Source organism: Camelus ferus, chromosome 17, assembly GCF_009834535.1.
Source record: "Camelus ferus isolate YT-003-E chromosome 17, BCGSAC_Cfer_1.0, whole genome shotgun sequence".
Lineage (NCBI taxonomy): Eukaryota > Metazoa > Chordata > Mammalia > Artiodactyla > Camelidae > Camelus > Camelus ferus.
The window spans coordinates 7606057-7743714 of NC_045712.1; the positions used below are offsets into that span (position 1 = coordinate 7606057).

The 137658-nt window shown below is 43.3% G+C and overlaps 1 protein-coding gene and 1 non-coding gene across 2 annotated transcripts; both read left to right on the forward strand.

The window, feature by feature from the left end:
* The first annotated feature begins 4366 nt into the window (after positions 1-4366).
* LOC116657335 lies at positions 4367-4473 on the forward strand. Its single transcript, XR_004312456.1, has one exon. It is a non-coding gene; the product is annotated as a U6 spliceosomal RNA (small nuclear RNA).
* Positions 4474-28126: 23653 nt separating this feature from the next.
* RYBP (RING1 and YY1 binding protein) lies at positions 28127-99606 on the forward strand. The gene is made up of 5 exons (XM_032458089.1): positions 28127-28279; positions 29028-29153; positions 94690-94866; positions 94961-95059; positions 95525-99606. Exons 1-5 carry the CDS (start codon positions 28248-28250, stop codon positions 95775-95777), a joined length of 687 nt encoding a protein of 228 aa, XP_032313980.1. The 5' UTR covers positions 28127-28247; the 3' UTR covers positions 95778-99606.
* Positions 99607-137658: the final 38052 nt, after the last annotated feature.

The following is a 137658-nucleotide window of genomic DNA, read 5'->3' on the forward strand; positions in this document are numbered from 1 at the left end:
GAAGAAAAGACATTCCCCCATAATTCTACCACCCAGATCGACCACTGTTAATATCTTAGTGCATTCCCCTAAGTACAAAGGAAACGGTTTTAAAATACATTACATTAACGGCATCTCCAAGGGCAGACTCAAAGGAAACCCCATCCACTCGGCTTTGCCTGAGGGGAGGAAGGATGTGAAATAAGGCTTCGTGAGTGCGGTGGGCTGTGCGAGTGTGTGTGCCTGTGTGCACACTGTGTACACGCCTGGTGCTTCTCTGCCCAGACCACGGGTTTGGCACATCAGCAATTAGCCAGGTTGGTGGGGAATTTATTACAACCTTAGCAGAGAGAGTTTTTTTTTGTTTGTTTGTTTTGTTTTTTGAATGAGAGGCAAGACAGCCATGGCGCCAGGCAGCACAAGTGGCTCACCCTCTGGTTTGGTTCAAGTTCCTCCAGGCAGGGGAAGGTTAATTCAGTTTAATTCCATCCATTTGGCCTCTGCTGCCCACTGAGAGACCGAGCCCCTGTGTGCTCCCAGAGCACTGCAAGGCCCCCGCTTCATCATTTTTCTTACACGTGAACTGTCTTATTTGTGACCGGCTCCCTTGCCCCACCCCCAACCAGAAGGTCAGCCCCGGAGAAGGGGTTGTGTCTGCCTTGTTCACCTGCGTCTACCTCCCAGCACCTGCCACTCTGCCTCGCAGGCTGTTGTTCTCCAAACACGTTCGAACTGACTGCAGGGTGTGGGGGTATACATAAGAGAGTTGCTAAGAGCATCCACACTTTGTATCTAGGAGGAACGAGACCTCATTCATGGGGGCAAAGTCCCTGGCACTTTCTCTATGTCATCCATTTGTCATCAGACCCCCAAAGTCAGGTTGTTACCAGTTGGAGACAGAAGAGCCAGCTCTACATTTTTTAATTTGGAGAACTGCAGGAAATGTTCCAATGTATTATGCACCTCTTCTGTCCTCAACTAGACAGATGGAACAAAAATGATTCCATTTCGTCAATCTCAGTATCAGCTTCTGAAGATTTCTCCCTCCAAGTATAGTTAGTGTCTGGGAGGCAGTGAGATGCAGCATTATGGGCACCAGACTTGGAGTCAGAAGACCTGGAAATCAAATGCCACGTCATGTACATTGCAGCTGTGTGAGCTGTGGGAGTTTGGTTGACCTCTCTGAGCCTCAGTTTCCTCATCTGTGAAATGGGAACAGGAACACTAGCTTTGCAGTGTTGTGCTGCTTAAATGAGAAAAAAAGTGAGAGTTGCTAGTGTGGTGTCTCAGCATATTGTCTGTATCTGAGAGTATATAGTTTTCCTTCTGGGAATATCTCCTTTAACGTTGAAAATCTGAAAGCAGTGCCAGCCACATGACCCCTGAAGCTTTTGCATGAGGAGTGCATTGATAAATCTTGCCCCTGAATGGCTTCTGCTAAACAGCATCTCTATTCATTGACATAGAACCACCTCCTCATGCGATTAGGAGATGCTGGAGCACAGCCCCAGGCAGTGGGACTGAGTGCCCTGCTCTCCGCTACCTAAGTCCCAGAAGTACATTCCTAGCACTAGTCAGGACCAGTCAGGGCTTGAAAAGATACCTGGGTCCTGAGGGAGAAACTGAATAGGCTCTGCCTATAGGGATCTCCTTTCTTCTGCTTGGGCTGGGTTGGAGAGGTCTCTTCTCTCGTCGGAGGCCAGGTTTGAGGGCTAAAGCTGGAATATTAGGAAGACCAAGGTTTCAGGTGATCATCTCAGGACATCAGGAAATGGGTTAAGTGCGTGCCCTGTGCCCTGTGCGTGCCCGGCCAATCTCCTGCTGGACTCCTTCTCTCTGGGCATCTTTCTGTGGACGGGGCTCTTGGCTTTCCTGGGTCACAGTTTGCGATACGTGACAACTTAGAATTAACTAGGGTGCTTCCTGAAGATACCACCTGTGTTCTCTGGATGGTAGGACTGGAAACCGTGCGCATTCTGCCTCCAGTGTCTTCTGTCTTTCCACAGCATCTGGGAGAGCAGTCACATGGGTTAAGTATTTGCCATTTTCGATTGAGACCAGTCTCCCAGCCCCATTTTATGGATGAGCAACCTAAGAATCTGAGGGTTGAAGTGACTTCTCCGAAGTTTCCACGTAACTTTGTGGCAAAAGCTTGGAGTAGGGGTAAGGGTGGGGAACAGATCTCTTGACCACTTTCCTGTCCCTAATTCTAGACTGTTCCCACTCAAAATATAATCTGTAGGCCAGCAGCGTTGGTGTCACCTGGGAGCTTTGTAAAAATGCAGAATCTCAAATCCAACCTGAGACCTATCGAAACAGAATCTGCATTTTAACAAGATCCCCGGTTGATTCGTATGCATTTAGAATTTGAAAAGCCCTGGCCTAGAACTCACTCCACACCCCACTCCCCGTTCCTTTCTCATCATGACTTCCACCGCAAGGGTCTGTGAACCTCCGAGGCTGAATTTAGCTCAGTCTCAACACATAATGTTCCAGGAGCTTCATTACATAGAGCGTAGTTTTCCGGTGGAGAAGATTTCTGCCCTGTCTTCTGACATTTTTTTCTTTTGCTTTATTTAAAATTCTAAAAAGAAAAGCCTCATTAATGGAGTTCTTTTTAGAATGGGCAGGAGAACCCACCACCTTAGTCTTCCAGCAAAAGGTATGACAGACACTTTATAAATAATCATAACTGGGTGGTGAAACGTATGTGAAAACACTTAGTAAATTATAAAGCAGAGCACAAATGTTACTGATTATAATTCCTAGGCTGCAGGATCACAGAATGAGATCCTTCATGAGCCCATTCAGGGGGAAAATGTTTTTCAGGAATATGATGCGAAACTTTAAAGTTTTCTAATTATTCTTGTTTTTATTAGCCATCCAAGGAGCTAGACTAGTGGTTATCAATTCTGGCCATGCATCAGAATAACTTGGAGAGCTTTATTTAAAAATACATGAGCCTGGGCTCTGGCCCTAGATTCTATTTCTTGAGGTCTTGAGGGTTGGGACTGGGCGAGGGTCTAGTCTGTAAACTCTCCCAGGTGATTCTAATACACAGTGAGACTGGAGAACCACTGAGCTGGAAAGTCGTTATTTTCAGGTTTACGGTAAATATATGTGAGTGAGCATTTTATCCATATTTATGATATGGCTGAAGTCCAAGTTTTCTAATTTCAACATTGTAATGATGATCAAACCACCGGGAGATACCACCCGAACTGAAATACTAAGGACTGCTGATTCCAAACAGTATTAACTTGGTAGTGACCATTTCATTCATCGTTTATTCTTTCACAATTTAACGTCATTGGCCAGCTAACATATACAACATCAAGGGGTGACTTAAATCCTCCTGACAGTCTGTTTGTGTTTGGACTTGTACCCCAGTATCAACAACTGAATTCTCAAATTCCATGTGGTTTTTTTACTCCAATGATTAGACAGTTTGCTAACACAGATTTGAAAGAATAATGATGAGGATTTAGGAGACCTAAATTCTAGGCAGTGTTCTTTCCTGCCGTTGTCTGATGTTGAGTCAGTCTTTTGCTCTGAAAAATGAGAGTGTTGGACCAGCAGTTATCAAATTTGGCTGATCGTCCGATTCACCCAGAGAATTTGGTAAAGCCACAGATTCCATGATCTCAGAGCTACCAAATTTAGATGGCTGGAGCCGGGGAGAGGAGTGTGTAAAGAAGGATTTTTAAAAGAATCTTGAAAGTTGATTGGAGGATCAGCTTTGTTTGGAGCCTCTGGACAAGATAAGCTCCTACATTTTTCCTGACTCTCAGAATCTATGAGATTGTACCTACTTAGTTAAATTCTTGTATCAAGAGAAGCTGGTCTAGGGGTGGGGCCTGCTTGAGGGCAGGGCTGATAGAGGGATAAATAAGAAAACTTCTGTTCCAGTCTTTGCATCATAGTCCTATTGCTGAATGTGGAGTCTCCATCTCCTCACGTTACCTTTAAAAACCATTGAAAAGGTGTCCCTTGGGAATAACGTCCTTAGAGGGAATAATAATTTTTCCTGCTACACCCCTCCCCCCACTTCTGCTCCAAGTCTGTTTCTTTATTTCTTTTTTTTTTTTCCAAGTCTGAGTTTCAGTGTGCAAGAGAATCTGTCTGAAAATTTTGTTTAAAACACAGATTCCTGGGCCTTCCTCTGATTCTAATTCAGGATACTTGGGTTGGGCCTAGAAATCTGCATTTTATAAGCATCTGAGACACCCAAACTGTTTTTGGTCTCCCTGTAAAATGTAGTGTGTGGCCTTTCTCAAATTCCCCTTATGATAAGACTCTCCTGGGTCCTTCAGCGAGTGAACGGATAAATGAAATGTGGTGTAGCCATACAACAGGATATTATTCTGCCATAAAAAGAGATGACATAGCGCTCGCTTCGGCAGCACATATACTAAAATTGGAATGATACAGAGAAGATTAGGATGGCCCCTGCACAAAGATGACACGGAAATTCATGAAGTGTTAAAAAAAAAAAAAGGAAGAAATGACATACTGACAAATGCTACAACATGGATAAACCTTAAAAACATCATGCTAAGTGAAAAAAGCCAAACACAAAAGGTGACATACTGTGTGATTTCCCTTATGTGAAGTGTCCAGAATAGGCAAATCCGTAGAGACGGAAGTTAGATCAGTGGTCGTCCGGGGTTTGGAGAGAGAGAGGAAAGCACAGGGACTGCTAAGGAGCAGGGGTTTCTTTGTGGGGAGGTCATGTTCTCAGTGATGGTTGCACACCTTTGTGAGTGTATTAAAAACCACTGAACTGTATACGTTAAAAGGGTGAATTTTATGGCATATGAATTATATCTTAAAAAAAAAATTCCCTGCGACTTTGTATTAAAAACCAGATTCCTAGGTCCTACCCAAGGTCCTCTGATTTAGCACCTCTGGGGAGGAACCTAAGAACCTGATTTTTAATAAACTCCTCCAAGTGATTCCTACCAAAATGGAAGTATAAGAAAATCTCCTTGATGCACTGAAGGCCTGAGGTGCCCTTCTTCATGGACCCCTGAGACCTCCTTTGTGGTTAGCAGCCTCTCAGATGGCCCCCATGGTCCCCCTTCCTAGTAGCCTGCTCCCCCTGAGTGTGGACTGGGCTTACTGACTTCCTTCTAATAAATAGAATACAACAGAATTGATGGGATATCAATTCTGATATGAGGTTTCTAAAAGAATGTGGCTTCCTTCCAAAGAAAGCATACAAAGGACCAATAAGCATATGAAAAGATACCCAACATTACTAATCACTAGAGAAATACAAATCAAAACTACAGGGAGCTGTGGATGGTCACTATAAACATACACAGACATACACACACACACACACACACACACACACACACACAGAGAGAGAGAGAGAGAAAATAACGTGATGGTGAGGATGGAGAAATTGGAACCCATGTGGTGGGAATGTTCAGTGGTGTAGCTGCTGTGGAGAACAGTATGGAGGATTCTTAAAAATTAAAACTAGAAATCCTATCTGATCCAACAAGCCTACTTTGGGATATAAATCCAAAAGAATTGGAAGCAGGATCTTGAAGAGATATTTGCACATTCATTTTCACAGCAGCACTATTCATGATAGCCAAGGGATGGAAGCAACCCAAATGCTACTGATGGATGAATGGATAAAGAAAATGTGCCATAGACATACAATGGAATATTATTCAGCCTAAAAAAAGAAAAAAATCCTATCACATACTGTAACATGGATGGACTTGAAGACATCTTACTAAGTGAAATAATCCAGTCACTAAAAAAACAAATACTGTATGGGTCAACTTATAAGAGGTGCCTAGAGTAGACAAATTCATAGGGACAGAAAGTAGAATGGTGGTTGCTAGGGAATGAGGGGAGTGGGAAATGGGGAGTTGTTCAATGAAGACAGAGTGTCAGTTTTGCAAGATGAAAAAGTTTTGGAGATCTGAAGCACAATAATGTGAATATACTTGACACTATGGAACTGCACCCTTAAAAATGGTTAAGATGGTTTAGAAGAAAAGGTTGTGGCTTCCATCTCAGACTCCCTCACTCTCTCTTGGTATTCTCACTCTCTGGCTCTGGCTCTCACTCAGATCACCAGCTGCCATGTTGGGAAGACACTCAGGCAGCCTATGGAGAGACCCACGTGGTATACAGTACAGGCTCACCAATAACCATCTGGGTGAACTTGGAGGTGACTCTTCTGAGGCCTGCCAACATGTGAATAAACTTGGAAGTGGATCTTTAACCCTCAAGTCGAGTCTTCATATGAAACTGCAGCCTTGGCCAACAGCTTGACTGCAACCTTGTGAGAGACTGTGGATTAGAGACATTCAGCTGAGCTGCATGTGGTTTTTGACCCATGAAAGTTCTAGGATAATTCCATGGTTCTGAAGGTTTCTTGGTTTAAGCTGCTAAATTTGAGGGTAACTTGTTACGCAGCAGTAGGTGACTAGCACACCATCCAATGCATTTTGCTCAGTTTGATTGCAATGCGTTCCCCACCAGGTTGTTCCAGATGCAACCCTGCTTTTCAGGATATGCAAGTATATGTCTCGTGTGGTAGGCCAAATAGTAAGACCCCCCAAAATGTCCGCATCCTAATCCCTGGAACTTTGGAATATGTTATGTCACATGGCAAAAGGGACATGGCAGGTATAATTAAGGTCACATTCTTTAAAGTAGTGAAATTATCTGGGATGACCCAGTGGGCCCAGTCTAATCACACGAACCCTTAAAAGCAGAGAACTTTCTCTGGCTGGAGCTGGGAGAGATTTGGCAGAAGTAGAAGTTGGAGAGATCTGAAGTGTGAAAGGGACCCTGCCACTGCTGGAGGGGACAGTGTGTACAACATGAGAACAAGTGCGGGCAGCCTCTGGGGGCAAAGACCAGCTCCCAGCCGACAGCCAGCGTGGAAATGGGGACCTCAGTCCTACAACTGTCAGGAACTGAATTCAGCCAAATACCCAAACGAGCTTGGAAGCAGTCCATCCAGAAAGTCTCCAGAAAGGAATGCAACCCTTCATTCTGGCCTTGGGAAACCCAGAACAGAGAAACCAGTCTAGCCAATGAGGACTTTGGATCTACAGAAGTGTGGGATAATAAATTTGTGTTATTGTCAGTCACTAAATGTTGGGTAATTTGTTAGGGCAGCAATAGAAAACTAATATATTCGTATGTATATGATATTTATTGGTTCTGAGTACTTTCCTCCAGGTTTCACAGCTACGCAGACGTTCCACGATGCTATTTATCATTTCCCACGTGTCCCAGCAAAGCAATCATTCACTATCTCAGTGTCTCTCTGTATTGCAGGCTCAAGTGTTCTGTGCCTTGTTTTCAAGCCTCTCTTAGGGAGACACTCCTTCTTTGGGAGCCTGGCGTCTGGCTGGAGAAAGACTGAGTGCCTGCTGGTTGCTTCTGAGGCTGCTGATCAATACTTACCATTAGGGCGACAACTCCATGCATCACTAAACTTTGACCTCTGTGCCCCAGAGCAGTCCCAAGATGCCAATTGATGTACAGGCAATATACATATTCCTCAAGCACAATACCTTCTTTCATAGACTTCCCTGAATTAAATTTTAGAGGCTTTAGCGATGACAAAATCAGGTTGCTAATGTACCAGCAAGCCCAGGGTATTCAGAAAGGGCGCTTGGATGAAAGTAATCGTGTTTATGCTTTTTAAAAAGATGTTTTGGATGGACACTGTATTTGGATTGATGACCAGCTGTTCCTGTCTTCTATGCAGCTGGGTGGTGCTGGCGTAGAGTGTCCCTTAAGTCAGCCGTGAAAACAAGTCCACACGTCGAAGCCCAAGACCTGAGAGCAAGCGGCTGCCCCCCACCTAGAGGTCAGAAGGCAGGCCTGGAAGAGAGCCTGGAAGAGCTTTAACCGCACTTTTCTTTTATCTACAACTTACAGAATTTTGATTCCCCAGAAGGATGTGTTTTTCAGTGAATCTCTTCATCACGGTCTCCCATCACATAACCTCGTGGTGCTCTGAGTAAGAGGGGAGGACACTCCTGTATTCCTGGGTCTGTTCAAATGGGATCAATTGCCAAACAGTGGTTTGGATTAAAACCAAATGGTTAATCTAATCAGGATGTCAAGAGGCAGTTATTCTGATGAAAGGAATCATATCTGAATAGCCTTTGGCAGCTCCTTATAGCCAATCAGTGAGTCCCACACATTCAGCCCTTCTGTGGAATCAGGGGGTGTTGATTGCTCCGATGAAAGGGGGTTTATCAGAAGAGAAGACTCACGAGAACCCATTGAGAAAAGATAGCTGAGCCTCATAGGAACTGAAAAGCCTTCAAGAATCTAAAAGGGCTACTGCTTCCACCTCTTTCTCTCATCACTTTCTGGAGCTCCTGGCCTCCCATCATTACCATCCTCTGGAATTCTCTGCTTACTAATTGGCGTGCCCAAGGCAGAGAACTCTATCAGCCTTGAGTTTACATCACTGATAGTTCTGTACCCATCACCATCACGGACGAACTTCATCCTGAGTCTGAATTCTGATCTGCTCAATTTTAAACTCCCAGGAGAGAATTTGACTGGCTTGGTGTAGTCAGGTGCCTAGTTCTGTCCCAATCAGCTGCACCCAGGATGAGTCGGGATCACAAGACAGGAAGGGCTGGCTCCTCCAGGTGGTGGATGGGGCAGGGAGAAAATGATAGACGCTACCAGAATTGTTTCTCAAGTGGTAACAGCAGATGCCTCTTTGATCCTTCTTTTCTTACCAATCTGCAAACTCTTTAAAGGCAGAGGATTTTTTTTCCCCCTCTTTATCTTCACCATCATGCTTAGCTCAGTGCTTTATACACAGATGTTCAGTAAAAAAGACAAAGTTGGTCATGCCAACTTCCAATCATACGTACTTTTAATAGTTCTTACCACACTGGCCATAACCTATCTGGGTGTTTAGGCAAGACAAGTGGGGTCAGATGGGCTGACCACTCCTGCGTTCTTTCTTCTAGCACTGCTTAGGTTAATAATAAACTATTATGTACTATCCATTTTCCAAAGGGCAAGCATAATGTGAAGTGTTTATACATCATTATCTCATCTTGTCACTATGATAATCCTATGAGGAAACTCAAGTTCAGAGAAGTTATGTAACTTGCCAATGGTCACACAGCTCCAAAGAACTACGGCCAATTCTAAACCTAAATCTGTAGCCCAGCCATCTTAAGCACTGCATTTTCCTTCCTCCTGTGCCATGGGGAGTTGTGAATGAGGCTGAGGGATGAAGCTAAGAAGAGAGGTGTTGGCTGAGTCAATGCCAATTTTGTGAACTAAACAAAATTGTTCCGTGCTAACAGCTTTTGAAAGCTTTTTGAATGTGGCCTTGGGCCTTTCATGGTTCTGAGGTTTTCCTGCAACTCCTCTTAATCGAGTCTTTCCAGGCTGAGCTGTAGGATTTAAGTAGTTCAAGAACCAGAAAAGAGTGCTTAGAATTCCCCTCCTTTCCCTCTAAGCTGAGTGAGATTGTGTCCCCCAGCTTTCTGCTTTAACCTCCGGAGAAACTTCTGGGGAATCTGAGACAAGACCTGGGTCCAGGCCGTTATTTTGTATTGTGCTTTGCTCAGTGAGACTAAAATCCACTCACCGAGTCACGCACCCTGGCACCAGGCTGGCTCTGTTGCCCAGAGGAAGAGGTGCCTTCTTCTACTTCATATTCCAGGGCGCCCCATGGCTGCACTGTGGGCCAGGGGAAGACTTGAACGGATTTAACATTGTTTCAGACTCCCCCTGGTTTAGGTTTAGGTTTGGATTATAACTTGTTATTATCGAGTCCAAATTTGTACTGGTTGCCACAGGACAGGCCAATAAATCGAGAGATGGATTGTTGGGGCAAGGAATAGCGACTATATTTGGAAAGCCAGCAGACCAAGAAGATGGTGGACTTGTGTCCAAGAACTATCTACCCTGAGTCAGAATTTAAGCCTCTTGTATACTAAAAGGGGAGAGGGTGTGGCTAGTTGCTGTAAACTTCTTGGTGCCAGAATCCTTTGTTCTTGCAGCCATCCATGTAGGTCTGGTCACAACGTTCCTACAAACCTCCAACAAGACAAATGTTATTCTCTGTTCTGAAACTTTTTCTCTCTATATGAATGGAAGAGTGTTATACCTGTAAAGGTAGAGCCTTGAGACTGGGCCATCCTGTATTCTGTATATACAAAGGTTAAAAAGAAAAGGAAAAGATCCCATATGGAGTCAGATTTGTTCTTCCCTGTTACAATGTGATAATGCCATTTCTGGGTAACACCTTTAAGCGCTGCATCGGTAAGAGGGATTCAGAGTCTCTAGGTCCTTCACAAGGGAGAGAGGGGTTGCATAGGTGACTAGAACTGAGTTCCCACTGTCGGTGGGAAGGTGGGGTCATCTCCTTGCCAAGTCCCAGCTAGCCTCTCACCTTTCTGCCCACAGCCCTAATCCAAGCCACAGTGGGCGATCTTAGCAGTCTTGGGCATGGTGAGGAAAGACACCGGAGACCCAGCTAGCGAAACAACTGGTCCCAGGCTTAGAGCAGGGCCATGTTAACCCTGAGAAAGGCTGGCTTGCCTTAGAGCTCTTTCATTCTCAGGAAACTGAAAGTCCCGCCACCCAACTTCCGGGACACTGTGAGCAGAACTAAAGGGTTACATAGCATTTATGGCCTCTTTACTTTTGTTTCTAGGTACTGTTAAGATGCCTTTCCAACATGCTGTCATGATTTAAATTAGGCATGTGTGCTCATCCTGAAATATATAGATGGATATATTTTGAATATATTCCATATTCCATACACTTTGGAATATATTTGGAAGAGAGATAGGATTTTAAAGACACAGAGGGACTGTGAGTTTCAAGATCCCCTTCCTCCTGCCCCTACCCCAGGCTCATTCAATAGCTGGACGTATTTATACTTGGCAGTACCTAGGTAGTAAAGTATAGTGGGTAAAAAAACAGTCAGTCTGGAGGGAAAGACCTGGGTGGGTTCAGATCTCATCTCTGCCACTCACTAGCTGCATAGCCTTGAGCAAATTACTTAAACACTCTGAGCCTCCTTTTCCTCCTTTGTAAAACGGAGATAATAAATTTCTTCTTCATAACCTCATTATGAGGGCCAGTAAAATGATGCATGTGGACCAGTGACAACAGGGCCGAGAACACATTCTTTTCAAAGCTCTCTAAGGTCTTGTCCCATTCTATAAGGTCTCTGGTTTGCTTTCCCATAACTCATCCTCACCCTATGAAAGGATGGTTTCCTACGGCAGACACTGCTGGTTGCCACCCCAACTGCCAGTCCCCAGACCTTCTTGTGGACTGAACACCAGTTCTGTTCAGGCAGCCATGTGCCTAGCCCCAGGGGAGGAATCATGATCTGTGCAAGCCATTTTCGGTTGTCCCACTCTCCTTATCTTAACTGGTCTAGGAGAGGGCACACGATTGAGTTCCCAATGAGGCATGAGGGAAAGCCTCTCAATACAAGGAAAGAGGAGTGTGGCGTGAGCCTCATTTTGGCTCTAGCTGTCTTCCTTCCTGCTGTAGGTACTGCCAGGTGAGAATGTGATGCTTGGAGCTGCAGCTGCCATTTTGTGACCATGTGGTGATAAGCATGAGGGTGACAGCAGCGGAACAGAAAGAGTCCAGATTCTTACGACATTGCTAAGCTGCCAGATTGACTCTGGGGATGCTTGCCTCCAAACTTCTTTTTTAGTACACAATAACTCTTCTTATATTTAGCCTATTGTAAACCTGGTTTTCTGCTACTTAATTGATACCCTCCTTTTCTGCTTGCCAAGCCTGGAAAATGACTGCTATACAAATTCTGCCCTGATATAAAGACATTCAAGTCTCATTTTCTCCCTCTACATTTAAGTAATCAAATGTCTTTAAATAAATTCTGTGCTTACCATTATAGTGAAATTGCTCTTGAAAAGGTCACCAGTGACTTCTTGATTGACGTGTCTGATGAAGGCTTCATCTAATTTCACATCCTGCTGAACCTCTGCTCCATCAGACGGCTTGACCACTTTCTTATTCTTACAGTGAGTTCCCTCCATGGCAGATGTCTCTGTACTTTTATGGTCCCTCCTCTGTTTTCCCTTCTCTTTCTGCCTTTCAACTATGGATGAACCCTGACATTCTGCCCTCTGTCTCTTCCTTCTTATCTCTCCCTAGGTACTTTCCATGAACACCTTCTCCACTTCTGAGACGTTGGTTACCACCCACATCCGTATCGCCAGTGCAGGTCTTTCCCTAGCGCCACACCCACCTTTCTCTCTGTGCACAGGACGTGTCCATGTTGCTGTCCCCTGAGGACTATAAACACCATATTTCTAAACAGAGCTATGTTCCCTACAAATGTATGTCTCTGACACACCTCACCACTCACACTAGCCCTCAACTGAAGACCTCAGAGTCATCCCCAGCAATGCCTTCTCTCCCAACATCCAATTAACCACCAAGTATAAAAAATGCCTCTCTTCTCAGGAGTCTGCTGCAACTTCGTCCTGTCCACGGCCGTGGCCTACATTCGTCATCCCTGTTTCGCAAAAGCCTCTCTCGTGCCTCCAGTCTCTCCCCTCTCCCATCACCTGCCTCGCTGTTAGAGTGGGTCTTCTGAAAACAAATTGAATCCTATCTCTGGATTTGACCTTTTCCAAGGGACTGTGTAGATGTGTGTGGGTGGGGAGGTTGTATCAGCCCATCATGCCCTCCAAACAAAGCTCACAATTTACAAGGGGGCACAGAAAGCCCTCTGGTCACTCTGGGAACAGACTGGATTTTGTGTTTCATTTCCTACCATCTCCCCTCCGCCCTCCCTCCAGCCTCAGCACAAGCTCCCCGGGGACACCTATTTCCCTCTACTGTTTCCTCTGATGAGACGCCAGACCCATATCCCCCAGCATCTGACCCCCTAGCATCCTCTAGTTCTCAAATCAAACTGCACTTCTTCCCCACGCCGCTCCCTGAGCCTAGGACTAAGCCAGAGTTTCTCAACCTGGGCACTGTTAACATTTAGGGCTGGATAACTCTTTGTTGTGGGGGCTGCCCTGGGCACTGTAGGAGGTTTTGCAACCTCACTGGCCTCTACCTACTTGATGCCAGTAGCTCCCTTCCCCCGACAGTTGTGACAAGTCTCCGTGTCCAAAGCCCGCAAAATATTCTCTGCCCCCGTCCACCTCCCTGAGAAGCACTGAACTAGACCGAGTTCCCTTCTTATCACCCCAGAGCTCTCAGTTCTTCCCAGATCATAACACCATGGCTCATTGTTTAAATGGCTCATCTGACTGTCTCATCTATTTCAACAGACTGTTATCTCCAGGGGGACATCTCCCAGGGCCTGGCACCCAGTAGGCATACAGTGTAGCTTCATGAAAGAGACAGCTCCATGATGGGAGTGACCTTGCCTGTCCTCTGCCTGTGCCCAGTATGGTGCCAGCACACAGTAGGGCTCAGTAAATATTTGGTGAGTGAAGGAAGGACCCAATGACCCCATTCAAGCACTCATTTCTCTGTGAAACTTTTATTAAACATCTGAGTGACAGTCTTTTCTTCTCTTTACCCCATGATATTTTGTACATTCCCTGGCACTTATTGCATTGGAAATTGAACAATGTTCTCTCCGTCTTCAGGCCTCTTTCTAGAAACAGGAAAACTTGGTCCATTCCTGTGCCCCGGAATCCCATCATCTACCTCTTCCTTCGACGGCCAGACCTGTTCCGCCCCTGGCGGCTCCCAGCCACACTCTCCACACACGCTCATCCATCCTCCTTTAGCTGACTTCAGAGAGAAGGACAGCCTCAGAGCTGCTGAGAAAGAAGAAGCCACTCGAACTTCAAGGCCCCGTTTTGCGCTGCTCTTCCCCAACGTCGCTCCCCACCCTGGCAGTGAATTCTGAGAGGTCTTCCTCACATCCGGCGCTCGCTCACAGCCTCTCCTGGGGGCGGGAAACAGCACCTCTGCAGCGTGCCCAGCACCTGATGACTTGAAATACAAGAGCCACGGTGGCCTTCACGGTGGAAAGGAGCCCTGTGAACAGACATTCAAAACGGCTGCTGAATAGGAGAGCAGCCTGCCTGGGAGGGAAGAGTTCAGGACCCGGAGAAGAGCTGGGTGGCTCTTTCTGCACATTAGATGCTTAATATGCATTTTTTTTTTAAGTCACAAAGGCCTGTAGGAAGAAGATGCCGAAGTTAATATGTATATTTGGCATCCAAGCCTCCGCAGAAGTAACAGCACGGAGGCCTGGTGTTTGGTTTGAGGTCAGCTCCGTTTAAATAGCCAGGCCAGGTGCAGACACACACGCTGGACCTTTGAACTCAGTGTGTTGCAATCCAGATGTTTGGCAGAGGTGACGAACTTGGGTCACTGACGGTGAGAGAGTGTGCAGCGCTCTTCTAGCATCTTCTACCGGGAGCCCTGGACAGTGGACTTGGCCCCGAGCCCACTTTCCTCGCCAGAGTCAAGAAACAGTAGCAGCTGCAGTTGTTGCTAGGGATGAGGGATCATCCGCTGGGGAGCTGAGACGCCGGGCGGGGGAGGTGGGCAGCGGGAAGGAGGTCATGAGATTGACCATGCTCAGCCGCTGCCCACGTTTGGATTAATTGGAGACATTCTGCAACAGGAAAAATATTAGGCTTTTAACAGCAGCCCTGACGAACCTGATCCATATGACCAAACGAGTCTCAAAAGCCACCGCTATCATTTATTAAAGGAGGATTTGCCAAATTGCACGGTTCTTCTAGAGTTTTCCAAGTCCCACACTTTGCCTCAAAAATGTGCACAGAGCGAGGGGTTTGAACTTTTTGAGTTTAATGCAAAGCACATATGTTGTTTGGGTTTTGTTTGTTTGTTTGTTTTTACAGTAGCAAAATATGTTATATAAAAAGGAACCATATAGCAATAAAACGATAATGCAAACACAAACCCTCCGAAAGAAAGCGACATATTTCTAATGAAAGGAAACAACCACCTTCTCTTGATCCACAAACAAAATAAAAAGTGACGAAGAGGGGTCGTTTCATTCACAGATTGTGGAATCCTACTGTTCACTGCTCTCCGAGAGAGTATTTTTGAGGCATGACTTAAAACGGGAATTTTCAGAATGAAACAGCTCCTGGCATGGTGGAAAGGACACTGATGTTGGCAGCCAGGCAGCTTGAATTCCGGTCTTGACTGCTGACCCCTGCTTCCTGCCTTCCAACCCCAGCACTCCATTCAAAGTGCTCTTGTCAAGGGGACCAATGACCTTCTAATTGCTAAATCCAAAGGGCATTTTTCAGTCCACTTGTGACCCGACCTCTCTTCAGCAGATGACATAATTGCCCACTCCTTCCTCCTTGAAATCCTCTCGCCCTGTGCCTTCAATGACACTCTCCCGTCCTGGGTGTACTCTGGCTTTCCCCGTCACTCCCTCTCAGACCCCCTCTAGGCTGCTCTCTTTTCCACCAACGGCTACAAGCAGCTGCTGTGGGCTGAGGTCATGCGAGGCTTTGTGTGCATTTTCTTATCACCTCGTCACAGCAACCCCTGGAGGTAGGACTTGGTTCCATTTTACAGACAAGGAAAATAAAGCTCTGAGCTATCAAGGAATCTATACCCCAGGTCTCACAGCTGATAAGTGGCTGGACAGGAATTCCCATCTAGGTTTGTTGGAATTCAGAATCAAGTTCTCAATTACCACGCTGTAATTTCTCTTCCCCAGGTAGCCCCTTAATTAGGAGTATTTCCTGGAGTTCTGTGTTTGGCCCGTGTTTCTTCTCTCTGCCCCATCCCTGAGAGGTTCATCTTCAGCCTTCCTTTCATAGCCCCTTCATGATATCTTTAACCAAAATCTACCCTCTGATCCACCTTTCCAGCTGTTTCCAAGATATCTTCATGTGCATGTGCCACAGTCACCTTGCAGACGTGGTGATGGTGGGCCCACCAACCGCCCTTCCATTTCTGCTACTTGGCCGAAGTCCGTGGTTGCTTACAGAGTGGGCACGTGACCTGATCCTGCCAGGAGAGATTGCTGGCAATGTCTAGGAAAGGTTTTTTTTCTCCCTTTAAAAAAGACACATGAAAAATGGTTCCTTTTCTTCTTCTGGATGTTGTTGTGCCTTGTAATACTGCAGTGGTGACAACCATCAGCAACCATGAAGGATAGGTTGACTCCAACAAGAGAAGCATAGAAATTGGGTCCTTAATGACCAGCTGATAGTATCTTAACTGGGACAGGGGCTTCCAACAATGTTAAATAATACTTTTTCTTCTTGTTTGCATGGCTTTTTTCTTTTCTTTTCTTTTGTTGTTGTTGTTGTTACTTGCAGCCAAAAGCATCCTAAGTGACACATCAAATTCATCATATTCACAGCTCAACTCAATGTCTCCTCCTCCAAACAGCCTCTCCTCCTACGACTCTATCTCTGTTAATAGCACCATAATTGACTCATTCACCCAAGTCAGAAGCCTGGACATCATCCTTGACTCCTCCCTCTGCTTCACCCCAAAGTGAAACCAGGAATTAAGTCCTGGAAAGTCTAATGTTGAAATCTCTCATTTTTTTCTTCCCATTAACCCTCTCCTTGTTCTTTTCAGCACTTTGCTGAATTTTACTGGTCTTCTGCCCCCTTTCTCACTCTAACTCAAGCCACCACCATCTGTACTGCTCCCAAAGAGATTTTTAAAACTCAGTACTAATCCTGCAACTCCTTTGATCAAAATGTGTTGTTAGTCTACCCTCGTCTTCAAGATGAGATCCATCCAATCCACGTGGTTTCTAAGATGCTTCAAGACAGGATTACTTGTCTGGACTCTCACCTCCACCACTCCATGTGCGCTTTAAGTTCCAGCGCATTGATTTCCTTGTGGTCCACAAGCCAAGTGTCACTGCATGTGCGGTTCCCTAGACCTGGGATGTCTTCTCTGACCTGTCTCCCTGGACAATCCTGGCTGGCCTGTATATTCTCAGGTACCTGGGTTTGCCACCCATACAACATAGCAAGTGTGAGTTTCAGGCATGCCAAAATTTCTTTCCTTATTTTCATCTCTCTGCCCTTGACTTTTATTTTGAACCCCCATCCTAACTCAATCTCGGTCTGTTTGGTGCTTCCTCTTTTTCTGGTGTTGTATCTGAGTTGTAGACTCTCTAATGTCAAGGTGCTGAGGGACGCGTCTGCCTGGTCCCAGGGCATCTGTTCGTCACAGGTCGCCATAGAGACATCCCTGGTTTTCTCTTCATAGCCACTTCCAGTGCAGGAGTCATCGTGGCAATGCCCAGTCCATGCTGGATCCCTGGAGTCTCTACCAGGTGGCTTTGGCTATGTCTGCATAGACACCAGGACTCCTGCTCTGAAGTCTTGCCACCTTCATGGGGGTTTGTGGATGGACTCCCACTCTCGGGCCGTCGCCCCCTCCATCTCATTAACTCCTTGCCTTCTCTCCCTCCCACAGCACCTGGGAAGTTTCTTTTCTTGAAAAAGCACTTCCACCTACTTTCTTCTTCTGACATTAGTTTATTCCTGACCTCCCCTAGGTTCCCCTGTGGGAGCTTGGGAACTTGGAGAGTTTAGCAGGATGGAACATGAGAGGCAGAGACTGACGGCCCTTTTCTCTTCTACTCTGCCACATTGCTTCCTTCAGACAGAGAACACGTTCCCAATTAACTACCTGGGAAGGGGGAAAATACCAGGGGAGGAAAGAACACAGAGGGACAATGACAATCCACCACTGCCCTCCACACCTTCTGTCAGCATCTGCCTAGGTCCCATTTCTCTGGGCCCAAGCGTTCCAGTAGCCAAGGCCCGCCATGTTCTCTATCCCAGTGTTGTCAGCACCTGGTATCTGGCACACAGTAGGTCTCCATACTATCAGATCTAAAACTAAAAGTAGGAAGAGAGTGGCCTTTGGAGTCAAGGAGACCTGACTGAGTCCTGCCAACTGCCTTCCTAGTTGTGTGACCTGGAGCCAGTCCCTGCCCCTCTGCCAGTGGGCAGCGGCCACAGGGAGGAATGGATATGAATTGGGGGTGGTGAGGGACACGGTGCTCCTTACAGCTCTGGTGTTTGTATGTCCCCTCCTCCCAGCCTTCCCAGACTCCAGCTCGACCTTACCATCTCTCCTCACCCTTCTAGAGGCTCAAACTTCTAGATCAGGTGCCTCTCCTCTGCAAACTCATCTTGGATGTCCAGAGATTTTTGCCCTGACTCCTCCAGGTGGATCATTTCTCTGGCTGCAGTGAATCAAATTCCGGATTCTTGAGTTCCAGGGATTCAATTTGTGATAAAGCTCAAAGTTAAGAGGTCTGGTTGTGCCACGCCTTGGCTGGGGACAGTCGGATGAGTTTCTGAGTCCCAGTTTCCTCATCTGGAAGATGGGAATGATGCTAACTAACTGAACTAGATACTTCAGAGCCTGCCTTCAAATCCCAGCCCTGCCACTTTCCAAATATGCAGCTCAGGGCAAGTGACTTTCGTCTTAGCTTCCTTGTTAATAAAAGAGGCACTATCATGGAACCTACCTCACAGTGTTATTGTGAGCATTCACTCCATTAAAAAACCTAAAGTGTTGAGCACGTGGCCTGCTAACACTCCACGTATGTCAGTTATTAGGATCTCGCACGTGGCAGGTTGCCTGTCTTCACCTACCCACAAATTCATGACATAGTATTAGTCTGCTTGGGCTGCTGTAACAAAATACTGCAGCCTGGGTGGCTTAAACCACAGAAATGTGTTGTCTCACACTGCTGGAGACTGGGCATCCAAGATCAAGCTGTGGGCAGGTTTGCTTTGTCTCGAGGGCTCTCTCCTTGGCGTGGAGACAGCCGCCTCCTGGCTGTGACCTCACGTGATCTTTCTTCCGTGTGTGTGTGTGTGTGTGTGTGTGTGTGTGTGTGTGTGTATGTATTCCTGATGTCTCTTCCTCCTAAGGACCCCGGTCAGATTGGATTAAGTCCCACACGAATGGGCTCATTTTAGCTTACTCACTGTTTTGTAGGCCCCATCTCCAAATCCACTCCCATTCTGAGGTACTGGGGGTGAGGGTGTTCCATATGCATTTGAGACGGGGGGACATCATTCAGTCCATGACAGCATGTAAATAAACCCCACCATTGGATGTTTGGCGGGCGAGCCTATTTCTTAATTTAATTCTTAATTAATGAATCCCAGGGTGTTAGGGTTTAGGGAATTTCGTTTGTGGTATAGTAGAAAAACTGTGCTCAGAAAAGCAGGTTTTGAAGCTCTGGCTTAAAACCCACTCATGGTGTCCGTGGCCTGCCTGACCCTCAGCGTGCGCCTTCTTCCTGAGGGGGTGGACGGCGGTAGCTCACGGTGGGGTGACTGTGAGGGCCCAGGGCACAGTGTGGGTGAGAGTCCTCCATGGTCCCCACCCCCTCACCAGTTTTTTGCCTCTGACCTAAAAAGACAGAACTAGATTGTTTTGATTCTTCTTCCTTTTTTTTTTTTTTTAAAGCTGAAGTATAGTTGATTTACAATCCCTCAGATGTACAGCAAAGTGAATCATTTATATACATACATATATAGTCTTTTTCAGATTCTTTTTCATTATAGGTTATTACAAAATATTGAATATAGTTCCCTGTGCTGTACAGTAGGTCCTTGTTGGTTATCTTATATGCCTGTTATTCCAAGTCCCCAGTGTACCTCTCCCCTCCGACTTCCCCCTTTCCCCTTTGGTAACCGTAAGTTTGTTTTCTATGTCTAGGAGTCTATTTCTATTTTGTAAATAAGTTCATTTGTGTCATCCTTTTTTTAGATTCCACATATAAGTGATATCCTATGATATTTGTCTTGCTCTATCTGCCTTACTTCACTTACTATGATAATGACTTTCCTTTCCATTCTCAAAATTGTGTGATTCTGATTCTAAGGGTGGAAATTCAACATCAAGAACAAGCTGCTAGGGGAGCAATTCCCAGGCCCGAGGCTCAGTAAACACTGCTGAATCGAGGAAGGAAATGGGCCATCACAGGGAACCCCCTGCTCTGCATCTTCCCGAGGCCCAAACTGCAGCAGTGCTCACGGGCACCCTTCCGTCCCTGGGTTCTGCTGTGCGTGGCTTGTCTGCTTTGGCAAGTACTCACAGCAATGTGGGCCCATAAATTAGGTGCCAGAGATAGGAAACCTCCTTGTCTTTAAGAGGACCCCAGGATGCTCTGTCAGAGAGGACCACTTGAAATTCCACATCTGCCCAACTGCCTCCAGCTCCCTCTAAAACCAGCTGTTTCCTTTTCAATGAAAGCTGGGCTCTAGAAGCAGAAATGAAGGGATGGGGTTGAGAAGTTAGATGCCGAGTTTGATTTCAAACCGTGTCCCTGACTCTGGGCACATCATTTCACTGACTCAGTGTCTTCATCTATCAAATAGGGTAATGGTAGTTCCCACCTCACTGGATCGTATGCGGCTTCAGTGGGGTAGCAAGTATAAAAGTGCTTCTTCATTCCTTCCACAAATAACTTTTGAGCTCCTCCTACATGTAGGAACATTTCCTACACTGTCCTAGGCACTAGGGATGCAGAATGAAACAAAGCAAAGCCATCATCCTAGGAGAAATTAAATTCTAGTGGGTCAGGTAAAAACAAATAATACGTCATTGATGCCAGATTGTAAAGAAAAATAAAACAGGGTGAAAGGAATGCACTGACTGGGGTCATGACATGTAAGATACCTTAGTCAGGGAGGTCCTGGATGAAGATGGGGCGTTTATCAGACACCTGGGCGACACAAGACGTGAACCCATGGGACTATCTGGGGGAAGAACAGGTAGAAAGGCCCCAAGGAATGGCTGGGCTTGGCAGGAAGCTGCAAGAGGCCGGTGTGCCCGGAGCTGGGTTGGGAGTGGGTGAAGTCAGCGGGCCTTGAAGATCAGAGTCAAGATTCTGGACTTTAATCTAAATACTCATGAGACGTCATGAGAGGACTTTGAGCAAGGGGAGTCACTTTGTCAACTACATCTTCAAAAAGGATCCTCTGACTGCTGTTTGGAGAAGAGACCTTAAAGAATCATGGTAATCACCAAGCTGATCGCCAAATATTTCCTGCATCTGCCGGGCACACAGTGGGCTGTGCTTCCTCTTGCTGAATGGGGCCACAAGACTCTGACCCATGAGCTGCGGGCAGCTGTCACGAGTGTCACTTCCAGGGCCAGCAGAACTCCTTTTCCCTCGGTCTCGGCAATCAGCAATATTAGAGGTGAAGCCCGGGTCCCAGAGGGAGGAGCCAGAGGACAGAGCTGCAGGCGGCCTGCAGTGGGCACGTCGCTTCAGTAAGAAATCCACCTTGGTCAGGATAGATCATGAAGATCTGGCAGTTGTAACCACAGCATAACCTAACACATCCTAACAGGTGCTGAGAGCAAGAGGGGAAGTGGGCAGCCAGTTAGGAGGCCCGAAGGTGATCCCAGCTTGGATTGGAGTTGACCGCAGTGGAGATGATGAGAAGTGGCTAGATTCAGAATATATATTGAAGGTTAATTGCAAAGGATTTGCCGATGGACAGAAGGGAGGGTATAAGGGAAAGAGACGAGTCACGCATGACTCTAAGATTAAGGCCTGGGTAAGTGGGTGAATTACTGAAAAGAACACTCGGGGAACACAGGATCACCCACAGTGCTAGGCACACAGCAAAACTAGAAAATGCTAGCTCTTGTGGTTACTACTATTAAGGGGGCAGGTAATATGGAATGTTGGGGACCTTTTCAATCCCAAGAGATCAAAAGTCAAATTTATTGAGGCGTTATTTATTTAATTTTATTTTATTGGTGCTTCTATTTTGTTAGCTTTCTTTTTTTTTTTAATTGAAGTATATAGTCAGTTTACAATGTTTTCGATTTCTGGTGTACAGCTTAATGTTTTAGTCATACATTTACATATATATAGTTGTTTTCATTTTCTTTTTGATTATTGAGGTATAATTTACATGTAGTAAAATTTACTCTTTTTGGTGTATTGATCTGAGTTTTGACAAATGCATTTTGCCTCGTAGCCACCTAAACAACTGAGATATAAATTACTTCCATCACCTGTCCAGTTCCCTTTTGTGGCTCCTCCCTCTGTAGTCAAAAACTCCTCCCACCCCTAACCCCTTGCAACCAGTGATCTGTTCTCCATCCTTGCAGTTTTGCCTTTTGCCTTTTCCAGAATGTCACCTAACTAGACTCACACCCTGTGTGACCTTTGGAGACTGGCTCCTTCCCCTCAGGATAATGCATCTGAGATTCACTGGTGCTGCACGAGTGTGTCAGCTGTTTGTTCCTAGTGCTCTTCCGTGGCGTGGGTGTACTTACCACTCTTTGTTTCTCATTCACCAGCTGAAGGGCCTTTGGGTTGTTTGCCAGTTTTGGTGATTACCCATAAGGCTGCTATAAATATCTCAGTTCAGGTTTTTGTGTGAACATATGTCTTTATTTCACTTGGTAAATTTCCGGAAGATTGCTGGTAAGTGCATGTTTAACTTTGTAAGAAAATGCCAAACCAGCTCCAGAGGGAGCAATCATCTTACACTCCCACTGTGTTGCGTGAGGGGGGCTCCACATCCTCCCTGGCACTTGGGAATGTCAGGATTTTTTGATGTAAGCCATTCTCATGTGTAGTGGTATCTCGCTGTGGGTTAATTTGCATTTCCCTAATGAATAATGATGTTGAGTGTCTTTCCACGTGCTCATTAGCCATACAAATATCTTTTTTTGGCAAAATCTCCATTCAGATTTTTGCTCATGTTTCATTAGGTTGCTTGTTTTTTAATTGTACAGTAAAAGGTCTTCATATATTCTGGATACAATTCCTTTACCAGCTATATGTTTTGCAAACATTTTTCTCCCAATCTTTGACTTGCTTTTCATTTTCTAGACAGCGTCTTTCAAAGAGCAGACGTTTTTAATTTGGGGGGGGGGTTGGGGAGAGGTAATTAGGTTTGTTTGTTTGTTTGTTTATAGTGTAAAGGGAGGTATTGGGGATTGAACCCAGGACCTCATGCATGCAAAAGCACACACTCTACCACTGAGCTATACCCTCCATCACCCCCCAAAGTTTTTAATTTTGATGGGGTCCAAGCTACCAACTTTTTCTTTTATGGATAATGTTTTTTTGTTGTATCTAAGGAATCTGGATCTATCCAAGGCTACAAAGATTTTTTTCTATATTTTCTTCCAGAAGTTTTATAGTTTTAGGCTTTACACTTAGGTCTATGATCTATTTTGAATGGATTTTTGTAAATGGTGTGAGGTATAACCCAGGACAAAACTGACAAAATATTTCCTACCGTGCAAGAAGCAGATCAATGAAAGTTTCTACCTCTGATAAGCACATGCTCAGGTGACATTGTAGCTGGTTGCAAAATCTGGTTAAGGTTCAAACAGATGGTCCTGGAAGCTCCACCTCTTTCTGGCTCCAGGGTTGCTTCTTCAGAAGTTGATCCTATCTTCAGAAATATTCTACAGATATCCCCAGTGATACCAGCCCAGGCCTGAGTTTTTCCAGTGAAATGAGCTAGGTTTTCCGCAGTTCCTAGGACACTCCAGCTAGTTAGTTGCTTCAAGAAACAAAGTTCTCTCTTAAACCATTGAAGGAACACTCAGCATAAAGTACGGCATTAAGTCTTGGCAATTACAATCGCAGTCTTAACCCTCCTAGCTTTTATCCTTTTGGGGCAGCTTTTTCAGGCACTGATACTGTTTTCTCTTTCTCTTCCCCTTAATCACACTATCTTGGAAAGTTTCGTGAAAATTATTTAGATTTTGGTGCACGTAAAACATCAAGAATAAAACTGGTGAGGAGGGAGGGTTAGGAAGGCAACACAGATTTGTCAACTTGGGATTTTGTCAACTGAGGATGTTTTAAGCAAGGCAACTACTGTGTACTATTGCTAACATTCCATTTTAAAAAGGAGCATTTAAGTAACCCAACCCTCTGAGAAAAGAAAAAAATTGGAAGGACATAATCTCGGAATAAAAAACAGTCTTTGCTGAGAACCAACTCATTGGTAATTTACTTGCACGTACAAAAGGATTCGTCCATTTACCCCCTTAGTGTTCTCATTTCACTGCAGATTGGCAAAAATCTCACCCCGAACCACATTTGGACTCAGACCATAGGAAAGTGTAACCTGGGTGGGGCGGGGTAAGCCCTCAGGTATTTGGAGAAGGGCTTTTTTCTTTCACTTGTTTGTATTACCTTTGTTGGGTATTGCTCAAGTTCAAAGTCCCAGTCTTAGTGAGTATTTAGGTTTTCTCCCTGGAGTTGCACTTGCAAATTCACAGGCAGGAGGAAGCTGAGTTGATAATGTTCTGGACCCTCCTCTTGACAGCCAACAGTAGTTTTTGCTGCTTTCCTGAGCAAAAGAAAGGAGGGAAGAAGCTCCTGCGAACTGCCCTTCCTGGTGCAACTCTCAAGCCAAGTCCCCGCTCCAAGGGGTCTGCCTCTCCCAGCCGCTCATTCGTGAAGGCAGACCACAGACAGTCTCAGGCAGTCAAAGAGTCTTGGTACAACTATCAGTGGCTTCCATGGCCCTCCGGATAAAGACTCCACTCCCATCTGAGCCCACCCTGCCACACAGGATCTAGTGGGGGTCGACCTCTCTGGCCTCATCTCTCCTCTCCCACAGGGCTTCTGCCACAGCTCTCCTCCCAAGCTCCTGACCCCTGAATGCTCTTCCTTTCTCTGTTCCGAGGCAATCTCACCTTGCATCCTGTACTTTGTCTTTGCAGCTGCTGTCACAATCATAATTAATTACTCAAATAAAGTCTGCCTTCTCAACTAGAATGTAAACTCCAAAAGATCAGGAATCAAGTCTATCTTGTTTATCCGATCTTCCAGTTCCTGGCATGGGGCATGGCACCTAGACGCTCCTCAATAAATTATTGTTAAGTGAAAGAAATTCTTTTCAACACATGTTTACCAGGCACTGTTCTAGGCGTTTATATATAACACTGTGTGTACTTGGGCGAGGGGGGAGACAAAAAGAGAAAAAAATCCTTGCCGTTATAGAGCTTACACTCTTCTGGGCAAAGATCTGGTACAGAAGATAAGTAAACGGCACGGTATGTTGGACGGTGATAAGTGCAAAAGAGAAAAAAGTAAAGCAGTTAAGGGACACACCAGTTGCAGGCTGGTGGATGATATTTTTAGATTTGGTAACCAGGGAAAACTGGTCACTGAGAATGTGACTTTTAAGCAAAGACCTGAAGGAAGTGAGACAGCTGAAAATGTGGTTATCCGGGGAAAGAGCATTCCAAGCATATGGAACAGCAAGTGCAAAGGCCCTGCAGTGGGAGCATGACTTGTTCCTGGAACAGCTAAGAAGTGTGACTGAGGTGGAGTGAATGAGAGGAAAGAAGGCAGAACATCAAAATGTGGTCTTTTAATCTGTCTTGTGTATCCATGGAATCATTTAGATCAGACATTTCTCGGGGAGTGCTACTAGCCAGCATCTATGCTACAAACATGGGTTTCTCATAGTTTTTAAAGCAGTAGAACACTTCCATCAAATGAAACATGAGATGGAAGTTCAAGGTAGGAAACAGGAGCAGGAGAGGGGCTGTGTGTCAACTTCCACTCATCCCTTCACCCCATACTGGTTCAAGGTGACACCATGAAAAAAGATTTGTTCCCCACCCAGCTCAGATTGAAAGCACCGCTCTAGAATCATAGTCTGATGCTCTGCCTAGAGCCATGCCCTTCTACCGCACATTGCTCCAGAAGTAGCCATGTCTGGTTCCTGGAACTACCAGGAGACTTTCAATAGATATTTACCTCCAACATGTGAATTAAGTTAGAGCTTTTACAGTAAGAACCACATGGTGATGTGTGGGTCTGATATGTTCCTAGAAATTAGTTGTCTATTTTGGAACTTTTTTTTTTCTTAAAACCATTTTTTAAACTTTTTCTTTTTTTGAAAAGGTAAGACAGGTCAAAGACAGGCACACAAAAATATATTTAAAAAGTCAGTCTCCTGTGTATAACTAAATTATCATGTATTTGCTATGGAATTCTACACACTTGAAACAAAAATGAACTACAATATGGGAGAATACCACAAATGTCATGTTGAGCAAAAAGTACCAGCCAGATGCAGACGGTACATACCATATGATCCATGTATATGACATTCACCAACAGGCAAAGCAAATCTTTGGTGACAGAAGTTGAAACAGTGGTTACCCACAGGGTGGGGAGTAACTTCAACAAGAAGATGAAAGTATTCTATATCTTGAACTGGAAAGTGCATGCATAGGTGTGGTAGATACACATAAAAATTCATGGAGCTGCAAACCAACGTGTGCATTTTACTTTAGGTAAATAAGAATAAAGTCAGTCTCCTTCCCACTACCTGTGGCTCCCAGCTACCCAGCTTCCGTCCCCAGTGGCCACTCCTCCAGCTGGGATTTCTTAATGCCCCTTTTCTCTCAGTACCTTCACCCCAGGGACAGAGTCCTGGGAGCAAGCCAGGCAGACACCAGAGGCCAAGGCTGTGGGCACCGGGCCATGGCTTGTGTGCACGCCCCTCGCCTTTCTCTGGCCTCTTTGGCCCTTAGCCCTGTGCCTCCCCCCTCCTCTTCCTCCTGTCCTCCTTGAAGGGTGGCTTGGGAGGTTGCTGACCCTTGCTAAACAGTGTTATCCCTGCTGGCCCTCCAGGGTGTGCCGGCCTAGAAAGGACAGCATGTGCTGATCAAGCTTATCGTTGACACATTCCCTCCCTCTTTTATTCTCTCTCTTCTGATCCCTGGACTGATCCTAGGACTTCTTGCTCCCTGGGCACTCAGTCTCAGAGAGCTTCCCTGGTCTCCTGCCCTGGTATGCTTCCCTTTTATGGGGTGGTCTTGATAACAACCTGCCTTGTGTTTGCATATAAACTGGGGTGGGGGGGCTACCTCAGAGGAAACCGAAGGCCTGTCTTATCTTCCCTCCATACCCTATCCCCACCCCCCACCTTTTAGCATCATCCTTTGACTCTGTCCCTACTCCCACCCAGGACTTCAGCCCAGCCAAGTCTTTCATCTTATCATCTGTGGTCCTCCCCTTACCACAATTCCCCATTGCCTGAGGACAGAGGGGCCTGAGTCACGTTCAAGTCACTCTGGCAAGCGTTCTTGGAGCAGGGCAGAAAGTAAAGTGTACTACTTGTTCCTCACCTCCAAGAAGCTTTTAAAGCCAGGGAAATGGTGCACAACCCAGGCCCAATTGTAATAGTTCTCAATCCAATACTTTGTATCGGTCCTTTCTAAGTGCTAGGCACCGATCTGCATGCTTTCCGTGCATTACGTCCCTGAATTTCCCAAATGACCTAAGGAAGATGTTTTTAGCCTCTTTTTGGAGATGAAGGCGCTGAGACATAAGGTTAAACTGTTGGCATGTGGCCGAAGGGATCTGAACAGCAAGCTCCCTAGGGAAATGCCCTACTTAAGCTCTGGGGGGGCCCAGGCAGGAGCTGAGTGTCCGGCCTTGGGGGACATTTAGTTGTGCCACACCCTGTCAGCACACTTCCCTCTTGCGTCAGGGGCCAGGGAAGGGGCTTCGGGGCGGCGTACAGGCTGGAGGCAGGGACTTCACAAGAGGCTGATACAAAGCTCCACGTGGCAGAGGAGCAGAAGCGCGCGGGGGAGCCCGGGCCAAAAGAGGCCCTACCGGCTCCCGGGGCACTGCAAGCCTCGAGGCACTGCGAGCGTCGCGGCTGTTGCAAGCCCCAGCGGCGCGCGAAAACTGCGCGCAACTACTTCCCTGAGGCGGCTTCGGGGCCGGGGGCCGGGCGAAAGCCCCACGGGGCGCCGCGTGGAGCCTGGCGCCCAGCGCCGGCACCCGGGCGCGGCCACGTGCGCCCCGCCGGGCTCGCACGCTCCGCCGCGCCGGGCCGCGGGGCCAGCGGCAGGCACGCGCGCCCCCAGCGCGCACACACTCCCGGGCACGCACACCGGCGGCCCGGCCCACGTCCGCCCCGCCCCGCCCTTTCCCGCGTCCCGCCCCCGCCCTCGCGGCGCCGGCCGCCGCCTTCCCATTGGCCGCCTGGCGCGTGACGCGAGGCGCCCGGCCCCGCCCCTCGTCAGTCACTCGGCGGAGGCGGCGCTGGCGGGGACTAGTCTCGTCCGGAGACTGGCAGCGGCGGCGGCGGCGGCGGCAGCAGCAGCAGCGGCGACGGCAGGAGCTCGAGCCCCAGCGGCTGAGGGCGGGCGGGCGCGGGGGAGGGAGGGGGGCCGGTCCGCGACGACTCCCCGGACGGCGTTTCTCCTCCGAGCGGCGCCGGGTTCGGCTTTGGGGGGGGCGGGGGTACAGCCCATCCATGACCATGGGCGACAAGAAGAGCCCGACCAGGTACCTGCTCCGAGCTGAGGGGGCGGAAGGGGAGGGAGGACTGGGGGCGGGCGGGGGCCGGCGACGACTAGGCCCCGGAGCCACCCGGGGCGGGGGGAGGCGCTGCTAAGATGGAGATCCGGGGGCGGGGGGAGGCGGCGGCGGCGGGCGGTGGCGGTGGCGGCGGCGGGAGGCGGTGTCGCTCCTGCTCGGGGCCGGCGGCTGTGCGCGCCGCAGCCATGGCGGCTCCTCCTCAGCCGCCCTCCGCCGCCGCCGCCGCCACTCCTCCCAGACAAAGGGAGATTTAACCAGGTGGGGAGGGAGGGAGGGCGCGAGCATGGGAGGGGAGAGGGAAGGAGCCTGCCCACTCCCCGCCGCCGGCCTCGGGCTGCCCCTGCGCGCCCCCTCCAGATCCGGCCCGCGGCTCCCCTCCCGGCCCCCCCAGCCCCACGCTCAAGTCCACAAGTCCGCCCGCTTCCTGCGCCCGCCGCGGCCCTTCCCGGGGCGCCGCCGCCGCCTACTGTGCGAGGCAGCACGGCCCGGGCCCGGAGGCTGCGGGGCGCCGGTGGGGGCGCGGCGTCCCCTCCCCCGGTCCCTCTCCTCGTCCCCGAAAAGGGTGGGTGGGTGGTCGGTCGCCCGAGCGAAGTTTCCAGCGCCTGATTCCTGCGAAAATACGACGCCTCACCACCGCCTGTTTTGCTGTCTTTCCCCCCTTTTCCTGCTCCCTGACTCTTCCCTCCCCTTTCCCCCACTCCTCATTCCGCCGAAGGCCAAAAAGACAAGCAAAACCTGCCGCAGACGAAGGCTTTTGGGATTGTAGTGTCTGCACCTTCAGAAACAGCGCCGAAGCCTTCAAATGCAGCATCTGCGATGTGAGGAAAGGCACCTCCACCAGGTACTTGAAGATCTGTGTTACCTTTTGTTATAGGACTTTTTTTCTTTTTTTCTTTTTCAAAGTGGGGAAGAAGGTTGTGAGCTCTACTTCTGCCCTCTTTCCAACTTGTTGATGATGGGTTTTTCTGCATTTGGGAGGGGGTGTTGATGTGTGGTTTTGGTTGTGTGTATTTCATGTTGGGTGCAAAGCCTCATGTTCACTGAATGATTTATGGGAGGGAATTTTTCCAGGTTTTGTCTTACTTCAAACAGATCCTGAATTTATTTGACACTTGAATCCTTTGGCTTATTGGTACTGGAACCAAACGTAGTACTTTTGCTATGGATTCTAGGACATTAGACCGTTTATTTTTGCCATGTGCAAAATGTTTTTAATTTACTTGCCCTGAATTATTTTTCTCTTCTCTGAGAAATGGAGTGGTGGTTGTACGGTAAAGTGGTGGTTGTGCTTTTCCTGTCCTGAGCTGCAAATGTCTGGTTTTTTTCTTGCACTTGAAAATGAATGCTGGGGTTTGATAAAGAAAGTGCATTTTGGGGAAGACTGAAGGGTCAGTTTGTGTATGGTTGGGGTTTTTTTTTTTCTGATTAGCTTATGCAGAGTGGTGATGGAGGACGATTTTTGCAAAGTGTGAAATGAACGGTGTGATTATGTTGGAGTTTTGTTTAAAGCTTTACTATGATGAAAAGAATGTTGAGAAAATTCCTTTTCATTTTGTTGGAGATACTAAACCTTCGGGTATCAAAACGAGTTGAACTACTCCATAATCAACATTTAGATGTACTTGGATGAAATCTCGAAGCTAATTTTGTAGTTTTCCTGTCATCTTTTAACTTGTATCTGGAATGTGTTTCAGTGATGTTAAGAGTTTGAAGTTAAACTATTCTTTATGCCGTTTAATGGTCAGACATTGGAGTGTGTGTGTATGTGTGTGTGTGTGAAAGGAACACAGAAAGAGTGAGTTCCTGGTGGATCTTTAAAGTTGGTTGCCAAAAGTCTCATTTCATCAGATACTTACTTTTTAATTGGTGGTGTTCCAACATGACCTTATAAGTAGTGCTCTGCATTTCTAACTAGGTATTTGTTCTTTGATTAAATGAATGTGTTCTGTTAGGGTTTAGATGCTTTATTTATACCTTGGAGTAAGTAGGGTATTGGGCAACTTGAGAATAACTGGGATGAATTGGTTCAGTGACTGGTGGATCAGTTCTGTGAATTCCACTAACTCTAAATAATGAGACCTTTGAATAAAAATACTCAGGAACTAGAAATATTTCCCCGTAAGTAGTTTTTAAAGTGAACTCATATCAATATTTTCTGTTATCATAGAGCAGAAAGAACACCCATTGGGAGCTTAGTAGATTTTGTTTTGCTGTCTAAAACAGGGAATTCCATCAAATGACATGAACGTTTAGAAATGTATTTGTTATCTAAAGCGGTAGTGATTGTATTTTATTTATGAGTAATGTTTTTTTACGTGTAGAATCCCTCAGAGGCCAAACCTCTTTATTGTGGTTTTGCTTTGAGTGTTACCGTAGATGATGTTCAAGTAAATGACTAGGAAACTCCTAAGAACTTGAGAACTTTACTGATGAAGAGAAACTTAAAGCAAATTCAAGTTTACATCCGATGTATTGCTGGGAAAAATTATCTCATAATAAAATGCATTTCAGTTTCTGCAAGTAGAAAAAAATCTGACTCATCAACTTTTTGGAAGCACGTGGAAGGTTTTGACTTTAAAAACAATATAGATGCTAAAATGTTTTGAGTCACAGATGACAGCAGTGGAATTCAGTTTTTTCAACAAATGTATTATTAATAATGAAAATATTCTATAGTCTGTTCAGGGATAGGATACTCACTTATTCTTTTTGAGAATCTCCTAGTAATTTTTTGATGTCTGTGGTTGTATAGAATTTGAACAGATTTTAGACATCTGAGGACTTAAAATCTTACCAACTCTTGATATTCTTACATAGCTTAAATTAGCTTCATCTTGGTTATTGTCAGTATTTTGGTGTGTTAGATCTAGAACTCTATAAAAAGACTTTACCCTAGAAGTCATTAATCGGAAGGCAAATAACATTTTGTGTTTCTTATGCAGTGAATGGGCTTCATGTGTAAATTTTGTAGGTTTCTGTTCTGTCCAGTGTATTAACTTGGTTAATTTCTGTGTGCTGCTAATTACTGCTCTGTTTTTTACCTGGACCTTTTTCTTGTAATTTTCTAGGATAATTTTTAAATAATAAAAGGAAGTCTAACCTGTTGACTGGTATAGAAATTGGGTTTTATTGCTCTGAGCTGCTGTTTCATATTTTAACAGCTTTGCTAGTTGGCTAGCCCAGTGGTCATTTGGAGTTTGTTCATCACTCTTGTCGTTGTTGCCGTCGTATATCTACCAGTAAAGCAAAGAAGTCAGCTTTGAATTAGTGGTAGTCCAGTAGGACACAGAACTGTGTATACCCTTTGAGATTAGAATTGATGTTACTCAATTTGATTAGGAAAATATTGCTACTCATCCAAAGAACATTTAATTCCTAGGATGTGAAAGATTCTGCTCGACATGGTGGGGGGGTGTTAAAAAAGGTTGGTAAGACACTTCCAGGAATGACCATAATCCAAGTTATAACGGTTCTAAGAGAGGTATAAACAAAGTGCTATGGGAAGTCCCAGCACTCGGGGTTGGGCATCAGTTAGAAGGATTTCCCCCTCCCCCCAACTCTTCTGGACAAGGAGAATTGATATCTACAAAATTACCTGCCATCTTTCACTGTTACTGCTATGTGTACTAGATAAATTTAATTCTGCAGGTAGAGTCATGAAAGTAATTTAGAAGGTCTTTTCTTTCTGGAGCAGCATAAAGCAGAATGAAAGATCAGAAGCTCCAAAGGAACGTGTTACGAGAAGGAGGTGGCACCACTTCCTAGGCTACTTAGAAGTTCAGGGGGCGGTAGAGATCTCTATTTTGAATGTACTATCAATTTTATGTGGGGTATCTTTGGTTCTTAAACTTCTTTTTCCATCTACACTGTTCCACGTTCTACCCTTTGCCGGTTATTTTTTTTTTAATAGTTTTATTGAAGCATAATTTACTTATCATAAAACCCACCAATTGTTCAAGTGTACAATTCAGTGATTTTTAGTAATTTTAAAAAGTTGTACAGCCATCACCACAATCCAGTTTTAGAACGTGTCCACCACTTTGAATGGTTTCCTTCTGCCTGTTCTGTGGCGTCCTTTTACCCAGTCTTCAGTACTGGAGCCCGGAGGAGGCACCTGCTGCTGGCCGGTTGCCTTCCCACCAGGCTAACGTGCTCTAAGCCTTTCGAGGTAGTAAATAAAGGAGTGCGCATAGAAGCTGGTTGTGGGTGGGGAAGAGACACTATCCCTTCCCTAGGTGATAGCTAAAGTAGTATTTCCCAGCCCATTTTGCCAGTCTCCTGAAAGAGGGTGCCAGTTTTTAAAAGGAAAAAAAGCAAAACAAAAGCACAAATTCACAGATTTACCTAACCGTTGTCCTGTTAAGTTGAAGTTCTTGAGTGTTGGGCAGAGTAACTTCCTAGACTTGGTGATAAATTAAATATACTTTACTTTTGTTCTTATTTCTTTGAACGCAGTGGTCTCTTTAAACATTGCTAAAACATTGCTGCAGCTCGTCTTGATTAGTGGTTTTTGATAAATAACTGCATGTTGACCTTCCCATACTGCTTAACACTCATTGGAAAATCGGAAAATTTTTGCACTGGGTAATTACCATAGACTTAAAATTTTTCTCAGCTTCATCTCCAGATTTTTATCATGGTGTTGAGTTGAAATCATGTTTTATTTAATTCCTGTTTATTTGAATACTATCTTCCTGAAAAGTGTACTGTATTTAGAGCTTTTTTTTTTTAATGGAGGCACTGGGGATTGAACCCAGAACCTAGAGCATACTAAGCACACACCCTACCACTGAGCTGTACCCTCCCCCCTTGTATTTAGAGCTTTTACAGAAAAATAAAAGTGAGCAGTTTGCTGTAAGATATGTAATAAAATTGGCTTTAAAGAAAAGTTGGTACTCAGAATATCTACTGGAAAGTTGGTACTCTGTTGATAGTGTGTAAAACGTTTTCTTTGTTCAGGAACTCTCTGATTCTTCGCACTTAGAGCTGTGGACTTTGTCTCCCCTTAAATTCAAATACCCAAACATCCCAAAGTCTCTTGAGTAGTTTTGGAGTGCTTTAGAAGTGGGAAACACATATTTAGTGAAACGTGACAGTTTTGCTCTTTGCTGAAAGCTTCAGAAGCGCATCATCTGGTGACACTTTTCAGATAGGAAGACTTCCAGAAAGCAGAGGGGGTTCCTAACCTGGAGCGAGGCTAGGCCCTTCCCCACCACAGTGGTTTTGCTCCTTAGGCCATATTGGGTTTACTGAAGTGTTGGTCATTCATAAAACTTCTCCATAAAATACGTCGAAAAATTACCTGTCTTCCAAATCATCAAACCTTGTCAAACCTTTCAGCCTCGAAGCTCTTACAAAAGTGGGAACAGTTTTAAAGATCACTCTTACTCAGAAATGGAGTGATAATTTATTTTGTATTTGCTATTACATTGAACTTAACTGATTTATTGGTACTGACTTGATCTTTTGTATACTGGATGACCTTGAAGTAAATTACCTGGGTAGTTGTGGTTATTTGACAAGTTTTTATTGAGTATGCAGCCATCTGGGCTCTGGGTGTACAGTGGTGTAAAGACAGACAAGGTCTTTGTTTTCATGGAGCTTGAAATACTATGGAGAGGAAAAGAAAATAAACAAGTGAACAGAAAAATAAGATAATTTCAGCTAGAGACAAGTACTACGAAGAAATTTGAGCAGGGTAGGGAACTGTAGAGTGAGGAGAGCTGGGTGGAGTGATGCTTTATAGACATTGTTGAGATGCACACTTGCCTTTTTAGGAAACGCTGGTGCTGCTTTCTTATGGAGCAAGGGGATTGTGATTTCTGGAGGTTTACCTGTGCCAGTTAGCTCATTTGGTTGGGGACAGTTTAGAGTTCGAGTGTTTGTGCGTAGGCTACTCAACTTGTCTTAGTTGCGTGTTGTAGACTAAACTCAGACCAGCTAATGGGTCAGTATATCCTATTACAGTTGACCCTTAAACGACTGGGAGGTTAGTGGCACCAATATCCGCCCTCCTGGGCGCTGTCAAAAATCCATGTAACAATTGTCCCTCAGCATCCTAGGGGCATGTGTACCAGGACCCACCATGGGTTTCCCAGGATGCTCAAGTTCCATAGTTGGCCTCTGTACCTGTGGTTCTGTGTCTGTGGATTTAACCAACCATGGATTGTGTAGGACCGTAGTCCATATTTATTGGGAAAAATCTATGTATAAATGGACATGGGCAGTTTAAACCCATGTTGTTCAAAGCTCAGCTGTTACTTAGGATGGGAGGTTTTGAATGGATTCAGTTGTGTATTGTTTATTCATGCTTCATATATTTATTGTGTGCTTCTGTAGATGCTGAAGAAATTCCAAGTGGCTGTAGTTTACCAAGATAGTTATCAGCACTAACTCAGTTCATCAGTACTTCTGGTAATAGTGGGTCTCCAGATGTCTCCTTCACAAGTTGAACTAAAACATTCTACAGTCATTGTGGCTCTCATTTTTCCTTTTGCCCTGTCACCAAAGGAGGCCTTTTCTCTTTGTGGCATCTTCCTTTATACTTCCTATCACTAGCTCCCCTCCTGTGTTTTTTCTTTTTACCTTTGTATTTTTAAGTTAAACTTTTTTAACTCTAGCATGCGTATGGAGAAGTGCACAAATGATAAGGCTTGATAAACTTTCACAAAGTGAGTGCGCCTGTGTAACCAGCATCCAGATTAAGAAACAGCATTACCAGAACCCTAGAAGTCCTTCGGGTGCTCTTACAGTGTCTTCCCCCTACCCCAACGCTGTCCTGACTTCTAACACTGGAGATGAGTTTTGCTTGGTTTTGAACTTCATTTAAGTGGAGTCATACAGTATAGTTTGTACTCTTTGGGGTCTGGCTTCTTCCACTCATTGTTGTATTTATGAATATCCGTGTTGTGTGTAGTTCTTGTTTCTTTTACTAGTGCTGTTTATCCTAAGACTGTCTTAGAGCTCAACTCTGCATACAGGTCCCTAACACTGTTCTAGAGATAGGATCTCTCCTCAGCTTCTTGTCATTACCTACACCCTTGAACACAGCTGTCTCCTCCCAGCAACACCGTAAATCCACACACATCATTAGGTGAAAGGAATAAGACCTGGTATGGGGAACTTTCTAGAATATTTAAACGGAGTAAATAAACTTTTGCCTTTTGTGAGTTGTATTGTTCATCATTTATATTTGACGGCATTGGTTAAATTGAAAATTCCTGCTCTTAAGGAATCTAACAGACTTGTTGAAAGGATAAGACAATAAAAAGATAGCCAGCGGTATGAACTGCATGGTGGGCTTGGAATAATGAGTAGTAGTACTTTTTAGAGGAGATGGAGATGGTCAGTCTGGGGGGGTATGATGAGGAGGGCCTAGCTGAATCTGGGGTTTAAAATAGGCCTTTTTGATTCTTGGATGTAGGATTTATTGTGCAGGTTGATACAGGTTCTCTGTCCCTGCCTACCTCCTTTTTAACTGTTTACTCTCTTCAGATGTCATCCATACCTTTCCACTTCTCTTTACAGGTTGGTAATCCCCAGATGCTGTTTACTAACCACTTGTCACCACCCGCATGCACACATACATTTGACAGACAGATCCAGCTGGTTCTTGGGCCTCTCCACTTGGGACAACTTAAGTTATGTCCTGGTTCTCATTGCCTCTAGGATAAAGTCCAAATCCGGAGCACCACAAAGGGCTTCTGATTTGGTCTTTTACCATTTCTGTAGGATTTCTGGAAGCAGCCTGCCACCACCCCATCTGCCCTCCACGCACAGCATGTGTGTTTCATGCCAGACTGCTTGGTGTTTTCCTAACATGGACCGTGATGTCTCATTTCCATACCATCACACGTTCTTTTCCTCTGGATTTTCTTCCGAAGTGCCGCTCCTTCCTTTTGAGTCCTGGCTGACTCCTATTTGTCCTTCTAGGTGGCTCAGGACGCCTTTCCATCACCTGCAATCATGTATGCTCTTTGTAACACTTGAACTGTTTTTTTATTTGATTGCCTCTGTTACGTGTTCACCTTTTTTGAAGGCAGGACCTTTCTTTTCAAAGCCTTATTTTCTTATGTCTGTTACAATAAGGGCACCTAGCAGGGGTTCAGTGAATGTATATAGAGAGTAGGTGAAGACTGGAAGTTTCAACTGGAGTTGTCTTTAATACTGTTCCAGTTAGGAGTTCTAATACATACTTTTGCATATTGGGGCTAGCATCCTATATGTAAAGTTACTGGATTAGGGGAGATTTGTCTTTATGAAGTGTGTCTTTAAAAAGTAGTTTTCTCATTTTTCTGGCTTTGTTTTCTAAACATGTTCTAGAAATTAAACACATACTTACAGCCTTAGAGGCTGTGGGCCATGCACTTAAAGTACTTTCTGGGATGGTTTTGAGCTTTAGAGCTTTTAGCACACTTACCTACATGACAATAACTGTGAAGATTCTTACTCCCTTTTGGTTGCCCATTTGATGATATAAGTAGCCAAAAGTCATTTCAAGAAGTCTGGTAATAAAGCAGAGGATAAGTCATGTTGCGCAAAACCAGTTTTGAGGTGTGATAAGGAACTCGATGGGTGTGCTTGTAAGCTGGCACCTAAAGGCAGTTTCAGAATGGCTACAGAACACTCTGGGTGTTGTTGGAAATGTCATGCTACCTTGGCCATTGTGTTCAGTTGTGCTGTGTTAACATACTCAGCTTGATGGTTGTGCCTTGTACATGGTGTACGTTACTGTTCTATTGAATAAATTGGGTTAATTAGTTCTGTTAAGTTGAAGTCTTGACTCATTTATTTAGCTGTAATTTCAGTTCTGTGCAGTGATTACACAGACTGTGCTGCCAAGGATGAATTCTCAGTAAAGGCAATGCAGATAAACTTCTGTTACTCAGAAATCATAAATACAGATCTTTCTCACCCTAAAATGGGGTTATGCCCAGATAACCCATCATAAGTTGAAAACACCTAAAATTGGAAGTGCATTTAATACACCTAACTTGTCTAACATCACAGCTTAGCTTAGTCTAGCTTAAACATGCTCAGGATACTTTTAACAGTAGCTTCCAGTTGGGCAAATCATCAAACAACAAAACCTGTCTTACACTAAAGTATTAAAAATCTCATGTAATGTATTGAAGACTGTACTGAAAAACAGACAGGTTGTCTGGGCACAGAACGGTTGTGTTGGGTGCTTGCCCTCGTGGTTGTGATTGGATGGCTTACTGGGACCTGGGGTCTCCTGCCTCTGCCCAGCATCACCAGAGACTATTTATTGTACTACAGATCTCTCGCCCAGGGATAGATCAAAATCCAAAATCTGAAGTGTGGTTCTGCTGACTGTATATCACTTTTTCAAGTCGAAAAATGCTAAATCGAGCCATCTTAAGTCGGGAACTGTCTATAGTTGAAATCACAAAGTAAACATGAAATTTTTATTTTTAAATGTGAGTAGATTTTTATTCTTCCTCTCCTTTCCTCACTCTGTCATTTTAGAAGATCTATTTAAATGATCTTTTGGTTGGGAAAAGAAACTAGGAAGGGGTATGTGAAAGAAACATCTTAAAACTTGTTCAGAACATTTTCTCTGTAATTTAAGAGAATTAGCAATACAATAGAAGGTGACACTTTGATAGCCTTTGGAAGGCACAAGAAATTTAGAGTGATGTTAGGATGCCAGTTGCATCAGTGTATTGGGTCTTAAAACCCACTGTGTGTAGTGCTTTGTCAGAGGGAGAAAACAAACCTGGTGACTGCTGTCTAAGAACAGGTCAGATGTCATAATGTAGGCGATGAGTTTTATGCACTGTTCATTTCTTTTACAAATTTGAAAATTGTTTAATATCATAAGTGCTGCAAGAATATTCAGGGTTGCAAGAGACAGGAATTCACCTCAAACTACCTTAAGTCAAAACAAAACAAAAAATGAATTTATTGGCCCACATAGCCAGTAATGAAAAGGATACTACTGTCCGAACTCAGAATCAAAGGAAGAACTGCAGGAACCCCAGTCACTTGCCAAATTCCTGGACCATTCTTTGTTGCCTGGAGGTTGAGATACTGTGATTGTGCAGTCCTAACACATCTTCAGGGTTTGTTACTTGAAGGGAGATGGGACACTTAGAACTAGGTGGACAGAAAATAGCTCTCATGGTATAGTATCCCGGCTTTGTTACTGGGCTCGTGGTCCTGATATGTTCAGTTCTAGTTTCAAACTACAATGAACTCCTTGAATCAGGAGCTCTGTTTATCTGGTATTAAACCAGCACCTTATACATTTTTATCATATATATATAAAGGAAAAAAAGATTACTAGTGACCATTGGTAAAATTTAAAGATACTGATATTCTGTAGGTTAACTTCCTTTATCGTTATGTATGGTCACTAATTCTTTGTCTTTGTTACAAAGGTAATCCTTATTATAAAAAACTTGGACAAAACAGAGAAACATAACTAAACAAAGTCCGCTGTCATTCAGAATTATTTATTCAGCAATTTATTTATTTGCTGGGTCACAGATATTTGAATAACTGGTTTTCCAGGTGCTTTGTTTTAATATGCTAGTTCATTGAGTTTTCAAAATGATGTAGGTGTTACTTGCATGTGGGAATCCAAGTATGAGGCAGTGTGTGATATGAAACAAACTGAGTCTGATTGGAAAGATATACTCTAACCTGTTAGTTTATATGGTTCATTTTGGATTCTTCTAAGAGAAAATTTCTTATGAACACCTTATGGTCTTAGGATTTTTATTTGTAGACCATAAAACTAAAATCCAGGTTTAGGATTTCTTTTTGGAGTGTTTTAACTTGGGGAAGAATGAAAATGTCACTGAATTCTTAATACTATCTGTAGCATAATTAGTTTTGCCCAACTCCTTTATTAAAGAACAAATAACTATACAACACGACCCACATTTAATCTTTTTATACTGAATTTGTTTAAAGTGGTGGTTCTCAAACTGTAGCATGCATCAGAATTACCTGGAAGGCTGGTTGAAACACATTTTTGGGTCCCTCCCCTAGAATTTTTGATTTCGTAGGTCTGGGGTAGCCTGATAATTTGCATTTCTTACGAGTTCCCACGTAATGTTGATGCTGCTCATTGGGGGAGCACTTTGGAAACTACTGGTTTAGATGATGTTAAATTCTCCTTTAAAGGGAAGCCAGCTAGGCTTCCTGATGAAGCTGAAGATAGTTTCTGATGCTTGTTCTGGAAAAACTATGTCTTGGCTTTTGAAGTGAGTTTAGGGGAAATAAGTGATCATTATTCTCGGAACCATGTTTTTAATCCAGAGCTGGCATTAAAGATGATTCCTTAATAAATATGTTGTGTGAAGTATAGGAGGATTTATAAGTTGGACAATATCAACTAAACTTGTTTATTTTTTACTTTCTACAATCAGCCATTATCTTGCATTACCAACATGTGGGTTGAATTTCAGATAAATTTATTTTGAAAATCTATCTCTTTACAACATATATTAGGCAGAAACAGATCTTACAATCAGTACACCAACATTGCAGTAAAATGTTGGCAAAGAACACTAACAGGTAATTATGAAAGAATTACAAACTAAGTCAGGAAACATGAGAAATGTATACAGCCTTCCCATTATTCAAATAAATACAAAATAAGATAATGTTTTTTGCAAGTCAGTAATTAAAGATGAAAAAAATTTTTTTAGTGAGGCTGAGAAGTGGGTATTCCCGCTGACCCTTGGTGGGTGGTATGCTAAGTTGACAAAATTCCCGAAGGCCATATGGCAGTGTGAAAATTTGTGTAAAAATTTCTGTGTATGTATATTATTACATCATTATTGTTACAAAATATAAAAACTACCTACATACGAATCAGCAAGGAATTGTTAAGAAAAAAGTATGAAGTAGCCATGAATATGCTGCAGCTCTTAAAAATGTGTTGAGATCTCTCATACACTGATGGAATATAAAATGGTACAACTACTCTAGAAAACAATTTGGGCAGTTTTTTACAAAACTTTCCATATGACCTAGGAATTTCATTCCTGAGTATTTATCTCAGAGAAATGAAAACTTACATTCACACAAAATCTCTTCACAAGTGTTCATCGCAGCTTCATTCGTAAGAGCCTAAAACTGGAAAGCAATGTAAAAGTCCTTAAGTATGTGAATGGTGCATCTTTACCACGGAATACTACTCAGCAATTAAAAAGGAACAAACTGTTGATAAATACAACAGCTGGTGTGCATCTCAAGGGCTGAGTGAAAAAAGCCAATCTCTAAAGGTCACATATTGTAGGATGCTATTAACATCCTTGAAATGACAAAATTACAGAGAGAACAGGTTAGTGGTTGTCAGGGGTTAGGGTTGGTGGAGGAAGGGAGGGAGGTGGGTGTTTCTAGCCCTATAAAGGGCTAGAAAGAGGGAGATCTTTGTGGTGATGTAATGGATCTGAATCTTGATTCGGTGATAGTTTCATTAATCTACACATGTGGTAAGATGTCATAGAACTGTTTACACACATTATACCAACATAAATTTCCTGGTTTTGATTCTGTACTATACTCAAGAAGGTGCAATCATTTCTGGGAAATTGGGTGAATGTTATGTGGGACCTTTTACTACCTTTGCAACTTCCTGTGTATCTATAATTATTTCAAAATAAAAATTTAAGAAAAATTTTGGAAAAAATATATAATAAAGGAAAATGTTCGTGATATATTAGAAAAAAGTTTCAAAATGATAAAAATATGATTCTGCTTTAAGTTATATTTCGTACCATTTCATGTAATATACATACCTAGAATTAATAGCTGATCAAAATAGTAGCTCTGCTTGGAGGGATGATGGCTTTGTGTGTATGTGTGCTTTTCTACAATTTTAGTGTAGATGAATTGGTATCACTTTTGTAGTTGGAAAAAACACTTCCACATTTGGAAATTTTTTTGCCTTTGTTTTTTAAAAAGTTTTTATACAATTTTTAAAGGTTACATTCCATTTACAGTTATTATAAAATATTGGCTATATTCCCTGTATTGTACAGTTTGTCGTAATCTGTTACATCCAATAATTTATATGTCCCACCTCTATAAAGCCCCTCCCCCCATAAGCACTAGTTTAGTTTGTTCTCTGTATCTGAGTGCTGCTTTTTTTTGGTTATTTTCACTAGTGTGTTGTATTTTTCAGATTCCACATATAAGTGATATCATACAGTATTTGTCTTTCCCTGTTTGATATATTTCACTTAGCATAATGCCCTCCAAGTCCATCCATGTTGCTGCAAAGTTTTTTTTAATGACTGAGTAGTATTCCATGTGTGTGTATGCGAGCGCGCACACACACACACACAAATACCATATCTTCATTTGTTTATGAAATTTAGGTTGCTTCCATATCTTGGCAATTGTAAATAATGCTGCTGTGAACATTGGGGTGCATGTAACTTCTTGAATTATGACTTTATTTTCTCTGGATATATGCCCAGAAGTAGAATTGCTGGCTCATATGGTAGTCCTATTTTTAGTTTTTTTGAGAAACCTGCATACTGTTTTCCACAGTGACTGCACCAGTATACATTCCCATCAACAGTGTAGGAGGGTTCCCTTTTCTCCACTTCCTCACCAACAATTTGTGTTCTTTTTGGTAATAGCCATTCTGACAGGTGTGAGGTGATATTTCATTGTGGTTTTGATTTGCATTTGATTGGATGTTGAGCATCTTTTCATGTGCCTATTGGCCATCTGCATTTCCTCTTTGTAAAAATGTCTATTCAGTTCTTCTGCCCACTTTTTAATCAGGTTGTTTTTTTTGATGTTGAGTTGTATGAGCTATTCATATGTGTAGGATATTAATCCCTTATTGGCCATATCACTTGCAAATGTTTTCTCTCGTTTAATAGGTTGTCTTTTCATTTTATCAGTGGTTTCCTTTGCTATGCAAAAGCTTTTAAATTTAATCAGGTCCCATTTGTTTATTTTTGCTTTTTGCTTTAGGAGATGGATCCCAAAATATACTGCTGTAATTTATGTCAGAGTGTTGTGCCTATGTTTTTTTCTAGGAATTTCATAGTATCTGGTCTTACATTTAGCTCTTCAATCTATTTTGAGTTTATTTTTTGTATATGGTGTTAGAGAATGTTCTACTAGAAATCATCAATGAATTTGGTAGAGTTGCTGAATATAAAATTAATACACAGAAATCTGTTGCATTTTTATACACGAACAATGAATATCAGAAAGCAATTAAGGAAGCAGTTCCATTTACCATTACATCAAAAAAAAATCTAGTAATAAACAATGCTCTAAAACATGTTGTATCTGTAAATTTAAAATTGTTTTGTGCTCTTTGATTTACAAAATTCTGTGTTGTGTTCTGAATCATTGTTGTCCAATATAAGTGTTACACATTGCAAGCCACGTGTAATTTTAAACATTCTAGTAGCCACAGCACTGAGATATTTTACGTTCTTTTTTGTCTTCAAATCTGGTGTGCATTTTACAGTTACAGCACAACTCAATTCAGACTAGCCACCTTTAAAATGCTCGGTAGCTACATGTGGCTGGTAGCTACCATATTGAAGAGTAGTAGCAGTAGTAGATGAGAGTCAGGGCGTTGGTGTCAGACCTAAGTTTTGAGTAACGCCAGCTCTGTCATTTGCTAACCTTATGACCTTAGGCATGTTACTTTAACTTGTGCTTTAATTTTTCGTTTATGGATTAAGAACTTCATAGGATAAATGAGTGAGTGTATGTAGCATACTTGGCACAAGACCTGGCACAGAATACACACAGTAAACAAATAAATACGTAACTTGGTAATGTTGTTATTCCAGTAGATCAAGTATTGGATTAAACAACTAGTCATTCTAAATTATGTTATTTTATTACTGTTTTTTTAAATGGAGGTACTGGGGGTTGAATCCAGGACCTTGTGCACGCTAAGCGTGCGCTCTTAACACTGAGCTGTTTCCCTTCCCAACAGCTAATCATTCTCGAGGCATGACTGATATCTTAATAATATTACTAGTGAATAAATATATAAGGAGTATGTGAGATAATCTTTGTTTTCCAGAATTAAAGATGATATCCTCAAATATGGTATCTATTTGCATAGTACTTCACATTTTGCATGCCAGTTTTATGTCTGTTTTCCCAATGCAATACTCAGAGCAGTCTTGAGGTAGTTATTCCAACTTTCACAGTTGAAGAAACTAAGGCTCAAAAAAGTGAAGTAACTTATTTGATTTCATGCCCAAATAGTAGAATAGAAGAAATTAGAAATTTACTTGATTAAATGGACAGATTAATATGGTACCAATGTGTTTTAACTATGTTCTTTTGATTCTTTTCTTTCCACCTTTCCCATCTCAGGAGAGAACACATCACCCTCTTTTAGGGCCATTTAAATTAAGAGAGGGTGAAAATATTTCAGTTGAATTAGGTACCTTGCTCAGAAATGTCCTGCCGCTACTGCCCTAATCAGATCACCTATGATTGTAAAAAGTTTACATAAGCCTGTATAGATAGGTGATTTATATTGCTTGTTGTGATGTTTCCTTTTATAAAGTTGAGTTTCTCATTTTGTCTCTTGGTTAAATATACCCATAAGAGTGGGTTAAGAATATGCTACATATGCTGACTGCTTTGTCAGCGTAATAATCAGGTTCCCTAAAGTGCTGTTCATGGATTGACTTATTCAGAAAATCACACAGTTCTTTGGAAGAACATTGCGTGCCACCAGTTGAAGTCAGTGGTGAGAGGCAGTGAGTTTGTGAAAGACTGAATCTCCCAAGGCAGTGGTACAGTGGAAGGCAGTTGTCTCCTGGGCAGAGTCAGATGGAGCATATATCATTGGGTGTTTAGTCTCTCTGTTCTAATATGTCGGTTCTGCTTTGATTGTATGCATTGCTGACCTTACTTATGGTTTCTTCTTTAATTAAGAAAATTGAGGAAGTCACAGGACATCTGATTTGTTGTTGGGTACTCTGGGACAAAATGTATGACAGTAAACTATCAGTTCATCTTGACAAGGTAGTTCTGATGTGTATCACTTGAAGCATATTTATAATAAGAGGAATTAAATTTTAGTGCTCAGGACAGGAGTGATGAATTGAGGGGTAGGTAGAATGTCCTTTGCCCCTTAGTTTTCTCTCCTTTTTCAGATTTTTCTGCCACTGCAATTATATTGTGAATACAGGCTTTTAAAATGTTATATTGTAAACAGTATATGTGTACAGATTTGTGTGCTAGGTTGGAATGTAAAACTGTGGGTTGCAGTTAACACTTGAAATTCCCTGAAATTCACAGAACTAGATGATTTCTGTGTTTCCTCCAATTCTGAAATACTGCGATTTATGTCAATTTTGGCAGCTTATAATAATAAAAGGACTCAACTATCATGGTCAAATTACTTATCTTAAAATATATAGAAAATAATGTATTTGTAATATCTCACCTTCTAACCCCAAGATATATCAGTAGATAAATAATCAGATTCTCTTAATAGGAAAGCTTTATCTATTAAAACTTTCTGGCATTCTCTAGTGTATGTGTAGCTGAATAGTTTCCTTAAGTTATAGTTAATATAAATTCATTATGAGTTAAGAAATCCTTGTCCCTAATTTTCCCAAAGAAATTAAATTCATTGCGGACTGACCAAAACACTAGATTCAGTTAATGTCCTATGAAGGATCTTTAAGATAAGGCTCCCTGTCAGAACACCTGGTGTGGAAGAGGAGTGTTTTGTAAAGCACAGACAGGTGTAATGTGGCCCTAGGGATATTCTTAGTCTTTGTTGTGTCGTTTAATTAAAAGAATGACTTTGATGCATCTTTTTTTTTTTTCTTTAAGTTTGTATTGGTGAAATAGTTAATACTTGTATCATGCCCTGAGGTAAAGCTTGCTTCTAACAGAACAGGTGTACATTGGACATTTTTCATGCTTAGCGTTTATTGAACAACTGTTTATTGAGTGAGCTCGGTACTGTTAAGTGTAACACAGATCCAGAAAGAGCTTCATCAGCGGTAACAGGAAGAGCAGTGGGATACAGCGCCTCAAAGGTTTCATCAGCTCTGCACCCAGTACAGTAATAATGCTGAAAAGAGCCAACATTGAATGGGCTTTTAACATGTAGCAGGCAGTGTTAGGCCCACTTCATGCACTATCTCATTTAATGCCTTCAAGGCTCTGATGTATACATAGATATATCCCCATTTTATGGATAATGCATTGAAGCTTAGAGTTTACATTCCTAACCCAAATTTAAATGGCACAGTTACACTTGAGTGAGTTCTTCCACCTTCACAGGATTTCCTAGTTCTGTTTAGTGTTATCTGAAAGTGGCATTACCGTCTGTACAGCCATTCAGTCTGTATATGTCAGTTTAGACTCCCACCCATAGCAGTCAGATACAAAATTCTGTTGATGATTTCCCCTGTATTTCTGTTGTTACTACCTTAGTTTAGGTCCTCATTATTTCATTTTTTATTTCAGTATGAACTTAAATAATCACAAGCCTTGTAACTCAGACCTGCATCTGGTCCATTGCATTAGCTTTGAAACTTGTAGGTGATGTCTTTAGAAAACAGGTAGGTCATGTAGCTTGTCTGCTTAGAATCCTTTGTTGCTCCCTCGTTGCCCAAGGAGGTATTGCCTTGTGTTGTTAAATAACAAGGTCCACCGTGGTCTGGTTCTGTGCTGCCTACCAGCTCATCCATACCGCGTCTTACCTTGCACCTTCTGGTCACTTAGTGTTCCCTCAACCTGTTCTTTCATGCCACTGTGCTGCCTGAGGATGTGTCTTACTGCTGCTTGGGAAATGCCACTTTCTGCTTCAAGACCCAGCTTATGCCACCTCTTTGGGAAAACCTTCCTTGATTCTTCTGTGATCATTGAAGCACTTCGTGCACATCTCTAGCATAGCATATCATCATTTTGTACTGTAATTGTTCGTTGTCCCAAATCTACATTTGAAGCTTTCATGCGCAGGCACAGTGATGTACTGTTAAGTCTTCAGAGGTAGGGTCTTCTGTGCTGCTGTTTTTATATTCTTAAATGTACCTTTTAGAGGGTAAACTGTTCTCTTAATCTGTTTAAAATCTTGTTTCCTTTTAAAAATAATTGTGTCATATATTGGTTAACCCTCTCTGCAAATGGGTATGTTCATTTAAAAAAAACCCTTGGTAAATGACTTGGAAATACTGCCAACCCTAGTTTATTTCCTCTCTTCAGTTTCTAATTTTACTCTTTGCATAGTCTATTGTTACTCTTAAGATAGGCCCCTTAATTATCCCCCTTTCAGGTTTATATCTGCTTTTCTGCTTACAGTGAGACAGCAAATGATTGCAAAATAGAATTATTCTGAAGTAGTGTGTGTTTTAAAAAGTTGATCCTTCTCAGGAGATCTCCTAAAGAGTGCCTTCCTCCTAAATTCCAGTCTGTTCTCTGCTTGCTGGCTTAAGATTTTAGAAACAGAGCTATCTTGAAAGGTTTGTAAAACAGTAACCAGAGGGCCCAGGCTCAGGAGTCTGACTTACAGAGGGAAAGGTGAATTAAATTGATAAGATCATGAAGTCTGTATTTAGAATCAGAGAACCAAGTATCTTTGGGCTGCCTCTACTTCTGCTGTACAAGGTGAAGCAAAAGTAGGAGCCATGAATGCAGAACAACTAGTGCTGGTTTCCAGTCGTCTCGTATGACTTAGCATTTCCTCATCTAACCCCCAAATTCGTTTTAATCATTAGCGTCAACCTTTTTATCACCCCCCCCAACAAACAAACAAACAAACACCAAATAGCAGACAAACCCAAACACTGGAATTGATCTAAAAGAAAGGTTTCTGACAAATGGAAGTTGATGTACTTTTCTTTCCTTACCTCTGGCTTTTCAAGACTCAGGGATTCAAAACTCGGGAAGGAAGTCCCGCCTCTCCCTGTGTCCAGCCTCATGAAAATTTTTAGATGACATGAAGCAAGGAAGAGCTAACTAGATGACTGACCTTTGAGTAAATTCAGCCTGGCTGTGTTTTGTTCCTTTCATATCTTCTCTTGTGCTGGACATAAAAACATTTGGACCAGATACTGGTGTGGAGATAAGAAGAGCAGGGTTACTCTACTGTAGGGAATATGAGAAATAGCACAGTGACTCCAAAATTACACAAAGTTATAAACAAGCTAGATTTATGATCTCTTCAGTCTGCAGGAAAACCACTTTATGCCTTGGTGAAATTCTGGTGGTGCAGATTGTTTCTGAAGAGATGCATGTTATAATTTATAGGGTGTGTTTTGTGTCTGTGTATGTTATGGTAATGATGGTATTGATACTAAATTTACAGCTAAAATGTCAGGCTCTATTGCCAATTAAAATTACTAGGGATGAGGATAGAGTATCTTATAAGCAAGTAAGAAAATATGATCTACAAAAGTATGTTCTATTTGTGGCATTTCTAGAATGTCATCAAATGGTACTAAATAACTAGATTTGATCTCCTGACTTTAAAAAATATTAACAGTAAAGGGAAACAAGTTTATACTGTACAGCACAGGGAACTATCTTCAATATCTTGTAGTAACCAATGGTGAAAAAGAATATGAAAATGAATATATGTTCCTACATGACTGAAGTATTGTGCTGTACACCAGAAATTGATACAACATTGTAAACTGACTGTACTTCAATAAAAATATATTAAAAAACAAACAAAGAAACCAGTAAAGGGGGAGGGTATAACTCAGTGGAGGAGAGCTTGCTTAGCATGCACAAGGCCCTGAGTTCAATCCCCAACACCTCCATTAAAATAAATAAACCTAATTACCTGCCCCCTAAAAATGTGTATAAATTTTGTACACTAACGTGTAATTTCTGTATTAACTCTGTGTGTTACTTAATCCTCTGTACTACGCAAGAAAAACCAGAAAGTATTTTACTGCAGTCAGGGGGGAAAGCACAACATCTTGTCATCTGTGTTTAATTTTTTTCAGTTTTATTAAAATATATTTGGCATGTAGAAAATTTCACAGTTAAAGAGTAAACTGGGAAACCACCACAAACCAGATGATTATATCTGTCACTCCTTAAAGTTTTCTTTTGCCCCTTGGTAATTCCTTTTGCCCCTTTCTATCCCGAGACAACCACTAATCTTTTTGTCATTACAGATTAGCTTGCATTTTCTTGGCTTTTATATCAATGTAGTCATGCAGTATCCACTTTTGGGTGTTTTCTTTCAGTTAGTATGCCTATTTTGAGATTCATCCATGCTTATTACTTTTTATTGCTGAATAATATTCCATTATATCTGTATTCTGCTATTTGTTTATTCCTTCACCTGTTGGTGAGTTTCCAGTTTCTGGCTATTACAGATGAAATTGCTCCTAAACAAATCTTTGTATGGACATATGCTTTTACTTTTCTTGAGTAGGTAGCTAGGAGTGGAAACTTTTTAATAAGTTGCCATACTGGTTTTTCACAGTGGTTATATTATTTTAAATTCCCAAAGCAGTGTATGAGAGTTCTAGTTGCTCCACATCTTTGCCAACCTTGATGTGGTCAGCCTTCAATTTTAAGCTGATAGAAGGCTTCTAATGATCCGTCATTGTGGTTTTAATTTGTGTTTCCCTAATAACTAATGATATGGAACATATTTTCGTGTCCTTATTTGCCATCTGTATATTTTCTTTTAAGTTTTTTTTTTTTTTTAATACTTACCCACTTTTAAAGTTGGTTGTTTGACTTACTAAATTGTGAGAGTTCTTTATTCTAGATTTGGATATATGTTAAAAGTGTAGACTTAACTAATTTTGATGAAGTTTAAATTCTTTCTTTTTCTTTTATTTGTATTTTCTGAGGGGGAGGTAATTAGGTTTCTTCGTTTGATTTCCTCTTGGAGGAGGTACCAGGGATTGAACCTGGGACCTCTTGGATGCTGAGCATGCGCTCTACCACTTGAGCTGGAGCCTTCCCCCTTATTTTTTCTTTGTAGTTTTTTGTGTCATATTAAAGAAATCTTTGCCACACATCATTGACAGTCTGGTTTTCTGAGATCTTTACTTCTAGAAGTTTTGTAGCTAGAAAGCCTACATTTAGGTGTTTATGTCTTTCTTTCTTTTTTTTTTTTTTTTTCCTGTGCTTCTTCCTCAGTACTTGGTGTTGCCAGTTGTCATTTTGTCTTTTTTTAATAGTTGGTGTAGTAGGTTGTAGTGGTATCTCATTGTAGTTTTAATTTTCGTATCTCTAATGAATTGTGAAAAGCCCCATTTCAACCTACTTATGTACTTACCTTGCTTATGTGGGTTTTATAATTAGGTGTATGATCCATTTTGAATTAATTCTTACATATGGAGAATGATACAGATTGAGACTCCGAATTTTTGCATATGGACATTCCAGTTTTTTCCATTTGTTGAAAGACTTTCTTTTCTCTATTGAATTACAGTGTTATCTTTGTTAAAAATCAAATGTGTGGTTATATTTCTGGACTCTGTTTGTGGAATCTACGTGTCTGTCCTTTTGGCACATACCACACCGTCTTTAAATACTGTCAGTTTTCAATCTTGAAATCATGAAAACCTGAAATCAGGTAATGTCAGACCTTGAGCTTGGTACAGTTGGCCTGCCATAACTGCGGGTTCCGCATTCGCAGATTAAACCAACTGCAGATAGAAAATATTTGGGAAGAGACAATTCTAAGCAGTTCCAAAAAGCGAAACTTGGAGCTTGCTCCTCACTGACCACTCTTAGGGTAGTGTCTACTTTGTATTAGGTATTGTAAGTACTCTAGGGATGATTTAAAATATATGGGAGGATGTGGATAAATTGTATGCAAACACTACACCGTTTGTATAAAGAACGAGCATCTGCAGATCTTGGTATCCATGGGGTTTCTGGAACCAGTGTCCTGCAGATAACGAGGGACAACTGTACTTCAAATTCAAAGTTGTTTTGCGTTTGCTGGGCCCTCTGTTTTCTCACATAAATTTTAGAATCAGCTTGTCAATTTCTACAAAACTTGCTGAAATTTTAATGAGATTGCATTGAATCTAGAGATCAGTATTACTGCCCCAAAGCAATAGGACTTTCTGTAATGATAGTAATGCTTTGTATCTGCACTGTCCAGTATATGGTAATCACTAACAATAGGTGATCATTGACTAGTTGAAATGCGGATAGTGAGACTGAGGAAATGAATTTTGAATTTCGTTATGATTTTAATTAAATTCAAATGTAAAAGTTATATCGCTAGTGGCTACTTTATTGCGGTAACTCAACTGTAGATCATTTTGAGGAGAATTGAGTTCTTAATAATATTGAGTCTTCCAATGCAGAGACATGATGTATATCCCTCATTTAGGTAAGTCTTCGATTCTCTCATCAGTGTTTTGTAGATTGCAGCATACAGATCTCATACGTATTTTGTTAGATTTATTTCTTTTGATGCTGCTGTAAATGGTACTTTTTCTTTTTTAATTTAAATTTCCAGTTCATTGCTAGTATGTAGAAATAAAATTGATTTTTGCATTTACTTATTTTAGTAATTTGGGGTGATATCTTGGGATTTTCTGCATAGACAATCATGTAAACTGTGAATAAAGATAGTTTTATTTTGTCCTTTCCAGTCTTTCTGCTTTTTGTATATTTGTTTTTCCCCATTATTCCATAGGCCGGGACCACCCAGTACAATGTTGACTAGAAGTCTTAGTTTTCTGGTTTTTTGAAAAGTATGTGTGGATGTTGAATTTTTTAATGCTTTTTTTTTTTAACTGCAGTTATTGAGATATAGTTGAATCTGTTGACATGGTGAATTATTTTGATTTTTAACGTAGCGAATCAACTTTGTGTTCATGGTATAAATCCCATTTGGTATCACGTATTATTATTTTGTGTATTGCTGGATTCAGTGTACTAGGGATTTGTTAAGGAGATTTGGATCTATATTCTTGAGAGAGATTGGTCTAAAGTTTTCTCGTGTTGTCTTTGTCTAGTTTTGGTATTCTAATGCTGGCCTTACAACATGAATTGAAGATTGTTGCTCTTTTTTTTTTCTGGAAGAGATTGTGTAGAATTCTACCTTTCTTAAATTTTTGGTAAAAATTCACCAATTAAGTCGTCTTGGCTTGGAGGGTTTTCTTTTGGTCTTGTTATTTCGATTGTTGAAGGTTTTTAAGGTACAAATCAGTTTGTTAGTAGATGTGGGTGGGTCTATTTATGTTATCTCTTCTTAACTGAGTTTTGCTTGTTTGGAAAAGTTCCTTGACACATACTTTATCTCAGCAGTCAACCTTAAGGGTAAAGTTGTAATTTTCCCATGTCCTTCTAATGTCTTTAAGACTTACAGTGATGTCTCTTCTTTCATTCTTGATACGGAGAATTTGTATCTTTTTTTTCCTTAATATGCTAACTCCTTTCAAAATTTAAGAAAAAAATCATCCTTCAAACTAATAGAAAAGAACAAAAGAGTAATATAAAGTATCTATGTACTCACTACCTAATGTTAATAAATATTAACATTATCCCCCATATTTGCCTTGGGCGGTTTTAATTAAAATGTTTAAATAGTGAACGTTTAGTAGGGATTTAAATGATGAGTACACCACTGTTACTGAAGCAGGTGTGTATCATTCATGTGCATATTTTCCTATTTTTATTACATGTTTATATGAATTTGTTATCAGTATAAACCTTTTGTTTTCTTTGTTTGGGAAATCTACCTAAATGATGTACTATTTTGTTTTTTTACTCAGCATTGTTTGAGATACAGCCATGTTGATACTAGGTCTGGATTGCACATGTTAACTGTTCTGTAGCATTTTATTGGCTAAAATACAGCTTATCATAAGATGGATTGCTTCTCCTTTTCTTCTGTGTATCTCCTTGTGATAAGTATGGGAGTTGCTGTAGGTTAGAGATCTTTAAGTGGAATTGCTGAATCATAGGATATGAGCTGCTTCAATATTAAGAATCACAGTCATTCGTAGGTATCACCAGGGGATTGTTTCTAGGACACTCTGCAGGTACCAAACTAAGGATACTCAGGTCTCATAAAATGCCATGGTATTTGCATATAAACTGCACACGTCCTCCCGTATACTTTGTCATCTTTAGATTACTTGTAATACCTAATTACAATGTAAATGTTACATAGATAGTTGCTGTCAGCCTGCAAATTCAAGTTTTGCTTCTTGGAACTTTCTGGAATTCTTTTTTCTGTTTCCAGTAATTTCAGTCCACAGTTGGTTGAATCCATGGATGCAAAACCTGCAGATGCAGAGGGCTGACTGTGGATTAAATTGTTCCCCACAGTGATTTTTGCCAGCAGCAGAATTCCAGTTTTCCTTCGTATAGACATACCTTGTTTTGTTGTGCTTTGCTTTATTGTGTTTCTACTGTATTTTTTACAAATGGAATGTCTGTGGCAGTTCTATGTCAAACAAGTCTATCTATTTTTCCAACAGCATTTTGTTTTGTGTCTCTGTCACATTTTGGTAATTCTCAGAATATTATGAACTTTTTCATTATTATGGTGATCTGTCATCAGTGATCTGTGATGTCACTACTGCAAAAAGATTACGACTCACTGAAGACTCAGATGATGGTTAGCATTTGTTAGTAATAAAGTATTTTTTTAAAACTATCATATAATTTAATCCTCATGCTAGGTAAGAACTACTCAATTTCCATTTTACAGGAGAAGACACTGATTTAGAGAGCTATTAAGACACAATTGGAAAAATATTAAGATTTGCAATGAAGTATTTTCTAATTAAGGTGTGTATTTTTTTAGGCATAATGCTTTTGCACACTTAACAAGCTACAGTATAGTGCAAACATAACTCTTAAGTGCACTGGGAGACCTAAAAGTTTATATAACTTACTTTATTATTGTGTTCTGGAACTGAACCCAGGATATCTCCAAGGTATGTCTGTAATATCAACACTTGGGGTTATCAGATTTACGTTTGAGAAGGGAGAATGGAATTACAGGATGGGAAAGGGTTTTTCATTGTTTTAATTTACATTTCCATTATCAAGAAGGTTAAAGATCATTTCATGTGTTTGTTAGCTATTTGAAATCTTTCTGTATTTAACTGTGTTGGAATGTTGAGAACGTTTAATCTTCTGAACATACTTCGCTGAGATATAATTTGAACTTTGGCATTCCTTTCTTTTAGTTCCTTCAGAGTCTCTTCCCCTGTTTTTCTGTCTTTTGTCTTTAGACCTGTGTAATTCAGAATGTGAAAAAGACCACAGTACAAGCCCATTTTGCTTTTCTTCCTATTGTTGTAACTGTCAGGTAATGTTACAGTTTTTCCAGTGACTACCTTACTGCTGCCCCTTTCTTTGAAATGGAGAGAAAGGCTTCCCACCTTCCCAACTCTCCTTTTCCTGGCAACTGTCCCTTCATTTGAAGACTTGATGGTGTAATCAGTAGATCACCAGATTGAAGGGGCTGGGCTTTACTGACCTTTTAAAGTGAGGATAATGGGAAAAGATGGAATCAGACTCACAGAAGACAGGTAGAAGCAGAATGACTGTGTATTGTGATAGTCTTCCCACTAACCAGAATGCTCAGATGTCCTGTCACATGCACTTTGTTACATGTCACGGTGCTAAGAACCCTGGTTAGTGACTTGAACTTGCTTGGTAAACCTGAAATTCCTAACAAAAAGTGTGCCTGTTTGTGTGTCTTACAGTTTTAGAGGCATGGCTTATACCACGCTGTAGTAAATACCTTTCTGATAGATAAGATTGTTCTTGTTTCCAGTGAAAATTTTAAATCCACCTCCAGAGATTGTTTTAAGTGGTTTGCTGTAGAAGTGTTATAAGGGCTGAATTTCTTTCTTACCTTTTTTGTCTGGTGTTTAAGAGTCAATAGTTAATGATTGATTTTGATCACAGCATTCCTTCTGGTGAGGAGGTTTTTGCCCCATAAAAAAGAATAATGTATTGCAAGACTTAAACATAATGCAGCCTTCAGAATATGTGATCTATTGGTAGTCCACAGAGGTAGTAATGCAAATATAGTACTTTGATTTTTTTTTAACTTAAAGAAACTATATCTTGAAATAATTATAGATTCACGTGCAGTTGTAAGAAATACTACAGAGAAATCTCAGATATTTTTTAGCCTGTTTTTCCCGGTGGTAACATTTTTGCATGACTGATAACACATCCAGAATATTAACACTGATATAATCTACAGACTTCATTGAGATTCCTATAGTTACTCCAACCCGTGTGGTGGTGATGGTGATGGCGGTACATGTGAGAGAATGCATATTTACTTCTTTGTAGTGTTATTACATGTGTAGCTTTTGTGACTACCACACAGTCAGGATACAGAACAGTCCCATCACAGGAATCCCTCATGCTGCTCATTTATAGCCAGAATCATGTCCACCACCCCCAGCCTCTCTGGCAACTACTAATCTGTTCTCCATCTCTGTAATTTGGTGTTCTCAAGAGTGTTATGTAAATGGAATCATACAGATGAAATCTTTCGAAGTTGAATTTTTTCACTCATCCATAAATGCTTTGAGATCCATCCAGGTTGTGTGTATCAGTAGTTCATTCCTTTTTATTACTAAGCGGTATTCCGTGGTATGAACATACCACAGTTTTAACATTCACCCACTGAAGGGCATTTGGGTTATATACAGTTTTGGGCTGTGAACAAATAGCTCTGTTGTAAATGTTTGTGTACAGGTTTTTGTCTGAACATAAGTTTGCTTTCTCTAGGGTAAATGCCCAAGAGTATAATAGCTCGGCAAAGCATTGAATTTTTTTTTTTTTGACTGTATAAATAAGACTGGAATATGTATGCTATGTTAGAAATTTCTAAATATGTTGTTTCCAAAGAGTCTATTGTCTATTAGTAAATAAAGACTAGTAAGTGAAAATATTTTAAAAATTAAATTGGCTTCTATATATTAAAAAAGTTAGAGGATTGGGTTCAAGTTAACAGCTTTATTGCATTATAATTTACTATACAGCTCACCTATCAAACAATTCAGTAAGCTTTAGTGAACTTGGGCAGTTGTACAGCCATGACAATAGTCCAACTTTAGAACACGTATAGCACCTCCGGAGAGTCCCCTTGTACCTGTTTGCAGTGAGTCCCTGCTCTCCAGGCAACCACTGATAACGTTGTGTTTAGTCTCTATATAAACTTTATGTCAGTGGAATCATGCAGTATGTAGTCTTTTGTGTCTGGCTTCTTTCACTTAGTACAGTGTTTTGGAGGTTTGTCCACCTTGTTTCAATAAAGCTGTGTAGTATTTTGTTGCACGGGTGAATCACATTTTCTCTGTTAACCAGTTGATGGATTAGGATTGTTTCCAGTTGTGGCTGTCATGAACAGTGCTGCTATAAACATTTGTATGGATATGTGTTGTTTCTCTTGAGTAGGTAACCTAGGAGTTGATTGCTGACTTGTACAATCATTGTTTATTCGAAGAAACTGTCAAAGGGCTTTCCATAGCAGTTGTACCATTTAATATTACTACCAACAGCATCGGAGGGTTCCGGTTTCTCTGTGTCCTCACCAGCACTTGGTAGTCCTGTATTTTTGTGCATAGCCTTTTCAGTGAGTGTGTCTTGGAACTTATTGTGGTTTTAATTTGTAATTCTTGAATGACAAATGAAGAACATCATTTCTTGTGCTTAGTAGCCATTTGTATATGTTTGGTCAAATGTCTATTCAGATATTTTGCCTGTTTTTAAAATAGAGTTGTCTGTCTTTTTAGAATTTTAAGAGTTCTTTCTATATTTTGAATATATGTCCTTTATCAAATATATGTGCCTTTTCATCTTATTGATGTCTTTTGGAGAGCAAGAGTTTTTAGTGTATCATTTCTTCATACTCTCATAGAAGAATTGTTCTTTTTGAGTAAAAGTAGGTTTATTTAGAGAGATGTACACGGGGGGGGGGGTGCGGGGGGAGTGGTTAAAGTAAAGGTAGATACACACTCCATAGACCGAGTGCAGGCTGTCTCAGAAGGCAAGAGAGAGAGAGCAACCAAGAATATTTTTAAGAAGGCAGTCTTACCAGTGAAAGCATGATATATTCACATTGTGAGCCTATATTATTGTGTTTGTAAATTATACTGTTATTGCCTTGAATCTTTTCTTGATTTTTAGCTTTTTTACCCAGTGATGAAACAACAGCTTACAGTGGCTATGTTTTTGCCCCATAACCTTCTGAATGTGTTATAAATCTTGTGTGAAAAGTTAGGCTTTCATCATTTTACTTCATAGAGAAAAAGTGATAAATAATTCTACCATAGGCCTGTTCAGGACAGTTTCTTGAAGAATAAGTAATTAATCTTGATTGAGATACACGATATATATGTTAAAAATGATGCCAAATGCCATCAGATTTTTATGAGAAATTCAGGCTAATGGGGAAATCAGTGTCTATTTGACCTCTGTTATATACCCTCCTTCTGTTAAGAATTCAGCAAGAAATAAAAAGGCTTTTATAATTTCTCCTTTTGCAACTTTTTAATATAGACTTCATTCTTGCAACAAGCTTTTAAAAAAACTGCCATCTGGACATTGATTACAACCGTTTATTTCTGGCTTGAGAGGTGTCAAGTTTTTATCTTTTTTTCCTGTCATCATATCTCAGTTTTGTCTTTGTATGACATTGGCTCACTAGTAATAAAGGATTAAAGTGCATGGTAGATACTGAGTAAATCTCCCCCCCTGCAAAAAAAGAGAAAATTTGGTAAGAATGCAAACTGTACACCTTATTATGGCATTAGATTTGGATTGCTTATCCACTCATCGTATTCATATGCCAAAGACAGCAGAATGATAACGTGATTGAAAGTGAACTTCTCAGGTGGATTTCAAGATAGGTACAGGTGAAAGATTATTTGAGGACTTTTCCCACTGCTTTGCATCAACCGTCTGTTAGGAATCTCCACTGTGCGAAACAGTCCTGGGTTTCGGGCAGTGTGTATGGACAGCAAGTCATATAAGTGACTCTAATAGTGAAGATCAGAAATTAGAGGGGCCTGAGATCACTGCTCAGATAGGACACATTGGTATGAACTGAGTGTACCCCTCTTACTTTATGTATTTTTGCCTGTGAACGTTAAGATTTTTCTTGCTAAGAAGTAAAATGACCTATCTAAACTTGGTGACAAGGTGAGGGGAATGTTGATAAATTGTTGCTTCACTGAAAAGCCTCTTAAATGAGAGAATTCTATGGGGGAGATGTGTGTGGCATAGGAGTGTTGGTGGAATACCATGTTAAGCCCTTGTGTGAGATTATTTCCATCAGAGAATTAGCTTTGCCCCCTTTTTTTGAAGAGTTGTCTCCTTTGGTTTGCATTGTACACAGTTAAGGGGAGATTCGCCTTATAGATGTGGAGCACCTGCTTCTGCAGACATTTAACTTGATGCATTTTTTTCCAAAATAGTTGATACACAGAAGTGAAAATACATAAGCGTTCTAATAAGCATGCTGTAATCTTTTTAAACATACTCTCCTGGAGTTTGCCAGATATGTATTTCAAATACATAGTGGTTTTCAAGTCTTCTCCGGTGATACGTCCTGCTGAGTTAACCACAGACTTCTGGTTAGGCTCCAGTTAGCAAAGCAGCACTGAGCTATAGGCAGTCTGATCCTGTCCCCTTACCAGCCATAGTCTAGTAAACTGAGGGCCTTCCAACTTGATTTAGATGCTTTCCTTCAATTACAAATCTGAATGCATGTTTTGCAAACTGTTGAAGAAATACGGATGGTTAACGAGCAGGTGACTGGACTCAACCTTCTGTCTTTAACTTTCTTCCCAAGTGCAATAGTTTTGCTCTCATTGAGTATGTTATCGCTATATGATTAATAAGATTTTCTTCACAGCATTCAGAGCTGATGATGAATTTTTTTTTTCTGTTTTTGAAGAGTATTCTGTAATACACCTGTTAGTGTCTTTGGAAGTAAGTAGGGAAGCTATTTTGGGGAGGAATTCTCATTTGACCAGGAAACTTGCACTAATCGATCTCTAGGGCACTCTATCCCATTTAAGCATGAATGTGCATAAAAAGGTAAATCTAACAAATCATGGAATCCCATTTGCTGCAATATAGAAAAAATGTTGGCTTATCTTTTTCTGTTTTATTGTTACCATTAGTATAACTGCATAAGGATTGATTTGGAACCCTTCTGAATCTTTTGTGAATGATCAAGAGTGAACCATCCTCACTCTTGCCTCCCTGCAGATCTTGGCCCTTAAAGCTGCCAAGGTGCATATGTAATCCTGGTCACCTGTTAAATGATTGCACGGGGCTTGGGAGATCCCTTTTTACGTTCAGTTATAGAGATAAATACTGAGGTGGCTTCTCATCACAGATCTATGATTGACTGAATTGTTCTTAATTTTTGCTATTTGTTGGTCTAGAATTTAGGCTAAGTTGATTGCTCATTTTCCTTATATATAAATTGTACTTAAGTTTGTGTTCGGAGTTGTCTGTATAGTTTAGAATATACTTTAAAGTTTTTGAATAGGTCATGGGAAAAGATTTTAAGTAATAACCACGATTAAAACCTGTGGCGCAGTGAAAATAAATTACTTTGGCTTGAGCCAAGTAAATTGAGACTTTTCTTATTCTGAAGGTATAAATGAAATGTTATTAAAGTTGAATTTATAAAATATCTTATAGAGATCTTTTATTTAAAATTTTAAATCAGGCAGAAAGCATTTATTTGGGATCAAAGAATTGCAGTTCAGAGCACACAGATTCAGGGAGCATCCTAAATGGTATCTAGCTAGAGAGTAAAAGTCATATTTTTTTTTAAAACCTTTATTGTGGTATGATTCCTGTATAGTAAACTACACATATTTCAGATGTATAATTTGATGAATTTTGATAGATGTATACACCTATGAAACCACCACCACAATCAAGATAGCTAGCATTTCCATCACTCTCTAAGAGGTGCAATATTCGAATTCCCAATTTATCCCTTCCCACCCCCTTTACTCTATGGTAACCATAAGTTTGTTCTCTATGTCTGTGAGCCTTTTTCTGTTTTGTAGGTAAGTTCATTTGTGCCCCCCCCCTTTTGAATATTCCACATAAAAGCAGTATCATATGGCATTTTTCTGTCTCTTTCTAGATTACTTCACTTAGAATGACAATCTCCAGGTCCACCCATGTTGCTGCAGATGGCATTATTTTATTCTTTTTTATGACTGAATAGTATTCCATTATATATATGTACCACATCTTTATCCAGTCGTCTGTTGATGGACATTTGGGTGGTTTCCATGTCTTGGCTACTGTAAATAGTGCTGCTGTGAACATTGGGGGGGGTGTGTCTCTTTGAATTATATTTTTCTCCAGATACATGCTCAGGAGTGGGATTGCTGGTTTTAGTTTTTTAAGGATCTGCCATACTGTCCTCCATAGTGGCTGTACCAATTTACATTCCCACTAACAGTGTAGGAGGGTTTATAGGAGCCTTAAAGATGGAATTCATATTTTATTTTTAACTTTAATTTTCAAAATTTACTGCAAAATTGGATATCTATAAATTAGATGTTCTTAGCACATTAGAGAATATTTCTCCTGATAGTAATTAGTTTCTCTCTGACTAGAACAACAAAGTCATTAGTACAGTAAACAAATCTAAAAGTATTTTCAGGCTTTAAAAAGTCGACGTGGAAACACAACCAGACAAGCTTAGTTATTATAATGTGTGTTCAAGTGACTATTAATGCTGAATTTGAGAAGCATTAATGCTTCTTTCTTATCATTGCAATTGTAAATTACTACTACATTCTAAAGTCCTTTTTCCTTTTCTTGAAGTGTGATGTGTGTCAGTTGTAAAGAGGATGAGCAGTGAACAGAACTGGAGAGTACTTGGAATGACTTGCTCTCTCTGTGGCCTCTGCCTGAGCACTGTGTGTAACTTCCCTTCTAATCTGTAAAATGAAAAGCTTATATTTAATGTATTAGAATGGATCGCAGTAGTGCTACCCAGCTCTAAATCGTCAAATTTGTGGGTTGTAATTTTTTTTTTACCAAGCTTTGTTCTAAATAAGTACATCATCTAAGATGCTTAGCAATTATATTATTTGCAGATACTTTATAGACTTGAAACTCGCGTATCTTGTTGCTTTTCCCCCTTTCACCTCTGAAAGAAGACTATGGCAGCAGTGGAAATTCCTTACTGCTGATTAGCTTTCAAATAAGAGCAAGTTGAGTTTTTATACTCTGATGTGTTCAGTGCTAAAATAACTGCACGGCCAGAGTTCTTAAACCCGACAGTCTTTCTTAACTGGTTGTGAAAAAGAGTTAAGCTCTCTTGCTCTAAGGCTTCCACTGGAGATAGTGAATTACCCTCTCTCCCATGCATTCAGAATCATAGTAGTTTATATCCATATCCATATCCTTGGGAGACTTGAGAAAATAATCCGTGAAATAATTGTTCATGTTCTGTGGTTCAGTCAGAGAAAGGCTGCGGACACTGTGTGATACAGTCAATTTTTATGTGAATTTACAAATGCAAAACAAAACCGGGAGCAAAGATGTTCTTTGTGCTTGCGTCACCACTTGGCATGTGCTTTTGGTTTTCCAGTAACACAGGCACTCAGTGAACACCTACAGGCCTTTCTGTCTGGTGATAATATGCTTTGGCCGAAGTTCCCCACACTTGTTTGTCTCTCCCCTTGTATATTTTTCCATCTCCTAGATGTGTTTCCTTTGTTCTCCTGCTTCACTGATTGAAGACCCCCTGGTCAGTTTCCATTACTGATCTCTCAGGGCAGGAGTTGGGATTCCTTCTTTTGTGTCTCAGTACCTGGCCTCATAACCATCATCCCTCAGATTTAAAAAGTAGTATTTTACAGAATGGTGTCACCAACCCTGTCCCTATCCATCCCCAGAGGGCAGGGACTGTTAGATTTGTCAACACCTGATATGTGTTGGTTGAATATGTGTTGGAATGATCCATTTACACTCTCTTGCTCAGTGCAATGATGGGCTTTTATAGCAAGGTTTTACAGTAGTAACAGCAGCAGTGTTTTGGGGTACCAAACAGCAGAATACCTTGATCTGCATGAAGACAGACACAGAACTATGGCTTCATTAACACCGTGCTCAAACCACCTAACCTGTAACTGCTGTTACTGCCTGACAGGAGCATAAAGGCATTAAAAAACAGCTTAAGTGATGTAAAGACTATAATACATCAAACCCAGGTATGTAATTGGTGGCAGACAACACACCAGCAGGGTCTTTAAAAAAATAAGTAAATATAATAGAGCTTCAAAAGAGGCATGTACACAGAAAACCTAAAATGAGATTGCCTTCGTTGTCATTGTCTAGAAGGTCATTATATTAGGTCAGCACCATCCTTGGGCTTCTCATACTTTTCTCATTTGTGAAATTGTTTGCAGAGAATTGCTGGAGAATGTCTGAGCAAGTGTGTTGAAAGCGAGAAAGCACCAAAATAGAAGTGTGACTGTGAAGTGTTAGTGAAACTGAACAAATTCTAAGTTTAAATTGTTGGGAGGTTTCTAGCTGTCACTTCCTTTTATCAATCAAAGAAGCTAATACATAAGGCCTTGCATATAGTGGATATTCAGTCATTATTTGTTGAGTCAGTGAAACAAGTGAGACTTCAGGACATAATTAACAAGGTGACACTGTGGATTGAATTGGGGTACAGAAAGAGTGGTCCAGGCAAAGGGTACCTCTGGAGAATGTCTAGACGTGCCAGCGCTACTTGGCAGTGGCTTGTGAAGGTAAGAACTTGGATCTGGCTCAGTGCGCGTGGGAACTCCTGCTGGTACTTTGAGGAAGCGGGTGGTACAATCAGTGACAGTGAAGGAATGAACACTCCTTGTGATAAGCTGAAGAACAGTGCTCGAGGCCCAGAGGTTTGTAGTAGGTGGCTTAGGTGAGCGGTGCTTCGTTCAGTCTACAGTGGGAGGTGGGATAATAACCGTTTATTGAGGGACCATTATATGCCGGGCCTGGTACGAAGCACGTTGTAGATGCCTTTATCTTTACAGCAGCCATGGAGACACCTAGTATACTCCCATTTTAAAGAGGAGGATAGATATAACTCCCCCCAGAAATACACTGAGTCAGCATGCTATACGCACTTGAAGAGGAGGGCAGGCATTACATAGAAGAGTTGGGGTGGCAGGTTAGAAGTTGCCTTGTGAAAGGTACCCTTAACTTGTGGGCCTCTTCAGGCTTTGCCTTTGCAAATTTGGTGGAGAACTAAGATGAAGTTGTTTTGATTTCTTTGGGAACTCACTTGTTCTTACCCAGATTATTTACTAATTATTATTTAAATAAGTCAAAGCTTTGATCTGTTACTTTGAAGAGCAGAACAAACATTCTTACTGTGAGGAAGAATCTTTAACCACTTTAAAAATGAGTATTACCTGTGTTAAAAAGATCATCTGATGAATCAATAGTGATAATGTATTGTAAAAATTCTGTATTTGGGGAGATAAATGATTACATATATTTGAAAGTAAAACTAAGCTCTATACAGTAATTTAACTTCCCACTTAGTAACTTAACCATTATTAAAAAATGAAGGAAAACTTTTTATCACTCAGGGATTTGGCTGTGTCTGCTGTGTCCCCTTTTTGGACAGATTACGTTTTCCCCTCATGTCTTCACACTTCTTTGCCTTATGTAGAGCGTGTAGATTCATGCACAGCAATCCACTTCATTTAAGTTTTCTATTCCTGCATGCACGCCTCCCTTCTAATTGCATTTATTTCTGAAATGCCTTGTATCAGCCTGTCAACTTCCTTCTCAGTAACCCCAGAGATCTGAATCAAGTAGATTCCCATATATCAAGAGTGTTCAGCTCTTCTGTAGGAAGGCACAGTGACCTAGCGCAACAGACTGCTGTCCCTCCTTTGCCTGTTTACTCACCAGTCTGCTGAACGCACTGTTGAGCTTGCATCAAATATTTTATTTTGTTTGTTTCTTTGTATGCCCTGAATATTTTTATTTATAGGTGTAGATTATAATCTCCAAAAGGGAACTGTAGTATCTTTCATTTATTTGGCCTTGAGTTTACTCCAGTGTAAACAGGCTCATTAAAAAAAAAAAAGTTAGTAAGTAATAGTAGTTTAGTGGTTTTTTTATGTTTTAAGCTACACCTATTGGATGAAATACTAGAAGTAGAGGAAATTGTTTTGGGAATATTAAATTCCTGAGTTTATAGAAACAACTTTTAAGTTTCACACGAAAAGCAGTATGTTTGTATAAGGTGTCTGATGTATTTACTATAAAGTAATTCTGATTTATTTCTGTTGGTCCTAAGATTTATGTTAGGTCAGTATTTTAAACACAAAAACATGCTGTTGGTCTTAATGGTGGTGATGATGGAATAGAACATAGTTTCAAGAATGCAGCCATTGTTAAAAGAAGGACATTTTTAAGTCATCTTTTTTTTTCATAGTGTAACTGTATTTGGGGAAGGAAATAAAAATCCAAAAGGTGTTTTATATTATGCCATCAAAAGGCGAAATGGAATGTTCCTATTCCTGGATTTAAAGAAAAAACATTTCATGTATGTTTGACACTTAGACATTTGGAGGTTAGAGGCATTTGCTGAGCAGACATTGTTTTTTATTTCATTAATTCCTTCAAGATTCTCCCCTTAAGACACTTGAAGTTAGGCTGACAGTTCCATGTGTTCATAGTTTAGGCACAGTGCCAGCCAGATGTTCAGCCTGTAGCTGACGGAAGTAAAGGTGTTGAGAGCCCCAGTGATCCACCCTTACATCAGCTCTGTGTGTTCTGGTCAGTGGAACTGGGGAGAAATTGTGGGCATTAAGTGGGATAGATGATGAAAGGCACTTCTGCCTTTGGTTGCGAGACTCTTTAAAAAGAAGATGACTTTAAATAATGGTGCCAGCATGATGTGATTGATTTGCAGTTGGCCCAGAATGGAAAGTTCTTGGAGGGAACTGATTTTTCTCATTGTTGTCACCTGTAATTGTTCTTAGACTGGGTTCACTTCTAAAGTAAAGAAGGTGAAAATTGCATTGCATCTTTTGAGATGATTTTCATTAAACAAATCCTGATTTTTTTAATGTATAAAACTGCCTGCTTAATGCTTAAAATCTTCTTTATGCTTTCTGTACCTACCTCATACTCAAGAGATAGGCACAGAAAATCCAAAGTTGCCAGTGAAATCTAAAATTACCCATAAGATGCATTTCGTTTTGAATTATTATAAACATTACCTTTGTATATAACCAGTATTCGCGGCTAGAATCCTATTGTGACAGATAAAGTAGACTAGCAGCTTTCTTAAATAACAAACACAAGCAGTAACCAAAGTTTCTCTACTTAAACTCAGGCAGCATTAATAGCTTAAAAGTTGATCTGTATTTGATTTGTATTTGAGTTCTTAAACCTGTTAGATGCTTGTAACTTTATGAGCAGTTTTGAATACACTCCTTTTTCTCGTTCTTGGGATCCTGCTGTCTGATGTTTTCTGTCATTTTCTCAAAGCTTTTTTGCATGGAACAGCAAGCAGACACGAATCTAGTGGTTTTCCTTGCCCTGCTCTTTTTCCTATTTTGCTGATGATGGAGGTGGTGAGGGCGATGGGGTTGGGGGCTTCTCTTGGACAGAAGTCACTCATCTTGTGTGATTTTGCTAGTTTGACTCCCTGTTTAGACCTAACTCTTTAAGAGCAGGGATCAGCCTGCTTTTACTCACCATTGGGTGTTTTTAGCATCTAGCACAGTGTTTAAGGCAGCATCTGCTGAATGAGTGAATAAATGAAAGTGCAAAGTAACTGGACACGTTCCGTTAGTTTGTATGTGCCTGTAGAATCAAGTAAATACAAGAGCTGATAGGAACTCAGAGCCTTCTGTGGCTAGAGATTCTGAGAAGAATATGGGTTTTATCTTTTGAGGATTCTGGAGCCCCATTTGGGCCCTGCCAAGATTGCTCTGGATTTGGGACGGAGAGAAACTGTGCGGGGTATTTGTCCTCCGTGGGCTTTGCAGGATGGAAAATAAAAGAGTCAGTGTGGAGAAATAGTGGTTTTATTAAGAGTGGTTATTTTTACAGGAATTGTTATCAAATGGTAGCAAAATTTATGGACGTAAATAAGGTAGTTACGACTTCTGAGTGGCTTTTTTATTTTTAAGAGATAGGTATAAGCCACATCTTCTTAAGTTTTAAAATTGGCGGACAAACCAATTGTTCATTAAATCTTTGATGTTCATTAATAGCCGATGAGTATAGGGCACATTTCTAATATTTAAGAATGTATTTTCACATATCTATGAATACTACTTTCAGGACATTTGTGTGAATTTTATAAGAAAGTCAGTATTATGGGATAAAAAGAGTAAGACCACTATACCCAGGAGTTAGAAGACACTAAATAAAAGTAAAACCTTTGGCAAATCACTCAGTATCTGCATTTCATTTTTGTCATCTGTAAGACAGAAAAAATTGAACTAAATTTTTTTAACTGGGTGAAACCAGCAGAACATGGTTACCTACTATTCCTTTTTGTCTGGACTTATCTCACAGCTTAAAAGAAAACACATACTCACACATAAACCAAGGAAAAAAGATACTCATGGTTGGCTTTTCCCCAGCTTAAATTCCTGTTTTTAATTGTCCAGTGAATAAAATGCACAGGGATTTATCAGTGTTCTTTGCCAGTGAGCAGCCTTGTAGGACGCCTAAGCCTTAAGCTCACCAGAAGGCACTGGCAAAGCCGAATATCCGTGGTGGCAAAACGAAGACTTCCTGTGATGCTGCTGGTGGGCACCTCTCTTAAAAATTTCCAGGAAGAAAATCATCTCTCATGGCCTGTCCTGTAGAACTTTGGGGGTGCAGTTTAGTAATTGTCCACATACAGGGTGGGCTCTCCAAATAAAAATATGAGACATTCCCCACCACTGCCTCTGCTTGTTCGCCCTAGAAGGGCGTGGTTGGCCTGGTGTAAGTGCCTTAATAGTTGTCGTGCCACAGGACTGAGCTCTGCATCTGGTTGCTAGTATGTAGGCCCTTGTCAGAAAGTTCCTCCTCCACCTGATTCTGTTCAGCTTCTCTCAAAAATTGCCCCTCCAAATATATATATGTAAAGTAAAAGAAGATTAGAGAGGCTAAGCAGGCCTTTTGCCTCTCAACTTTCTTCCTTAAGGATCCAACAGCTTTAACCAGAGGCTGTTGCCCATTGATTTTTCAAAAGTACCAGGGAGCCCTGGGAAACTCAGAGCCGACATTTGAATTTCAGTCAACTATAGCGACAGTGTTGTATATTCTTTTTCCTATTGCTAATGTTCTGCTTTTATTTTTTTTTTTACTAGTATTGATTTTTTAATATATAAACATTTAATTTGTGATTGAGAAGATTTGTAAGTCATTTCCTCCTTTAAGGTACACTATGGAGGTAGAATAATGGTTAGAACTTTTAGAAGTCCTAGACCATCTCATTTAAACATTAGTTTCATTTTCACTCTTTTACTTTGAAACATTTAGACCTTTGCTACCCATCTCTTCAACCGTCATTGAAGTAACATATGTAACAGATTTATTGGTGAGGAGATGATTAGCACAGCACTCATTTCTTAAGAAACTTAAAATGTACGTTTTCTTAAAGCATTGAGTTTCCCGAATTTACATAGTATTTCCCGTTTTTAAAGAGTTTTACATCAGCGTGGGTTCCTACTACATTTACACCGTTACGCTAAGTATGTCTAAAATATTGAAGACCGTAAACAGTATCTCAGCACGTAGGGTACCCGGATTCACACTGGATCCTTACCTGTCACCAGATGCCCGAGGTAAGATAATGAGGTCTCAGCCCCCAAGCAGGAAACCTGATTAACCAAGTGAGTGCAAGACGTTATGTATCGTTGTGTGATGAGTTCCCGGCTGCCGGTTGTTGGCAGATGTAGCTTGAGCCTGTTATTTTTCCTGTGGGGGTTTTCAGGGTCGTTGATGGGCCCACCGGACTGATTTCAAGTGCTGTCAGTGATATTTCCACTTAAAGGACATTTAACAGGAAACCTTTATTGGGGGAAAATGAATTCTACTGAGAAGATTAATGGGTCTATAATTTTAGAGTCAGAGACAAAACATTGTCTTAAGGCAGATTAAACAGTGAGATTGGCATTTCCTTTAGAAAACACTTCACTGGCTTCTTAGAAAGAGAATTTTCCTAATACGAGAACCTAAGCAAGTGGGGTATTTCCCAGACCTTAATTTCTCTTCATTGTCCAGCCTCTTTACAGTGTAAGAACACCTGCTTGCCACCTAATAGCAAATAAAGAGAATTAAATTATTTTAGGCTTATTCATATTTGTTTTGAAGTTTATGTTACAGTTTTTGCCATTCAGAGGATTTAGATGTAAGAAACTTCAGCTCCATTGTGTGGAATCTGAATCTCAGAGAAAACAAATGACAGGGCAGAGGTTGAACAGCTAGTCACAGAGTGTAAGGGCTAGACTTTGGAGTCCCTATCGTATTGTTATGAGGGCTTATTTAACATGATTAACCTCATTCCAGGTATCCATTGGTCCAGATAAGTTAAATTTACAGAAATGCATGTTTGTTTGTTTGTTTTAAAAAATTAGGAAGCCTCTAGCTTGAGAAATTTTAAAGGCAGAGGATGTGATAAATGGCAGTAGTTCAAGGTGAATTTTGTGATTCCTTGCTATATGGGGTAACTAGTGTGCCATTTTTACTACTCAAGCCCCCTTTCCCTGTTCTCTAATATCACTCTCTTGTCCCTAATATCCTGACTGAAAACAGATTTGCATTTTTCCTCAGTTTGACAGAAATGTCTGTCTTTGTTCTTAGAACTATGGTGTTAAGATATTGTTAACTTTAGAATGGTAGCCTTGCTCTCTTAAGAAAAAGCAGCTATTCTAGTTACAAGTTTTGTTGCTGTTTTAGTAAGATGCATAATATGCAACCTATGGGAAGTCTCTTGAAGTACAGACACTGAAAGTTTTGGATTTGCATTTGTATGAGAGGCCATATACTCTGTAGTCTAGACTTGTGATTGGCAAACTGGCCCGCCACCTGTATTCTGAGCCTGGGAGCTCAGAATATTTTTATGTTTTTAAATAGCCGTTGTGTAAGTGTGTACATAATCTTCTTGATTTTACCTCTTGGCCTACAAAACCTAAAATAGTTACTACTTGACTTTTTACAGAAAAAGTTTGCTGACCCCTGGTCCAAAGGAATACAGTAAATATTGATAATGTTTGAGTATCTGAAGAGTTGACTGTGAGGTTAGGGTTGGGTTACTTATATTAATTAAGATTCACTTCTGGCTTCCTTGAATTAACCATTATTACCTCTAGAGCAGATCTGACCAGGCATTTTTCTGTACTTTTAACCTGTTGTCTATTTAGGAAATGTGGGTGGCATGTGTTTGGGTGTGAACTAGCTATAGCTGTGTAACAAATTATCCCCAAGATAGCAACTTAAAACAAATGTTTTCTCATACCTTTTTCTTTCAGTTTTGCTAAGATATAATTGACATATAGCACTGTATAAGTTTAAGGTATATCATGACTTGACGTAGTTATATTGTTAAATGATTATTACCACAGTAAGTTCAGTTAACATCTGTTGCCCTTTCTACCAAAAAAAAGAGAGAGAGAGAGAAATAGTATTTTTTTCCTCATGATGAAACTTTTAGGATTTATTCTCTTAGCAGCTTCCATATATACCGTACAGTAGTGTTAACTATAGTCCTTATGTTGTACATTACATCCCCTGTACTTATTTAATCTTATAACCAGAAGTTTGTGCATTTTCACCACCTTTATCCAATTCTCACACCTTTTAAAAGGGTTAGGAATCTTAAGAGTATCTAAGCTGGGTGATTCTGGCTCAGGGTCCCTAATGAGGTAACAAAATGTTGGATGGGCCTGCAGTCATCTGAAGGCTTGACTGGGACCCGGAAGATCTGCTTTTCAAGATGACTTCCTTTTGTGACTTTGCTAAAAATCTCAGTTCCTTGCTGGGGTGTTGGCAGGCAAGGCAGGAAGTCTTAGCTGCTCACACCATATGAACCTCTCCTTAAGGCTTTGTAACTGTCCTTAATACCTGACTGCTGTCTTCTCCCAGTGGTCCAAGGGAAGAGCAAGGAGGAAGCCACGGTGCATGTGCCTTTGAGAGGTGTGTGTACTTGTGTGGGGTGGATTGGGGAGATTGCTAGAGGGCCTGGGTAGGTATGTGTATGTCTGTTTGTCTGAAAGGGTACGTGCTGATGTGTCTGAGATGAGACTGGGATGCTGTTTTATCGGGAGAGGGTAGACTCTTCACTCTCACAGGCAGGTTGAGACTTCATTTGGAGGCCTCCCGGAGCGGCTACATCTCTGCTTTTGGAAGCTGCCTTTGCTGAGAACTGGCATTATTTTGTTACACATAGGCATAAATAGCTTTGTATATACATACATGAATTTTATATGGATGGCTTTTCTGCACAAGCCTGTGGAATTTGTCTCACCCAAGCTCTATCCCATTTTAGTCTGCCCCCATCAACTCATTCAAAGATCTGCTTTAAAGTATCGCCAAACTCTAATACTCACATTTTCATATTGGACCCAGTAGTTTCTGCTCTGAAGGAGACTGAATAAATCTTTCCATAAAGACTTATTTCCTCATGTTAGAACATTCCAAAATATTTCTATTTTGAGAGGATTTTAAAGTACAGATTTGGAATTCAGGGCTGTTGTCCAGTGTATTACAGGAGAAAAGAAAAAACACAACGTCCTATTATACTAGACATTGGTAATTTATCTTAATCTTTAAGATAATATTTTACAGAAGCTTGGATTTCAGAAAAGAATAAAAACCATTCTTCATGACAAACTATTTAAAATTTAGTTAGGGAAATTAAATACACAAGCAAAAACTCAATGTAAAAATAGTTAAGCAGTGAGTGGAGAGTATAGCTCAGTGGTAGAGTTGCACGCTTATCATGCATGATCCTGGGTTCAGTCCCCAGTATCTCCATTAAAAAATAAATAAATAAAAATAAATAAACCTAAAAATTAAAAAAAAAAAAAAAAGAATAGATAAGCAAGTGGCACTCGTCACTCAGTGTCATTTGGTTTTGGACATAGTGATGGAGCTGTCTGGGTCCGCTGGCCGGAAAGCATTTGTCAGGGGCCTGGCCAGGATAGAGGCCTGGGAGATCCTCAAATTAAATTTTTTTTTTAAAAAAAAGCAATAATAAAGTAAAATAAGCAAGTTAAAAAATCTAAACTCTGTGGCAGTTCTTCTATAATAAAAGGTAATTATGAGCCAGAATGGAGAGGGAAAGATGGAATGATTCTTGGATTTGGATGTTAAATCACACCCTAATGGGTATACTTCAGTGACTGTATCTATGGGAAAACAGGTAGGATGTGTGTGGCCATTTTCAGTCATTTCCATTTAGCTGTGTTTTTGGATACTGTTCAAAGCATGATCCAACTTCAGTGCTGAATTTGCAGTTTTCATAGTTGGTAAGAGAAGGATCAGACAGCTTGAATGGTAACGCCTGAGATTCTGCAGGTCCCAGATGGAACCTTAGCCAGTCATCGCTGTTGTTCTTGTCTCTTTTTATATACACTGGTAGTTGCTGGATCATTCCTAACTATGGGATCTGCAAATCTTCTGAAATTGTATGCTGACATTTTCTTGTGTATATGTTTTTATCTGAGTAGGTTAATAGTTTTTGTCGTATTCACGACAGCTCCCAAGAAGGAGCCATTTACCCTCCCAGGTTAAGAACTGCTGAAGAATTTGAGACACAGATAATGTTCTTTCTCTGTTTCCTCAGCACTTAGCACAGTGAATAAATATGTCTCAGAGATACAAGTCTGGAATTTTTCTGGGAAGATTTGCTACTGTAGATGTCCCGTAATTCCCTCCACTAAGCCATGTTTTGCTTCCTTTCTTGGTCCCCAGAACCACAGAATAACAGAGCATCTTAAGGAGAGCACTTTTCCTGGATCATTTTGAAAATTATCTTTTAGGTACTTTTTAAGGATAGACATTCGGTAACCTCTGAAGCTTTCTGGGTGTTAAGGATTAATGAAAGTTAACTATTTCAGATTAAGTGGGGGTGGAAGGGAAGAAATCCAATCTGACCTTAAAACGAGACTATTAAGAATATTTAAAAATTAATTCAGTTTTATTTTTAAGCATTATGTCTTTTTATTGCAGTGGTAACGACTCTAGACAAGTGTTGAGTGATCCAAAGGAGTAAGTCAGATCACGCATGGTTTTGCACCTCTTCTGATATGTCACATTGCCATACTTCAGCCTTGCTGAAATGGTGACATACTGAAATTGTTGACGTCTCAGTTGGTGTTAAGAAGTAGAAGTGTAAAAATTTCCCTTTGACATCTGGTAAGATTAAAAAAACCACATCCCCGTTGGGGCTTGAAGTAGATGATGCAAAAGAGTTTCAGTTACGCACTGACCTTCTGTTAAAAGCTGGGAAAATTTTTTAGGAGTCTTGGTTAGGCACTTACCTGGTTGTTACTATTTGAAGAGCCATATTAAACCCAGATTCTTGAGAAAATTACTAGTTCTCTCTAAGCTTGTTTACTCATCTGTAAAACAAAGGAATTTTTTCATTATGAAAAAACACATTTACTTTCAAACTAAGTGAAGGAGAGAGTATCCAGCGTGCTGCAGCAGCCTCTGCAGGTATTCTCATTTCTTTATCTACTTTTCTGGGTGGCAGTTATTATCTTCAAGACAGTAAGATTACCTGGGAACTGTAACGTGTAAAATGTGTAAACCCGTTACCCTCTTGGTTACTAACTGAAACTTTTATCACAGACACATAGCTTCGCTTCGCTTCGCTTCGCTTCGCTTCGCTTCGCTTCGCTTCTCTTCTCTTCTCTTCTCTTCTCTTCTCTTCTCTTCCCCCTCCCCTCCCTTCCCTTCCTCCCTCCCTCCCTTCTTTCCTTCCTTCCTTCCTAGAGATAATTAGATTTTTTCTTAACGGAGGTACTGGGGGTTGAGCTCAGGACCTCGTGCATGCTAAGCACACACTCTACCACTGAGCTATACCCACTCCTAGCACTTTCTGAAATTAATTTTATTATTTAAAAGAAAAAAAGGAAAAAATTAACCACAGCTTCTTTTGGGATAATAGAATACCACTCTTACCCAGCTCTTCTCCAAAAACACCAGTCCTCATATTTTAATAGTTTGATGATGAGACAGATGGAACACAAAAAGAAAATCCTATGAAAGTTAGGAATTCAATGAATATAATAAACAGGGAAAATAAAACCAGAGAAGGTTCTGTGATCAAATAAATGTGGAGTAATTGGGTAAAACAATGCTCTGCAGATTGATTGTAGAGCTTTTCGGTTTTTACTGTTTAGTGTCTGTTGTGGACCTTAAAGGGGATATATGACATATATTTCTCAAATTTATTTTTTTAAGAAGCCTATTTTACACATAACCCAACATTGCTTAGTAACTGCTCTGTTTCTGGAAAGTCACATTATGACTGCAGTCCAAGCTGGGTCTTCAAAAGCTTGAAAATCCTGTTTATTCCTTACAGTCCACTTAAAACCTCTTCCTTAAACATATTTTTCATCACAGCAGCTGGATATATTTTCCCCTTTGCATGAAATTTTGATAACCTTTATACTTTTGGAGTATTTATCCCACTATCTCATTATGGTCCCTGTCTTTTCACCTTTATTTTGCAACATCTAGTAAGGGGCCAGTTTTGCATTTAGTAGGCCCTTAAAAATGTGTAGACTTGAGCCCCTCCTCCCTGATAAGGAACAAAAGTGAGATAAACAGGCATCTATTTTTCTAAGCACTGTTGATTTCCTCTCTCAGAGATGCAGCAGAATTGGGGCTTCAGGCAAGATCATGTTGACCATGGGTTTCTCAGAAGCTTAGGTGCCCGTGGTAGAGTTTGTCTGTCAGCCCCCACGTCCAGTCTAGTCATTGCAGCCTGTGGATCTTGAACTGTGGATAATGGAATGATCACAGCTCCAAAACCTGAGTGTGGGATTGGCTGTGTGCTGTACCTCCCCCTACAATTGAACTTCTTGCTCTCTTTCTCATTTCCTCTATTTTAAACATGTTAGTATTTTCTTAACTTTATGGTGGGATAGTTTGTTTAGTTTTGCCAAAACCTGGTCAGCAAGCTGTTCATCATATTCTTCAGTTCTTGAGAATGTTGAATGAAGCTAATTCTGTTAAAATGTACAACAAACAAGTTAAATTAGTAATTAATGAGTATTATTCAGTTTGTGCTTTTCTAAAAATTCCGAATTGAATTTGCTAGTTCTTTCGGAGAAAATGAGTCATTTGTTGGGTAGGAAATATCTCTTCTGTGATTATTTTAATGGTTAATTTTGATGGCTCCCTCCCTGTATCCCTACCAATCAAAAATATATTTCCTAGCTGCTGTTTGAAGAGAAGGGTTTTGGTCTTGATTTTTTGTACATGTTGTTCCCAAGGGATAATATTTCATACTTACAGAATGAATATGGCTATTGATGAGTTTGTGTCTTCTAGACGTGTTTTCCTTACTAGATTTTATGTTTGGGCTGTGCATTCATATTGAGATAACATGGCTGTGGCTTACTTATTAAGAACAGTTACGTAGGGAAGGATGTTTTAAATTTGTTTTTTTATTATTGCTGGCTTTAATGCAGTAGTAACTCATGTAAAAGGACAAGTTTCTTTAAAAGACACTTGGACAAGATCCTGAATTAGTGGTCAAAAATTGAATGCACTATAATCTGCTTCTGAAACAATTGTGTTCTTAATTCTAATATATTATTTTAAGTGCATTCCAGTTTCTCAGAATGAGGGCTGGGCATGGGTGTGGGATGGCTCTTATCTTAACAGCAGGCGCAGTGGACAGCTGCTGGGATAAGAGAGATGGCATAACTATAGGACACTGTCATCTTACATACCATGAAAACTGTAAGCTGTATACGGCTGCAGCAGCTCTGCACACCTCTTCAGGGAATTTCACTGTGGTGGCTGCCTAAAGTAACCAGAAGAAGGTTAAATTATTTTCCATGAAGTGTTTAATAAGACGAGGAATACAGAATACAGTTTTTTAAAACCTTAAAAAAAAAAAACTGGTGAATTCACTCATAAATCACCACTGGTGCTCAGTAAATGTAATGTGGCCAATTAAGTCTTGTCTTATTTTTCTTATTGAATGAGTATTTATATAGCATCAACCATCTAAGGCAGATATTGGTATGAAACTTGGGGAAAGTAGTCTTCCAAAGCTTTTAAAAGTTGAATTTGCTTATGGTTATGCATACGGAAGCATGTGTGTGAATGTGAAAACCAAAATAGCTCTTCTATACTTTTTCCCCCAAGCATTTGTTTTGCTGATTCCAACATTTTATCTCAGCTGGATTGAGAAAAATGTAGGACAGGTAATTTCTCTCCTTTAACAGTTGGGAAAACTGAAGCTGAAGCCTGTGGCTTATATGTCATTCTGTAAATTAATAAAAGAACCGGGGGTCAAATTCCATTTTCTTAACACCTATGACTTTTTCACTAGACCAGTTAGGTTCAGATTAAGAGATACAGCAAGCAGATTACGTCCATAAATATTGCTAGCCTGTAAAATATTATTGTTTGGTCTCAAGTCCATTTATTCCAAACCCCTACAGATTTTCATTCTATCATCCAAAGTGATAAATGTCCCTCCAGCTAACCTTCCTAGCCTTGTCACCAGTCTACTATGTCTACATCTAATGCATTGATTTTTTTTTAAAACAAACTTTTATGTAGTACATCCAGTCTTATTCATCTGGGTCAATTGGGTAATTTTAAAGAATTAGTCTACTAGATTCTTGGAAGTCTGTTTAGCTCAGAGTCAAAATACTTTTATTTCATTGCTCTGTGCCTAATTAGACAAGTAGTTATCTTTCATTCTTCCCTTTCTGTGTCCTTGTACCTCTATAAGACATTAAGATACTCTGTGGGTGGGTAACCTAGCAGGCTTCTGGTTTATTTTTAATTTCTTTTCAGTAGGTACAGTTTGAACACAAAAGTAGAAACAACAGTCCCCCCTGCCTGTCACCCAACATTGATAGTTACCATATTGGCAAGTTCATTGATCTTCACAGACACTATGAAAGCTTATTGTTTCTGGTAAGCTGTCAACTGCACTTGTATACAGTGCAGAAAGTTGGCTTAATGTCATTAATCATTGGGGAGTTGCAAGTTAAAGCCACATTGAGATGCTACTGTACACTCACTAGAATGACTAAAACCAAAAAGAGTGACAGTAGCTAGTGCCGTTGAGGATGTGGAGCAGTTGGAATGCCCATACTTAGCTAGAGGAAACGTGAAACAGTACAGTCACTTTTGGAAAAGTTCGGCAGTTCATAAAAAGTTAAGTATATACTTGCCATAGGCTTTTTTAGGCAAGAGAAATGAAAGCGTGTCCACACAAAGACTTGAATAAGTACGTGAATGTTTATAGCAGCTTTTATTCATGAGAACTGAAAATTAGAAACAGCTCAAGTGTCCATCAGCAAGAACATGGGTAAACAAAACACACAGCAACACGAATGAATCTCAGAAAATACTATGCTCAGTGAAAGTAGCCATACACAAAACGAAGTATATGTGCCATCTAATTCCATTTATGTGAAACTCAAGGAAAGACTCATTTAATCCACAGTGACAGACAACAAATCTGTAGTCCCCTGGAGTTGGGAGTGGGGATTGTCTGGAAAGGGACCTTGATTGGCAGTGGTAATTACAGTGCTGGATACATTTGTCAAAACAAACCATACTCTTAAAACCATGTGCATTTTGTTGTATGTAAAATGTGCCTCCTTAAAATTTATCCCGACTGAACAACCAGTGGATCACTGAAGAAATCAAAGCAGAAATCAAAAAATACCTAGAGACAAATCAAAACCAAAAGCATGAGGATCCAAAACCTGTGGGACAGAGCAAAAACAGTTCTAAGAGGAAAGTTTGTAGCAATACATGCTTACCTCAGGAAACAAGAAAAATCTCACAACTTAACCTTAACACCCAAATCAAGTAGAGAAAGAAGAACAAACAAAACCCAAAGTTAGTATAAGGAAAGAAATCATAAATATCAGAACAGAAATAAATGAAGTAGAAACTAAAAAAGCAGTGGAAAAGGTCAGTGCAACTAAAAGTTGGTTCTTGAAAAGATAAACAAAATTAATAAACCTTTAGCCAGACTCGTCAAGAAAAAAAGGGAGAGGGTCCAAATCAGTAAAATCAGAAATGAAGTTAACAGCTGACATCACAGAAATAAAAAGGCTCATGAGAGGCTCCTACAAGCAACAAGCAACTCTGTGCCAATGAAATGGGCAACCTGGAAGAAATGGACAAACTCTTAGAAAGATACAATTTCCTAGGACTGAACCAGGAAGAAATAAAAAATATGAACAGACTAACCACCAGTACTGAAATTGAATCAGTGATTAAAAACTCCCAACAAACAAAAGTCCAGGGCCAAACGGCTTTACAGGTGAACTCTACCAAATACTTTGAGAAGAGTTAACACTTATCGTTCTGAAACTATTCCAAAAAATTGCAGAGGAAGGAATGCTTCGGAACTCATTCTGTGAGGTTACCGTCACTCTGATACCAAAACCAGACATAGATATCACAGAAAAAAGAAAATTGCAGGTCATTATCACTGATGAACATAGATGCAAAAATCCTCAACAAAATGCTAGCCAGCGAACTCCTAGCAATACACTGAAAGGGTCATACGCTATGATCAAGTGGGATTTATTCCAGGGATGCAAGGATTTTTCAATTTCTACAAATCAGTCAGTACGATACATCACATTAACAAATTGAAGAATAAAAATCATATGATCATCTCAATAGATGCAGAAAGACTTTTGATAAAATTCAGCATCCATTTATGGTAAAAACTCTCCAGAAAGTGGGTATAGAGGGAACATACCTCAACATAATAAAAACTATTTATGTCAAATCCACAGCTAACATCATACTCAATGGTGAAAGCATTTACTCTAAGATCAGGGACAAGACAAGGATGCCCACTCTAACCACTTTTATTCCACATGGTTTTGAAAATCCTAGCCACAGAAATTAGAGAAGAAAAAGAAAGAAGTAATCCAAATTGGAAAAGAAGTAAAACTGTCACAGATTGCAGCTGGCATAATACTATACATATAAAATCCAGGAAATTACTACAGCTCATCAGCGAATTTGGTTAACTTGCTGGATACAAAATTTAATATACAAAAATCTGTTGGCATTTCTATACATTAACAATGAAATAACAGAAAAAGAAACTAAGGAAACAGTTCTGCTTACCATCTGATTAAAATGAATAAAATACCTAGGAGTCAACCTACCTAAGGAGGCAGGAAACCTATACCCCCAAAACTGTAAGACATGGATGGAAGAAATTGAAGATGGCCAAACAGATGGAAAGATATACCGTGTTCTTGGATTGAAAGAATTAATTGTTAAAATGACCGTACTACTCAAGGCAATCTACAGATTCAGTGCAACCCCTATCAAGATACCAATGACATTTTCCATAGAACTAGAATAAATAATATAAAAATTTGTATGGCAACACAGAAGACCCCAAATAGCCAAAATAATCTAGAGAAAGAAGAATGGAGCTGGAGGAATCACACTGCCTGACTTCAGACTGTACTACAAAGCTACAGCAATCAAAACAGTATGGTACTGGCACAAAAACAGACACACAGATCAATGGAATAGGATACAAAGCCCAGAATTAAACCCATGCGCTTATGGTCAATCTACAACAAAGGAGGCAAGACTGTACGGTGGAAAAAAGACCTAAATGTAAGACCAGATACTAACTCCTAGAGGAAAACTCTTTGACGTAAGTCACAGCAATATTTTTTTTTTCCGGATCCATCTTCTAGAGTAATGGGAATAAGCAAAAGTAGACCAATGGGACCACTTAAAAGCTTTCACACAGCAAAGGAAATCATAAACAAAATGAAAAGACAACCTGTGGAATGGGAGAAAATATTTACAAATGATGTGACTAACAAGAGATTAGTTCCCAAAATATACAAACACTCATACAGCTTAATATAAAAACAAACAACCCAATCAAAAATTGGGCAGAAGACCTAAATAGACATTTCTATAAAGAAGACATCCAGATGGCCAGGAGGCACATGAAACAATACTCAGTATTGCTAATTATTAGAGAAGTGCAAATAAAAAACAACATCAGTCAGAATGGCCAGCATTAAAAAGTCTACAAATAATAAATGCTGAAGAGGGTGTAGAGAAAAAGGAACCCTCTCCTGCACTGGTGGGAATGTAAATTGGTGCAGCCTCTATGGAGAACAGTATGGAGGTTCCTTGAAAAACTAAAAATAAAGTTACCATATGATCCATCAGTACTACTCCTGGGCATATATCAGGAGAAAACTCGCGGTTGAAAAGGTACATGCACCCCATTGTTCATAGCAGCACTATTTACAGTAGCTAAAACATGGAAGCAACCTAAGTGGCCATGGACAGATGATTGGATAAAGAAGTGTGTGTATGTCTGTGTCTGTGTGTATAATGGAATATTACTCAGCTGTAAAAAAAGAATTAAATGATGCTATTTGCAGCAACATGGATGGACGTAGAGATTATACTAACTGAAGTCAGAGAAAGACAGATACCTTATATCACTTATGTGGAATCTTTTTTATAAGTTCTCTTTAATTCTGTTAATTTCTTTAAAAGACATGTTTAAAGTAAAGATTAACACTGCATTCTGATGTTTATGACAAATGTAGATGATACTTGTATCTACAGTGACACAAATTATAGGGAGATGTAGCTGAACTATATATCTTTATTTTTTGTCTGCTGTGGTTTTTATTCTGTTGTGGAAAAACCACTTAACATGAGGTCTACTCTCTTAACAAATTTTTAAGTGCACTATTACTTATGTGTAGAATCTTAAAAAAATGATATGAATGAACTTATTTACAAACCAGAAATAGATTTCCCCCAAATAGAAAACAAACTATGGTTACCAAAAGGGAAAGGCAGAGTTGGGGGATGGATAAATTAGGAATTTGGGGTTAACGTCTCCTATATATAAAATAGATAAATAGTAAGGACCTACTATAGCACAGGGAGCTATATTCAATATCTTGTAATGACCTATAATGAAAAAAAATCTGGGAAAGAATATATGTGTATAGGTATAACTAAATCACTGTGCTGTACACCTGAAACTAACGCTACATTGAAAGTCAACTACAGTTAAAAAGAAAAAAATTTATCCCAGGCAAAGATTGTCCAAGTCAGCGAACCTGTTAGTCTTTCTGGGCCCCCCAACTCACCTTTTTTTCAGGGTGGTTGGATGGTGGGGATTATGCCCCTTAAGCAGGGAGTAACTTTGGAGGTGCCACTGTTTTTCAGTTATTTTAGATCTGTGGGAAGAGCTCGATCAAGTTGGGAGGAACAGTAACGTTGTTTTCCTTCACCACAGGCTGTTTACTCTTTGGCACACGCACTCAGCCTTGGCGCATACCCTTATTCCTGCGTAAAATAGCTTCAGTTTCTTCCAGAGTCTGAAATCTTTTCCCTTTCCCTCCGCAGAATGCCAGAAGAATATATTTTAGATTTTAGAGGACACTTTTGTCTAACTAGACTCTTCTGTCATTCCACCTGGAACTTTTACCTCTGGCCACAAAATGTTTGATGATCAAGTATGTCTTTAGAACACAGAAGTAGTCTGTTAATAGACTAGTGAGTACATTCTGAGGAAATGTACTCAGAATATCCAGAGCTCTCACTTCCTTAGATACCACCCAACTCTTGTTATGGGTTATGCTGTCTGAAATACAGCACTAAATGGCATAGGATATAAAATGATTTATCACTTTGAGTGACTGACAAGTGTTTTTTCCTTTAGCTGGACTGTAAAGGTTTTCTTTGAGTACAGTGCTTAGAAATATAAAATAATCCAAGGAACTTTGATCCTAAAAACTTCTAGATTTTTTTAAGGGAAAAAGGATGAGGGCGGAGGCTGTGAGAAGAACTCATTCTGAAGGAAGAGCTCCTAGTGTATTATTTCAGCAACAGAACAAATGATAGTATTGGATTTTAACTTGTAGGATAAGGTAAATATCAATGAATTCATACTGATAAAAATAACTGAATGAATAAATAAATGAGTTTGAAGAGACAGCTTTCACTTAAGGAAGAATTCCAGTTAATAAATGTGGAAGGAAAAAGAGAACTAGAAAATCACCATTAGGCCAAAACAGAACAGTAGCAATATTTGCAAGGTCTGTGTTTGATTGCTAAAGTTGGTGTGTGAAAGTTTGAGGAGAAGCAGCATATTTGTATATATAGTCTCAAGATAACCCTTCTGAAGTCTTTTATTTAATAGATAATAACTTTAAGGTGGAGAAACCTGACAGATACTGCCTTACCCAAGTGGTCATGGTTAACATCTCTGGGCGTGAGACATGGACACATTGGGAACCCCTTGCTGTAATGCACTCAGGAGGACACACATCTTTGCCATGATGTCAAAATATATAACTTCATTCTGATCATAAGAGAGCCCCAGTTGAGAGACATTTCTACAAAATAACTGAGCATTACTCTTCAAAAGTGTCAGGGTTGTCAAAGACAAAGAGACTGAGGAGCTATCGTAGGTAGAAGGAGGCTAAACGTGTGGACGCCCAGAAGGGAGGCCGAAGGAGAAAAGGACGTTCGTGGGGGAAGTAGTGAGAAAAGTGGCCAGTTTAGTTAACAGTATTGTGCCCGTGTTAGTTTTCTGGTTTTGATAATTATATTTATATGAAATGTTAACATAGAAGGAGCTGGGTAGGGATATATGGGAACTCAGTCCTGTTTTTGCAACTCTAAAATTAGTTTAAATTTCTTTTCAGACCTCAAAAAAAAAAAAATCTCCGTTTTACCTTTGCAAGCTAGTGAATCAAATTTTCAGCAAATCTTTGAAGAAAGTGCACTTGCAGCGTTTTAATTTAAGAAGGAAGAAAAGCCCTTTCAAAGTCATTTTTGGAACATACAGAATCCTTACCTTGTCGGAAGCTTATTATAGGCCATGCAAATTGGCTTCATTTTGATGCCAAAGTCAGATGCTTTGGAGTGGAATACCAACTTGTATGATGCTTGTATCCGAATGATGCAGATACGTGCATGTATGCACTGTACCGTCATCCCAGTTTATCTAAGTGTCCCTTTTTAAAAAGCTAAACGTTAAGATAAATCTTTGTAATTGGAGGGCTTGCTGGTAGTGTGAGAATCCCAGGTGATTCTACAGTACTTACTCTAGTGATAATGTGGTTTCTCCAAGGTTAAATAAGTAGACTTAATAATTGTGCAGCGCTTTGAGAAGTCAGTTACTACCTGAAGATCTTTTTTCACTTTGATAGAGAAACAGAAGACCGAGAGCATTCCTAAAGGACTTAGACTTGATTTCCTAAGAATTTTGTGCTAGGTATTTGAAAATAGAGGCATTGCAGTGCAGAATGTCACAGCACAGCCTGCATTTTTCATACCTGTATGGTTGTAGGTGGGATGTGGTTTTTTTGTATCCGTGTGGAGTGTAGGTGGAATATGTGAAGTAGCTGGATTTGAGGTAAGAAGAAAGGTGAAGAGTTGAGGGGCATGTATGTGACCTAGCGAAGGAATGGAAGAGAAACCCTTCGTCTGGATGGGCACATCCTTGCCTGGCAGATTCAGACTTGTTCTCAGTCATCATTTGCTGCACCTTTCAATACTGGAAGCTTGCTCTTTCTCTTTTTTAATTGGTATACTATTCTTTGTTTTCCTCACTTTCCCTGGCTTCAGTTCTTCTTAAGGTTCGTTGGGTGGGCCGGGTGGGTTAGTGCAGAGAGCGTAAAGTTGGGATAAACTCCTCTAGCCTTTTTGCTGTTGGACCTTCGGGCTTTTTGGTCCCTTCAAAAACATCACAAAGTTATAAAAAAAAATTTTTTTTAAATACCACGAAGTTGTGAGAATTACGAGATGATATATGTAGGGCACTCAACACAGTGTCGCTCCATAGGAAGCATTTCCTCACCTATTAATTTTCTTCACTTCTAAACTGGGAGCTGTTCGGTCTCCGGGGTAGATAAATTTTATTCATTGAGAACCTACTATGTCCTAGACTTTTTGCTCCGGCATGGCAGTATCAAAGATGAGTTCTACAGGGTCCTTCAGTTCTGAGGCCCAGAGAGACTGTTAAGTACAGAATTTGAATAGTGTTACGTGACTTGCTGATACAGCATATGGTGTCTGCACCACACTGTACAGAGAACACACATTCTTGCAACCAGCATCAACTGAGCTACTGTTGGGAAACATGTAATTATTTTGAAGCAGTTTGGAGAGTGTAGCATAAAATGTGAAAGGCCGGGACTGCCTCAGAGATGTACATAATCTGGTGGGAAGAGACAGGTAAGTAGGGTGATGATGTAGAACATGTAAGTGGTGGGGGTGTGTCAGGGTGGTCTGGGAACCCTGAACATCTGGCCGTAGACTGTTATTTGCTGGGAGAAATTGGAAAAGCAATGGCATATAAGCCGCTTTAAAGTAGTTGTGAGCTTTGCAGATGAAGTATGAGGAAGGACATTTCAGAAGCTAAAGGAATCAGCAGGTAGGCAAATACAGCCAGTGATAAAAGGTGCTGTCTGAGAAAGAGAAGGTGGCTTGAGCCAGAACTCAGGAGCACCCTGGGGTGGTGAGTGTGGAGGGGTGGTGAGCTAGTGGGCAGTGTTGGCACTAACTCGTGAGGAGCCCCACCTATCACACTCGGAAGTGAAGATGGACTTCTGTGAGCCACAGCCAGTGGCAGAGGTTTTAAGCAGAGAAAGGCATTGCAACTTACTTGTTTGGACCTTTGGTCCCAGTAGCCTCACGTAAGATAACTAGAGGGAAGACTGAAAATGAGCAGGTAGGACATTGTGGAGGGAGAGGTGTGAGCCCTGAACTAGAGCGGAGGATGATGATGGAGATGGAGAAGTGGAGGTGAGGTAGCTGACGTGGGTAGCCCACGTTCTGAGATCCTGTGGCACGTGGAGAATGAAGAAGAGGAGAGGATACACCCAAGTGTTTCCAGGAAGCTGTTCTGAACATGGCAGCAGTCAGTTTGCCCCTGAAAACATCAGATGGCACCCGCTATGGTACTGCACTTGCCTTCATTTCATCAAACTTATTTGCTTAGGAAAGTTCTTTTGAGAATTTTGCTTAGACAGGAAAAGCAAAGGTACTCACGGGGAAGGGCTGCACAGAATTACCTTTTTTAAAGAAAGAATTACTATTTTATATAGAAATGTTTGTTAAGGTAATGTCCTAAACACCACTTTCTCTGATCCTCCTGAATAGAGTAGATACAATCTACAAAGAATTGATAGTCAGAATTTTTCAACAGATATTTTCTTTGGCTAAAGTGGATTTTGGTACTTGTATGTCTAATTTCTTAGGCACTGAGATGAGATGTATCCTGGCACCCGCCAGGGATATAATATGTGACTAGCATCAGTCCCCTGTAGCCTAGGGTTCCGTGTCTGAGAATTTATTCAGGGTTGGATTGCAACTGTTTTGAAGAAAGGAAAAGAATCACAGGAAGTTTCAAAGAGCGAAACTTGAATTTTCCATGTGTTGGCAACTATTTAAATAGCATTTAAATTGTAATAGGTTAAGTGATCTAGAGAGGATTGTAAAGCATACAGAAAGATGTGCATAGGTTATAAACAAATATTATGCCCTTTTGTACACGGGACCTGAGCATTGCAGATTTTGGTATCCCTGGAGGTCCTGGAACCAGTCCCCCTTGGGTACCAAGGGATGACTGTATTGACGGCTTATCACAAAATATCCTGGTATTTATTCAAGTTTCTATTCCTGTCAAAAAAAATTCTAATTATTTCGTAGTGTTCTGAGAAGTGTTTCATCCATGTGTAGCCATTATGACCATCGTTTAATTCAAAGACTTACTGTACTGTTTACATTGCTGTATGGATCCCTCTTTTCACCTGTGCCACACTGTTTTTCTGTCCCAACACAGCAAAATCATGTCTATTGAGTGAAAGGGATTCTCAAGCTCAGTGCTAGTGTCTCTAGCTGATAGAGTCTTTCAGAGTCTTCACCTTCATTCACATCTAATTTTTTTAACCATTTGCAGTAATAAAATACCCTAAAAATTACCTTTCCTTCTGGAACTAAAGACCACAATTAGCCTGAAATGCCTGAAGTATAAGATGACGTTAGTTGTCAGAGTTGTAATTGTATAGAGACCATCCAGTAGTCTTCCCTGAAGCATCTGGTGATAGATCAGACTCGTCTCTTACACACAGAAGTTGCTTTACATTTTTACCTTTGTTTTTTCCCCCTAGAATAGGTGCTACATACTAAAATAATGATTTTTTTATATTATTATTTAAGACCTGAGCAAGGATATGTTTCCGACCAAATGTGTGGTGCGTAGCTCTGTAGAGTTACCAAAGACTTACGTTTAATCAGTGCAACTGATACATCTTATGATTGGTAAATCTATGTGCTGCTGTATATAGTACAGAATTTTATTTAATAAAACTCTTGCAAAATGTTTGAGAGGCTTGATCCCACAACTTAATTTTAAAAAAGGTTGGTGGAGGGTGTAGCTCAAGTGGTAGAGCGCATGCTTAACATGCAGGAGGTTCTGGGTTCAATCCCCAATGCCTCCTCTAAAAATAAATAAAATAAATAAAATAAATAAACCTAATTACCACCGCCTCCCCCCCAAAAAAACCCCACACAGTATCAGTATATTCAGAGCTCTTAGAACTCTTCTTTCTAAATCCTACCCTCTTATTAGACTGGAGAAAATATTACACGTGTTTTTGGCAGATATCTTTTGATAAAGTTTTGATGGGAGAAATGCTGTTTTTTGCTAGGCTGCCTTCCCATGTTTGTCCGTATTTCTATTCTCCTATTTTATGTTTTTGTATAGAACAGTGGTTCTCACCTGGGAGTGATTTTGCCACCCAGAGAATTTTTGACAGTGTCTGTCAGAACTTAGGGAGGGAGGTGCTGCTGGCATCTGATGGGCAGAGGCCAAGGATGCTGCTAAACACCCCTCAGTGCATAAGCATGGCCCCACAGCTAGGAGTTAGCACATCTAAGATAGTAGCAGTGCTTGGTTGAGAAGCCCTGCAGTAGACATCCTTAGGAAGCGATGATAGGCTTTCGGAAAGTTTTGATTACCAGTGATTTACAAAACTCATTATAACATGATAATATGACCATGAACTAGCCTGTTTTTTAGAACTGTTATTTTCTAGTATGTATGTTTTTGTTTTAAGGATTAGATTCAAGGGAATCCTTAAGATTACCTTAATTTAGTCCAACCTGTTAATTTTACAGGTGAGGAAACCAAGACCTGAAGAGGGAAGTGATTTGTTAGACTTTGGATTTCTTTGAATTATCTAAATAGCTTTTTTTTTCCCCTTTGAAGAATTACTAATTCTGTGTGCTTTGTAAGTGCCCATTTTTGAGCCATGAACTATAATTTCAAAATGGTTAAATGAATTTTAAATGGGATCTCTGATAGCTATAAAGTAATTTGCAGAGCAGATTGGATTGCTCCAGTATAGTGTTTCTTGGAGAGAGAATGACTTGATTCATCATCAAGTTTATTTGCATCTGAAAATATGGTTTGCTTAGAGATTTGTATTTTGAGATCCCTCTTAAAATTATTGGCATGATTTATAAGGTAATTGGGGGGGGGGGATTGGAAGAGATCATTTCAAAGTCACTAAGCCAACAGTATACTTAGTAAAATGTACCTCATGCAAACTTGCCTGGACCTTAAGAACAGATACTCTATTTAGTTGTCTTTATTAAATATTGAATACAAGTATCTGAGATAAAGGACCAGTGAGATCACTTACTAACCCTGTTCTAATGCCTTTTATCAGTAAGGAAACTGAAGTTTGAAGAGAGCATGTAATCCCTCCAAGGTCACTGACTTAGGAGAGGGCTAAGGCATCTCACCTGCTGAGTCCTGTGGTCCAGCTTGTGTGACAAGAAGCAGCCCAGAAAACACAAGGGACCCTTAACAGAGATCTGGGCCATTGCAGTCTAATGCCTTGTATTTTATCAGTTCTTTGGAAAATAAGCGTATATCCAGACACATGCAGAGTGCGTAGTACCCTGCCTTGGCGTAGAGTAGGCACCAGGAAAAGTCTGTTTAATGAATTTGGAAACATAAGTGAGAATGAAAGGTGGAACTGGAAGAGGAGATGGCACAAGGAATGTTACGACTTTCTCTGCTCCTTTACCCAAGGGTGTTTTGGGAAGCGGGATGCTGGCCCGGAGAGGAGGGATTTGGTGCCTGCAGGGGCTTCCTCCTAAGCGAGCTGTGTGTCCACCACTTCTGTGGTCACAGCCCCAGAAGCTGCCGTGACGCTTGTGCTGCCTCAGGTGTAACGGCGGCCCTGAAGCACTGCTCACACCAGCTCCTCAGTCAGCAGAAGTCTCTTTTCAGTCTTAACATCAAAGTGTTTTACTGTAGAGTATATTGAAAATAAGGAGTAGCGGGTATCAAAAAGAAATGCAGTTAGCCATCTTCAAAACAGGTCCGTTTTGAAAACAGCTGAGAAAACATTTTTCTTTTTATGATGCCAACCAGCACATTTTGTCAGTGGGCTTGCTTTTGGGGAAATGCTGTGAGAGATCTACAGGGCGTACTTATTATGGGACATTTACTTAAAATACTTGAATGACCACAACAAAATTCTGATATTTTAGGCACCACAAGGGAGAGGAAATGAAACAAAGCCAGGTTTACAGTCAATGGTTGGAATACTTCAAGCCCACTTCTTGAAAGTTGTTCTTATGTTTACTAAGTTTAGAATTTTTCTTTATCTTCAAAACATTTTCTTGACCTTCATTTGGAGGTGATGCTGCTTTTCATGGTTTGTTTGTTTTTTTTTTTTTTTTAAGTTTTGCTGAGAGAGAATTTAAGCTTGAGGTATTTTAGAAGTTGTCTTCTAAAGAAAGCCTCTACTTTCCTGGCCTGTGATGAAGCAGCAGACTTGCACAGTAAAATATTTGGTGTGGTCTTAGGGTAGCAGTTCTCAAACTTACTGGTCAGAGGATCCTTTGCACTCTTTAAAATTATTATGGCCCCCAGTAGCTTTTGCTCACGTTGGTTATGTCTATAGATGCTTTCTGTATTAGCAATTAAAACTGAGCAATGTTTTGAACACAATAACATACAGACTTGCAATTCACTAGTTGTCAGAGCAGTGGTGTCATGTGTCGTTTAGTCTTTGGAAAGTGAAAAGGCGAGTAATGTCTTAGAATTATTATGGAGATGATTGTTAGGGAACTAGTTTGGGCCTTGTAGACCCTCCTGAAAGTGTCTTTGTATACCCCCGGGGGTCTCTGGGCCATACTCCGAGAACTGGGCTCAGATATCTGTACATTGCTGCACAGAGGTTAGTTATAAGATAGAGGTTTTATTTTCCAGAGTCAAGACCACTTGTAGCCCCTTTTACTTTCTGAGTATATGTTCCTGAGTTGCAGAGAAGTTAGAATACAGACGGTTACGGTGCTCAAATATTTGTTAGATAAGTGTGTTTTCAGAGCATAAGAGACATTTGAGTACTCAGGAAGACAATTTTAAATCTACAGTAGAACATTTCAGATTCTGCTGTTTATTAAGTTAAGGAGGCTTATGTTAGTTCTATTGGAGCCACTTGTCCTAACCAACTTGTGTCTGGTAAGAGTTTGTGTAGTACCACGTATATCGTAAAATGAAATCTGGTAGCCTCCCCTAAAGGCATCTCCTTTTAAAAGGAATATCTGCAAAACCACAGTTCTCCGCAAAATAAAGCAGAAAAGCTGGCAGCTTTATCAGTGAGGCTCCTTAGTATGGCTGTTGCTACCAGGCAGTGTGATTTAACTTCTGGACACTAACTTGTTCCAGGGAGTTCTGTCTCTAGAACCGTTTCCTTAGGGCAAGGCTTACCAGCTTCTTTCACTTGTAAATCTTTTCATTTGCCCTCCAGTATCTGAGGAAGGGTGATAGACACAGCTACTGCTGGAAGAAGTAGTGCTCTGGAATGTATGTCACTTTAAAGGGAACTACTCTATCTACATGTTCTGTGTAAGTGTATGGTGACAAGAGCCAAGTGGCCCTTACCCAGGCTCAGTAGCACAGTCTGGATAAAGTCCAGAGGCTGTCCGTACTCCAGAGTCCAGCTCTTCCTTTCACCTGGGAAGATGACAGAGGGAAAGCTACTTTAAAGGGGGTGGCTTTTTTTTTTTTTTTTTTTTCGATAGTGGAGTCAGATTTGAGTAAGAAACCAGTTTTCTGATACAGAGCGGAATAGTTCTTCTACCATTCAAGGATGCCAGTCGAGGATGTATACTGATGGGTAGAAGTGATCTGGAATAAGAACTGAGACCCCTTCGGGCCACCCAGTGGCTCATTCTAGAAGATGAGCCAAAGGCTTGAGGAATTTCATGAAGACAGGTGTTTACATGAGAAAGGAAAGAACTGTTTAGGAGAGAAAAGAACAGCAAGAAGGGAAACTATTTGGGGAGCAGAGGGAATTAAATAATGCCATGTAGTGTATGATCTCAGCAAAGTTAAGTGACAGAGCACTTTTTAAAGTGCCCACGTTATAATGGTAATAGGCTTCAGTGCCGGTCACAAGGCCATGGAGACTCTGTATTAAGCTAGTGCAGCATGACCTGACATCGCGGCAGGAGCAGCTCTGGGGAGGGCTATGAGTCTCGATCTTTCCAAAGCGGAGCCAGCTAGGCCTGAGTTACGCCGACAGGGGCCTAAGCCAGCAAGCTGAAAGGGCACCCTAGTCACTGGGACTAACAGCTGGTACAACAGGGGCTTAAGTTTCCTGCTTCAGGGAAGAACTTGATTGGAGCTGTTGTGTGGTTTTGTCTTCTCGTAACTGAACGCATAAATATTTGTCCAGCGGTCTGTTAAGATAACCAGTCCTTTAAAATAGTGGCAAAGAAGACACCTAGAAACTCCCTGGGAATTTACTGAACCAGATTATCTGCCATATTTATTTCCTCATCTGTCATTCTTCATTGGGCTGGATTGAATCCCATTGGTGATTCTTAGTAATAACTGCATCAAATAGGAAAAGGTGCAGATAATTTTATGAGATTAAAATCACTTATTGCAAAGCTCTCAACCTAGCATACCAGACTAATAGTCTAGAGAGTCTGATTCTCTAGGGTCTAGTTGTAAATCCTCTTTTTTCAAACTGGGAATATTAGTGGCTGTCTAACATACCCTTTAGAATTGCTGAGGATAAAGTGAGGCAATAAATTAAAATATAAGTTTAGGGGGAAGGGAAAGAGCTCTAGAGGGAGCTTAGTTACTTCATACCTGTTCTATCTGTGCATTTCTAGATTAAAAAAAAGTCTTACATCACCTTTAAAGATCTCATGGTCATTGGTGTTGGAGCTAGAATCCTGACTTCTGTGTTCTCACAGCATTTCTCCTCTGCTTTATTTTTGGTATTTAAAAAATACATAGTGAATCAGGAGTGGGGAGGTAAAATGAACAGAAGACAGGTTGTTCTTGTAGGGCCTTTTTTTCTGTACCCATCACCAAAGCTGGAAGCCATCAAGGTGTGGTTGACAATGTTGGGATGGACAAACTCTGATGCTGGTGACACTGCCTTAGAGGGAACTACAGGCATTACCTGATTTAAAAATGAAATATATTCTACAAATGTATTTGCAGTTTAATTGTTTCAACTCAATACATTATTGTATGCAGACCAGTGCAGATGAAGATCAGATTTACTCACATCATTATGGTTTTAACAAGGTACTTTTGCAAAGAAAAAAAAGTGCAGTTTATAAAGCATTTGTACACATTTGGCCTGTGCAGTTCTCTGAGGTTGGATCAATTATTCCTATTTCATCTTCAAAGTACTTCAGTCGGCAGATGTTATCGAATATTAGCTGTGCAGAGTACTTTGCTACATTCCCAGCTCGGGGAGGGTGTTTCGAGGGCATCAGTAGTACAGAAATTCCGTCATTGTTAGATGGGGGTAAGGCCAACCCAGTGCATGTGTGCAGGATGAACTTTTGAGCATAGAGACAGGAAAATAGGTCCTGTGGAGAAGTCTTCTAATTGATGTGATCTTTCATAAAGAATCCTGGGCTCCTAATAGAGTAAGCTAAGTGGAAAAGCATTCTCAGAGTGGTTAAATCCTTGAAGTTGCTAATTCTTCAGTTAACAGATTGCCAAGGCAAGGAATTGATTGGGGGGAATGGAAATGGAAAGGCAGTGTCCAAAGAACTCAAGTTGACTTGGTGAAGACATTTTGTAAGTTGCAAAGTACTCTTTTTTTTTTTTTTTAATGGGTGAGTTGATTGTCTGATTGCAGTCTTCCGAGTATTCTAACTAAAAGTGGAATTCTGCAAGTGGGCAAAATGCACAAATGATAGTTCAAGAAAAGCTGGACATAATCAAGGAAAAGAAATGATTTATTATTGTTCTTTGTTGCCTGAACAACAGGAAGATGCTTTTGTCTCATTGCTCATTGTGGGAGCTAAGATGTAAAGCAGCACGTGAGAAATGATCTCAGAGCCCACATTGTGCTGAGCACACAGTGGAATAGGACAGGGTTTGCCCGTGTCCCCACAGTGCCCCTTGTGCATGTGTCAGAGCAGTCCAGGAAGATAGCTTGTTTCTTGCTTTCATTTATGTTCATGCATGCTTGAACTCTGAAATTTTTCCTTGTCAGAAATTAACAATGTCCGTAGATAAAGATTTGCTTCATGTTATAGAATCAGCTCTTCTCTGAAATATTAGCTGTTTAAATGCAAATAGATAGACAAGATTTCCTGATGTCTGATTTTGAAGTTTGACAGCAGATTTTCATTTTTAAACTCTATTGAAATGGCAACAATAAGCTTATAAAATAATTTTAAGTTTTTTTAATTAAAAAATACAGTTTTGAAGAAGAAAACAGAAAAAAAAAATTTGTTGGTTGCCAAACATACTCATAAAGGAATCCAGGCGCCCTGTTGTATACTGTAGCATTTCTGGTCCAGTGGGGCTTTTTGTTTGTTTTTGTTGGTGGTGGTTGATTGGCGTCAATTTGAGGCTTAGGCACCAAAACCTATAAGCCGTGTGCTTTGATCTAATACTTCCACTGTATTGTGAAGGCTCTTAATTACCTACTTAAGATATATTATTTGAGAAATTTTATAATTTTGTAGAGCCCAGACTCTCAACTCTGTGGAAGGATTGACTTCCTGCAGTATGTTGCCAGTTCTGCCCATTAAAGGAGCAGTTCACAGTGTGTTGTGACACTTAGGACTTCATTAAGTAATGTAAATCTGTGGGAAGTAACTATTTCTCACTGATCAGCAGTGTTAAATACCATGATAAGGGTTCATTCCTTTCAGGAAATGTTGCATAGGCGTTGGAAAACATTCCTGCCAGCTCCTCTCCTCCTGCCCTTGTCTCTTCTCTTAAGGACAGCCAAGTAGGCCTTTTCTTGCGGGGGGGGGGGGGGTGCTCGTGTGCATGGTGGGATTCTCTGCCAGGTGTCTAAGGGACTGTAGCCTGAGTTGACCTGGGTCTTTCATCCCTAGTATCCCGTGCCTGAGTCACATCACCCTCCCTACCCACTGCACACATCGCACACGCACACGCGCGCGCACACACACACACACACACACACACGGTGGGAAACTGATTTGAGGTTACGTAAAAGGTGTCTGTAAAAAGTTCCAATAGATCTGGGTTAAAAATCCCAGCTTAGCCCCTTACTGTGAACCTTAGACAGGTTTCTTAATCTTTCTGCTTTCAATCATCTCAGTTTGAAAAGTGAAGACAACAATGCCTGCTCTCAAGGATGTGTGCTGAATTTAGCTTCTTAGCGTGCCCGTCCTGTGATGGCTGTGAGACGGTTCTGCCTCTGCTGCTTCAGGGGCAGGTTGGACGGTCTTGCCTGGGGAGCCCAGCAGGGCGGGGGCCGGGCGGGAGTAGGGTGCGTGTGGCCCTCCTTTCACAGGAGATCAGAGAGCGTTGACCTGGAAATAAGGAGGGGACGGATGACAAGGGCGGCCAGGGCAGTTCCGACAGTGTGGCACCTTTACTTCCTCTTAGAAGGAGTAGAACGTGTTAGAATGGCTGCTGCCGCCTTTGTTAGAACCTGTGTGAATTCAAGGTTACCTTTCACAGGAGGGCGTGTGTGTGTGTGTGTGTCTGTCTGTCTGCCTGTCTGTCACCGGGACTTAGAGTACCCTCCCCCGTTTCACTAGGGGCACTTCACATCTGCTTGAATCCGTTGCTCAATGGCAAGCGAGGCCGCTTGCGGTCCAGGCTGAGGTGTTGGTACCTGTGACTGGGTTTCATGCTGTGCCACCCATGACCAAGGCCTGTGTTTGCTGCCGGCCGACAGGAAACTTGGCCCTTGGTTTGCTCCTTTGTTGGTAGGTTTTCTGTCAAAGCCACACTCGCACGGAACCGGCACTGGAACCCTCAGAACAGGCCCAGTGGCTTGCACGCGCGGGCTCGCCTTGATGACGTCATAGGCGTCTGTCCCCGCCTTGTCCTGTATCCTCTTTTCAGCCACATCACACCCCCTCCTAAGAGGTGCTCCAGTACGTGCTTAACTTAGGCTCAGTGTGTCATGTAACTAGCAACTCTCTTTGTTGGTTTTCTTGCACAAAAATTGCAGAATTCTTTGAAAAAGAAACTTGGTTTGGTTTGGTTTTTCATAGGTTGGTTTTTGTTTTGGTTTTTTCCATTTCTGTTCCTCTGCCACTGGCGCTCTCATTGATGAGCCAGACCTAGTCCGTCTGGTTATTTTTCTCTGGCCAGTGCTCCACTGAGGGGAGTGAGGGGGGGCTGTAGGATCTGACGGGGATCCTTACGTAACGGCGGGCAGTTACTTCACCTCATTAGTGACCCACTTGGATATTTATTTACTACGTTGTGCTTCGAGAGCTTATATTGTAAATGTCAACCTAGATGGGAACGTCTTTGAAAATTAATAGTGTATAGGGATGGGCATAGGCTTTCCTTTCTCCCTTTTTCATTTGGGTCTGAATGGTAATGCATTGAGAGAGGCTGTTGGCACCACTTACTATTCGTAAACAGTAGTGTTAAGAGCCAGTGTCAGTTGGAGATTGGTGCGGACAGAATGGTTGATGGCACAATGAATGTATCACTTGTCTAAGTTTTTTTTATAGTGACTTTCAATCTTCACCCCCTTGGGAGCTACTATGAACCAGTTACCTTCTATTTATTGCTCTATATATGTTGTGCATGCCAGTCACAGAACTGCAGGGGAGCAGATCAAGTCAGAATAATTAGATTGAGGAGTGAATGTCACACTTTTAATTTCATTCTCTTTTCAAGGGATTACCAGTGTCTATTTAATAAAATGAGATTAACCCTCTGCAGCAGAAGTATTTGAAAGCTGTCAGTCAGTATAATCTTGACAGCTGAAAATAAGTGTTGCTCTAACCACTGTTAAATGTTTTATTGGCTGAAATTCTTGACTGCACAGGGTTGTGTGTGTGTGAGTACAGGTGTATACATCATCAGCGGTAGATGTACAGAGAGTTGATATTAAACAAAAGGTTTATGGACTTAACCATACTACCTAGAAATAATATAGAAATAACACCATATAATTTAGCCTTTTTTTGAAATATAGTTGATTTATAATACTGTGTTAGTCTCAGGTGTATAGCAAAGTGATTCAGTTATATTTTTTTCAGATTACTTTCCTTTATAGATTATTACAAGATACTGACTATTTTTCTCTATGTCATATAGTAAATCCTTGTTGCTTACCTATTTATATATAGAGTGTGTTATCTGTTAATCCCATGTTCCTAATTTACCACCACCTTCCCTTTCCCCTTTGGTAACCATAAATTTGTCTTCTGTATCTGTGAGTCTCTCGTTTTATAAATAGATTAATCTGTACTGGGTTTGTTTGTTTTCGATTCCACATATAAGTGACAGTATTTGTCTTTCTCTAACTTCACTTAGTGTGCTGTTCTCTAGGTCAGTCCATGTTGCTGCAAGTGACAATAGTTCATTCCTTTTTATGGCTAAGTAGTAGTCCATTGTATAAACATACCACAACTTATTTATCCAGTCATCTGTCAATGATTGTTTCCATGCCTTGGCTGTTGTATATAGTGCTGCTGTGAACATTGAAGAGCATGTATCTTTTCAAATTAGACTTTTCGTCTTTCTAGATATGTGCCCAGGCGTGAGATCGCTGGATCATACATATAATTTACTTTTGAGTTGCCAGATACTAGTAATAAAATACTTAAGAAATTATGAGGCCAAAATGTTAAAAACTGAAGGAATTAGTAAAGCAAATGATGACGCTTTTTTTCCTTGAATGTTTCAGAAAACCCCGGATCAACTCCCAGCTGGTGGCACAGCAAGTGGCACAGCAGTACGCCACCCCCCCGCCCCCGAAGAAGGAGAAGAAGGAGAAGGTGGAGAAGCAAGACAAAGAGAAGCCGGAGAAAGACAAGGAGATTAGTCCTAGTGTTACCAAGAAGAACACCAACAAGAAAACAAAGTAAGACCCTGGGTAACTCAGCACAGTACTATATTATTTTGCAGGTGAATCAGAAATGTCATTGAAATACCTCTTTTTGTATCTCCCCTTTCAGACCAAAGTCTGATATTCTGAAAGATCCTCCTAGTGAAGCAAACAGTATACAGTCTGCAAATGCTACAACAAAGACCAGTGAAACGAATCACACCTCAAGGTATTTGAAACTAGAATGAAGTGCCACGCTGCTGCCCTGATTCACCTGGTCATAGGCAGGCAGGAGCCTGGGCTGGTTTTGTGCCTGTGGGTTTATAGGCTGAGAAGGGGTGGGGTGAAGAGAAGGGTGTGGGACTGTTAACTTGCAAAATACATGCACATGTACACGAGCTGCTTTTATATCGCTGTGGCCAAAACAGGGGAAAGAGAAATTGATCATAATTTTGCAGTGGTCCAAAGCTTTGCTAACTGATGGTGGCTTCTATTCTTGCTAAGCTTAGTCAGCAGATTTGATAGTAAGGGTTGATACGTGTGCTGTTACTGTAGGTTCATTGCCACGGTGTTATGAAGTGTGTGTATGTGTGTGTGTGTGTGAGAGAGAGAGAGAGAGAGAGATGTTTGGCCAGGAATCCTTTCTAATCCGTAGCTTATTGAACAGACTGTCCCCCTGTGGTGTCCCTTTCAGGCCCCGGCTGAAAAATGTGGACAGGAGCACTGCACAGCAGTTGGCAGTAACTGTGGGCAACGTCACCGTCATTATCACAGACTTTAAGGAAAAGACTCGCTCCTCCTCGACGTCCTCATCCACAGTGACCTCCAGTGCAGGGTCAGAACAGCAGAACCAGAGCAGCTCGGGCTCAGAGAGCACAGACAAGGGCTCCTCCCGTTCCTCCACGCCAAAGGGCGACATGTCAGCAGTGAATGATGAATCTTTCTGAAATTGCACATGGAATTGTGAAAACTATGAATCAGGGTATGAAATTCACATCCTCCACCTGCCCATGCCGCTTGCATCCCTGGAGAATCTTCTGTGGACATCGACCTCTTAGTGATGCTGCCAGGATGATTTCTGCTTGCCATGGGCATCTGGCCACCAAGGAATTTCGCACCCTGACGATTACTCTTGACACTTTTATGTATTCCATTGTTTTATATGATTTTCCTAACAATCATTTATAATTGGATGTGCTCCTGAATCTACTTTTTATAAAAAAAAAAATCTGCTGTGCACAATTTTCCATGTACATTACAACTGGTTTTTTGTTTTTGTTTTGTTGGGGAGGGGGCGGGCTGGGAGGGGGGGGGAACTTTTATTTATTGTGTTCACAGACTCCATCCTTTCAGCATATCCTTTTAAGTTTAGTTCTTTCTTCCAGTTATACTATGTACTATCAGTTTTGATATAACTATATATATATATATAAATATAAAATTATATATAAAGGGTTATTTGAAACCAATCCATGGCAACGCTGGTGCTTGATACACTGTGAAGTGAATACAACATTGAACAGTCACAGATCTGGGACAGTCCCTTCTATGAAAGTGCTGAAATTAAATTAAAATCAGTCTTACGTGAAGTATGTTCCAGCCCACATGGGAACTTGACTCTCATCTGTCTAAAGAGTACTGGACGATAGAAAAATATATATTTTTTAAGCAATGTGAGCTCACATTTAAAGACTGCTCCAGATAGCCTGCATTTGCGGTGGAATAACTGACAAATCACAAGCGGTTTAGTTGGGAGGGCTTTGATCGTTCAGAAGTAACTAAACTAGCTCCAGAATGCCAAGTATTCGTGTAAATTACGGTTACATGTTAACATTGCTGTTCTCACATAAGCACTCATGAAAATACGGTATTCTGTAACTCGAATTCCATCCATTTTCCAGACCTCTCCTCACGTCTGAGGTAAATCTGTAAAGTGTCTCTTAGTTTTAGGATTAAAACCGTCGAAACTATTTTTGGTCCATCCAAGAAGCAAACCCCTGTGTCCACTTTGCACGTCATCGCAGCGGTGGTTTATGTGATCGTTTGAGATTTGTTTGCCTCATGTCTCCTCGTTTCCCTTACCCTACCAACTCAGTCGCAAAATGTCTTTCTCTTAAAATCTAGCCTTGTTTGTTTGACTGCACAAAGGTTATCAGCCACACAGCCAGTCCCAACATGGAGCTTGTCAGTGTCTGGAGACATTTCCCAAGTCCCCGCCATGGGAAGGACCTCAGTGGTGAGCGGTTGAAGCGCTGGCAGCCAGGGCTGCAGGGGAAGCTCCTGCTTCCTGAGAATGTGTGATCTCTTTCTCCCTCGACATAAAGACAGCTTGAGTCAACTCTTAAAAAAAAAACAAAACAAAACTTTTTTTCACTTTTTTTTTAAAACTGTCTTGCAAAAACAATTAAAAAAAAACAGGAAAAAGAAAAGGACCACTGATACGAATCCACCCCTCCTCATTTTTGAAATGTTTTATTTTGTCTTACTTTGTTTGGTTTAGGGTCTGTTGTGTTTGACTTTTACATTCATTCGCTGAATTCATAGACTTTAGAGTCATTTCAAGCATGGGAACTTGATGTCACCTTCCTTTATCTGACCATACTGTCTAGGGACTTTCTCGGGAGGGCGGCAGGTTGGTAATGAAACACCACATTTTGGTGTGAAAAACCTGGTTTGCTTAAGAATAGAAGTAACTTCTGTCTGTGGAGGCAACGAGTAAAAAGAACAATTAACAGCTTGATTTGAGTAGCCAACAGGAAAGGCTCCTTTCACATTTACATTAAAACTATTCTGTAGTCACTAATGTACCATCATTTAAATTCTGTTCTCAAAGGTGTAGATGATAAAGCAGTGCCATTTGTTGCTGTGGTCCTACTCTCAAATGCACAGACAATGTTCCCCCCTTTTAAAAATACCGCTTGTATCTGGGATGCAAGCTGTGCTTACCTTTTTAAATACATTTTTAAAGTATTTATTAATGAACCAAAGGAAATCAGATGCTTTCTGTAAGCATCAGGCTATATAATACATAGTGATTTGACTATGACTTTTAAATCCACATTTTAATATTAGTGGGGTATTGCAAAGACATTCCTTCTAAAGTTTTAATATTCCTTTTATTAAGGGTCTCAGGGAGGGTAAATTAGTCAGCCATATTTATTTTCCAGAGATGTAAGGAATTGCTAAGTTTTTTAATTAACTTTTTAAAAAAAAAAACTTAAAATGCCACCAAACTCATGGGTTGCACTGCTTTTGGAACCAATAAGTGTTGGTATGCACTTTGTTCAGAAACACTGTGTACTTTTTCAAAATTAGTTTCATGTAAAGTGATTGGACCCCTAGATTAGTGGAAAAAAGCTGATTAACCAGCTACTCATAGGCTGCTAATTAATTCATTGCCAGTGTCTTGGTTTTTCAGTTTTGCCTCCATGATAAATTCAAGAATAAATTAAAGGTTGGGGAAGGGTGAAGGAAGGGAGGATTGCTTTAGAACAGGTGAGATGACGAAATTGCCGTTTTGCTAGAAACTGCAGCTCACAGTGGGACTTCTCAGCAATCGGATGGTATTGGGCCCGTTTTTCAGCTGCTGTTGTGAATTCTTTTACGGTAGGTGATAGGGACTTAAGGCTTAATTTCTGAAATTGATGACATCCCTCAGGCATGTATTCTGGAAATGGAATTCCTGTAACTCCTGCGTTTGCAGTTTGCCCTGCAATTAGTAGGCAGCGCGTAAAACACTAGTGTAGATGATAAAGGTGTACGTTAAAAGAGGACCAGAAATACTTGGTATTCGGCGGCACAGTAAGCAGGTTATGAAAACAAAATAAAAAAAAAAGCACAGTGTTAACACTTGCAAGTTTCCATTTGTTTTAATACCACAGGATCTTTTCGATCTTTCACACTCGTCCGTGCGCACACACAGAGCTTAACTGACCTGCCCTGCTTGAGTCATGCAGTTGGGAAAGGGAAAAAAAAAAAAAAGGAAAGAGATCTTGACACCCAGAAAATATTTTAAGCAAAATCTTTCAGTTTCAATTTGGATAGTTAAAAACATTGGCAGAAGCTTCTGTGAGTTTAGTTCCACTAAGATGTTTCACCTGCCTTATCAAGACCATTCTCAGTCTACTTTTTTAAGCTACCGTATCTTAAATTATTGAAAATTTATTAATTGCTGAATATATAATAACCTTTGCTTGTATGTAACCGAAAATGGTTTAAGAGCCAACATTTAGAGTATGACAATGGAGCTGAACAGTTTTTAATGCGCAAGCAGTTCTGTTCTTGTGTATGACTTGTAACCTTAATTTACTGTGTAAAGATGGTTACATTATTTCCTTAGCTTTGTTTGTTGGAGACAAATAGAGAATGCTTGTTAAGTATGTCAAAACATAATCTTGTGAATTTTTGTTAATGTATTATACGAGCTATATTTTTCATTTGCCCAGAAAGACAGCTTGTATAACGCTTTTGGAAGTTTCTGCTCTGTAACGTCTTTAGAGCTGACAGTCTGTTAGGTTTGTTTTTTTCTTCATGCTAAAGTGTCAGTTTGGTGGTTTTGTGAACTGGTCAGAGATTCACAGGTCTTAAATGTTTTGGGGAAATTTATATTGGACACTGCTCTTTGTCTAGCAAATAAAAGATGTTAATATATTCCTGTTACTGGCATGTGCACGACTATGTTATTAGAAGCCACTTTATCATTTCCCTGCTTTAAATAGAAATGTCTATTTATGAATTCTGCTTGTAGTTTTTTCACAAATAAAATAGTAAAATTTACATTGAAATCTCTATTTTTGTGTGTCTAGATTTTAACCCAGAGGAAAACAGTTACTTTTTTACACTCAGATTTTTTTTTTTTTTGCTTGTGTAGTATTTCCAGTGGAATAGGAGGTGAAAAACTTGAATTTTCAAGATGTTGAAGTTGATTTGGGCGTCTAAGTCCATGGCTCAGAGATGCAGCAGAAAATATAATTGAACAAGGGAATAACTGAATATTGGAAGAAAACGAGCCGGTGTCTCTAGGTGGAACCTTTGAGATAGGTTGCTTAAGGACATGGAGACGATGACTAACTATGGTTAATTCAGTGTATGACCGAAAACCCTCAAAAGAACTGGGTTTTGGCCATCCCAGTTAGATCAGTTGTGACTCTGAGGTAAAGGAGGTGCACTGTTTAACCTAAAAGCCACACAAACAAAACCAGCTTACTGCCCTGCGCTAGGGAGACTGCCGCCGAGACAGTCAACGTGATCTTCCAGAGATGCGGCAACCGTAAGAATATGGAAACCACTTAAAACACTTTGAGGGTCCATCCCTGATGACTGTTCTTTATCCTGGGTCTGCACTTGAACGAGCACTGAGAGGAAGGGTACATGTGCTGCAGGACCCTGATTTGAAAACGAGTGTGTCCTGGTAAAAGAAAACAGCAAATTCTATTCTTTTTTGTCCTTGTTTTCAGTATTGAGTCACAATCCAAATCTGGTTCCCCAGGAGTCTTGGAAAGGATTTGGCTGTTGAAGGGCAGGGACCAGACGGTGTCTCTGATGTTTCCAGGGCCCTCAGATAGGCTATCGGCTGTACCCCCACCTCTCAGCTTTCTTTGGCACCCGAGGGGTCCTTGGTGAGGGTCCCCACCGCTGATGGCACTGGTACCGCATTTTGAGGAGGATGGAGGCTGCCTCATACACTGATTGGAGGGGTACAGCAAGAGATTGTTCCTTAAAACAATGAAAGTGGAAAGATGTCTTTTAGGAAGAGTGGATTCCTTCCAGTTGTGAAGATGAGAAGGGAGGTGAAGGAGCCTTCCCTCAAGTCTTTAGCTAAACCTCGCACTTTCAGACCCTGACTGAGGAATACCGTGGCCAGGGTGTGACAGCATCGTGGTAAGAAGCTCTTGCTGAATTGATCTCGGTAAAGGTAGTATGCTGTCTTAAGCTGGAAAGTGCCCAGGCTGAGCTCTGCTTTCCTAGTCCTGAGACATGGAAGCCAGCCAGCCCCTGGGGCAGCGAGGAGAAGACGCGGCTGCCAGGGAGGCCCCTGGTCTCTTCCATCCCTGACCTCCCAGCAGTTCTCAAGATCATCTCTGAAGCCTTCAAATCACAGCAAGGAAAGCTCCAGAGCCATCCTTGTGTTAGGATTAAGAACTCTCGATCAAGGTCTTGTTTGCCAGTCCTCACGAGAAACCAGGTTCTAACCTGGCTGCCCTTAATGGTGTTTGTCAGGAAAGGACCATCTTCTTCTCGGCAGCCTGGCCTCTGTTAAGCAAGGCAGAAACGGACCACTGAATGCTGCAGGGAAGGCTCTGATTTGTCCAGAAATGATCATAGGCCATGTCTGGAAAGATGGGGAGGGAGCTCAGGCCTGGGGAGACCCTGGAGTGAAGGGAATCCAGATGTGTTCTGCCTGATCAACCTGCCTTCTTTCCAGGCATCTAACTGCAAGGCTGGAGAGGAGGCTTGCTGTAAGGTATCCAGTGACTGGACGATTCTGTGGTCCCAGTTACACATCTGGTGCTGTCCTTTCCCAAAAACAGCTGTTAGGGATGAGAGTGTGGAGAGAAAGGCACAGGCTCACTCCTCCAGGTGCTTTTGACCTGGACCAGGCAAATAAGAGCCTAGAGCTCGCGCCGGGCATCACCCAGGGCTCTCGACGTACCTTTTTTAAGCTGAATTCAGACTCGGAAACCTCAACACAGCTCTCCAGGTATCCTGACCCCACATTCCTGTGAGGTGAAACTCATTTGCCCTTCCTGCCCTGGACCAAACACACCCAAAGCAACTGGGGAACCCTGCAAGTCAGTTTTTAATCAACTCTTCAATTGTGGAGCACTTCCTGGAGCCATGGGACATCTGAGCAAAGGTGGGCTGAGAGGCTTGGAGGAATCGGGAAAGAAGAGAACTAAATACCCGACACCAGCTCTCCAAAAGACTCAGGAGCAGATGGGACGGCCCATGCTGAGCACTGTCACTTTAAATGCCAGACCCACCAGCCTGCCAGCCACGATGGGTGTCACCTTGTAGGCCAGACCAGGACCTGCTCAGGCTGTCACACCAGTTCCACTGACCTCGGGGACAAATAACAGGACAGAACACCAAACGGATGTGACTCCTGGAAACAACAGGATGCACCTTTGGAGCCAGAGCTGGGTGACTCTCACCTCCACCTGGCTGGGCGACCTTGGGCAAGTCGCCTCCCTCGGTTCATTGTCCTCATCTCTGAAACAAACATCTTCTGCCTTGTTCTCTGCTCCACGGGGTCATGGGCCAGCGGCTCAGAGGTTGCTGATAATGGAGAGCAAAACTTTTCCGGAACACTCATTCTAATGCTTCACTGATGTCAACACCCGGAGTGAATGAGAAGGATTTGTTTTGTTTTGTGATTGTCTTATCTTGTTCTTAAATATTTATTTATCTATTTTTGTAGCTTTTTTTTTTCCTTTCTTGGCCCAGAGGGAGGAGCAACTGGTTGAAGGCCATGTGTAAATAAATCAAGTCAGGTGGCATTCTTGACAATGGCTTTGAACTTCTGTGTCTATAAACAGTGTTACAATAAATATGGTTTTCATCATTAAAAGTTTGATTTTTTTTAAATGATGTTCACTGCCCTCTTATTATCAAAAAAGAAAAAGTTGAGAGGTTATGAGAGAATTAGAGAGCCGTGTTGTACCTGGCGTCACCATGCAGTAGGAGCTTAACAAGTGTCCCTTGCTAGGCTGCACACACACACACACACACTTACACACATGCGCATGTATGTACACATAGACGCTCTTAATTGAGAATAGGACTTTCCATTCATTTGTAAACGTCACAAGTTCCTAGCACAGGGAGGTTTCAGCTACAAACCACTAGATCAGCCACACATACTCTCGTGGAGTGTGAATTCTAGATAAGAACCGTTTTGTCAGCCTGAGTAGTTCAGCCTTCACAGCGGCCCCAGAACGTGGGGAGCTCCATGTATGGGAGAGGCAGATAGATATATTTAACTGTATTCTTTGCCTCTTCTCATTTAAAGGAATTTATACCCGTCTGGAGAAGTCTACAGTAGAGTTATCTCATTGCCTAGAATCATTAACAACTTGCCAGAGTGGAAAATGTGTGAATTTGCGGCGTTCACCTCCAGGCAAGACCCTCCAATAAATTACACCATAAAGTTTCCAGCGACTCCTGCTTGAAAGATCATCCTGATGGTGCAGACGAAGGCAGCAGACAAATGGGCTAATACAAGGGAGGATCGCAGCATCTCCCATTCATTGTGCTGTTCGTGGTGGACACGCGTGGACCAGCTCACCTGTGAGGCCAGGAAGAGATGGGGACCACTTTGGGGGGCTGCTGAGCAGAGGCAGGGCTGCCAGCACCTAGCCGGGCTCACCCCTCTTCTGGAGAACTGGATGAACTGGGAATAGAGACCCATGTGACTGGGAGGTGGTGGGAATGACAGTTCACTCTAGAACCTTGCTTATGTCCCCAGCCTTAGGACAGTTCCTGTTTCATTCCGACTCTGTAAACCTGCTCTACTCAACATAAACGGGCACCATCCTAGCAAAATGTATTTGAGTAGCAAGAACAGCAGCCTTCACTGGTACTGTTTTTAGCGCCTTACGTGTATTATCTCCTGTCATCCTTGCAGGAACACTTGATTACGGCTGAGGTGGGGAAACTACAGCTCCCAGGGCCATCTCCTTCTCCTCTGCCTGTTTTTGTACAGCCCAGGAGGTAAGAATGGTTTTTTAAGAATAGTATTTGTGACATGCAAAAATTAGATGAAATTCGAATTTCAGTGTCTGTCAGTAAAGCTTTATCAGGCAACAGTGGAGTGGGGTCATCGCGACAGCGACCATGCAGCCCACGGAGCCTGAAATATTGATTATCTGTCCACCTATAGAAAAAGTGTGCTGACCCCTGGAATACACACCTGTCTGTCGCTTTCTCTGAGGTGAGCACTGTCATAGTCCTCAGTGTCTAGAACAGTTACTGGTGGGGTCAGCCTCGATAAATGGTTGTGGAATGAAGGAATCACTGCCTGTCTGATTTATGAATGAGGAAACTTGAGCACAGAGAGGTTGAGGAACTTGCCCAAGGTCACCCAGCTAGTGAGAGGCAGAATCAGGATTGAGATCAATGCTGCCGAATCCAGAGTCCTGGCTTTTAGTTTTCTAGAGGCTGAATGGGCATCTATCTCACAAGCATGTTCCTTGGAACACCAGTTAGGCTAGATGCCAAGCTGTGGCCAAGTAAGTTTGGTAACTACTGTTTAACATAGAAGCCCTCTTGGAATTTCACAGTGATCACTAGTATGTCAGAGGCTCCAAGAAGTCCTTCAAGAAATTAACTTTCTCTAATATGTTTTCAACACTTATTTGACCTACCTCCCACCTCCTGATGAAACTCTGGGCAAAGCATTTAGTGAAAAGACTTGTCATTAAGGCATACTCAGTACAACTTGCATCTCTGTGACCATGAGAAAATTACTGAGCCTCTCTGAACCTCAGTTTCTTTCTCTGTAAAGTGGTGAGGTGGCCGTAAGGATTTAGTGAGCTGAGGAGTTCCTGGCTCCTGGTAGATGCTCACAAAGTGTTGGTTCCCTGTTCCGCTCTGGGTAACTCAGGTGTCCTGCCTGCCTGTCACTTCCCATCATAAAGACCACATATGGGTCCTTGCACAGTTGCTTTGCAAAGGGATCGCTCATTTCACATTAGGTCCCTGTTGATTACAGAGTTGGCACCATTCACAGCCTTAACAAGAACCCCCACCACTGAAGAGGGAAGGTTCTAGCACCCTAACTGCAGACAAAAAAAAAATCCTCCCAGAGCATTTGGGTACCAACAGCATGGCCATGGCAGGGGGCCGGCTCTCCGCCTCATGGGTTTGTCCTCGTCACTTTCTGGAGCAGATTTAACAGTGTGCTCTGGCTGTCAGTCGCACTCTTGAATCTGCTCTCATCTTAGTCACACTCCTGCTTAAGTGAGTCGTTCTTGACTCCCTGGACACCAGAAGCCTTTCTTCCTGACAGCAGGTGAGATGCTGGCAGCCTCTTGACATGACCATCCACTTCAGTGCCTGCGAAAATCCCCACGGCCCCGCGGCCCAGACATCTGAAGATTTTGCTTAATAGAGTCGGCTGTCACCGGAGGGAGGTGTGCCTCCGGTGTGGGAGCCCAGCGTGAGGCCAGCTCTGCCCCAGCCCAGCCGGTGACCCGACCCCCATCACTGCCTGCCTGGGAAAGGCTGGCCCTCCCGGAGGGGGCCGAGGGAGGTGACAGGCCACCTGGCACGCAGGAGGTGCCAAATACATAAGGATCAATGCCAGAAGCACAAGGGTGGTGTAATACCACTTCAGTGTGTATTTTAACAATAAAACGCAGGACCTCCAAGAAATTCCAGGTTTTTAGTATCCACCGCTGCTTTGATGAGTGCTTTGTTGAAATGTTTGAGGAAGCCTGCTGTTTTCCAGTCTTGCAACTGCATGGAGCCTGGTTTGGGGAGAGGATGGGGAAGGGGTAGATATGTATTTGACAAGGCGTGGGCTCCAGACCCTGCTACACGCAGTTTCTAGCCTCCAGCTGGCGGCAGACACAGCCTCCCGCCCTCTCTCACATGTGCTGAGCACCTCTTAGAAGGCTGGGACTCAACCACGAGAAAGCCGGCCTGCAGCCCGCCTCCATTCTCAGCTCTTCTCTCCCCCAACAGGAAGCCACCCCCAACCCCAACAAAGCCCAGCACTGACTCTGCTGCTGTTTGATGGTTAAAGAACACAGTTCTAGGACAGCGGGTAGCCGATACCCTCGCCCCCTTCCCGCCTCCTCCCTACACGAATTTCAATTCTCCTGGAGAACAGGCTCTCCCGATCCAGGGCCACCAGTCCCACTGGGAGCTTGCACCCCAAGAGGCAGCAGGCCCTGTGGAAGGAGCCCAGATGACTGCCAGTCTCCCACCGTCATGTTGAAAGGCTTGGCAGTTTATTTCCCAAGGTTTGCTTGGCTTGGCTGATTTTCTCTTTGTCAGATATTAGCATGTTTACCCTCTCTTCTGTCCACCCTGAAGTCTTTGCCCGAAAGGAGTCCACCCTGGAAATGACAGTCTGATCTGGCCTCCCACTGAACCACCACTGTGGACGGTGCACAAACACGATGGTCCTTACGTCCAGACAACCCTTGCCCGTTGTTACGAGCGACACGGCCAAACTGCCTCCAGATCTGTCTGATTAGAAGGGTCACATGTGAATGTAAGAACAATGACACCTCCCAGTTATGCAGTAGAGACTCTCAGCATCCTTGAATGATGGAAGAGAAGTAAGCATTTTTATAGCTTTGCCTGATTCCTCAAGCTTCCAGCCTGGAACTTGAACGTAATGGCTGGAACTCGGTCATCTTCGGCTATGAGGTCACCTGGAGGCTGGAGGCTGACAACAAGGGCTGACAGGTGGCATCCTGGGGGCCCAGCCTGGCCCCTGACCTCCTACAGGTGAGACAGAAACTTCCTTTTTATTTAAGTCTCTACGTACCTATTAGTTAGGAGTCTCCACGGAAAAAGAACCAATAGGAGATACACAGTTGACACTTGAACAACAAGGGAAGCTTAGGGATGGTGACCCTCCCCATTCAGTCCAAAATCCAAGTATGACTTACAGTCGACCCTCCAAACCTGTGGTTCTGTCTCCACAAATTCAACCAACCAGGGATTCCACCAATCACAGACCATGTCGTGCCGTAATATCTATTTATTGAAAAAAAAAATGTGTCTGAGTGGGCCCACATAGTTCAAGCTGTGCTGTTCGAGGGTCAGCTGTCTATAAATCGATATGTGTATCTATGTTTAGCTGTATCTGTCTTTCTACTGGGCTATCTGTCTGTCTATCCGGAGATTTGTTGCATAACCATGGCTCACATTCTTATGGAGAACAGGAAGTCCCACAGTCTGCCGTCTGCCAGCTGGAGGAACAGGAAAGCCAGTGGCTTGATTCAGTCTGGGTCTAAAGGCCTGAGAATCTGGGGGGCTGGTGGTGTAAATCTCAGTCTAAGTGCATAATCCCAAGAACCTGGAGCTCAGATGGCCGAGGGCAGGAGAAGAGAGATGTCCCAGCTTCAGCAGGGGAAGAGGAAACTCGCCCTTCCTCCACCTTTTTGTCCTATCCAGGCCTCCATGGGCCAGCCGGTGCCCTCTCACGGTGGTAAGACAGGATCTCTTTACTCATTCTACTGATGCAAATTCTACTCTTTTCCAGAAAAGCCCTCACAGACACACAGACACAGCCAGAAATACTGTTTTACCAGCTATCTGGGAATCCCTTAGCTCAGTCAAGGTGACACATAAAATTTACCCCTACACACTAGTATTTTGGGGTTTTCTCTTACGCAAAGATGAATTTAATATTAAGTGATAAAAAACGTTTCTGGTGAAACTGACACCCCAGAAAATGCGCTACATTTCTCCTGCAGCCTCCTGTACCCACTTCTGAGTAGTCTGAGCTTGTCTATGGACTAGTACCTGAGTCTAAAGTCAATAGATTTGGGGTGCAGATCTAACCATCATTTCATCACTGGCTGACCTTAATGCCTTCTCCTATGCAATGGGGATGCCTTCCCCACAGGGCTGCTGTATTTAGTCCAACAGACATTTTCTGATTGCCTGCTTTGTGCAAAGTATTGTAATGACTCAGAAGTGAATAGAGTCCCTAGTCCTTTAATGGAAGATTTCTTAAGTGGTATGTCAGGTCTGACTTAGTTCCTGCTATTGGGAATTTTTGAAGAAGGCGAGACTGAAATTAGACCTGAAATCAGGGTTACATGAATGGGCTGCAGAGAGTCTGTGAGGTGAATTCCTTGAAATCATTTCAGAAATATGTGTGTGTTTTATTGCAATTGTGCTTTTTTATTGGGAGCAGCATTCAGAGTTTTCATTGGACTCTAGAATGGTTCCATCATCTTTAATTGAAGCACCAATTAAGAGAGGAGCCAAGGGCATCCAGATAATTTGGGAACAGCTCTCACTTCTCTTCCTCTGAATGACTTCCCCTTGAAGAATAAAGAATCTGTATTATGCAGAGACTCTAATGGCCAAGTGAGTCAGTGGGGAGCTGTTGGACAGCTTCAAACGGAAGAAATCCCCACTTGAATTAGCACAGCTAGGGCTGTGTTTTGCTGCTGTAACAAGTGACCTCAAACCCCAAAGCTCACAGCAATGAAGGTTTGTTTCCCACCCAAGCTATGAGTCTCTCCCAGCTCTGCTCCATGTCGTCTTTACTCTGGAACCCAGGCTGATAGAGCAGCTTCTCTCGGAGATAGTATTTACCATCTTGAGGCAGAAGGGATAGGAAACCATCTGCTTAGGGTTGACACACATCATTGCTGTTCACATTTTATTAGACAAAGAGTCACATGATGACACAGGATAGGGATGTATAGTCATCCCACAAGATGAGTATCACAGGGAGAGGCAGCAAATATTTTGAGCATTAATCCTACCACACTATTTTCTTGAAATATAAGAATATAAACAGAAATTGACCAAGGACTAGAAAGACCTGAATCTAACCTAGCTTCCTCCATTCCAGTCCCTTCACTGCCCCGCCCTATATCCAAGGAGAGGCACCGGACAGAAAAATCTGGTTTTCTATTCGGGCGGTAGTATAAACATTGGAAGAAAAAGGAAGCCAGGTGGAGACACATGGAAGCCTGGGAGAGCCAGGCTGAAGACGATCACAGCTTCACTCTCCCAACCTTCTTTTTGCATCTAGTCGCCTACACTCCTCTAAAGTGAAGATTGGGAAATGTTGCTGAAGCTGGGGAGTTGTGTGGTCAAAAGTTCTGGGTAGGGGAAGAGATGAAGTTTCAGTTACACATATAATTCCTTCTCCTGTGGAAGGTCTTTGGGTGAGGGAGGTCCATCTCTGTAGCCCTTGACAATGAGTCACCTGTGATGATCCAAAAGCAGAACTCACAAGAAGTGTATGTTTAACAAATGTCCGCCATTAGCCCAAGTCTTAGAGCCCTCCCTCCTGGCCTTTGTATCAAGATATTTCAGCACATGCTGGATACTCCCTGGATGTGCCCTCCTCCATGTGCCCACAGTCTAAAGAATCTCCTGGATCAACAAGACATGTTAAGTGTTATGGGTCAACTGTATCCCCCAAATTCATTTGTTGAATTCCTAACTCCCAGTGTGACTCTGTTTGGAGATGGGGCCTCTAAAGAGATAATTAAGGTAAAATGAGGTCATAAGAGTGGGATCTGTTAAAAGGATTGGTGCCCTTATAAGAACAGGCAGAGACACCAGAGATCTCTCCCTCACCACCCACAGAGGAGGGGCCATGTGGGGACTCAGAAAGAAGGCAGGTGTCTGCAAGTCAAAGAGAGAGGTCCCATTACAGGCCAACCCTGCTGGTGCGTGATCTTGGACTTCCAGCCTCTAGAACTGTGAAAAAGTAAGTGTCTGTTGTTTAAGCCACCCAATTGATAGTATTTTGTTATACAGCTCCAGCTGACTAATACATTGAGAGAAACAGCAGCCCCAACTTCCAGCCATGCTTCCCTTCCCTTCCATTTTCCTTTCTTCAGAGGAAACTGTTTTAATTCCTTATTACTATTTCTTTGGTGCTTCTTTCCTTGTCTTATAAGAATCATGCCTAGTATTCCTTCCCGTATTTTCCATATGAAGTGTTATCTCTTGACTTCCACTGTGGAAGATGAGATTTTAGCTCTTTCCTTCTGCCCTTTCTCACCCCACAAATGTAGACTTCTCCTCCACCCCCTGCCCAACTCTCTCTATTGTTACATCATATTTGGTTAGATCAAGATTGAATATGTATATAATTTTGTCTAGGAAAGTGAGTATTACACGGGAGTTTTATGATAAAATTAGGATGACTTCTCTTTTCCTGCACAATTTGTTTTTCTGTAGTTTATAATTATTTTTGTTTGTTTGCTGAGTTTTCTGTGCATTTATCACCAATTCAAACACACATACAGGCTTAGTCAGGGCCTGATCAAACGTAGCATTTCACTCAGAGATTTCATCCCCAGAGCTATAAATGAAAGGGCTACTGAAAGAGGTGTGGACAAGGATGAAGAGGCACATTGGGACTTTAGCAACAATGGGAAGCTCTTACCAGGGCCAGGCCAGAAGAGCAAGGGGAGTAGGTAGGTTTCCTGGAGCCCAGGAGGTTTGGAGCCATGGAGGAAGGGCTCCCTGAGGGATCTGTGGTTGGGGAGGGATAAGGAAGCTGAACCCAAAATGATAGCATCAAAGCCGGCAGGGAGGGGCATGAAAAGAACAAAATTAGCATGCCTCCTGTATTCAAAACTTACTGCAAAGCAACAGTAACCAAGATAGTATAGTACTGGCATTAGGATAGACATATAGAGCAATGCAATAGAACTGAGAGTGTAGAAATAAACCCTCACGTTTCTGGTCAATTGATTTTGACAAGAGTGCCAAAACAATTCAAGGAGGAAAGAACAGTCCTGGGTTCAATCCCCAGTACCTCCATTAAAAGAAATAATTAGATAAATAAATCTAATTACCCACCCCCAAAAGAAAAAAGACAGCGAAAAGACAACCCACAGAACAGGAGAAAATATCTGCAAATTATGTATCTGATAAGGAACATGTGCATAGAATATATAAAGATTGCTTACAATTCAATAATAAAAAGACAATGCATTTAAAATTAGACAGAGGACCTGAATAGACATTTCTTCAAAATATGTATACAAATGGCCAATAAGCTCACAAAAAGTGCTGAACATTGTTAGGTATCAGGGAAATGCAAATCAAAACCATGATGAGATGCACCCATTAGGATGGCAATAACAAAGAAAAGACGAGTAATAATATGTGTTGGTGAGGATGTAGAGAAGTGGGAACCCTCACACACTGCTGATGAGAATGTAAAATTGTGCGGCTGGCGGTTCCTCAAAAGGTTAAACATAGAGTTCCACATAAACCAGCGATTCCTGGCTACTTACCAAAGTAGCAAAAACATAAAAATTTATACACAAATATTCATAGCAGCACTATTTACAATAGCAAATAGTGAAAACAACACAGATATCCATCAGCTGATGAATGGGTGAATAAAATGTAATCTATCTGCACAATTTCCAATGCTGGCAATAAAAAGAAACAAAGTACTGATACGTACGACAACATGGAGGAAACTTGAAAACATTTTTCTAAGTAAAAGAAGCCAGATAAAAAGCTCATCTATTGTATGATTCTATTCATGTGAAATGTCCAAATCTGCTTAGCAAATCTGCTGAGGCAGAAAGTAGATTAGTGGTGGCCTAGGGCTGGGGAGAGGGTTGGAGAGAAATGAAGAGTGATTGATAGAGATGCAGGGTTTCTTTTGGGGTGATGAAAATGTTCTGAAGTTGATTTTAGTGATGCTTGCACAAACTCCATGAATATACTAAAAACCATTGAATGTTATACTTTAAATGATTGAATTACATGGTATGTGAATTATGTATAAGTAACTATATTGTTAAAAGCACTAATTTCAACTGTCTTGGCATCTGCATTTTTACTAAAACCCTTTATTAATTTTGGAAGTAGTTGGACTATGCATTATAAATTACTATGGATTTGAGAGGAGATAGCTGGGGTCCTGGACATTGGGTCAGACAAACCTGAGGGGACTCTTATCTAATCTTAAGTGGCTTAGCCTCTTTGGGCCTCAGTTTCACAGTCTGTGGAATAAGATTAATAATGAAACCACAGGAAGAAATTTTATGTTCATAGGCAGGGCCCTGTTAAATAGACTATGGGAAACACTAAGATGCTTTTTGCCTGTCTTCCACCCAGGAAGAATGTGTTGGAGGGATGTAGTAAGTCAAACCCCTTTGGTTGCAAGAGACACACAACAGAACAGAACAGCTTAGGCAAACAAAGGTAATGAATTGGCTTGTATTACTGGGAAATCTGGGCTAGCTTCAGGCATAGCTGGATCCAGGAGCTTAACTGATATAATCTCTCTCTTTGCCTTGTTCATTCTATGGTAGTGGTTGAGAGTGAAGACTCTGGAGCCAGACTGCCTGGATTTGAATCTTACTTGTCGGGTGATAAAGGACAAATTATTTAACCTTTCTATGCCTCAGTTTCCTAGTCTGTATAAAATGGGCAGGACAGTAAGAATGCTGACCTCAGAGGAGAGTTGTGGGGATTCAGGGAGGCAGTAAACATAATATGCTTAGAATAGTGCCTGGCATAGTAAATAGGATATAAGTATTTAACTATTATTATCATTATTATTTATTTTGCAATCCAGGAACACTCCATCAGGCAAGAAAGTTGGTTCCTAGAATCTTGGGTACGTATCCTATAGCATAGAATTTTTAAATTTTTTTTCTTTTTGAAAAGAGAGGACCATCTTTACACACTAACTGTAAGTCCCAGGGAATTTGGGTCATGTGCCCATTCTTGACCCAAACAGAGGGATACAGTCTTATGATTGGCCCAGCCATGATACCCGGGGTCTGGGTACCATAATGACAGCCTGGTGAGACCACATGGAGACACATGTTGTTGAAGAGGCCAGAGGAAGCAGCAAGTGACCAGGGCAGACAGTAGAGGCAGTGGCCAGTACTGCCCCACTTGCTACGAGGAAGTTTCCAAGCATTGCTGGAGAGAACTGAATTCTGGGAAGGCTACAGTGGTGAGCAGGGAGCTCTTCAGCACAGCTGATGGTGGGGAAGGGGTGAGCCTTGGTGCTAGGAGTCTGCTCTGTGCTGTGCCATTCCAGTTATCGCTGGGAAAGTAAGGCCTCGCAGGCTTCCTTGAGGCTGAGGAATGCCATGTGGTACGAATTACCCACCAAGTAATAGGCCATTTACCTTCCCCAAGGCTGGGAGCAAACAGACCTAATTGGTGCAGCCACTGGAATATTGTATGTCTCTCATTGTGGTCCCAGAATTTGAGACCCTCTTACTTTTGCAACCAGGACAACATGTTGAAAAGATGGTGGTCGTCAGTCTAAATGGAAAAAGCAACAAAACCACATTTTAGATGGTTTGGGGGGCGATTTGAAGTGGTTTCTGGTTAATCCCAGCTGCATTAGGCCATCTGAGAGGTTTGCTCCAGCGGGGGGCTGCTAGAATGAGGAAACGATTTTGCTAAGCCGGCCTGCGTCTGCACTCCCAAATATGGAGTTCAAGGACTCATCTTGGAGAAAACGAAACAGAAGCTTCCAACAAAGGGTTCTTGGAAGTCGGTTTGTAATTAACCTTTCTGTGTAACATGAGATTTCTCAATTAAATGGAGCAGGGGAAATAGATTCAATTTTAATAATTAACAGATACTTGTAAACAGCAGTTCCAGTGTGCTTTAGAGAGTATTGATCACCGTATGCTGGGGGTGTTAGCTGAGAGCCATGTCTAAACAGATTCCATCTATCTCTTGCCTTTAATTCGGGTTGTCTTGTGTGCTTGACAAACGGGCTGCGGCCGGCCGCACTCTGTGTGGCGGTGGTCACACAGCTTCTGGGGCCTGGGGCCCCGTTCCAGTCTCTGCCCTCATTTAATCTGTGACCTCGCCGACTCTTCTCCAAACCATAATTGAATTCCCATTTGATCCGTTTGACCTCAGCTTCCCACGGAGCCGATTCCCCCGCGGACAGCGTGCGCTCTGGGGACGCACGAGGCTGCTGGGGTTGCCACCTGTGCCCTCTCGGGAAGGATGTGGCCTCCAGATAAGTCTTATTTGCCCAGAGGGGTGGAAAAACATTGTTGAATGTGAATGCCCTCCCTGCTGCATTCGTTTGCTAGGACTGCCGCTATAAAGTACCCTGACCCAGTGGCTTAACAAGAAACCTCACAGTTCCAGGGCCTGAAAGTCCAAGGTCAGAGTGTTTTCTTCAGAGCACTGTGAGAGAAGGATCTGTTCCAGGCCTGTCTCCCTGGCTTGCAGGTGGCCATCTCTCCCTGTGTCTCTTCATGTCATCTTCTCTCAATGTGTGCCAGTCTCTGTGTCCAGATTTCCCCTTTTAATAAGGACACCAGTCATGTTGGACTGGGGCCCACCCTAACAACCTCACTGTAACTCAATCATCTGCAAAGACTCTCTTCTAATAAGGTCTCAACCTCAGATACTGGGGGCTAAGACTTCAACATGTGAATTTTGAGCTGACACAGTTCAACCCAGAACGGATGCCGTGGCACTTCGTTTGCCGTGGTCCTGTCCATCCACTGATGCCTTTTACTGGGTGCCCCTCACTAAGAACATTCCGTCCTGGCTTCTGGATTGTGGCTCTGCCCTCATTTAGAACTTCATTCATTCATGTATTCAATCAAACATAAATAGCGCTTACTTTGAAAGATTGCTGAGAAAATGAAATAACATATTGACATTTTCAGCTTCATGTCTGATGGATAGCAGGTACTCAACCGTATTTATTCATCCATTCATTTACCGCTGTTTATTAAGCAGCGCCAAATACCAGGAATGGGACTGGGCTAAGCCTGTGGGGTCTGCCCTGATGAGCGAAGAGTGAGGTAGAGGAGGTTGACTTCCTCCAGGAGCCACAGCAGAAGTGTGTCAACCAAGTGTGCTCAGTGTGCTATGACGTGGGGTCCCAGTAAACACAGAGCGAGAGAAGGAGGAGAGGGGCAGGGAGGTACAAAGTGGGCTCCCAGGGGCAGCCCTGCCAAGCCCGTGGCCCAAGGAAAGGCAGCTGAGCATCCTCTGAGTGTCCTGGACGACGCTAATGACAGCTTTTCAGCAGAGGGTGATGGAATTAAAGTTGTCCTGAAGGGATCAGGTTGGAATGGGGAGAGAAGGGATTCTGGGAGAGCCCCGGACAAGCTGCAGCAGGTGCCCCTGAGGAGAGAGGTGCGGGCTTGGCCTGGAGGGCGGTGGTCGAGACAGGGAGAGGAGGTCGGCTCTGAGAGAGGAGGGGTAGCATTGGCGGGACATGGGGTTGGGTTTGTGAAGGGATGGAGGGACCAAGGATGGACTGGCCAGCAGAGCGGGGTGTTGGGGTGGCTTCCCTCGGAGAGAATCAAAAGCGTCTGGTTTGTGATGAAATGTTGAATTTGAGGCAAAGGAGCCGAGACTCGATAGAGCAGCAAGAGTTACTGTCAACTATTCACTTCTTCATTCCAGGGCTATTAATGGAGTACTTGTCTGCGGCAAACCAAGTGTTGGATGTCAGGGATCCTGCAGTGAACAAGGCGGAGCCTCATGCAATGAACATTCTGACGCGGAGATAGACAACAAACACGTGAGCACATAGATACGACCATCCCGGACTGTGATAAGGAAATGAGGCCACAAGAGGCCGTGCGGAGAGATTAGGGGCACGTAAGTTGGAGTGGACAGAAAAGGCTTCTCTGAAGAGGTGACATTTGAGCTGAAGCCTGAAGGTGAAAATCAGTCAGCTATGGAAGAATCTGGGGAAGTTCTCAATGGGCATAGCATGTGCAAAGGCCCGGAGGAGGGAGAGGAAGACTCAAAATGAGGTCGGAGTGAGAGCCAGGGGCCAGGTCACATAGGGACTTACATGCTGAAGGAGTATGTTCCTAATTTCCCCAGGGACGGGGGAAAGCCATTCAAGAAGGCTGTACACAAGAGAGGGCCAACTTTGAGAAAATCAAAGTGGCATTCCAGGGACCCTGCCCCTACGTTGCCCTTTCTGCTTAACTTGGTTTGAATTGAGTTTTTGTCATTGGCACCCCAAGGGAGTTGATGAACACATTCAGGAAGAAAAATTTTTCTGAGGGCCATGTGCCAGGATCTGAGAAGAACAAAATAGTAGCGCTGGAAGGGGTGCAGAGCTGAGCTTGGATATAGCATTCATGCTGCTCCCCTTGGAGACTGAGGGGTGCTGAGATCCGGGCCTCATTTATCTGGAAAAGCTGATCTTTCCTCAGTTTTACGCATGGAGGTCTGTGTGCTCTTTTACTAGTGTAGTCCTTGCCTGAAACTGTTTGGAAACCACTGGGACAAGTGTGTGATGGGGAAACTTTTACAGAGGGGGAAACAGAGGCCCGGGGAGATGAGTGAGTGTTTGAGGCCAGAGAGCGGGGAAGAGGTCACTCCAAGAGTGGGATGTGGGTCTGCAGCCCCTTACCGCAGCGCCCTTGCAGTGGCGAAGGCCACCTGCCACAGCGGCCTGGGGTGGGGATTTTGCTACGAGGGCAGAAGGCTGTAGTTCTGAGGATGCCTTTCGTGGATGTGGCCAGTGAGGGGCTTGGAGGAGATGTAGCTTTGGATCCATCCCTCCCCAAAGAGGACCAAGCCTGTGCATCCAGGACCATGCAGTGAAGCCTAAAATAGGGCTTTGGGGGTAAAAGCTTTGGAATCAGAGCTGAGTTCAAGTCCTGGAGCCTTGGAGGGAAACAACGCTCCTTGTTCAGTGACAGTAGCAGAGCAGTGCTAACTCAGGGCTCGCTGGGCGCGTGCTCAGTGTGCAGCCTCACTGAGTCCTCACCACATCCTGCCGGGCTGCTGTGTATTTTATCTCAGATGAGGAAACTGAGACTCAGACACTTCAAGTGATGTACCCACATCCCACAGCTAGCCGGGGGCCGCTCTGGACTTGAACTCAGCTCTGATTCAGAGCCTGAAGAAGGCTGGACCAGGGGCTAGTTCATCAGTTGGCATTAAAATCCCACCTCATAGTAAATTTCCGATGCAAACAAAGCATGGGAGTTCAGTGCTCTCCCACTTAATGGAATTGTGACTTTTTTTCCCCACCATGGCTCTTTCTCGTGGATCAAAGTTGTAGCAAATGCTGTCGCTGTTCGCACATCTTTGTTTCATTTTTATTTGTGTGATGAATGATCAAAATAAGTAAATTGGCTGTGTGATTTCAAATAACTAAAGCAAAAAACAAAACAAAACAGAGAGAAAAGCTGCCTTGTCATGTTCCAGACTCCTCTTCTCCCAGGTTCAGGCACCTGGGGGCTTCTTTGTCATGAGTATGGACATGCTTATTGCATGATGTTCCCAAGGCTCAGAGGAGCAGACTCGACATTCAAGCACATCTTTACTACTCCAGTAATTTAAAAAATTAGTAAAAAGAAAGCTAACATTTATTGAGCTGTTTCACTGCACCAGACACTGTAACTATGTTTTGTATATATTCCCTTGATCAGCTCCCCATAAAATGAAGGATTAGTACATTGGGGCATCCTTTTACAGATGAGGAAACTAAGGCTGAGAGAGGAAGATGATTTGCCCAAGGTCACACAGCCAGTAAAGATCCTGAGAGACTCTGACTGCTGGGTTAAACTATGATGGCTGCGCCTTTCTGGGTTCCTGGGGCATCTTGGCAGAATACAGACTGGCCACAGCTCAGAGTACTAACTCCCTGAAAGACAATTTACTTCAAAGAGTAGTGGCCTCACTCCACATAAAACCTCCTAAAGTGTGATAGTCAGATTTTGCTGTGATACTGCTGCATGACAAACAACTCCCCTAAAATCTCAAGAGCCTACAGAAATAGCCATTAATGGATCTTGCTCTTGGATCTGTGGGCCTTCTAGGGTAGCTCTGCTTTAGGCTTTGGATCTCTGATCAGGTATGTTCCATGTATTTCTTCTTTCAGGAGTAAGTGGTTACCCAGAGGATGTCTTAGGGTAAATGGCAGAAGCACAGAAGACCAAGCCAAATGAAGTCTGCCTTCATATGCTAATGTACACTTTGCTGGCCGAAAGCAGTCAAATGGCAACGCACACCATCAATGTGGAAGATGTACGTTCCACTTCTACCAGTCTGATCTGTCACACAAAGGCAGCTCACAAGGCCACCTTGTCATCTTGCCTTTCCATGAGGATAAGCCTGGAGATTTTTCGAAAGGAACTTTACCAAAGACTGAAGGGAGAAATAGAGGCTGTAGTGGCTGTCTATTGGTTCTGCTTGCCAAGAATCCATTCTGCTAGTAAGTGATTCCTGATTTTCGTTGGTGAATCACTTGCCCCATTCTAAGTTTCTGTGATTTGGGAGTGAGAGGTTGCTGTCCTCAGCTGCTAACTTCAGGAGTAGACACCTGATCCATTTCTGGACAATGGGACTACTGCATTCTTTTGACCAAATGATTGGTTCTGGGCTGGTCATGTGACCCAAGCTGGGCCAACAAACTTGTGCTAGAACTATTAGAACAGAATGTCAGATTGCCAGAGAGTTTGTGAAGCAGAGAAGAATTCTGGAGCCTCAGGTAATCATCTTTGTATCTCTGGTACCATAAAGTGAAACTGACCTCGAGGAAAACAAGTCTAAAGGATGAGACAGAATTATGAGAACATTGTTTGAGCACCTGGATTCAGCTGTGCCTGAAAGCCCTAAAGTCTATAATAAATTCTTTTGGGGGATGGAGGTGGGCTTAAGCTGGTTTAAATTGGATAGTTGTCCCCTGCAACTGAAAACACTTTACTAATTCAGAGCTAGGGCTAAAGGTGGTAGAACTGTTACCGAGTCCAAACTCATTCTGCTCATGGCATGACAGGCCAATAAATCGGGAGACAAGGTATTGGGGCAAGGAATAGCAACTTTATTCAGAAAGCTGGCAGACAGAGAAGATGGCAGACTAACGTCTTGGAGAATCATCTTCCCCAAGTCAGAATTAAGGCTTCTAAAAAGGGGAGGGGGTGTGGTTGGTGTTGCCAACTTCTTGCTGTAGGAATTCTTTGTTCTTGCAGCTGTCCATGTGGGTCAGGTCATGGTGCCTCTGCAAAACCTCTAACAAAACAGATTTTATTTTCTATTCTGCAACTTGTTATCTTTATATAAATGCAAAAGTGTTAATATCCTCAACGGTCAGAGCCTTGAAAATAGGCTCTCTTGTATATTTCAGGCTAAAGGCAACATTCTTTTGCAAACGGTGCAGAGCTAGCAAGACTAAGCCTAGAAAATAGGGCACAGGGTTAAAGCCAAAGGAACAGATCTAATATGGAGTCAGATTTGTTCTTTTCTGCTACAGAACGAGATGGCTACGATACACCTTGGGTTCAAATCCTAGCCTTGCCACATAGAGCTGTGTGGTCTTGTTGAGCCTCAGTCTCCTTCTCTGTAAATTGGGAATAGTAATACTCATCTTGATGATTGTCATGCTGGTAAACCGTATGAAATAGATCGTCTGAGTTTGGCAAATTGTAGATACTCAGTGAGTGGCTGATGTTTATTATAACCAGAGGATTCAGAAGCAGACTTCGTATCCTCCCTGGGCCAGGGTCCAGCCTCACAGTTTGTTTGCCCACAGATCCCACAAGTCACACGACATCCGTTCCTGTCACCTGCGGGAGAATGGGGTTGGCTCTGAGCTCTGGCAGGCTGCACCTCCTCCCCATCCCCGTCGAGCGTCCTCCTGGCCCTGCCGCTGGGCCCAGGGGACTCAGCACCTTGGAAGCGCTGCTGTCCCAGCCCCATCGACGGGCCCCAGCTCTGACCCTGGAAGGAGGCCCATCTCTTTCCAGAACCACGGGCTCTTAGAGACAGGGAACTAGTGTAATAGAAAAGAACAAATCTGACTCTATATTAGATCTGTTCCTTTAGCTTTAACCACTGTGCCCTGTTTTCTAGGCTTAGTCCTGCTAGCTCTGCACTCATGTAAAGATAACAAGTTGCAAAATAGAGAATAACATTTGTTTTGTTGGAGGTTTTGCAGGAGCACCATGAGCTGGTCCACTGGACAGCTGCAAGAACAAAGAATTCCTACAACAAAAAGTTTGCAACAACCAACCACACCCCCTCCCCTGGTTCTTTGTTTTGTTTTGTTTTTTATTTTGTTTTTTAATAAAAGGAGCCTATATTCTTACTTGAGTAGGATGGTTCTCCATCCTCTTGGTCTGCCGGCTTTCCGAAATACAGTCGCTATTCCTTGCCGCAACACCTTGTCTCCTGATTTATTGGCCTGTTGTGCGGTGAGCAGAACAAGTTTGGACTCGGTAACACTAGGAAACCCAGGAATTCCTTCTGCTTTGGTGGAGGGAAGGCTGAGGCTTCAGGGCTCAGAGCCAGGGAGTGGCACCCCTAGAATTCAAACTCTGTTCTCTGCCTCCGCCCCCTCCTCCCCCTCAGCTGCTTCCCTGGGGCTGGTGGGAATTTGTCAGAATTTCCCCAGTTGGGGATCACTGACAATTTTAGGGGCTATGCCACTGAACATTTTTAACTTTAACAGCTTTGTATTTATTTGGGTAATTATCCTCCCACCCCTTCCACATTAGAAAGCCAGGTCCCTGAGGACAGGGGTTCGTATTTACTTTCGTGCTGTTTCCAGAGCTTTGAATCGTGCCCAGTACCTAGTGCTGCATCGATGTTTTGTTGACTGAATCAATGAATACAAAGGTGGAGCGAATGAATTGCCAGCGGTACTGGTTCTCCTAACTCAGAGATCAAGCTCTCTCTGGAAATCCATTTGAGGAAGGGCAATGTTAGGTCGTTTTGAAGACAGATACCTGGGGATGAAGAGCAGAGTGTGTGTGGAGGAGGAAAGAGCAGTCAGGTGGAGCCTGGGTGCCTGGATTCAGGCCATGCCAGTTGACTCAGCCCCCGTGTCCCTCCCAGCAAAGTATCCTGTGATTCTCTGTGGGCCGAAGCAAGAAAGGAGCCTGCCCTTCCCGGGGTGGGGGGTGGGGGGGATTCATTTCCTGTGGCTGTTGTAACAAATGAACCACAACCCGGCTGGCTCACAGCTGTAGAAATGTGCTCTCACCATTCTGCGTGGGAGATAGCCAAAACCAAGGTGTGGGCAGGACTCACTCCCTTTGAAGGTCTGGGGAGGGCCCTTCCTCGCTCCTTTCAGCTTCTGGAGGCTCCATGTGCTCTAGGGCATGTGGCCACACCCCTCCAATCTCTCTGTGTCTGTCTTCTTCTCTGCTGTCTCAAAAGGACACTTGTCATGGGATTTAGGATCTCCCCCAGTAATCCAGGGTGATTCCCATCTTGAGATCCTTAGTTCCATCTGCCAAGACCCTTTCAGCAAAGCTTCCTGGGTTAGGACATGAACGTATCTTTTTGGTGGCCAAGTTCAACCTACTAACACCTGGGGTCGGGACCCTGTTCAGTGCCAACCCCAGTCCTGCAGCGCCACCTTCTCCAGGGAAGCCCAGCTCTGTCTCACGGGAAGGGAAGGTGACAGTCTTGGGGACATTTGGCGGGGTCTGAGTGAGGAGAACCAGCCTCCCTCCTGGGGAGGGGCTATTAGCGGGCACGCACCCTGGGGGCCTCCCTTCTTTGGCCGGCATTTCTGAGGATGGAGGAGAGAGGTTGAGCTGGGCGGATTTGTCCTGGAAAATTCAGTGAGGTTTGGGGTCTGTTTGTCCCCCTCTCTGGAGTTGTCTAGTGCCTCTGCAGACCTTTATGAATACTGTTTTCTGAATGCTTGAGGGAAGGGAGAAAGAATAGGAGTATCAGCATGAGGAACGTGGGTCACGAGTCCCTCAGGCCTGGACGCCAACGTGCCTGTGCTGCTGTCACTCAGCAGATACTCACAGATCACCTACTGTGTGCCAGGCAGTGGATGCAGCACTGAACCACACGGGCGACAGCGCCCGCCTTCCCTCAGCTGGCAGCCTAGAGCAAAAGAGAGAGTAAAGTTGAACCTATAGATGAAACAATGACACAGTATTATCACTGCTGGGAAGGAACTAGATTGGGTGTGGGGCTGGAGAAAAACAGGGGAAGACTTTCAAAGGAAATGAAATTTGAGCTAGGACATAAAGCTGGGGAAAAGTAATCCAGAAGGGGGAACAGCATATGCAAATGTCCTGAGGTTAGAAACAGGCCAGCACATTAGATAAATGGGAAAATGTCCAGTGTGTTGGAATGTCATCCATGGGGGTGAAAGGGGAAGAGCTTGGTAGGTGCCAAACCCTGCTGGCCCTGTGGGCTGAGGGAGGAAATTTGGATTTTATTCAAAAGATTTTAAACAGGTTGTATCATGACTTGAGTTAGCTTTTTAAAGTCTCCCTTAAGGGGAATGGGCAGAGAAGAGATGACAGGGCAGGGGTTGGCAACCTTTCTCTGTAAAGGTCCAGACAGTAAATTTTGGGGGCCAGTCTCTGTCACGACTCATCAGCTCTTCTGTGGAATAGCACAAAAGCAGCCAGAAGCAATTTGTAAACAGCCAGGTGTGGCTGTATTCCAATAAAACTTGATAAAAATGGCAGCAGCTGGCTTGACCTGTAGGCTCTGGTTTGCTATTCCTTTTGTAGGGGAGCAAAGGTGGAAATGAGAAGAGCATTGTGGCCCTGAGCAAGTGACTTAACCTCCTTGAGTCTCAGTCTTATCTGTAGAACGGGCACACCTTGCCTCAACAATCCATGGTGAAATTTCTGAGAATTAATGGAGAAAAACTGTTGAGCGCAGAGCCTGAGCTCATGGTAGGAACTGGGCGCACGGTGGCCATACACTAGTGGCTTCTCATCATCGCATCAAGTGAGGATGGTTGTGTGTGTAAAGCAAAGGCTTTAAAACGCGGGGTCGGTAGTGTTAACCACACGCTGGTCCTCGTGGTACTTCAGTGGCTGATTGAAATGCTTACGGATGGAATGGCACTGAATGCAGTGTGCCCTTGATGGGAGCCTCCTCTTCAGTCAGGCGACATTCCTCCTGCAAAGTTTCCTCCCTCTTCGTCAGTGCGGGATCAGTCGCCTCCTGCCGTGGCCGCCACAGCTGACCCTCCTGTCATCCTCCTTCCCCTGTGGGGAGATATCTTTGCAGCCCCTCTGGGCTGCATATGGGGTTTGATGACATCATCATTATTTCCACTTTCCTCTAGCTTTTTTCCCACCAGGGGAGATTTGTAGACCTCTCTTGAGAGAGTCCGGGAGAGCACTTTTACCTGCACCTTCTGCCAGTCCTGGGGGTACAGAGCCAGGGTAGAAGCAGAGAGGCTGATGTGGGGCCCTTTCCACCATGTTTCCCCTTGTCGTTGGGGTCATTACCATGGGCACTGAATTCTGAGAGCAGGTACTTCAGGGGAGGGCGGGGCTCATTTTGAGATACCACTTGGGGGACCCTGTTGTGAAACCCGGAGATGTAGAGGCAAGAGGGATGCACAGAGAAGCAGGGAATGTGGCCAGGACCGCAGGGCAGAAAAATGCATGGTCCCCAAAGCTCAGAGAGGGAGACAGATGACAGACAGATGGACAGGTAGATACATACATAGACAGATGCATCAATACATCAGTGCATTGATAGGTAGATCTAGAGCACATCTTCTCTATGGAATTAAGTTAGAGCCACTCATTCATTTGTCAACTAAGGTTTCACAAGCACCAGTGATGTGCCGGGCATTGTCAGGCACTGATGACACAGTGCCAAGTGAAATAGGCAGTGCTCCCTGCTCTCACGGTACCCTCAGTCTGTTGTGAAGTCTAATGCCCTAGGCCAACAGAAACTATTTTTATTCCTCTGGTTATTTCCTAGAGTGAGTCACACAGCAGCCCACAATTACCCCATCATCAGCCAGCAGAAGGCAGAGGGCAGGGCCTGATCACCTGGTATCCACCACGTAAGTGTATTTGAAGAGGCTGACGGGCATCGTTGAGCTGAACCATGGAGGTATGGGAGTCAGACCCATGGAGATTTGAGTCCCTAGCTTTGTGACTTGGTAGATGTGCGACCCTGCGCAAGTCATTCTACCTCTCTGAACTTCAGTTGCCCCGTTTGTTCATTTGTTATTGTGGGTGCTGAGGATATGGCAGTGAACAAGGCAGACAAAACCCCAGTCTTAGTGCAGTTTCCACTCTAGTTGGAGGAAACAAGACAATACACAAATACGTAATTTCTAATACACCGATTGGTGATGAGTGGAATGGAGAAAAGTAAAGCAGGATAGAGGAATGAGAAGTTCTAGGATGTGGGTAAGCGGTTTCATCTGAGGACGTGAAGGAGATGAAGGAATGAGCCATATGGATATCTGGGGGAAAAGCACTCCCGGCAATGAAATAACAAACAAGTGCAAAGGCCCTGAGGCACGAGGGGCTTTCAGATGTGATTAACTTAAGGATCTTGAGATGGGGAGATTATCCTGGTGAGTCCAATGTAATCACAAAGGTCCTTATTAAGAGAGAGGCAGGCGATTGGAGGGATAGAAAGCAATGTGAAAATGGAAGCAAAGGTTAGAGTGATCAAAGGAAGGGGCCAGAAACCAGGGCACGTAGCTGGCCTCTAGAAACTAGAAGAAATTAGAACCCATTTCTCCAATGAAGACTTCAGAAAGAGTGCAGACCTGCTGACACCTTAATTTCAGCTCTCAGATCTCCAGAACAGTAAGAGAACAAACTTGTGTTGTTTTAAGCCATTGCATTTGTTGCAGTTTCTACCAGCAGCGATAGGAAATGAGTATAAGATGTAGCTCTTTTCTCCTTTTGTGAAATGGAACAGTGAGAACCCCTGCCTGCCATGCCCCAGGAGGGAGAGCTGCTCAGAGCCTCCGCTGCTGACCTGGCCAAGGCCAAAGGATCCCTCCCCTAGTGTTCCTGGGAGCCAGGAATGAGGGCCTTCATTCTGCCCCCACCCCTCCCCAACTACTGCCCTGGGGCCTCCTTTCCTCCCCCATCCTGCTAGGACTCCAGCTCCAGCTCCACTAGCTGGTCCGGGTGCCCCAGATGCTCCACTCTCTCCAGCCTCCAGGTCTTTGCACAGGACTTCTCCTCTGCCCAGAACCCCCAGCTGGGGCAGTCAGTCCCTTGGGTTAGCCCTTGCTGTCTGGGACCACTTCTTGTCCTTCCTCAGTCCCTCCTCCACTAAGTGGAGGTCCCTCTTCTGCATTCTCACCCACCTTGACTTAGCCCTTAGCACGCCCTTGGTATTTAAATATTTATTTCCTTCTTTGCTTTCCCCTTTAAGAAGACAAATAAATAGGTCCTATTTATTGAGCCGTCATTGCATGCCAGTCAGGGCCGCTATGAAGAGCTACAGAGGCCATGACAGATCAGCTAGGATGTGACTAGCACCTTCTGGAGCTGTGCAAGGCGGCAGCCACTATGCTAAGTGCTCATTAACTCATCACCATGACCTGCGAGGTAAGGCTAAGTCCATTCTGCAGATGAGGAAACAGTTGTGGGGCAGAAGGGACACGCTCTCAGCTCTCTGAGAGTTTTTTAAGCATTTATGGAGCATTTTGTCCAGTCCTCTCCATGACTCTGAGATTGATGCTACAGTTACCCCCACTTTACAGATGGGAAAACTGAGACTCGGGGGAGAAGTCACAGATCCAAGATCACAGGTCTAGTAACTGGCTGAGCTAGGATTCAAATGCAGGTCTACCCAGTTCCCGAGTCTCAGGTCTTAAGCCTCATGAAGACATGAATGAGAAAGGAATGAGTCAAGAGGTGAACTTCAGTTCCTTGGCCCGTGACCTTAGGGATGTTTCATTACTTGTTTGTTGTCATTTGCAGCTGTGGGTGGCTCTGAGGGTCCAGTGAGCTCATGTCCTCAGCAGCCCTTTGAGAACAGGGCAGCGGCATTAGTGAGGCAGGGATTTTTCTGGGTTCACACCCAGGTTCTCAGCCTCCTGGGGAAATTCCACCTCTTGGCCCGCCCTGGCTCAGAGGAGAGCCTGGCCTTTTCTCTTGGCCCTGGAGGGCCTGAGTCCCTGGGCCTTCCTGGAAGAGCCCCCCACTCCCCAGGGCTATTCAAGACCACTGGGCCCTTGGCTGTTCCCAGGGGAACCCCAGAGAATTTCCTCTTTTTGCCTCCCTGACCACTGGGGGCCAGGCCGCAGTGGCTGTGGTGTCAGGAGCAGCTGGTGTCCCCAGAGAGTCAGTTGGATCCTTCAGGAGCACAGGGGGCATTTCAGGGCGGCTGGGGAGGGCCTGGCCGGGCTCAGTGAAGGGGCTCGTGCCGCACTGAGCAGTTGCCTCCCCCTGCTTTGGGCTGAGCTCCCCAGCTTCCCTTGCAAGATGCCCATTAATCTTAAGACAGCCCCCGTGATAGGAGTATTAATAATCACTAAAGTTCACGTTTCTTGGTTGTTTACTTGGGGCCAGGCCCTGAGCTGCAGTCTTTACCTGGATTATATTTCTTTTCCTCTCGCGACAAGCTAATAGAGTAAGAGACATTGTTGATAATACTCCCTCAGCAGGTGAGAAAACCACACGTTCAGTAAGTGGCAGCGACATCCATGAATCCAAACGGCCTCCTATGCGAAGTATCTCTTTAACAGAGGAGGAAACTGAGGCCCCGAGAGGCGGAGCGCCTTGCCCAGTGTCGTTAGCTTTGCCCCTGAAAACCTGCTGCCCAGGGCCCTCTGGGAGAGGAAGCGGGGGCGGGAGGTCACCGTTTTCCTGGGCTCTGATGGGGTGGCCCCGGGAGGGCTGTGTTGTGGGAAATGCCCTGGGCCCTGCGGGGCACGGGGCTCTGGTTTCCTCAGCTCTAAGATGGTGGCGGGAACAGAGGTGCGCCTGACACACACAAGCTCCTTCCTAAGGCTTCCTCGGCTCTGCATTACAACGCCTGAATTTTCTATGGCCGAGTCTGGCCCCCATCCAAGCCCGGCAACTGGCAGTCAGTGGGCCCCACCCCGCTCCCACCCCCACCCGGCTTCCCTCCTCCCCCTCCCCCACACCAAGCTCCTATAATGGGAGTCCTGTCTGCAAGTTATTGGCTCAATATTTTTATAAGTCCCCCCAGCTCCCCTTCCCCTCACTACCCCCCCTAATAAAGGAGCTATAAGACTTGAGCCAAAAACGCAGCTCAGAGCATGTGTGCCAGTGACGCAGCCCCTGTGAGGGTGAGGTGGAGAACTTTCCAGCAGGGCCCGGTCCTGTTCTCCTCTTCCTGCTGCCGGCTGCTCCACAGAAGCTGCTCTGTCCCCTCAGGCTGGGCCGGCTCCCTGTCGGGCCCTCCAATGGTTCTGGGACAAGTAGGGACTGTGTTTGCCAGCTGACCCGGAGGCAGCCAGCCAGGAAAGTCAGTCAGTCTGTCATAGTCTCACAGTCAGACTCTGACACACAACCAAGGCCACACAGTGAGACAAGGCCACTCACGACTCAAGTCACAGCTGTAGGCAGCCGGTCGCCAGGCCAGCCTCAGGCAGCCAGCCAGTCAGCAGCTAGCCACTGACTCATAGACGGACTCGGTTACACCCAGTCACAGCTGTTCATGCCAGGGGTCACAGCCACAGCTCACTGGTCAGTCTGCCACCTAGCCAGTCTCAGTCAGCCCGCCAGCCAGCCCGGCAGTCATTGCCTCACAGCCAGGCCTGGTTATACAGTCAGGGCTGCACAGTCAGACACGGCCACTCACCGTGGGGGTCACAGCCATGGTCAGCAGGTCTCCCGCCAACCGGTCGATCTCAGCCTGTCAGCCAGCCAGCCAGCCAGTCAGTCAAGGCAGGGTCAGTCAGCCCACCTCAAAGCAGCCAGCCAGTCACCTAGTGTCACCACATCATCTGTCATCCAACAGCCCATCAAAGTCAGCCAGCCCATAAGCACACTCCAGTCAGTCAGCTGGCAGGAAACTGTCCCACGGCCAGGCTCAGGAGCACTGCCACTCAGTCGGGTGGCGCTCAGTCAGTCTAGTCCGTCTCACGCAGTCCCCAGCAGTGAAGGTCGCCGGATACTCCCTTTACAGCGACTGAGTTGGGTAGTCGGTGCCCTCAGCCAGACCAGTCAGTTGGACACAGTCAGTTTCTGTCTACTGAACAGTCAGTCACTGTGAGTCACAGGCAGCCACCGTCTGTGGCCTGGTCAGTCCCAGCCCTGAGGAAACACCAGCCAGCCAGTCGGTCAGTCTCAGCGAGTCGGGGGGGGGGGGCAGTCAAGGTGGCCAGCTCAGGCTCCAGGGTCGCAGTCACACATCCCGTCATCCAGTCAGCCTGAAAGGGCTGGTTATCACCCCCCCGTCGGCCACCATCAGTCACTCATCTCACCTCACCGACACCAAGGAGCAGGCAGGTGAGTATTAGCAAATCCCTGACAGAAATCCTAAATCAAACTAAAAACATGCCTTAACTCCCTGCAGAAGTGTCCAGAATGAATGGTCCCCAGTCAGCCTCTGCTCCCGATTCATCAGGAAAGGTGGGGTGAGGAGGGGCAGGTAAGCTGACTGAGGATTCCAGTGGGACCTACTTGTCAGCCAGAGAGGCTGAAGGCCCCTGGGACAGGGCAGGAGACGCCCGGGACCAATTACTACCCACACCACCAACGTGCTCCGTGAGGGTTTCCTCAGAGCAGGGGCCCCCGGAGCTCTTCCCAGAGGGGGTAGGCGGGAGACAGTGGGAGCATGAGTTCCCCTTCAAACCCCTGGTGCCTCCTTTTCCTCATGCCCCTCCCCCTCCCCTTGTTCTCCACGCCCTCCTCCAGCCTCACCTCCTCCTGCTCTGCCCAAATCAATGCCTAAACCTCCCCTAGTTTTTCAGATTGTGTCCTTGACATCTCATAGTGCCACTCACCTCCCCTGTACACATACACGTGCACACACAGATACACGGCACACATGCGTCACTCCCTCACGTGCCTCCTCATTTCAGAACATCCTGATCCGAGCAGCCCAGGGTGGAAGGGGGGGGGCACTCAGGCCCCCTCTGCGCTCCATCCCTCCCTTTCTGCTCTCCTGGATTCTGCTGTCCAGTGGTGCTCTTGCCGGACCCACTCCTGGCGTGAGCATCAGGGACTTGGATGTGGCTTTTCTGGCCGCAAGGCCTCCCCTTCCCAGCTCTCCCCGAGAGGGATGAGGAGAAGCCTGGGGGTGGCGTCCCACTCGCTGAATTCCTGTGCCCACCCTGGGCTTTCCCTGGAGCTAGGCAGTGGTTCTCATCACGGGGCAAACGCTGGCTCCGGTCCAGCTGGGGAGTCAGCCAGGGTTTCTAAGCCTGAGGGGAGAACTGTTCATCTCAGAGGCGCTGAGGCTGCTTCCTGCTGGAGTGGGGCGTGCTCCAGGCGGAGGGAACTCTCTGGGCTCGCCCGCTTGTTGGCCTGTGACGGCACTGGGCATGCTGGTTAGCTGGCTTTCATAGCCTCAGATCCTCCCTCCTAGGGTCTGGCTGAGCATGAAATTAAGAAAGTATGGAAAGGGGTTAAGGTCCCTGCTGACTTAGCACTAGTTTTTTCCAACCAGGCAAACTGACGGTCCAGGCTAAAGAGGCTTCTAGAAGCTTCTTCCCCTCCCTTCTTTCAACCTAGTTCCATACGCACCTGGCCTTGTCATCGATTCCAGTTGCTCAGGGCTTCCTTTGTGCCCAGCGCTACTGGATGGGCTGTTGACATTTCACTCTCGCAGTAACACCATGAAGTCCATGGTTTTACTGTACCCATTTTTCAGAGGAAGAAACCGAGGTTCCAGGAGTTGGAGTAATTTGCCCAAAGCCAGAGTGGTGAGCAGCAGAGCCAGAATTGTCTGACTTTTAAGGCCCAGGGCCACCCCCTCCTTGTACTGAAAGCCGCGTGTGCATCCTGTCCTTGCACCCACCCCCCACGCCCTGCCCCCTAACATTTCACCCTGGCCTTTCCTTCTCAGGAGGCCTTTCACTCAGCCTCCGTTTCCTCCTGCCTCCCCTCAACCTCACCTTCTTGCTCCCACTCTCTGGGGCTCTGCTCCCCTTCAAGATTTGTTCTTCCTTCTTTAGAAATTGAACTTCTAAATGTGAGGTGAGCATATGACCCGCCTAGGGTAACAGCGACATCCCACAGCCAACCTTGCTATCCAGTGTGTGAGCCAAAGTTAGGGCAGATAGGCTGCAAAAAGGCCACTTTCCTGTGAACCAAGAGAAGCCACTGCCTCTAAGAAGATGTGGCACCAGGGCCCAGGGCTTGGCGAGTGGCCGGCTCTGTGTGGACTAGAGAAGCAGCCCCATTAGAGCACACAGAGGGGGGCCAGAGTGTGGACTAGGGTTTCAGTCTCCACTCACACCCTTGAAATCTAGTCCTAATGCTGGGGGCCAGTAAGGGGGTTCTGCCCCAGGCATGGGGGTCAGGCAGCACATGAGCGGCTGTGGAGCATTTGCCAGGAGCTGTGTAGGCTGGGACCCCAGGGCTGGCTGTCTTGGGTCCTGTGATGGTCCTTATTTAGCTTTCCCCCATCTCCCCAATCTTCCCCATCAGCTGTTCTTTCCCTGCCCTCTCCCCATCTCCTTCCCTGCCTCTCAGTTCTCCTCATCTTCACTTCCTCCTCCTCTCCTTTCTGCCGGTCCCCCTCTCTCCCAGCTTCTCCCCTCTCCCCTCTCCCCTCCTCCACCCTCCTTACCAGGGTCTTTCTCCCTCTGTAGTTCTTCCATCTCACTCCTGGGCCTGTCAGTTTTCTCTCTCAAGCCGCCTCCTCTGCTTCTCCTCCCTCCCTGGCTCCTTCTCCACCCCTCCCCCCACCCCTTGTTTCCCTTCATCCTCCTCCGGTGACTCTGCAGCCGTGACCTCAGGTATGCAGGAGCTGTCCCTCTGTCTGTATGTTCTTAAAGATCACCTAACCCTGACTCCAAGCCCGTGTGCTGGTGGGACCGGGAGGCTCCATCTCATCTGTCTCCATCCCCACGGAGTCTTCCCAGCATCTTTCCTACAGGGTTTGCATGCAGAATAGCGCCCCTCGGCCTTTCCCCACCCTGGCCGCCTCTTCGTGAAGCCCAGCCCATCCTTTGAAGTCTCCCAGGGCTGCTCCTTCTAAGCCGCACTGGGGCTGGCATTTGTTGGTGTCAGATGTGGGGGATCAGCCTCCTTAGGGGTCCCATGTGGCCGCCAGCATCTGCCCACCCCAGCCCTGCCCACCGCGCTGGGGGTGCTCTGAGCGCTTTCAGACTCCATCCCCTTCTGAGGCAATCGTTCCACTCTCTTCCCTCTGGGAATCCAGCCTAATCTTCTAGATTGTACAGCAGCCGGAGGCTGTCTCCAAGCCCTGCAGTAACCCCGAAGGGCCTGGCTCCCCGTGGGGCCACTGAACAGCCACAAACAGCTCTCCTTCCCAGCAGCAAAGACGAAACACGCACACAGAAACAGAGGTCTCAGTTCAACATCTCCCCAGCCCCTCCCTTCTCTGTGCTCCCACGTCCCACTGTGCATGCCCTTGACCTCCTTTGAGCCTTGCATCCTGACTGGGTGGGGGCGGCACACGTGTGTCCTAGGGGAGGGGGGATGTGTGCAGCAGGAAGCTCCTGTTCACCCAGGTTTCTGTCGGGACCACCACCCTGTCCTCCAGTCTCTCCTGACAGCCCCCACTGGGACAGTTGGAGGATTTCAAGACAACTCAAGCTTCTTGGAAAAGACCACTAGGGCCTTTGGAGAGGGGCTGGGTGCTGTGTTTTCCTTGTCCCAGTTACCCCCTTCCCCCAGCGTCTGCTCCATCTTGTAGTTACCTGATGGGATGTTTGCTGACAACATTTGCTGGCCTAGGGTTGGTGAACTGTTGAGTGGCTATCAGTGGAGGCCGAAGGCACTCAGGAGGCTGGGAGGGGGAGATGGCGGCCCCAGGGAGACTTGAGAAACTCTGGTTTGGCTGAGGAATTTAGATATGAAAGGAATGTAGGCAAAGAATAGGCGACACATGGAAGCTCTCGGTTTGTGGGCGGGGGAGGTGGTAGGAGAAAGGCTTCTGGCGTCCACACCCCCTCACCATGTGGGCCTTGCTCCACTTAACAGGACCCTTCACAGGCCCCAGCTCTGCAGGGGGTGAGGGTTGGATCTTAATCTCTAAACCTTCCCATGAGCAGCAAGTCTGGGGACCCCACCCCGTGCCTCCTGAGATGGGGCTGCCCTGTAGGTGAGATTTCTGTCAGGCACCCTCTGATGGCCTCCCAACAAACCCCACCCCCAGCAGCTCTGTGGAGGCTTTTCCTTATTTGGATTCATGCTTGGCAGGGATGAGACTTTCTGAGGGGCCGCAGGGTGGAAGTCAGCCTCAGAAGACCTTCATTCCCAGACTGGAGGGGGCTTCGCAAAGACAGTTCCTCCCCTGCTGAGCGCAAACCCACCATTTCTCTCACTTCCAGGTTCCAAGTAGGAGGGCCAGGGCGCAGTGTGAAATGCTCTTAGAGGAATCCTGCTGGGGTGACAAGGCTCGGAAGAAAAAGGCAGATGGCTCCCCACTGCCCTCGGGATGACATCCAAATGGCCTGCCTGCTGGATTCACAAAGGCCATTCTCATCCATCCTCTGGGCCCTGCTCCAGCCGATGCCCTTGCCACATGCAGCCCATTCCAGCCCCTAGAGCTTCTTCAGTCCTTGGAGCAGGTCTCCTGGCACCCCAAGCTACTCCTCTACAGAGAACACTCTTCCCTCCCATCACCTCTTAGCCAGCTCCTATGCATCCCTCATAGATGTCACTTCCTCCAGGAAGCCTTCCCAGAATGTCTCAGGAGAGAAGCAGTAGAGGATAACTGTTAGGAGTTCAGACAAAGCTGGGTTAGCCTCCCACTTCCTAGCTGTATTAGTTGCCCAGGGCTACTGTAACAGAGTACCACAAACTGGGTGATTCAAACAACTGAAATTTATTGTCACATAAATCTTGATGCTTGAAATCTAAAATCAAGGTGTCAGCAGAGTTGATTCCTCTGAGGCCTGTGAGGGAGAATCTGTTCCCTGCCTCTCCTCTAGCTTGTGGGAGCCTCGAGTATTCCTTGCCTGGCGGATGGCCTTCCTCCGTGCCTTAACACCGTCTTCCCTCTGTGTGATGTCTCTGTGTCCAGATGTCTCCTTTTTATATGGACACCGGTCCTGCTGAATTAGGGCTCACCCTAATGACCTCATCTTAGCTTAATTACCTCTATAAAAAGCCTATCTCCACTTAAGATCGTATTCTGAAGTACTGGGCATTAGGATTTCAACGTATCTTTTGGAGGAGACCCGATTCAACTCATAACACTAATCTATGACCTTGAGTGTGTTACTTATTTTCCCCGAGTCCTTTTTCTCATCTGTCAAACCAGGATTGTGAAAGGGAAAAGCATTGCTCCAGGAGGCTGGGTACTTTTGTTCGAGGCTTAATTCCACTGACCAGCTCTGCGACCTTGGGGCAAGTTCCCTTTACCGCTCTGAATCAGTTACCTACTGCTGCAAAGTGTTCCCCAGTTAGTGACTTAAAACAACAGGTATCAGATATTTTGCTTATAAATCTGCCATTTGAGCAGGGTTGAGAGGGGAGAGTTTTTCTCAGTTCCACGTGTTAAAAGCGGAAGCAGCTTGGCTGGGGCTGGAGGAAGAGTTAAGACGACTCATTCACGGGGCCAGCACAGAGATGCCGGCTGCGGGCTCGGCGCTCTGCCAGGACTGGGAGCCAGGGGCCTTGGCTTTTCTTGTGAGCCTCTCCATGGGGCTTCTTGGGCTTCCTTACAGCAATGGTGGCTGGGTTCCAAGAGGGAGCATCCCAGGAGAACCACGTGGAAGATGCATTGCCTTTTACGAATCAACCTTTGAAGTCACATAGTGTCATTTCCACCAAAGCCACAAGCCTGCTCAGATCCCAGAGAAGGGAACAGAGATTCTGCCTCTTGCTGGGAGGAGTATCAGAGTCATATCATAAGAAGCATGTGTAAACTGGAGAAGCGGCTGTGGTCAGGTTTGAAAGTAGAGTTGACCACACACTCTTATTGCCCTGTGTACCAGGAGGTACCACTTCCTTCCTAGGCCGTGAGCTGAGGCCATGACACACGTTATCTCACGTAATAATCCTCACAAAAACCTCATACTACGGATGCTGCTACTATTCCATTTCACAGATGAGGAAATTGAGGCTCAGGGAGGTGATTTGACCAAGGCCACTTGGCTAGACCATGGCAGAGTCAGACTCTGCCTCTGAGGCTTCTATAACTCCGGTGGGCATCACCACTCACTGCTTTCCAGAAGCCCCTGCCTGCCTCTGCCCGGCCCCACACACAATGGGTGGCCCCTGACTTCAGAGCGTACCACGTTCTTGGCCTTATGAATTCTACCTTTTGTGCCCCAGTCTTTTCTCATGCAGGAGAGGCCAGCTGATACAGTAGGGTAAGGCGTGAGAGGTTCTCTGAACCAGCCTTTGGCACATCGTGGATTAAAGCAGCTCTGGTGGACTGAGAACACTGTTTCCACAGGAAAAGGATTGAGGTTCAGCCCACTGCTTTCCAGACACTTCTGGAAACTTCTGGAAACAGTTGGAAATTACGTCTTATCAAGAGTCACCTGGCTAGATCTGTAGGTAAACGTGTGGGGGTGTGTCGTGGGGAGGTACCTTCAGATACAGGGTTTAGAGCCTGACGAATTGGGTCCAAGTCCTGACTGTGCTAGTCCCAGGGCATTGGTTCATAATCAGAGCCCAAAGCAGCTCTCACCACCACCCCGCTTTAGAGATGAAGTGTTGGGGTTCAGAGAGGTGACCTGACTTGCCTGAAGTCACAGAGTGAGTGTGGAAAGAGAGGGATGGGCAGTTGACTGTTGAGCGTGAGCCCTTTGGATCTAAGCTTCTCCGCAGACCGTCAGACTGTGAACAGCAGTTGGACGAAGGCTGCTGGGCTGGGGAGGGAGCCTGGCGGGCAGTGGGGGCGATGGGCCAAGGGCAGCTTGGTGGTCAGGTCCAGCTTCCGCAGGGTCAGGATCCCCACATACCTCGCTGGTGCTGCTTGCTTGTTGTGTCTCCATGGGAAAACACTTAACCTCCCCGACAGTTCACTCCCCTGCCTGAAAAAGGAGGCTGAGAATTGTTGCTTCGCTGGGGGTGGAAAAAGAGGGGATGCGCGTGAGGGTCTTTGCCCAGGACCCGGCACAGGGGATGCTCTCGATAAAGTTGCCTATTTTTATTCATATCCATCCCTCCAGGCACCTGAGCAGAGGCAGGGCCCACGGAAGCGCTCCTTGAAGTCACTTTACGGGCCATACAATGGCAGAAAGGCCAGGAAGACCTGTAACTTACATGAATGAATGAATGAATGAATGGATGGATGAATGAATGAATGAATGTTTTCTGTCCTAGGCTGGGTCCTTTCAGAAGCAGATGCTGAGGCAAAGATTGGAGGGGACCCCGGGAAACACAGGTGGGGTGTTTGGGGGAGAAATGAGAGAGGGGAGGCAAGCAGCCAAGATGGGGTGGGTTAAGGAGCAGGTCACTGCTGTAGGCAAACGAGACCCAGTGCCACTGGGTCCTTAGGAGAATTGTCCCCCTTGGGGTGCGAGGAATTTGGATATTTGAGCCCCACCTCCCAGCTGGCTTTGGTTGAGGCTGCTCCTGGGAGCGTTAATGGCGTAAACTCTGCATGGCCAGGCTCCCTCCCGAGGCCGGGGCGGCTCCCGTGAGAGCTTGCCTAAGAAGCTGTTGGGATGTAGGTGATGCACCTGCAGACTCGGTTAGGGCTCTGATCTCCGGGCTCCCTGATTCCGGGCATCCTTCAAAGGCAAAACATGATTCTGTACAGTCTCCCTGTGGCCCTCCGCCCTCCCCTATACTCTGAACGTTCCCCTAGACCGGTGAGTGTCTGTCTCAAGTGAGCCTTCCTCCCGCCGGCAACTTCTCCAGCTTTATCTCCCCATTGCCTCTAAAGTAGGTCATCCCACCTGAGACTCTGAAGCATTGGGACAGGCTGGGAAATTGATGGGTAGGACTGGGAGGAGCTGGTTTGCATAAGGGCATTTAAAACGTTTTTGGCTCAAGGAGCAGGGAGGTTTCCCACATGGATGTCTGGAGGTTGGGTGCCAACCACTGGCCTGTTGTTTGCCCTCCCTGCCCCCTCCCTGCAGCCCCTCTTCTGGCTCTGAGACCTATGGAGAAAGGGGCTGCAGTGGACACTGGAGTCACCCTTCTTTGTGGGATGAAGGGATGGCTGCCTAGCACAGGACGAGGCCTGACGGTCACACCGCACTTGCTGTTGGGCTTGGGTTCTAATCGTGGCTGAGCCACTTTCTGGCCATGACCTTGGACAAGTTACTTTCTTCTCCAGGCTCATTCTTCTGCATCTGTAAAATGGGGCCGTTTCTTCACATCCGCCTCACAGGGCTGACGTGAGCATGACACTAGAAATGATGGAGTGGGGTGAAGAGTGTCTCCCCACTTCGGCCTGAAACTGGGGCTTCTTGGGACGTGTTCTTGGAGGATTTGAGCCTGTGAGGATCTAGAGAATCATATGTGCTATTGGCCGTCTTGGCATCGGGGGTATGACTGAGGACCCCCTCCAGAGGCACGCTGTGTAATTTGCTGGACCCCTAATTGGTAAACTGAAGATATGGGACCGACCCTTTGTTATAAAGTGATTAAGAATTTCAAGATGGTGACAGCAGAGATTAAATGTGGGGCCCTCGTAAATGCAGGACCTACATGTCATGAAGTCATTGGCCCTATACCCCTGCTATGAACAGCTAGTGAGTACAGACTGGTTTCTCTGTGGCAGGATGAGTATGGGGTAAGTTCCAGGGTCAAGTGGCCTGGGTTCGAATCCTGGATTCACAGCTCTCTAGCTCATGACCCTGAATCGCTTCTTTAACCCCTCTGAATCTCAGTTTCCTCATCTGCAAAATGGGATGTTGTTGGTTCTCGTTTTCTAGAAGTATTGTGAAGTGGAAACAATACGATTCAGGTCAGGTGCTGAGCACAGTGCCTGGCCCATGTACGTGCCGGCAGTACCAGGTCCCTCCGCCCACCCACCTCCCCAGGCCATGGATGCCAAGGAAATGCCAGGTCCCAGCTGTCATTCCCTCTGTGCAGCTCAGCCTGGGTCAGAATCTTGGAGGCTGCAGCCTCTCTGCTCAGGCAGCCACTCCTTGCCTTCCCATCCCCCAGGCTTTTTAATGAGTTTAGTATTTTCATCAAATCATTCTTCCTACAACACAGGGCTGGGGGAGGCTAAAAATAGCTCCCTGAGTCATGTGACAGCTCCAAATGCGGAGGCTCCCAGCAAAGGTACAAGTGCGACTCCCTGTTTCCTAGGAAATGAGAGTCATTGTGATGCCTGACGCCAGGCCGCCGCCAACGCAGCCAGGGCGCTAGCAAAAGCACATTGTTTCCTGTGACATCCCTGCATGTGACAGGCGGAGGGGGAGGGCACGGGGGAGGCAGACCCCCACAGCTGGCAGATCCCTGGCCTGGTGCCCTCCGGTCTGAGCTGGAAGCTGTCCCTTGCCTTCAGGAGTTAAAGGGACGCCAAGGGAAGAGCTTCCTCACTCCTGGACCCTGTGTCCCCATCCCATCCCCCTGGGAGCAGGCAGGGAATGGCTTTGCCAGTGGGAAAGATGGTTCTCTTCTGTTACCAACACTTTCTACCCTTTGTTTCCCTGTCAACATCTTGCAACTAAAGGCATTCTATTGTTTGGCAATGAGAGTAAACCTCTTGGCAAACATTTCCTTTGGGAAATCTTGCTGGGCTCCACCCCACCCTCCTCCTCCCAGTATAAAATAACTCCCAGTTCCCCTAAACCAGTCTCAAGAAACTTGAGTGCATCCCAGTCACCTGGAGATCTTGTGGACCACTGGATGCTGGTCCCAGCCTGAGCTTCTCATCTAGTAGGTGTGGAGTTGGGACCAAGAATTTGCATTGCTAACTAGTTCCCACGAGATGCTGGTGCTGTGTTCCAGGGAGCAAATTTTGAGGACCACTGCCCTAGACACTCTGGCCCATATTTTCCCCCAGTCCCTCCTTTCCTCCCTTCTGGGCTCTCACCACATCTTGTAGCAACCTTACATCCCTTTTAGTCCCCGGTGCCCTGGTCCTGCACTCACCCAGCCTTCTGGCCTGGATCTGGCTCTTGGTGCCTGGAGTGCCCTCCCTTCTACTTCTCACTGGCTAACTTCCTCATGCCTTAAGTGTAAATAGTAAGAATGGCTGCTTATTGATCAGTAACCATGGATGCCTCCCTCTTCACAACACTATGTGGTAAGCACTGTTATTTCCTCCAGTCTGTGGTAAGAAAACTGGCATTCAGATGGCAAGTCATAACCCCAAGTCACAGAGCTAGGGGACAGCTGGGATTCCAGGTGGTCTGAATTTCAATCCCGTAGGTACGTCATAGCTCAC

Bases quoted from the DNA above. Each gene is read 5' to 3' on its own strand.
- RYBP (XM_032458089.1), top strand. From the start codon at position 28,248: ATGACCATGGGCGACAAGAAGAGCCCGACCAG. The intron at 28,280-29,027 runs GTACCTGCTCCG...ATTCCGCCGAAG, and splicing joins GACAAGAAGAGCCCGACCAG to GCCAAAAAGACAAGCAAAAC. The intron at 95,060-95,524 runs GTATTTGAAACT...TGTCCCTTTCAG, and splicing joins GAAACGAATCACACCTCAAG to GCCCCGGCTGAAAAATGTGG.